The following is a 144,179-nucleotide window of genomic DNA, read 5'->3' as shown; positions in this document are numbered from 1 at the left end:
AAGACATAAAATTGGATTTTGTTTATAAAAACACCAAAAAGCAAACGTATATTAATCCAAAATGCAAACATTTGTGAACTTTTCAACATCTTGATGATGAAACTGTGAACCGGGACCTATATTTTAGCATTTTTGTGATTGACAGTCGCAGATTTAAAAAATATATATATATATTTTTACACATTGTCGTCGTCGAACTTCTCTCAACAAAAAGATTGCCTTAAAAAGACAAAGTTTTAATAATGGTTGATGTGAAGGTAGATTTAACTAATGTTTCAATCGAGAAAAACACTGACTGTTATATATTATATATATTAAATACTTACAATCAAATACTAGTTGCTTCAATAAAATGTTCTGTTTTTCTATCAAAAAACACAAAAATAAAAACTTCAGAATAAAAGGCTAAAACACTCCAATTAATTGATGCTGCATTTGAAAATTTAAAACAATAACAAGTGATTTTTTTCAATTTACTTCAATCAAAGAAAACTGTTTTAATAAAATAGAAATGAAAAAGATTTGATTGTGATTCAAGGAACTTTTTCTTTCGTTTTAATTGAAGCAACTGTATCAAGATACAGTGTCTTCACTACACAACTGTATCATGATACAGTTGCTTCACTTCACAACTGTATCATGATTCAGTGTCTTCACTACACAACTGTATCATGATTCAGTGTCTTCACTACACAACTGTATCATGATACAGTTTCTTCACTACAAAACTGTATCACATTACAGTTTATTCACTACACAACTGAATCATGATACAGTGTCTTCACTACACAACTGTATCATGATCCAGTGTCTTCACTACACAACTGTATCATGATTCAGTTGTGTAGTGAATAAACTGTAATGTGATACAGTTTTGTAGTGAAGACACTGTATCATGATACAGTGTCTTCACTACACAACTGTATCAAGATACAGTATCTACACTACACAACTGTTTGATGATACAATATCTTCACTACACAACTGTATCATGATACAGTGACTTCACTATGCAACTAAATCATGATACAGTGTCTTCACTACACAACTGAATCATGATACAGTTGTGTAGTGAAGACACTGTATCATGATACAGTTGTGTAAAAATTCCAGTTCTTTCGTTTTCCCATATTGTGTTTCAAATTGGAAAAAATAACGAATCGAAAATACACGATTATTTAAAGTGTTGAGACATAAATACATATTTGTATCAATAAAATAGATGAACCGGTGACAAAGTCAATAACTTTCTTCAACATAAAGTTTCTGTCGTGAACGTTTCTCTGCAGGAGATCATTTCAAGAAGCTCGCGGTCGAACCTTTGTTGTGAACCTTTGTTGTGTTGCAGGCGTCAACCATTCTTGCCGGGGAGCTGAGAGACATATGGGACGAGGAGGTTCTCAAACCCCCTCAGCGTCTCCGGGTCCATCTGTTCGACGCCCTGAGGCTCCAAACTGGAGGGAAGAGTCCGTGTCGTGTTACAAGAAACCAGGAAGTTCACTTGTTGAAGGGTTTGAACGCCAGGGTTCGACTGTCGTCTGATGACGATCAATGAAGCGTAAATGATGGTTCAACACGTGATGGTTTTACGAGTGGACTTAAGTACATCAGGAGGTCCTGGTGGTCCCTCTGGGTCCTGGAATCTGGACCAGTATTGAAGCAGGAAAACTATAATAAACCTTTTAAAATACATTGTTAAGCATTTGATAATATCCAAGAAAGACAAACAAACAAACGTCAACCTCAGTAAATAATGTTCAGATATATTTGTGGACAGAAAATGTGGAAATATATTATTATTAAATATATTACTATTATTATTACTAAATATATTACTATTATTATTAATAAATATATTAGTGCCATTGAAATATTGAATGGTTGAATTTGTCGTTTGTTTTTTGTTTTAAATAATTTAATAAAAACGTTTATAATGAAAGTTTATATTTGTTTTGATTGAATCATTGAATTCACGCTATTATACCAACATGTTTATATTGAATTTAAAACGAAAGTGAAATAGAAAAAATTGAATTTAAGAACATTTATTTATAACGATTAGAATTAAAACACTTCATTTTCTACCACTTTACCCCGGGGTCGGGGGTCACGGGGAGACTGGAGTCTATCCCAGTATCACAGGGCGAGAGGCAGGGGACACCCTGGACAGGACGGCAGTCTGTCTCAGCACACACAAAGACAGACAACCATTCACACACACACTCATACCTATGGACAATTTCCCAAAGTTCTAAATCAACATTTTAATTCTATTATTTATAAAACATTTCAATACAGAAACTATTAAATTCAATTATTTTAAATATATATATTAAATGCTTTAAAAATCGACAACATTTTAACAAGAATAAAACAAGTTTTAACATTAAAAATGTTAAATTCAAACACTGATATATATAATCGATACTTCCATATAAAAGCGTATTGATGATGAACGTCTGAATTAAATTATTAAAAATTTAAAAACATATATAAAAATGCTTTTATATTTCAATAAGAAATAAAACAAGTTTTGACATTACAAATGTTAAATTCAAACACCGATATATATAATCGATACTTCCGTATAAAAGCTTATTGATGATCAACGTCTGAATTTAAAGACCACAAAAAAATGGGCGGAGTTAAACGGGTCCCGCCTCTTTTCGCACACGATTGGCTGATGTCAGCGCCAAAGCCGGCCTGTGCTGGCCGCTGATTGGCCGGCCGCGGGTGAGTGTGCGGCAGCGAGCCTGGCTCGTTTGAATGTGGATCATTTCCATGGACCATCTGTCTCGCTGGCTGCTCAACAAAGGAGGACACAGGATGGTGTTAGTGCACGTTGGATATCTGGTTCTCCCCGTCTTCGGCTCAGTAAGAAACCGAGGTATGTTTTTCCAACCTTTTTTTCCCCTTTACCTTCTTTTATCCTCACGAGCCGTCGACGTGTCGTGAGCGTCTGATGTAAACAGTGACACCTGCTAGCAAAGCTCCGGTAGCTCGTTAGCCGTCATGCTAACTAGCATCGCCGACAACATTCTCATCGTAAAAAAAAAAAAATCGAAAAATGTTATATTTGGGTTTTATTTTCCCGAACTGTTGGCCCTGGAGCCTCATAAGATACTGTGGCAATATTTACCGGGCGTTAAGCCAAAAGAGATTATGGGTGAAAAATAAAAATAAAAATATATGTATTTAAGCGATTTATGCCATGATATTTTAAAACGAATCAAAATAACCCACCATTTTTATTTTATAATCTATAAAATAGAATTTGTAATATAATAAAATGCATGTTTCTATATTAAATATGACTTTAACTTGCTCTTTTTTAGGAGAAACAAATATTCACAAATAAAAAAACAAACATATGTAGTTGTTGTCAACGTTAATAATAATAGTAATAATAATTAAAAAATGTTTGCCATCAGAGAATCCTACTTTGACCCGACCAGAGCCACGTAAAATCCAGTCCAAAAGGGCCACAGGTTCTGTGTTAGCCGCATCAAATGACCGCAGCTGTCAAATGGCAGCCTCCTTTTTTTATCCTCAGCTGTTTGTCTCTTTACTGCGCCGTGTTTACCTCCGGCACGCCGCTAAGCTAAGGCCGACGACGGGTGAGAATCCAGGATATATCAAAATAATAAATGGTTAATCGTAGAAAAAAAAAAAGTCTGCAGGTGATCCGTCCACAAAAAAACAACATCACCATCCATTCGCTCTCTCTGTGATGATTCTGTAACAATAACAGTGGAAGGTTTTTCTTGACGTGCACCAATGATTTCATTGTGCTTTTATTTGTGTTCTTTTTTCCTGTTCCATAGTATCGAGGCTGGCTCTACATTCCGCATTTCTCAGACCTTTGTCCCCCTCCATTGTGTAGCTAACGATCATCTGCTGCTGTCTGCCGTAGCCTCTGCCTGTTCTCTGCATCTAGCTGTTCTGTGAACCCCTTCTTCCTCATTTTCCTCTTTCCATCCGAAGACGACATTATGGCATTAAAAAAACACACACACACACACCACAACAGATCTCCCACTCATCCCTTCTGTGTACGCGACTAAAGAATAACACCTTTTTTTTTTTTCCTAGCTGCACTTTGTCTTTATTTCAAACTGTCATGTTGCTCTTCCGTGAATAACCCATTGTAGACTTGACTACAGACTGCCATTGTGATTCTCCCATTCAGTGTGGATAGACTACATTCTGCTGTAAATTTCTGTAAAGTGGATACATTTTGATTTCCCCCCCCAACACACCCCAACACACCCCCACATCCCCCTCGGTTCGATCACAGTCAGACTTGATCGAAAAAAAAAACCAAACCCACATCGTACGATTCGGCTCACACCTTCTGCTGGTCATTTTCCAAACCTTTTTTTAACAAATCCTTTTTTTGTTCCTAACTCCACCATCAATTGGCTTTTATTTCTCACACTCTTCTACCGTCATGCGCCGCTAAATCTTCCAACCCGACGTCAGAATGCTATCCATTTTACAGGGATGTGTATATCCCGCACTGCTGTAGAAATCCTTCTTCTTAGACTCAAAAAAATGTCTTTTTATTCTTTGGTTGTGGTTTTTTCTTACCTTATGTTCTTGTATTAGATCCTAATGCATGGTCATTTATTTATACTTTTTTATTTGTTTTTTCCACATTGAACAGCAGATTCCAATGTACTCTTTGTGTAGAGATGTCCCTGCTGTACTGAAATGTGCTGTAAGCATACACATCTACTCATTGGATGCTGCTTCTGTTCTGTTTAACCCTACAGAGAGCATGGTCGGGCCTTGCCTTCAGTCTTTATTTGCATGACGACCGAGAGAGAAATACTCTCTTTATTTTTTACTATTATCACACAGTGATATACCGCACATACTAATCTTTTTTTTCCAATAAAGACTGTAGTTTTCTTCCTAACCGTCAGTGTGCTTCTTGCTGATTTCCATGTGTCCTCCTCCTCCTCCTTCCTCCTCTTTCTCCTTCCTCCTTCCACACTGTGCTGCCACTGAGACATTTCCCCTCACTCTGTATGTGCTCTCATTTCTCAACCGTCTCAGACAGAGTTTGCTCTGCTTAATTGGAAGTAGAGGCGTCCAAATTACAATTTCTTCAAAGGCACAGGAGAAAAAAAATTCATTAAAAAAAAAAAAACTGCCTCCAGTTAAAGAAGCAAAAAACCACCTTTTCTTCCATTCACCCAAAGGACATTCATAACTGATCTAACCTAGACTATTGTGGTGAAAGAAATGTATTCCTTTTATAAAAAAAAAAAGTGTATTATTGATAACAATACTCTGACTCTTCTCAAAGGGATGGATGATTCAGCTAATACGACCATTCTTGGGGATCATTTCAGTATCTAGTACAAACATCAAGGTGTCGTGTGTCAACGCAGCACTTTTTTATTCTCGTTTTTAATACATTTTAAGTTGTTACTTTATGCGTGGGATCAATTCTTACACCTTTTGTTTGTCACCTAAACACATCGTGAATCTGTATACTAAGCTAGTTTTGTCAGACACTTCAACTTGGTAAACATGGAATTCAGATGATCGCGAGAAACATTTTAAAAAGGTAATTAAAGATATTTATATAACTATCCATAAAGACCACTAATAAACCTAATTCATGTATTAAACAAAGGTGTCTATTGGCAAGAGCCTGGCAATACCATACGTGTCACGATATAGGTTCAATGCAACAATGTTTTAACCATTATAGTATCTAGTAAGAACCTCAAGGTATGTATGTGTCCACACACGGTACTTTTAGTCTCGTTTTAATACATTTTAAGTTGTTACTTTATGCGTGGGATCAATTCTTACACCTTTTCTTTGTCACCTAAACACTTTGTGGATCTATATACTAAGCTAGTTTTATCAGACACTTCCACTTTGTAAACACGGAATTCAGATTATCAAGAGAAACATTTTAAAAAGGGAATTAAAGATATTTATTCAACTATCCCTAAAGAACTCATTTATGTATCAAACAAAAGCATAATCACCAAAAGGGTGTCTATTGGCAAGAATCACGATATAGGTTCAACTCTACAATTTCTTTAACCTTTATAGTATGTAGTAAAAACCTCAAGGTCTATGTGTCCACACACAGTACTTTTGTACTCATTTTAATACATTTTAAGTTGTTACTTTATGCATGGGATCAAGTCTTACACCTTTTGTTTGTCACCTAAACTCTTCATGGATCTTTAAGCTAAGCTAGTTTTATTAGGCACTTCAACTTGGTAAACACGGAATTCGGATCATAACTACACACATTTTAAAAAGGGAATGAAATGTATTCATACAACTATCCATAAAGACCACTAATAAACCTAATTTATGTATCAAACAAACGCATAATCACCAAGGGTGTCTACTGGCAAGAATCACGATACAGGTTCAACTCTATAATGTTTTAACCATTATAGTATCTAGTAAAAAACCCAAGGTCCCTGTGTGTCCACACACAGTACTTTTATTCTTGTTACTTCATGCGTGGGATCAATTCTAAGACCTTGTGTTTGTCATCTAATCCCTCCATGGATCTATAAGCTATATTTTTACAAGATTTATTAGGCATTTCAACTTGGTAAACACAGAACTATCCCAAAACACCTCTATTAAACCTAATTTATGTATCAAACAAAGGCGAGAATAAGGCAATACGTTTCCCGATATAGGTTCAATGCAGCAATGTTTTAACCATTATAATTTCAACTAAATCTCTTCATGAATCAATGAGCAATGTTTTTTTAAGGCACTTCGGCTATTTAAGCAAAAACCCAAGATGATCCTGTGAAACATTTTGAAAAGGATTTTAAAGATATTAAAATAATTATTGGAAATACACTAATAGAATTTATTTTTAAGGCATACTAAGGGTATGTATTGGCAAGAATCTGGTGAAACCATACATATCACGATAAAGGTAGATAGATAGATGAATAGATAGAACTTTATTGATCCGCAGGAGGTCTCCTTTGGGAAATTGTAGGTGTAATGAGACGAAGTATTGTGATATATTGCAATACACTACACACCATATATTGGGTTTCTTATAAGTAATTTAACTGTAGGAAAACTGTCACATCAAAGTAAACACAAAATGCTGTCACATTTTTAACATCAGATTAAAGAATTCAAAAAGAGGGATATACTTTTGTTAAATGAGTGTATCAATATTTTCTTAAGCCCATAATAATCATATAAACTTTGCATTCAGTAGTTACTGCGAATTTTCTCGCATCAGAAATAATTCTATCTTTTGACTTTATTGCTATAAAACATTGTTCTTGCAAGAACGTGTATTCTTAACATGCCTCACTCGTTGCACGTCTCGACTACGAGGTTATATTGTTTTCACCAAAATGAAAATCAAACTATTCAGACGTCTGTAACGTGAGGTTTTCTCGTAATAAAACTTCTGAATCAAACTATGTGAAGATATAATGTATGTTTATTTCAATTATTCCCTTTTTACTTCCAGTTAAAAACCCAGCATCGACCTCACCGGTGTTTCAAAGTATTGACCGATCTGTTATGTGACGGCACTGGCTTATAAATATCAATTATTCAGGAGCACAAATAACACGCTGGAGTCTGCAGAATTCCTTACGATACTGGAGATCCGTTCTAAATGTGGAAGGTAAATGTTTCTTGTCTTTGGTCGATCATATCCGTGATGTGAAAATAATACATTTCATGTGTGTGTGATATAAAGTATGTCAATATTTATTGTGTCGTTTAAAAAAGTCAGTACAGTACGGTTAAATAACAATCAGATCCAAATATTCTCTTGATTTAACTTGTTTTTCTTCTGTAAAAACAAAATACATATCCCTCTGTTTGAATTGAATAACCTTAAGTTTTCCTCAAATCATATAAAAAAAACGTAAAGACAACAATATATGGTTGTACCTACAGTATTATAATATATGGAATCATTGTCGATGTATCTTGATGCGTATCGTATCCACACATTCTTGCCAATACAAACCCTTAAACATTTATTTTGTGGTCAAATAAGAGGCGTATCTTTTGGCACTATTTCAATGTATCATTGGTTCAGGTTTATGACTCAAAGTGGTGGAAAAAACTGACTTGAAACCATCAATAATGTTCGTTATGCTAGTCTTAGCGTTTATGCTAATCGAGGTAAATCTAGTTCAGGTAAGTGCCATGTTCCTGGAGATCCATCCAAAAATGTGGAAGGTAAATGTTTCTTGTCTTCTGAGAGGTCATCGTAATGTAGAACAATACATTATATGTAAGTAAGTAAGTAATTTTCATTTGTATAGCGCTTTTCCAGACCAGGGTCACAAAGCGCTTAAACAATCAAAACAATATTGGGATTTTTTTCCATTTATTTATTCCGTAAACTGATAATTTAGCAAGTAACGACACTTTTTTTTCAACATAAATGACAGTTTTTACTCCAATGAAATTCTTAAAATTACAAGAGATATCTTTGTTACTAAAGTAATATATTGTATAGTTTCTCATGTATAGTGATACTGGACAGATTCTTGCTAATGCACACCTCTAAAATAATACTTATTTCTTGTGGTCAAATATGAGCCATTTTTAAATTTGCCATCTGTGCAAGTTGCTTTACTAATAGAGGGAAAATTGGATTGAAACTATAATGTGCAATATTTTAGTATTTAGAATAATATGAGGCTCTTCTTTAATGGTCATCACGGTTAATCTATTTCAGGTAAGATAAGAGGTAAACTAATATATACGCAATATTGTCGTATTGTTACCCATGTTTTCGCTATACATACTGTATCACCAGATTCTTGCCGATACACACCACTTAAAAAAAAAAAAGTATCATTTTTGTGGTTACATATAAGACAATTTTCAATTCGTACAGGTTTCTTCTAATAGTGCATTTCAAACACTCAATAATGTGAAATGATTTTATTGTCATTGTAACACGAGGCTGGGCTTATATCGAGGTTAAATGTCGTTCAGGTAAGATACGTTCAGTAACACGGATTAATAATTGACAGCACTGTAAGAGATGCATATATTCACTTGCAAAAAAATGAATAAAGTGAGATAAATTAGTCGTCATCGTAATACAAGGGTGAATCGAGGTGAATCTATTTCAATAATACCAACATGATTGTATTGTATTTATGCCTAACAGTTTTCCTGTAGTTAAATTCATATAAAAAAAAAACACAATATTCCGTTGTTTCTACATTATCGCGATATTGTCTTATTGTTACCCGTGTTTTCGTGATACATATCGTATCACCAGCTTCTTGCCGATACACACCACTAAAAATCCATTTTTTTGCGGTTACATATAAGATGATATACATTCGTACAGGTTTCTTCTAACAGTGGATTTCAAACACTCGATAACGTGAAATGTTTTTGTCGTCATCCTAACACGAGGCTCGGCTTATATATCGATGCGAATGTAGTTCAGGTAAGATACGAGGTAAACATTCAGTAACACGGATTAATAATTGACAGTACTGTGAGAGATTCATATATTCACTCGCAAAAATGAATAAAGTGAGATAATTTAATCGTCATCGTAATACCAGGGACAAGGTGAATCTAGTCCAACAATGCTTGTATTGTATTTATGCCGTTATTTATACCGTTTTCCTGTAGTTGGATTCTTTATTTAAAAAAAAAAACCAAATATTCCGTTGTTTCTACATTATCTCAATATTGTCGCATTGTTACCCATGTTTTCGCGATACATACCGTATACCACCAGATTCTTGCCGATACACACCACTTAAATTTCACTTTTTTTTGTTACATATAAGACAATTTTCAATTGGTACAGGTTTCTTCTAACAGTGGATTTCAAACGCTCGGTAACGTGAAATGTTTTTGTCGTCATCCTAACACGAGGCTCGGCTTATATATCGAGGCGAATATAGTTCAGGTAAGATACGAGGTAAACATTCAGTGACACGGATTAATAATTCACAGCACTGAGAGATGCATATATTCACTCGCAAAAATGAATAGTTCGATAATTGGATTAGTTAGTTAGTTAGATAATTTAGTCGTCATCGTAATACAAGGGTGAATCGAGATGAATCTATTTCAATAATACCAACATGATTGTATTGTATTTATGCCTTACAGTTTTCCTGTAGTTGTATTCTTTGATTAAAAAATAATAATAATATTCCGATGTTTCTACATTATCGCAATATTTTCGCGATACATACCGCATCACCAGAATCTTGCCGATACACACCACTTAAAAAAAAATGTCTGGTTACTTATAAGTCAATTTTCAATTTGTACAGGTTTCTTCTAATGGTGGAACAATTGATTTCTAACAGAAGGCTAGGCTTATATATCGAGGGTGAATGTAGTTCAGGTAAGATACGAGGTAAACGTTCGCCGACTATCTGTCGGAGATCCGTGATTTATTTTTGGGTGAATCTCAGTTCGCGCTGCATCACGTCAGCACCTGGTAGAAGCTCGGCAGTTAACACGAATACCACACTTTTGTCACCCGTCCTCCACCAGCCCCGTCCTTAGGAGACCGGAACGAGCGCCGTTCAGAACCCGGCGTCCACGGGCGTCCACGCTCATACATTCAGCGAACCCCATCGTTTCTGCTCATTAGTTGTCGCCGCCGATTGTGTTAAACCACTGGTGTCAGCTGTAGTGTGCGTTCGCCACACAAAGACAACAACGCGTCACATGGTAGCCGAGCCCAGGACCGGGGCAGAAGACCGGATTAGCGAGGAGGTGTGATTGTGAGGCTGCAGCGATGATGGGGGGAGGAGGAGGAGGAGGGCGGCAGCGAGACATGTCGGACTGCTGCAGTCGCTGGTGGGCGGCGCTTACGGGCCGTCGCTCACATTAGAACGCCATGCCGCAGCCAGGCGGTGGGGGAGGGGGCGCCTGTGAGCAGCCTGGATGACGGGGGGGGGGGGTGACGACGTGTGGTGGGGTGTGGGGGTCCGATAATATGGCAGGAGACCAAACAATAGTAGCACCGCTGCAGTACATCATAATACTCCTGTCGGGAGTCGGATCCTCTCGATATATTTACTCCTTCGCCGACTCGTCGGGTCACAGGCTTCGTACAAAAGTGATGAGCCAGACTCTTACCGACCCCCCTCTTCCCCCCCCCCGTCACCCCCCGAAAACCTTTAAGTCTGCCATTTCTGCTCTACTTCCTCGGCCAAATGTTGTTTTGGGTTCGCTCGCGGCCTTCAAGCTCCACCGGTCGCTCATGTCTGCAGGGTCGCCCACAAACGCTGACGGTCGCGGAAACGGTCGTGATGCTAGCGCTCGCGTATGCTAGGCGGGGTGTCGTTATTCCTAACGTCAGTTTTTAGCTTAGATTTTTTATCCATAATGATTTGTTTATCATATAGCTTAACCTTAATTTTTGGTTAATTCAATCGAGCCCATGAATATCTATGACGGCGTTTAAAATACTAAACTAAAGCCACACACACTAATGTCATAGATAAGTATTACAGTTGTACCTTGTTAATTACAGCCATTCAATCGTTTTAACATTTATTCAATAACATTTATTTTGTACTTGTAAACGCAACAGTTCACGCGAGTTGTCATTTCTCTCTTGACAACCGTCTCAGTAACGGTGACCTTAATGCTCCCTTAATGCTTTGCCGCCCAGCCAACCCATTCACATAGACTGGGAACATGGACAAAGAAGTCAAATACGATATTGTCGCGACCAATCATTTGTCACTAAATGGATCGGTGTGTAGAAAGGCATCATGGGAGTTCACTGTTTCGCCAACATAACTGAGGTGGTCGCGGTGATTAGTGTCTCCCAGTAGGTTCTGTTTTTGTTGAACTTTATCTACTGTTCGCAAAAAATAAACAAAGTGTACAAAGACAAGTACTTTGCCGTTCCTGGCTCAAGCTTGCTTGGATATATTTAACTATGTAGTACTGCGTGCCAAAAGAAATCCAAGAAACGGCGAGACTGTTGTCAGTGAACACTGTATATTAAATCTTCTTCTAAAGCTCTTCAAAGCTAGTAAAGATTGCTAAAAAAAAATCAAACTAGTAAAGAGTACATGGGTAAATTAAGTGATGTTTATTGGCAAGAATCTGACGATGAATATCACAATTCAAGGTCATGATACGCCACAGTATAAAACGAGGCGACACCGTAGGAACATCAATATATCGCGTTTATTATAAAGAATTAAATTAAAGGAGAATTGTCATAATAACACACAATGTTGTTACTTAACATCAGCTGACTGAATTCAAACAGAGATGGTACTACACAAGCGAAGAGATACAAGTGAAATTCAGTGAATATTTTCTTTTTAGTTGTAACATTTAATTGTTACAGTGCTGTTGAATATCTATAGCATAGTGGAGACCGAATGAAACTACGACCATTAATTTGATCAAATAAAAACAAACATCTATTTTAAGTGTAACAGAACATGCTAGCATGTTCTTAGCTTAGCATGGTGGAGACCGAAATAAACTACAACTATTACTTTGATCAAATAAAAGAGATCTATTTTAAGCGGACAGAACATGCTAGCATGGTGTTAGCTTAGCATGATGGAGACCGAAATAAACTACAACTATTACTTTGATCAAATAAAAGAGATCTATTTTAAGCAGACAGAACATGCTAGCATGGTGTTAGCTTAGCATGGTGGAAACCGAAATAAACTACAACTATTACTTTGATCAAATAAAAGAAAGATCTATTTTAAGCGGACAGAACATGCTAGCATGGTGTTAGCTTAGCATGGTGGCGACCGAAAGAAACTACAACTATTACTTTGATCAAATAAAAACAAACATCTATTTTAAGTGCAACAGAACATGCTAGCATGGTGTTCGCTTAGCATGGTGGCGATCGAAAGAAACTACAACTATTACTTTGATCAAATAAAAACAAACGTCTCTTTTAAGTGCAACAGAACATGCTAGCATAGTGTTCGCTTAGCATGGTGGCGACCGAAAGAAACTACAACTTTTACTTTGATCAAATAAAAACAAACATCTATTTTAAGTGCAACAGAACATGCTAGCATGGTGTTAGCTTAGCATGGTGGAAACCGAAATAAACTACAACTATTACTTTGATCAAATAAAAGAGATCTATTTTAAGCAGACAGAACATGCTAGCATGGTGTTAGCTTAGCATGATGGAGACCGAAATAAACTACAACTATTACTTTGATCAAATAAAAGAAAGATCTATTTTAAGCGGACAGAACATGCTAGCATGGTGTTAGCTTAGCATGGTGGCGACCGAAAGAAACTACAACTATTACTTTGATCAAATAAAAACAAACATCTATTTTAAGTGCAACAGAACATGCTAGCATGGTGTTAGCTTAGCATGGTGGAGACCAAAAGAATTACAACTATTACTTTGATCATATAAAAATCATTATAAAATAACCATAACTTGAGACGGCCCATTTCTAAAAATGTTATTTGCTGATTCATAAATGTGCTGATCATGACTAGAAAGATCCAAAAAGATTTATCATGACTAATATTTGGACCAACAATAAAATGTGTCAGCATAACTTGGTCAAACATGTGCGTCTACGAAAACATTGTTATACATACAAAGAGATAATTGAAGAGTACTTGTTATTAATTAAATACATTTTGGAAGATATTACTTGAAGTTTCTTCATGTGACCTTTCTATGGAAGTGACATCAGGATATTAAATTTACTATTTTCAATGTTGAAACTTTTTGTCGCAATATTTTCTATCAAGCATTGAATTATCATTATTATATATTATTATTGAGTGAAGTAACTTGAAAACTTTTGTTTAATATTCTAATTCCAATAATACAATAATTGAATTCAAAAGGATTCAAATGAAAAAAATATAGAATTTAGAAAATATATTTTTAAATTTTTGGAGTTAGAATATTAAACTTTATGTGTAATTTTTGAATGTATCAATAAATAATTTAAATATTTATTAAATAAATAAATAACAGAGTTTAAATAAAAACATTTTTTTACCGACATACTAGTCGAACAAACACGATCAGATAATCTGAATAAAAGCACTTTTTGTGTGATTAATTTGAGTCAGTTTTTGTCTCAACCTCCTTTCCCGTGAAACTGAGCGACATCAGAGAGGAGCCGCCGGCGTGTCGCGATATCACCAAATCAATAATAAATCCACCTCCTTGTACACGCACACGTAACACTTTATAAATGACGCTAACAACTTAGCTCCTTAGCATACGGTGAAGACGCACACATAACACTTTATAAATGACGCTAACAACTTAGCTCGCTAGCATACGGTGAAGACGGACAGGTTTGTTTGGAAGTTCACAATCTTATAAGAAAACAACTGAGACGAGATGAAAAGTTCTTACAATATGTTGCTTTAACAAAGGAGGTTGAAAGAGACGAGTGACTGGATCACTAGAGTTTGACTAGATCATGAGTTAGTATTACTTCCGTGGATATACTGAGCTAAGACGCATCGCCATAGCAACAGAGCCTAGCAAGCGCAGTTCACAGACGGACGGAGACGTAAACAACAACGAGACATAGAAGTACAAATTGACAACTTTACAGAACGTGACACTGATTGGTCGAAGTGTGTATTAAAGAAATGCTTGATTTATACAATAAATAATTATAAATTGACGCACGTGTTTGACTTATCACGCGTGACAACATCGCGATATCGATATTTTCCCGACACATCGTTCAGCCCTCGTCAGGTGTTTGTTGAGAATGGCGTCTCCGTGTTGCGGGCGTGTTCTTGTGCTCACGACGGGTCTTATCTCCTGCAGGCGCTCACTTCACCAGGCATCAACACAGCCATGCTACCTCCTGTCGACACTTTCATCTGGGCGCTCCGCAGGCGCCGCTCTCCGCAGAGTTCCCTCTAGGTCACGCCGGGCAGCCCCCGCAGACGGGGCCCCTGGCCCCCCAGCTGTCCCCGGGACATCACGCCCCCCTCACTGCCCTGCCCGCCGCCCCGCAGTTCCAGGATGTTCCCGGGCCTCCATTTCTACCTCAGGCCTTACACCAGCAATACCTCATCCAGCAGCAGCTTCTGGAAGCTCAGCACCGCCGGATTCTCCCCCATTCCAGGTTAGATGACGGGGGGACGATGGTCTGAGTGTAGGGCTGTCGATCATGTCAATCATGTTTGTCTTGGTCTTCACTACGCCTTAAATCATCAAACCAATCATTACAATAGTTTCCTTAACAAACAGTTTATTACAATATGGATAACATAAAACGATGAAATCTGTATATATATTAGAATTAACTTTTGAAATACATTTTGAAATATTAATGGATGTATAATTAATTAAAATAATATATATATTTTTAGAAGCATTTTAATGTTGTTTAATTTTCAAATAAAATGAATTCAATAATTACTATATTTAAAGGGTGAATTACTTTGTTTATAAATAATTTAATAATAATGGAGAAAAAATGAATTTTCTTAATTCAATATTTTGAATTTGGTATAAATATTCATTGAAAAATATTTAGATTTCTTTTAATTCACGCCATCTAGTGGAAGATAATGAACTGTTTCATGAAGCTTTATCGACACTGGTGAGTCATCTTAAAAGTTTAAACTTTTTGTATCAAACAACATGGAAGTATAATACAATGAAATGATTCATGAAAAACATGATGAATCTCAATTTGACACACAATTATACTGAATTTTCATAATATATATATATATAGAATATATATATATATATTTAGATTAAGCAAAATGGAATGGACTTGTTAAAAATATATAAACATGATAAACAACGTCCAAAAATCCAATTAAAACGGGAATATATATGTTGTATCATTTGTTTAAAAAAAAAAAGAAAAGAAAAAAAAATTCAATCCTGTTCATTGCTACTATAATCAATCAATTGTAAGTAAAATTAAAAATAATTTTCAAATAAAATAATCAAAATCTTCGTTTGTCCTCTATTTTACATGATCTCATTAATAAAAAAACAGAATCAATATTTTTCTTTAATGAACAGTTTTACAGAAAAACATAATATTGTTACAATAATATCTCTAATCTATACATTTTCAGTTGCAATATTTGAACTTGGATAACTGAATATTTTAATTAAAAAATTACACTTATGCCTTGAAAACTAGAGTACTATGAGTCCCTTCATTTTCTACTTGATTATACTGAATATTCATCATATCAATTTGGCGAGAGAGAATAAACTGGACAATTATTTTAATATTAACATAAATCTTAATGAACATTAATGTACCTTTTTTTAAAATTTGAAACATCCTATATTTCTTTTCAAGGGGATTAAACCTTTGTATTGATTTTTAAAAAAAAAGTCAAAATTCACGAGATACAATTATTTTAAATAAAATAATATTATATATTACATTTATATACTATTGTTTTTTACCTGAAAAAAAGAAATGGATTCCAAAAGTTAGGAAAACAATTTAAATGTTTTATTGGAAATGGCCGACGAGATTACAGTGAACAATACACAACATTCTTTGTTTTGTTTTTCATTCCTTAGAGTTAAAAAAACAACAAATTTAAATTTAAAGAGAAAGAAAAACAAAGAGAATTAAAAAAAAATAATAACACAAACAAGACACACACCAAATATATAGAGTATATATACATGTATATCTTCATAGTGACATGTTAGTATTCCCACTGTTGCGTCTACTGTTGAATTAGAGAGGGGTGACATAGCTCAGATGGTAGAGTGGTTGCCTGCAGTCCAAAAGGTTGCAGGTTCAATCCCAGCTCCAGACAAGCTTGTGTCGTTGTGTCCCTGAGCAAGACACTTCACCCTGATTGCTCCTGATGGTGAACTTGGCGCAAGTGTGCAGCCTACTCCCATCAGTATGTGTGAATGGCTGAATTTCCCCTCGCGGGACTAATAAGGGATTCTAAAAAAAAAAAAAAAAAAAAAAAAAAAGAATTATTCATGTGATGCTCAGTGAACTCAGTCATTGCTCCTCTCAGACGAACACAGGAGAGGATGCCCATCAACCCTCACCGGTTGCGGCCGGGCTACGAGTACTCGCCGCCCCTCCACGTCCCTCAGCCGATGACGCAGCAGCCCCGGTACCTGGCCGAGGGCACCGACTGGTGAGTCCCGGATCAGATGGTTCTGGTTCTGATGTTGACGTTGACGTGGCTTTGCTCGCGTGCAGGGACCTGAGCGTGGACGCCGGCCTGCCTCACCACCAGTATCAGCTCCAGCAGCTTCCACAGCACTATCAGCATTACCTGGCCTCGCCCAGGATGCATCACTTCCCCAGGAACACGTCGTCCGCACAGGTGGTGAGTAAAGTGTGCCTCGTTACTCCCCCTACAGGTCAGACTGCGGTCGTGCAACAATCTCATGTTTAATGTTATTAGTTTTTTAGTTTAATCATCTCTTGAATCACTGCACGGTTCTTGACTCGGAGTTTGACCCGGCAAGAATGTGACGATACCATCATGATACAGGTGCTGTGATATATTCTGATACTGTAGTAACGAGTATATATGTGTAGTATTGTCGAGTACTTGACTCTGGTATTGTAGTATTTACAGACCACATGACTCTTGACTGCTTTCATTTGATTTTCAAAATATGTCCAAACATCAGCTTTAAAAGCTGCTGGAGTCACTGTATCCTCTCGTCCTCAGTCATCACTACTATTTAAGTATAAACCAGTGAGTAAATACCACTAAGGATTCAAGAAGATTTTAATGCAACACAAAAATGTTAATTGTAAATGGCAAAAATAAATGTTTTGAAGTATAAATCATAAAGTAATCATGACAAAAAAGGATCATGTTTATATGGAATTAAAAATGATTTAATTTATAACATTTGATTTGGAATTATTGGGATTAAAACATCAATCATTAATAAAAAAATAAAATGTTTTCAATATTTTATTTTAATTAAATTATTAACAAAACAAAACAAAACAAAAAAACTTTTTAATATAGAAATGATTGCCTTCAATAATTCAAAACAATTATTAAATGTTGATTATTAAAGAGAAATGTTAAATTTAGGGGTGTAAAGTATCGACTTAACGATATATCACAATATTTTTATATTATTCGATATTAAAAGAATTTTATATTTTATTTTAATAAAAATGTTATGGTTTACATTTCAATAGTGTGTGTATAAAAGACAATCATTCAAAGTTTTATTTTACAATTAACACTCGCATCACTTCACAGCGTTTATGTGCTGTAATTAAACCTCCGGCCACTAGTTGGCGACACTCGTCATTTCCTCCGTGACAAAGTAACAAAACAAAACCGGTGAAATGGCAGCAATTAAAGCAGTTTTTAAAACTGATGTTTGTGGACTAATTTGAAAACAAGGTTTAAAGTTAAGAAACACCGACAGATGCTGGATATTTATACTGTTGATGTACTTTATTGTTAATATAAGTTTACATTTGTTGTTCATATTTTGAGAAACACTTTCTTACTTAAACATTTGATTAGAGAAAGTATTTGTTCACTTCTTTGTTGTAAAAGCCAGAAAAAGTGTTAAAATATCTCGTTGTACTACAGTATCTCAATACATTGTGACACGTGTATCGTGATGCGTATCAACGGATTCTTTAGATCAAACTTTATCTTTTAACTTTGTCAAGACGACGTTATCCCTCGTTTCGGACGCGGCGTCACTTGCTGTTCAGATAATGAGGTGCTGATCCTCATCACCAACCGTCTTTCCCGCAGGTGGTACATGAAATCCGTAACTACCCGTACCCACAGCTGCACCTCCTGGCGCTCCAGAGTCTGAACCCCTCGAGGCACGCCACCGCCGTGAGGGAGAGCTACGAGGTACACCTGACTTCAGTAAAAAAGTTTTTTTTTTTCTTTAAATCTTAACTTTGATTAAATTAAACTCACCTTCTTCATGGAAACAGGAGCTGCTGCAGCTGGAGGACCGTCTGGGCAGCGTGAACAGAGGAGCGGTCCAGACCACGATAGAGAGGTTCACCTTCCCACACAAGTACAAGAAGGTAAGACCACCAGGAACTAACTAACTAACCCGTCCATGACAGACTCTAACACGTGTGGCCTCTGACCCCCGACAGAGGAAGCCCCTGCAGCTGAAGATCGGGGACGAGAAGGAGGAGATGGACGTGGACGAGAAGTGCACCATCTGTCTGTCCATGCTGGAGGACGCAGAGGACGTCAGGTGAGACGCTCGCGGCCAATCAGAGTCTCGCTTCAGTTTATCAACGATTGACCTTTGAACTTGTTGCAAATGTGTCGCGACATGTACATGTGAGTTAAACATGGAGTCACACCTGGGTTTACTTTTAATGTATTAATGTTGATTAAACAATAATTTGATTTATTAAGTATTAATATATATTTAACTACATATTTTCAACGTCCAAGTTTCTTTAGCGACTGAACTTAAACTGAAACTAATATCACATGAAATAAAGTTATTTTCTAGCTAAATATTTAATAGTTTAGTTTAATAAATAGTTTATAACTGTAATAACAGTTAAAATGTAACTGATGTAAAGATAAAATAAAATATATGCCTAAACATTAATCATGTTTTATTTTAAAACAACATATTTAGAATGTGCAACTGAACCTAAAGTAATATTGCTTAATAAAAGTTATATCCCTCCTGAATACATTCTCAAATACATACATTCCTGACCACGCAAACTCTCTGTCTCACTCCCTCCCATTGAACTCATAGCTGCAGTTTTGGGTCGTCCAGGTTTTTATGACGAACCCAGTTGGACTAAAAACCTAGTATTCGAAATATAGTATTGAAACTATCGAAATATAATATTGAAATATAGTATCGAAATATAGTATTGAAATATAGTATAGAAATTATCGTAATATAGTATCGAAAGTATCGTAATATAGTATTCAAATATACTATCAAAAGTATCGTAATATAGTAACGAAATATAGTATTGAAATATGGTATCGAAATATATTATCGAAATATATTATTGAAATATAGTATCAAAACATAGTATCTAAGGTATCGAAATATAGTATTGAAATATAGTATCGAAATATATTATCTAAGGTATCGAAATATTGAATCGAAATATAGTATTGAAATATTGTATCGAAATATAGTATCTAAGGTATCGAAATATAGTATTGAAATATACTATCGAAATATAGTATTGAAATATAATATCGAAATATAGTATTGAAATATAGTATCGAAATATAGTATTGAAATATAGTATCTAAGCCTTAGATATTATATTTCAATACTATATTTCGATGCTATATTTTTCGATACTATATTTCGATACCTTAGATTCTAAGGTATCGAAATATAGTATCTAAGGTATCGAAATATAGTATTGAAATATAATATCGAAATATAGTATTGAAATATAGTATCGAAAGTATAGAAATATGTCACTGCGCTTGCGTTCACAGATCGTGTACTGACGGTGCCGACAATACATCTCCCATGATGCATTTTTGCACAGCGCTCTATTTGGTGACGGTTGATTGGACGCTACAATACTCTAGTTAAATTCTACATCTGTTTCTTATGTCAAATTTATTTTACACATATATATTCTTAATCCATTTATTTATTTACTTTCAAACCATAGCCTTTTAAATACTATTATAGCAACATTTTTTATTGAACATATATATATATATATATATATATATAGTTAAATTAAATGATTAAAAAATCAATTCAAATGTATGGTCAAACCCTGACTAACTAAAGGGTCAAACATCAACTCAGAGCCTCTCAGTGACTCTGGGAGTCGAACCCTTGAGACACGAATGTCTGCGTCTCAGGTTCTGGGTCATACGGATCCTCAGCTGTCGGCGCCGGAGACCAGTTCGAGCGACGAGTCCGAACACAAGTCGCTCGCTCGACCCAAATATAACTCTCTCTCTCTCTCTCTCTCTCTTTTCTCCAGGAGATTACCCTGCATGCACCTCTTCCACCAGGGCTGCGTGGACCAGTGGCTGGCCACCAGCAGGAAGTGTCCCATCTGCCGCGTCGACATCGAAACACAGCTGAACCCCGACAGCTGATGGGACCCCCGACCTGTCAATCACCGCCGTGTGGTTCTCGCTTTTCTTCTTCTTCTTCTTCTTCCAGACCCTCCCCCCCAACACACACACACACACACACACACACACACACAGTCGGGTGCTTTGCCAAAATGTCTGGTCCTGTGACATCATCTCCCTCCTTCTTCTGACTGTCGCTTCACTGAGCCAGGTTTGACGAACCAGAGGAGGTTCCTCTAGGTTCCTCTAAAGCACACGGACACTCGCATCCTCGCGTCCACAGGGTCTCGTAGCTTCGCCGTGGTGGTCTCGTACTGTGGGTCGGCCTCGGGCTCGTGTAGCATGTCCTCTCCTGAAGCCATGACTCCATGACCTGAGGGCGGTAAACACACACCTTACTCGCAGCTTGGCTACTTCTTCCTCTCTTTCTATATCTCTATAAACGTATATATTACTATATAGATTTCTTTCTACTCTGCCACGCAAAACCAAGCTTCACTCAACGCCATGTTTACCGGAGGATCATCTGTGGTCGTCGTAGAGTAGCACTTGAATCTGGCGTTTTTACTTCGTGAGAGACGTTGTTTGTTTTTTTTTCCACGCAGCTTCGACATGTTTGCAATACGGGCGTGTGTGTGTGTGTGTGTGTGTGTGCGTCGACTCCGGGTCGTGTGTGTGAACCTTGAAAATAAGTGGGTTTTTTTTGCTACCAAAATGTCGTAGTTTTTTTTTTTTTGAAAAACCCGACGTTGCAGCTTCAGTGTCGAACCTGAGCCGAGGTTTATGGGAAGCGAAGCCGCACTCGCAGACGTGGGGATTGAACCGAGGAGCGCGAGAACCCGCGGGCGTCGCGTCTCTGAACCGATGCTATCGTTCGTTCCGTTGTTCTCGTGCAGGAAGAGAAAAGAACGACGGAACCGTTCTCGTCTCAACAGGAGCGTATGGATCGGTGTCACAATATTTAATGGTTGAATTTAACTTTTAACGTTTGATTGCAATGTTTTTGAAGATTTATTTTTTAAATAATTTAAAACGGGGAGTTAGTTTGTTCTCCCCGTGTTGTGAGGGTTTACTCCAGACACTCCGGTTTCCTCCCACAGTCCAAAAACATACAGAGGTTGGGGAAAATGTCTTTTTTTTTCTCCTGAGACAGACTAGCGTCCTGTCCAGGGTGTCCCCTGCCTCTCGCCCTATGATACTGGGATAGACTCCAGTCTCCCCGTGACCCCATAAGGGATAAAGCGGTAGAAAATGAAGGTTCAATTATTATTATTATTTTTTAAATAATTAAATGTCACTTTTATTATAACAAACATAATTAAAAAAATTCAATATTTTTAATTTGTATTTTTTTTTAAATTAAATTTAAAAATGTCGGTTTAATGGTGGCAACAAAATCCAATATTGTTATTATATTGTGACGCATTAAATTCATTGTAAGAATTGTTTTAAAACAATAATTTCTATAGTAAAAGTTGAGTTTTAAAAATACAAATAATTCAAGTTAAAAAAAAACGATTATAATAAATAAAATGTATTTGTTGCACAGTTGTTGACAAACATAGCAACATTTAATATTGAATTTAAAAGCCTACAAATTAAAAAATATTTATTTAGAAGTAAAAACTAAAAATGTATAAAAGAAAACTGTATCTGTCAATTGTATTTAATTTTGAAAATATTTGATGAATCAAATTATTTAAAAAAAAACTGCTTTAATCTAAAAATGATTGAATTAAACGCTTTAAAAACATCATTTTAATACTAAAAGAAATCATTGAAAAGTTCAATTCAAGCATTAAATATTGTGTCGACTCTGATGTACTTCTACACGCCTGCAGTATATTCAGTGAGATGATATTTTCTCACCAGAAACACCTCAGAGATGCTACAAACGCTAGCATTGAAGTCAAACTGATCGAGGATCTGTTCATAGAAACATCTTGTGATGGAGATGAAGGTCTGGGGTTCGAGACCCACGGACGCGAGTGCGACTCTGAGCGTGCATGGCTACATAGGAATGCTTGTTACACTCGAAGCCAAAAGAAAAAAAAAAAAAGCTGCAGAACGATGTTGGAGGAAAGATCTCGTACCTGCGTCTCACCTGGCGGCGGCGCCAGCAGCAGGACCGACGACACCAGCATGTTCTGGTCCAGCCGTGCATGACCGATCCTGGGCCGCGACTCAAAAGAAGAAAACAAACTCGTAGCGTTCGTGGACGATCCTCTCTTCGATGTTTACCTTATTGCCTAAAGAACAAGCACACGTGACCATAGTTGTACAGCAGCGACGCATCTTCTTCTCTCTAGGTCTAGATTCATGCAGTGTTTTTGAAGGAGCTTGTGTTGACGGTGTTGCTGTGACAGACCTCCCCTCGTGGTTGCTATGCTGGTTGCTATGCTGTATTGATGTAGAATGTGGTGCGAAACGGAGGCAGATTCTCGCTCGCGGTGCACAGGAGGCGACGCGTGTCGAGTCCGTGTGTTTATTTATTTCCTGCCCCCCCTCCCCCACCCCGGGACCCTCGCTGTCCTTCTGCACTGTGATGTATGGACCCCCCCGCCCCCCCGAGCCCGGTCCAACACGCCGGCTCCTGGTCCTGTGCACCGCCAGTGTGGATCTCCTCCCGTAGTGGATCCGTGACCATAGTTTACACAGGGTGTTGTCGGTCCAGATGCCTTAAGTATTTAACAATCATAATTTATGACTAACTGTAGATATGCTGTATTTAATTTTTATATCTGTTTGTTTTTTGTTTTCCTTCTACGGGGGTGACTGACTATTTATTTATTCACAAATAACACAAAATGCTACGAAAAAAAACGATTACCTCATTTCCGCCTTGTTTTGAATGGGAATGCTTTGCATGCAGTCGTACCTTCGGATGAAAAGATCTGCTGTAACCTTGAGCTGCTCGTGCAACGTTGACTGTTCCAGGCTGAGCTACTGAGCCTCACTCACCCTCCTCACCCTTATTCACCCTTACTCACCCTTCTTACCCTCCTCACCCTTATTCAACCTTCTTACCCTCCTCACCCTTATTCACCCCTTACTCACCCTTCTTACTCTCCTCACCCTCCTCACCCTTATTCACCCCTTACTCACCCTTCTTACTCTCCTCACCCTCCTCACCCTTATTCACCCTTACTCACCCTTCTTACCCTCCTCACCCTTACTCACCCTTCTTACCCTCCTCACTCTCCTAACCCTTATTCACCCTTACTCACCCTTCTTACCCTCCTCACCCTTACTCACCCTTCTTACCCTCCTCACCCTTATTCAACCTTCTTACCCTCCTCACCCTTACTCACCCTTCTTACCCTCCTCACCCTCCTCACCCTTCTTACCCTCCTCACCCTTATTCACCCCTTACTCACCCTTCTTACTCTCCTCACCCTCCTCACCCTTATTCAACCTCCTCACCCTCCTCACCCTTCTTACTCTCCTCATCCTCACCCTCCTCACCCTCCTCACCCTCACCCTCCTCACCCTTCTTACTCTCCTCACCCTCCTCACCCTTCTTACTCTATTCACTGTTCTCTGAGGCAGGTCCACGCCACTATGTTCTATCATGCTACATTAGCTGGAGTTAAAAAAGGTTTTGCGAAGTAAAACAAGATCTCGAGAAGTTAATGAAGATCTCGAAGTTAAACGAGATCTCGAGAAGTTAAACGAGATCTCGAGAAGTTAAATGAGATCTCGAGAAGTTAAACAAGATCTCGAGAAGTTAAACAAGATCTCGAGAAGTAAAACGAGATCTCGAGAAGTTAAAAAAGATCTCGAGAAGTTAAACGAGATCTCGAGAAGTAAAACGAGATCTCGAGAAGTTAAAAAAGATCTCGAGAAGTTAAACGAGATCTCGAGAAGTTAAACGAGATCTCGAGAAGTAAAACGAGATCTCGAGAAGTTAAACGAGATCTCGAGAAGTTAAAAAAGATCTCGAGAAGTAAAACGAGATCTCGAGAAGTTAAACGAGATCTCGAGAAGTAAAACGAGATCTCGAGAAGTAAAACAAGATCTCGAGAAGTTAAACGAGATCTCGAGAAGTTAAAAGAGATCTCGAGAAGTTAAACGAGATCTCGAGAAGTAAAACGAGATCTCGAGAAGTTAAACGAGATCTCGAGTAATTTTAAAATAATTATTGTTTTCAAAATGAAGCATCTTTTTTACGCATAGTTTAATATTTTAATTCCAAAATAATGATCTAAATGATCTAAAGTCGATATTTATCTTTTTAATTAATTTTCCAAATAAATTCAGTTTTTAATTATTGGAATTGAAAAACAAAAATCATGTTATTTGTTTTAAAATATATATTTTTTGAAAATTCATTGATTTAAAAAGATTAAATTAATTCAATCTTTTTAACGTAGAAATTATTCAATGTTCAAAAAACATTTCAACAAAAACGTTTCAACATTTGAAATGTTAACTCAAATATTCTGACATACATTCATGGTAAAATAATATTATTTGAAACATAGTTGTGTCGACTCGCCTCGTGTGGAGCATTTACTCATGATGAAGCTTCATGAAACAGTGTCATTATCTTCAGAGTCCACTAGATGGTAGTGATGTGTTGATGAAGCTTCATGAAACAGTGTCATTATCTTCAGAGTCCACTAGGTGGTAGTGATGTGTTGATGAAGCTTCATGAAACAGTGTCATTATCTTCAGAGTCCACTAGATGGTAGTGATGTGTTGATGAAGCTTCATGAAACATTATCTTCAGTGTCCACTAGATGGTAGTGATGTGTTGATGAAGCTTCATGAAACATTAGCTTCAGCGTCCACTAGATGGTAGTGATGTGTTGATGAAGCTTCATGAAACAGTGTCATTATCTTCAGAGTCCACTAGATGGTAGTGATGTGTTGATGAAGCTTCATGAAACGGTTTCATTATCTACAGAGTCCACTAGATGGTAGTGATGTGTTGATGAAGCTTCATGAAACAGTGTCATTATCTTCAGAGTCCACTAGATGGTAGTGATGTGTTGATGAAGCTTCATGAAACAGTGTCATTATCTTCAGAGTCCACTAGATGGTAGTGATGTGTTGATGAAGCTTCATGAAACAGTGTCATTATCTTTAGAGTCCACTAGATGGTGGTGATGTGTTGATGAAGCTTCATGAAACAGTGTCATTATCTCCAGAGTCCACTAGATGGTAGTGATGTGTTGATGAAGCTTCATGAAACAGTGTCATTATCTCCAGAGTACATTGGATGTTTGTTTTGAACAACTGTTCTAATGAAACATCATTTTTAAACTGATGGCGCCACCTACTGACCTCTGAACAACATGACACTGTTTCATGAAGCTTCACCAACACCTCCCTCCCTCCCTCCCTCTCTCTCTCTCTCTCTCCTCCGTGACGATCCATCATAGACGCTGCATTGAAGTGATTTGGTTTCTCGTCGGTGAATCTTTCTTTGCGCTGGCGTGTGAACCTGGGAACCCTCTCACTGGCAACACAAATTCTCGCGATGCACTAAAAACGCTTCCGTTGCTCTTCCCTCTCTCTCTCTCTCTCTCTCTCTCTCTCTCTTTCTCTCTCTTTCTCGTCGCATCAACAAGTGCCTCGCTCTAGCGTTAGGAGACATTTCCATCCGTAAACCATCGGTAAAAACAATCAAACCATCGCAGCCTCCGAGCGTCGGTGTCGCACGATCCCGGGTCCAGTTCTGTCAGAAGCCATTTCTCTTAAAGAAACCAGTGGAAGTCGTTCCAACATGGAGGCGTGATTCAAACTCTTCTTCTCTCTCACTCTGCCGTCCATCTCTCTTCTCAGCGTCAGGATAACAAAGCACAACCTTTTTCTAAAAATGCATGTTTTCTCAGGTTGCTCCGCCGTGTACCAGATATATATAAATATATATATATATATATATACAAAGAATATCATTTGTTGCTGCTCGAATCTGAGGAAGAATTTCAAAGTGCCAGTGAAAGGGCTGCCGTCATCCCGGTGTGTCGTCGCTGCGCAACGTTTCTATGGAAGTATTTATCTTGAATATTCAAGCAATAGTGCATTAACGAGTGATGAATGAATTCTGGGTAAATGTTAGACTCACACGTGGTGACATTTTGTACTTTATTTATTATTTGCTACTAATAATATCGATGATTTCAAACAAAGTTGCGTTGCTAAACCCAAACTCTTGTGTTTTGTATTTTATTTTATTTCATGGCTTGTATATTATCCTTTTGTATGTGCTCTTTTCTAATAAATTGGATAAAAAGGGACTTTTGTATTGTCACCGTTTGTGTTTCATTCATTTATAAAAAAGTTATGTTATATTTTCGGTGTAATCGCAAGCATCATGACCATGTTTTTACACTTAATTACTTTATAAAGTTGCTCTGAAATCTGGACGAACAAGAGGTTACGAGAGTCTATTATGATGTATTAATGGCTTCAATCCTCCTCCAGCCAACTGTGATTACGCCTTGCTTTGTTTATACAACGAGTCCCTCGAAGGTGGAGATTTCCAGGATTGATGACAAACTTACTAAAAACTCTCCTGTCATGTAGTGAATGTTCTTCAAGACGCAGTAACTTCTCATCATGACCATGTTTTACACTTTATTACTTTATAAAGTTGCTCTGAAATCTGGACGAACAAGAGGTTACGAGAGTCCATTATGATGTATTAATGGCTTCACTCGTCCAGCCAACTGTGATTACGCCCTGCTTTGTTTATGCAACGAGTCCCTCGGAGGTGGAGATTTCCAGGATTGATGACAAACTTACTAAAAACTCTCCTGTCATGTAGTAAATGTTCTTCAAGACACAGTAAGTTCCTCATCATGACCATGTTTTACACTTTATTACTTTATAAAGTTGCTCTGAAATCTGGGCGAACGAGAGGTTACGAGAGTCTATTATGACATAATAATGGCTTCACTCCTCCAGCCAACTGTGATTATTAGACTTCCGGGATTAATGACGCGCAGTGACAGACTTGCTTGAGTGTTTTTTTTCAGCTTGTTTAAATATTCGGCAAGCGATGTTTTAAAAGATTTTGGTTTGAAATATACATTTTTACATTTGTTAGTTTAAAAAAATATATGTTAACGTTCAGTTTTTTTTTTTAAACCTTTATTAAGATATATATATATATATTTTGTTTGTTTTCATATATTTTGAATATATATGTATGTCATTAAAATATATATATATTTATTATTTATATATATATATATATATATATATTTATATATTTTTGATCTACTTTCACATCTTGGTTAGTTGTATATATATTAACGTTCATATTTTCATAAAACACCTTTATAGATATATTTGAATATCTATGTATGTTTGCAAGATATTTTTAAAGATAAACTTTATCATTGTTTTCTTAAATCACAGTTTAATATATATTTTTAACTGTTTAACATATATTTTGAATTTTTCAACATGTCAAAGATTAACATCGTTTTAATATATTTTTAACATCAATGTATTTTTAAATATATTATTTTACATTTGTGTTGGTTTTTTATCACATTTTGTCGTACGCATCTTTGTATGTATTTTTTTTTACATCTTTTAAAAAAAAAAGTTTTTTTTAAGATATATTTTAATATCTTTGTATTTTTTTTAAATTTATTTTGTTTGTTTTCATCATAAAAAAATATTTTTTATATACATTTTTTTTTATTTTTTATTTTTATATACGATTCATTTTTATTTTATTGATAAAAATGTGCATCTTTTAAACATGTTTTTTTTATAAAAGAACATTTACATTTTTGTAAAAGAGTTGTGTTTATTTTTTAAATATATTGTTTTATACATGTTTTGTTTTCATCTTTTTTTTTTAATAAATATTTAGTTTGTTTTAATTTTAATTTAAAGTTTGTGTATTTTTGATTCATTTTTTCCCCTCATTTTTAAAGATGTATTTTAATAATAATGTGTTTTTGTTTTGAAGTTTTTATCTTTCAAAAAACGACTACGTTTTTCCAAAAGAGTTTTTTTTTATTTCTACAAAATGGAAAGCGGTGTAAAACGATGGCACGTGGATGTGGTCTCAGTATTTGGGGTACAGGACTCTCTCGATCCGTCCGTCCGCCTTCTTGCTGTCCAGCCACTTCCCGCACAGGAAGATGGTGGTGACCCCGTTGGCCGTGTTGGTGACCTCCAGGCGGTCCAGCAGCCAGCCGGGGCTCAGGCCGCTGTCGTCGTGCTGCACGCGAGCCTTCTGCAGCTCGCCCATGTCCAGCATCTCCAGCAGGAAGCGGTCCGTCTGCTCGCGCTCGAACAGGTTCCGCAACTTCTGCCGCAGCTGCCGCCGACCCGAGTCGCCGTTGGTGCCGTAGATGGTGACGGAGACGTTGGCGTCGGTGCCGGCGCCCTTCTCGTCGCCCGTGATGGTGATGACCTCGTACTTGACCGGCACCAGACTCCGGGCTCGGCTGGCGAAGCTCTCCAGGTTCTTGCTGCACTCGAAGGTCAGGAAGTCGTCTCTCTTGGCGGAGAGAAGGATGAGAGCGTTGACGCTGAAGAAGTATCTGGAGAACAAGAGAGAGTATTATCACCGTGATACTGTAGTAACAAGTATATATGTGTAGTATTGTTGAGTACTTGACTCTGGTGTTGTGATAGTGTAGTAACAAGTATATATGTGTAGTATTGTTGAGTACTTGACTCTGGTGTTGTGATAGTGTAATAACAAGTATATATGTGTAGTATTGTCCAGTACTTGACTCTGGTGTTGTGATAGTGTAGTAACAAGTATATATGTGTAGTATTGTCAAGTACTTGACTCTTGTGTTGTGATAGTGTAGTTACAGGTATATATTAGTAGTATTGTCTAGTAATTGACTCTGGTGTTGGGATAGTGTAGTAACAAGTATATATGTGTAGTATTGTCTAGTAATTTATACTGGTGTTGTGATAGTGTAGTAACAAGTATATATGTGTAGTATTGTCAAGTACTTGACTCTTGTGTTGTGATAGTGTAGTTACAGGTATATATGTGTAGTATTGTCTAGTAATTGACTCTGGTGTTGGGATAGTGTAATAACAAGTATATATGTGTAGTATTGTCTAGTAATTTATACTGGTGTTGTGATAGTGTAGTAACAAGTATATATGTGTAGTATTGTCAAGTACTTGACTCTGGTATTGTGATAGTGTAGTAACAAGTATATATGTGTAGTATTGTCAAGTACTTGACTCTGGTGTTGTGATAGTGTAGTAACAAGTATATATGTGTAGTATTGTCAAGTACTTAACTCTGGTGTTGTGATAGTGTAGTAACAAGTACGTATATATGTGTAGTATTGTCCAGTACTTGACTCTGGTGTTGTGATAGTGTAGTAACAAGTATATATGTGTGTTTTGTCCAGTACTTGACCATGATATTGTGATAGTGTAGCAACAAGTATACAGTATATGTGTAGTATTGTCAAGTACTTGACTCTGGTGTTGTGATAGTGTAGTAACAAGTATATATGTGTAGTATTGTCCAGTACTTGACTCTTTTTTTCTCTACCACCTATCGAGACGTAGTAGTTTCCAGAAAATACAAGATAAAGTACACACTGCATTGATAAAACTGGACCACACGAGGACATCATAAAGGTTAAAGGTCGGAGTAAAGGTCACATGACTCACTTGTTCCCCAGCTCTCTCTCGGTGACGACGACCTCCTCCACGTGCCAGCCGACCTCCGCCTTCACCTTCTTGCCGTCCTTGGGCGAGTGACCCAGACAGATGCCGGCGATGTCGCCCAGATTCTTGGACGAGAACTCGAACCGATCCACGTTCCCCCTGGAATAGACGGGAAGAAGATCGCTGACACATCCCATGATGCACTGCAACTGGCGTGTCTTCCAGATGAACCCATTCATGTACTTAAACACACCATAATATTATGTTGAAGTACAGGGCCTATTAAGTAGTACTCTGTATTACTACCCGAGACTCCACCCAACGCAAGGCTTCGTAGTATTGACTGACTAGAAGCCTCTTAGAGTAATACTAATACACCTTGCAGAGTAATACTACAATTCCTTACAGAGTAATACTATGAAGCCTTACAGCGTAATACTACAAATCATTGCAAAGTATTACTACAAAGTCGCACAGAGTAATACTACAAATGTTTGCAGAGTAGTACTACGAAGCTTCACAAATTAATACTAAAAAGCCTCACAGAGAAATACTACAAATGCTTGTAGAGTAATACTACAAAGCCTCACAGAGTAATACTACAAAGCCTCACAGAGTAATACTAAGAAGCCTCAAAGTGTAATACTATACCGCCTCACAGTGTAATACTACAAAGCCTCACAGAGTAATACTACCAAAGCTTGCAGAGTAATACTACAAAGCCTTACAGAGTAATACTACAAAGCCTCACAGAGTAATACTACAAAGCCTCACAGAGAAATACTACAAATGCTTGCAGAGTAATACTGGAAAGCCTTACAGAGTAATACTACAAAGCCTTACAGAGTAATACTACAAAGCCTTACAGAATAATACTACAAAGACTTACACAGTAATACTAGTACCTTATGTTGCGTTATCAGTAATTTAAAGACACTGATGATTCAAGAGAAGATTAAAGTATTTTAACCTTATTGTCTGAAAAATACTGTTAGTTGTGGATTAATTTCCTATTTTTTTCAGAAAGAAAGTAAAACATCTTGAATCCATCAATGATACGAGTTAAAAACATGAAAGAGTAGAAACGAGCATCATCATCATCATCATCATCATCATCATCATCATCATCATCATCATCATCTCAGGATCATCATCATCATCATCATCATCATCTCAGGATCATCATCATCATCATCATCATCTCAGGATCATCATCATCATCATCATCATCTCAGGATCATCATCATCATCACCATCATCATCTCAGGATCATCATCATCATTTCAGGATCATCATCATCATCATCATCTCAGGATCATCATCATCATCATCATCATCTCAGGATCATCATCATCATCATCATCATCATCATCTCAGGATCATCATCATCATCATCATCTCAGGATCATCATCATCATCAGCATCATCTCAGGATCATCATCATCATCATCATCATCTCAGGATCATCATCATCATCATCATCATCATCAGCATCATCTCAGGATCATCATCATCATCATCACAGGATCATCATCATCATCATCATCATCATCAGCATCATCTCAGGATCATCATCATCATCATCACAGGATCATCATCATCATCATCTCAGGATCATCATCATCATCATCATCATCTCAGGATCATCATCATCATTATCATCTCAGGATCATCATCATCATCATCATCAGCATCATCTCAGGATCATCATCATCATCATCATCATCTCAGGATCATCATCATCATCATCATCATCATCTCAGGATCATCATCATCATCATCATCATCACAGGATCATCATCATCATCATCATCTCAGGATCATCATCATCATCATCATCATCTTAGGATCATCATCATCATTATCATCTCAGGATCATCATCATCATCATCATCATCATCATCATCAGCATCATCTCAGGATCATCATCATCATCATCATCATCATCTCAGGATCATCATCATCATCATCATCATCATCTCAGGATCATCATCATCATCTCAGGATGATCATCATCATCATCATCATCATCATCATCATCATCATCATCTCAGGATCATCATCATCATCATCATCATCATCTCAGGATCATCATCATCATCTCAGGATCATCATCATCATCATCATCATCATCTCAGGATCATCATCATCATCTTCATCATCTCAGGATCATCATCATCATTATCATCTCAGGATCATCATCATCATCATCATCATCATCATCTCAGGATCATCATCATCATCTCAGGATCATCATCATCATCATCATCATCATCTCAGGATCATCATCATCATCTCAGGATCATCATCATCATCTCAGGATCATCATCATCATCTCAGGATCATCATCATCATCTCAGGATCATCATCATCATCATCATCATCATCATCTCAGGATCATCATCATCATCTCAGGATCATCATCATCATCATCATCTCAGGATCTTCACCAGAAGACGAGGTTCAACACGTACCTCAGGAACCTCTTCTTCTTGGATGAATTCTCCATCAGGAACTCCTTGGATCGACCCTTCCTTCCCTCCAGGACGATCCAGGCGTTTTCTTTGGTCTCGGCTGCGTCTCCAGTCGTCACACAGATCTCGTATTCTGAGGGAGAAACACGCCACGAGTGATCAGTGCCAGAGATTATTACGTTTTTAATTATTTCTTAAATTATTATCATTTTTGTTGGATAGTTACATTTTCTTTTTAATAAAAATATTTAAAAGATGCAAACATCATTTTTTTTTTAATATTTAAAAAAAAATAATTATTTTTTTCTTTTACACATAGTTTTTAATTCCAATTATTCAAAAGTAAATTTTAATTGTGATATTTTTTAATTCTAGTCTTTTTAAATGCAATATTAATATGTATCAGAGCTTCTACGGAGTCATGTGATCCCATACATGTCGCGTGATTGGCTGAAAGTTCAATCAAGTAGTTCGGTGCTCTATTGGTATTGACTGGTGACACAACTTTATATTGAATTTAAAAGACTAGAAATTAAAAATGTTTTAATTTAGAATGTTTACTTTTTAATTATTGGAATTAAAATGTCGAACCCTATGTGTAAACAATAAAATAAATCGCGGAATTTTCAAAATAAATTGCTTATAAAAAATAAAAACAAAAAAATGTCAATGTAAAATAAATTAAATTAAATTAAAAAAAAACATTTCCATACTAAAGAAAAACAACAAGATTTCAATAAAGAAATAATTAAAAAAATATTCCAATAATTTGAGTCCATTATAAAAAACCCAAACAAATTCAAATTTTATTATAGAAATGAAATTATACTAAAATGTACTTGCTTTTATATTATTATATTGCTTATTATATGCTTTTATAATATTATTCATTTTCTACCGGTTTATCCCTTATGGGGGTCGCGGGGAGACTGGAGTCTATCCCAGTATCATAGGGCAAGAGGCAGAGGACACCCTGGACAGGACACACAAAGACAGACAACCATTCACACACACACTCATACATACGGACAATTTCCCTCAAGTTCTCAATCAACCTCTGTATGTTTTTGGACTGTGGGAGGAAACCGGAGTGTCCGGAGTAAACCCACACAACACGGGAAAACATACTAACTACACACAGAAAGGTCACTAGTTGGTTTTGGTCTGGAATTGAACCACCAAAAAACATTTCTATAAGAAGTCATGGCCCTGAAGTTGTCCCACAGCAGCAGCAGGTACTGACTGGTCTTCTCGTCCAGGTCCAGGTACTCGTTGTTGGCACAGGCCAGCTCCCTCATGATCTGCCCGTCGTCGTCGTTCTTGGCGAGCCAGCGGTCGCACGGGAAGCGGAAGGTCTTGTCCATGAGCTCGTCCTTCACGTCGATGTACTCCAGGTGCCACCCGGGCGACGCTCCTGCTCCACAGACACAAGGCGTTCAGAAAGACTCGCGTCCAGCCGAAGGGGGCGCCGCTGACCTTTGTTGTCGTGCCACACCCGCACTTTGGACAGGTCGCCCAGACTCAGGATGTCGGGGACGCGGAACACGTCCACCTGTTTCCTCTCGAACTTGTTGGACTTCTGGGACTCCTTGAGCAGGAGGGTCCCCGAGTCGCCGTTCTCCCCGAAGATGATGACGCTCACTTTGGCGTCGGTGCCGGCACCTGAAGAAGAGCGGCCGGGATCTCAGCTGTCGCGTGAGCTAATGGCTACGTTGTAAAGAATCTAGTCGCACCGGTGAACTGACTTGAAGGTCATTTAAAAATGGTTACATTTTTCAAATGTTTTTGAAGAGAGAGAGTTTTATCCTCTCGTCCTCAGTCGTAACTGCTTTCATTTGTTTTCAAATCAAAATATAAACAAATGTCAGCTTTAAAAGCTGCTGGACTCACTGTATCCTCTCGTCCTCAGTCGTAACTGCTTTCATTTGTTTTCAAATCAAAATATGAACAAACGTCAGCTTTAAAAGCTGCTGGACTCACTGTATCCTCTCGTCCTCAGTCGTAACTGCTTTCATTTGTTTTCAAATCAAAATATGAACAAACATCAGCTTTAAAAGCTGCTGGACTCACTGTATCCTCTCGTCCTCAGTCGTAACTGCTTTCATTTGTTTTCAAATCAAAACATGAACAAACATCAGCTTTAAAAGCTGCTGGACTCACTGTATCCTCTCGTCCTCAGTCGTAACTGCTTTTATTTGTTTTCAAATCAAAATATGAACAAACGTCAGCTTTAAAAGCTGCTGGACTCACTGTATCCTCTCGTCCTCAGTCGTAACTGCTTTCATTTGTTTTCAAATCAAAATATGAACAAACGTCAGCTTTAAAAGCTGCTGGACTCACTGTATCCTCTCATCCTCAGTCGTAACTGCTTTCATTTGTTTTCAAATCAAAATATGAACAAACGTCAGCTTTAAAAGCTGCTGGACTCACTGTATCCTCTCGTCCTCAGTCGTAACTGCTTTCATTTGTTTTCAAATCAAAATATGAACTAACATCAGCTTTAAAAGCTGCTGGACTCACTGTATCCTCTCGTCCTCAGTCGTAACTGCTTTGATTTGTTTTCAAATCAAAACATGAACAAACGTCAGCTTTAAAAGCTGCTGGACTCACTGTATCCTCTCGTCCTCAGTCGTAACTGCTTTCATTTGTTTTCAAATCAAAACATGAACAAACGTCAGCTTTAAAAGCTGCTGGACTCACTGTATCCTCTCGTCCTCAGTCATAACTGCTTTCATTTGTTTTCAAATCAAAACATGAACAAACGTCAGCTTTAAAAGCTGCTGGACTCAATGTATCCTCTCGTCCTCAGTCGTAACTGCTTTCATTTGTTTTCAAATCAAAACATGAACAAACGTCAGCTTTAAAAGCTGCTGGACTCACTGTATCCTCTCGTCCTCAGTCGTAACTGCTTTCATTTGTTTTCAAATCAAAATATGAACAAACGTCAGCTTTAAAAGCTGCTGGACTCACTGTATCCTCTCGTCCTCAGTCGTAACTGCTTTTATTTGTTTTCAAATCAAAATATGAACAAACATCAGCTTTAAAAGCTGCTGGACTCACTGTATCCTCTCGTCCTCAGTCGTAACTGCTTTCATTTGTTTTCAAATCAAAATATGAACAAACGTCAGCTTTAAAAGCTGCTGGACTCACTGTATCCTCTCGTCCTCAGTCGTAACTGCTTTCATTTGTTTTCAAATCAAAACATGAACAAACGTCAGCTTTAAAAGCTGCTGGACTCACTGTATCCTCTCGTCCTCAGTCGTAACTGCTTTCATTTGTTTTCAAATCAAAATATGAACAAACGTCAGCTTTAAAAGCTGCTGGACTCACTGTATCCTCTCGTCCTCAGTCGTAACTGCTTTCATTTGTTTTCAAATCAAAATATGAACAAACATCAGCTTTAAAAGCTGCTGGACTCACTGTATCCTCTCGTCCTCAGTCGTAACTGCTTTCATTTGTTTTCAAATCAAAACATGAACAAACATCAGCTTTAAAAGCTGCTGGACTCACTGTATCCTCTCGTCCTCAGTCGTAACTGCTTTTATTTGTTTTCAAATCAAAATATGAACAAACATCAGCTTTAAAAGCTGCTGGACTCACTGTATCCTCTCGTCCTCAGTCGTAACTGCTTTCATTTGTTTTCAAATCAAAACATGAACAAACATCAGCTTTAAAAGCTGCTGGACTCACTGTATCCTCTCGTCCTCAGTCGTAACTGCTTTTATTTGTTTTCAAATCAAAATATGAACAAACGTCAGCTTTAAAAGCTGCTGGACTCACTGTATCCTCTCGTCCTCAGTCGTAACTGCTTTCATTTGTTTTCAAATCAAAATATGAACAAACGTCAGCTTTAAAAGCTGCTGGACTCACTGTATCCTCTCATCCTCAGTCGTAACTGCTTTCATTTGTTTTCAAATCAAAATATGAACAAACGTCAGCTTTAAAAGCTGCTGGACTCACTGTATCCTCTCGTCCTCAGTCGTAACTGCTTTCATTTGTTTTCAAATCAAAATATGAACAAACATCAGCTTTAAAAGCTGCTGGACTCACTGTATCCTCTCGTCCTCAGTCGTAACTGCTTTCATTTGTTTTCAAATCAAAACATGAACAAACGTCAGCTTTAAAAGCTGCTGGACTCACTGTATCCTCTCGTCCTCAGTCGTAACTGCTTTCATTTGTTTTCAAATCAAAATATGAACAAACGTCAGCTTTAAAAGCTGCTGGACTCACTGTATCCTCTCGTCCTCAGTCGTAACTGCTTTTATTTGTTTTCAAATCAAAATATGAACAAACATCAGCTTTAAAAGCTGCTGGACTCACTGTATCCTCTCGTCCTCAGTCGTAACTGCTTTCATTTGTTTTCAAATCAAAATATGAACAAACGTCAGCTTTAAAAGCTGCTGGACTCACTGTATCCTCTCGTCCTCAGTCGTAACTGCTTTCATTTGTTTTCAAATCAAAACATGAACAAACGTCAGCTTTAAAAGCTGCTGGACTCACTGTATCCTCTCGTCCTCAGTCGTAACTGCTTTCATTTGTTTTCAAATCAAAATATGAACAAACGTCAGCTTTAAAAGCTGCTGGACTCACTGTATCCTCTCGTCCTCAGTCGTAACTGCTTTCATTTGTTTTCAAATCAAAATATGAACAAACATCAGCTTTAAAAGCTGCTGGACTCACTGTATCCTCTCGTCCTCAGTCGTAACTGCTTTCATTTGTTTTCAAATCAAAATATGAACAAACGTCAGCTTTAAAAGCTGCTGGACTCACTGTATCCTCTCGTCCTCAGTCGTAACTGCTTTCATTTGTTTTCAAATCAAAATATGAACAAACATCAGCTTTAAAAGCTGCTGGACTCACTGTATCCTCTCGTCCTCAGTGGTAACTGCTTTCATTTGTTTTCAAATCAAAATATGAACAAACGTCAGCTTTAAAAGCTGCTGGACTCACTGTATCCTCTCGTCCTCAGTCGTAACTGCTTTCATTTGTTTTCAAATCAAAATATGAACAAACGTCAGCTATAAAAGCTGCTGGATTCACTGTATCCTCTCGTCCTCAGTCGTAACTGCTTTCATTTGTTTTCAAATCAAAATATGAACAAACATCAGCTTTAAAAGCTGCTGGACTCACTGTATCCTCTCGTCCTCAGTCGTAACTGCTTTCATTTGTTTTCAAATCAAAATATGAACAAACGTCAGCTTTAAAAGCTGCTGGACTCACTGTATCCTCTCGCCCTCAGTCATAACTGCTTTCATTTGTTTTCAAATCAAAATATGAACAAACATCAGCTTTAAAAGCTGCTGGACTCACTGTATCCTCTCGTCCTCAGTCGTAACTGCTTTCATTTGTTTTCAAATCAAAATATGAACAAACGTTAGCTTTAAAAGCTGCTGGACTCACTGTATCCTCTCGTCCTCAGTCATCATTCTACCTTTAGCTGTGGAGGACGTAATGACTGCTGCCATCTAGAGGCCGGATGTTTAATTGCAACACAAACATGAACAAACACCCCTAATTGACATGCTTTGTACATGTACTATAAATCTTTTCACTTCAAGTATATAAATGACTAAAAACAATCATAGTTGAAATAATTAAAAATATATATATTTGGGGGAAACAAGGCAATTTAGTGAATAAAAATGTACAAAAACTTTTTTTTTTCTTTTAAAATAGGCAAAAATAGACAAACAATAAAATACAGAATAAAAACATGTTGAAAAATATATAAATGTACGTTTTAAAGTATGGAAATATGACTCTAAAGCAGAGTTGGTTGTTGTTGAAGAAAGTTTTTGACAAAAGGTAAAAAAACAAAACTATTCAGTAAATAAAATGTACTAAAATATTTTACATTCAATTTGATCTATTTCTAAGAATAAGTGTCAGAAACAAAAACACCAAATGACGGAAAAACACACATTGTTACTTATTTTTTAAAGTCCGACGTCCAAAGATTCAGATTTTAACTTCGTTATTCGAAATATAAACATGAATTTAAATCCTTAAACTGTTTGTAAAGTTGATCAACTCTTGAAAAATAATGACTTTAAATCAGTTCAGCTCAAAAAAGGTTAAAAAAGGAGAAAAAAACAAACAAATTTTCATTAAATAATAAATAACATTTTGTTTCTCTTAAATCTCTGGCAAGACGAGTTAAAATTGCATCTATTTGAAGTAAAAAAGTACTTTTGTAGGATCCCAGCCAGAGAAGAAAACTGGGAGGAGGCCCAGGGTCAGGTCCAGAGATACTTAAGAAGAGAGACTATATCTGGGCCTCCTAGTTCAGAGTGCTGCCCCCACGACCCGACCTCAGATCAGTGTCATCAGAACCATCAGAATAATTAAAGCTATGAAAAGTTTTTTTTGGAAAGAATTTAATTGTTTTTTAATTATTTAACTCAATAATGTGTTTATTTGATTTGTGTAATTTGATTTTTTTTCTCTTTAATTCAATATTGTTGAATGAAAATTCTTTTAAAGTCGATGTACACATGTTGGTATAATATCATAGTACTGAGCTACTATGTTAATGAAAAAAAAAATCTGATTTTCTAAAATAATATTCATTTATTAAAAGCAAAAAAAACAACTAATGATTGAATTTAATGATTTAAAACATTTCTTAAAAGCTTAAAAAAAAGGCAAAAATGGACGTAAAGAAACTAAAAACTTGTGTAACAGAAAGACATTCGAGTTCCTGACCTGAGACGTCGCTGGTCTTCACCTGGACCACATACGTGGTCAGCTCCACCATGGTCTCCTCGTCCACCACGGCCGGCATCTCGCAGGTCAGCGTCCTCCGGGGTCCTCGGCTCCTGGACAGCCACTCCTCGTAGCTGAAGACGGAGACTTCCTCTGTGGTCAAGTTCCTCATGATCACCTGGACGGAGACGATCAAGAGTCCAGGGTTTATGACAGCGGTGGGGGTTCAGGGTCCTCAGGGGCCACGGTTTAGACAGTGGCGGTTGTGAGTTAGTTACTCACCTGAAGTATTCAAGTATTCAATCAAAGTCATAAATTCAAGATGAATATGGTAAAAAAAAATGTTAATAAAATTAATAAAAGCAGTTAATAAGAATTTCTTTTAAACATCAGTCGTACAAGAATGATGTACAAAGTCATTTAGGGTCGTTTGTTCATGTTTGTGTTGCAATGAAACATCTGGCCTCTAGATGGCAGCAGTCATTACATCCTCCACAGCCAAAGGTAGAATGATGACTGAGGACGAGAGGATACAGTGACTCCAGCAGCTTTTAAAGCTGATGTTTGGACAATCAAGAGTCATGTGGTCTGTAAATACTACAACACCAGAGTCAAGTACTGGACAATACTACACATGTATACTTGTTACTACACTATCACAACACCAGAGTCAAGTACTGGACAATACTACACATATATACTTGTTACTACACTATCAGAACACCAGAGTCAAGTACTGGACAATACTACACATATATACTTGTTACTACACTATCACAACACCAGAGTCAAGTACTGGACAATACTACACATATATACTTGTTACTTCACTATCACAACACCAGAGTCAAGTACAGGACAATACTACACATATATACTTGTTACTACACTATCACAACACCAGAGTCAAGTACTGGACAATACTACACATATATACTTGTTACTACACTATCACAACACCAGAGTCAAGTACTGGACAATACTACACATATATACTTGTTACTACACTATCACAACACCAGAGTCAAGTACTGGAAAATACTACACATGTATACTTGTTACTACACTATCACAACATCAGAGTCAAGTACTGGACAATACTACACATATATACTTGTTACTACACTATCACAACACCAGAGTCAAGTACTGGACAATACTACACATATATACTTGTTACTACACTATCACAACACCAGAGTCAAGTACTCCACAATACTACACATATATACTTGTTACTACACTATCACAACACCAGAGTCAAGTACTCCACAATACTACACATATATAGTTGTTACTACACTATCACAACACCAGAGTCAAGTACTCCACAATACTACACATATATAATTGTTACTACACTATCACAACACCAGAGTCAAGTACTCCACAATACTACACATATATAATTGTTACTACACTATCACAACACCAGAGTCAAGTACTCCACAATACTACACATATATAATTGTTACTACACTATCACAACACCAGAGTCAAGTACTCCACAATACTACACATATATAGTTGTTACTACACTATCACAACACCAGAGTCAAGTACTCCACAATACTACACATATATAATTGTTACTACACTATCACAACACCAGAGTCAAGTACTCCACAATACTACACATATATAATTGTTACTACACTATCACAACACCAGAGTCAAGTACTCCACAATACTACACATATATAGTTGTTACTACACTATCACAACACCAGAGTCAAGTATTCCACAATACTACAAATATATACTTGTTACTACACTATCACAACACCAGAGTCAAGTACTCCACAATACTACACATATACAGTATACTTGTTACTACACTATCACAACACACGAGTCAAGTACTCCACATTACTACACATATATACTTGTTACTACACTATCACAACACACGAGTCAAGTACTCACATTACTACACATATATACTTGTTACTATACTATCGCTATATATGGTATCATTGACCCTTTTTTGTTTTTTTTTGTTAAATTCAATATAAATGTCAGAATTATTATACTTATTTTTATATTGTATATAAAAAATATTGAATTAAGAACACGTATTATTTCATTATTGTATTTAGAAAATCAAACTCTGTGTAAAAAATAATTTTATTTGAAGTTACTGTATTTAATGATTGAATAAAAGTCAGATTATTGACAATACACTCCACAAACTAATAGGATATAAAAGCTGTTTTACTATATTCCCTAAAACAAACTTCAGAATTGAACCAGTAAAACTTCTGTATCCTTCCTCCATGAGTTCTACTCGTCATGTCTGCACAGAGACACCGCTTCATGAATCCATGATCCAACAACATCCACCTCTAAAGCGTCGACAACAAGGGCGCGTGTGAAGGAACCCCTGAACGAGCATAAACATCCTCGCGTGTTGATTCAGTCGAGGCCTGTAAACACCATTGTCTCTCGTCAATGGACCGGCGCCGGCGCTCCATGAAGGCAACACATCTGCTCACGATGCTGAACACACTCGTCTGTGTGTCGGTCGCACAACCAGACGTTTGCGGCGACGGACAGGACGGAATATTGTTCGTGACTCCGGCCTCGGCTGCTCCGGCTCTCGGGGGCCCCCCGAGGACATTAGCATGGAGAGTGTGTTCGGAACGTTCTCTGAGCTTGGACGCCCAGCTTGATGAAGGGGTCAGTGATGCGTTCACTGACAGGGCCGGTAGAAAATATGAAGGAGATCAGTGGCGTCAGAAAATGTAATCATTCATTCATTCATTTTCTATCACTTTATCCCTTGTGGGGGGTTGTGGGGAGACTGGAGTCTATCCCAGTATCATAGGGCGAGAGGCAGGGGACACCCTGGATAGGACCCCAGTTTGTCGCAGGACACACAAAGACAGACAACCATTCACACACACACTCATACCTACGGACAATTTCCCCAAATATCTCAATCAACCTCTGTATGTTTTTGGACTGTGGGAGGAAACCGGAGTGTCCGGAGTAAACCCATGTAACATGGGGAGAACATACTAACTACACACAGAAAGATTGCCTCGGCCTGGAATCAAACCAGCAACCTTCTATTTATTTTCCTCCTTATCTGTTCACATGTGATGAATTTGTGTGGAAAAAACTTTTTTAAATTAAATTAAATGTAGCACATGTTAATGAGAGTTGTATGTATTGTCAAGCATCTGGCGATACTATACGTATTACGATACAGGGTCAACAAAACGATATATAGTGATTGATAGATACTGTAGTAACAAGTATATATGTGGAGTATTGTGGAGTTCTTGACTCTGGTGTTGTGATAGTGTAGTAACAAGTATATATGTGTAGTATTGTCCAGTACTTGATTCTGGTGTTGTGATAGTGTAGTAACAAGTATATATGTGTAGTATTGTCCAGTACTTGACTCTGGTGTTGTGATAGTGTAGTAACAAGTATATATGTGTAGTATTGTCCAGTACTTGACTCTGGTGTTGTGATAGTGTAGTAACAAGTATATATGTGTAGTATTGTCCAGTACTTGACTCTGGTGTTGTGATAGTGTAGTAACAAGGATATATGTGTAGTATTGTCCAGTACTTGACTCTGGTGTTGTGATAGTGTAGTAACAAGTATATATGTGTAGTATTGCCCAGTACTTGACTCTGGTGTTGTGATAGTGTAGTAACAAGGATATATGTGTAGTATTGCCCAGTACTTGACTCTGGTGTTGTGATAGTGTAGTAACAAGTATATATGTGTAGTATTGTCCAGTACTTGACTCTGGTGTTGTGATAGTGTAGTAACAAGGATATATGTGTAGTATTGTCCAGTACTTGACTCTGGTGTTGTGATAGTGTAGTAACAAGTATATATGTGTAGTATTGCCCAGTACTTGACTCTGGTGTTGTGATAGTGTAGTAACAAGGATATATGTGTAGTATTGCCCAGTACTTGACTCTGGTGTTGTGATAGTGTAGTAACAAGTATATATGTGTAGTATTGTCCAGTACTTGACTCTGGTGTTGTGATAGTGTAGTAACAAGTATATATGTGTAGTATTGTCCAGTACTTGACTCTGGTGTTGTGATAGTGTAGTAACAAGTATATATGTGTAGTATTGTCCAGTACTTGACTCTGGTGTTGTGATAGTGTAGTAACAAGTATATATGTGTAGTATTGTCCAGTACTTGACTCTGGTGTTGTGATAGTGTAGTAACAAGTATATATGTGTAGTATTGTCCAGTACTTGACTCTGGTGTTGTGATAGTGTAGTAACAAGGATATATGTGTAGTATTGCCCAGTACTTGACTCTGGTGTTGTGATAGTGTAGTAACAAGTATATATGTGTAGTATTGTCCAGTACTTGACTCTGGTGTTGTGATAGTGTAGTAACAAGTATATATGTGTAGTATTGTCCAGTACTTGACTCTGGTGTTGTGATAGTGTAGTAACAAGGATATATGTGTAGTATTGCCCAGTACTTGACTCTGGTGTTGTGATAGTGTAGTAACAAGTATATATGTGTAGTATTGTCCAGTACTTGACTCTGGTGTTGTGATAGTGTAGTAACAAGTATATATGTGTAGTATTGTCCAGTACTTGACTCTGGTGTTGTGATAGTGTAGTAACAAGTATATATGTGTAGTATTGTCCAGTACTTGACTCTGGTGTTGTGATAGTGTAGTAACAAGTATATATGTGTAGTATTGTCCAGTACTTGACTCTGGTGTTGTGATAGTGTAGTAACAAGTATATATGTGTAGTATTGTCCAGTACTTGACTCTGGTGTTGTGATAGTGTAGTAACAAGTATATATGTGTAGTATTGTCCATTACTTGACTCTGGTGTTGTGATAGTGTAGTAACAAGTATATATGTGTAGTATTGTCCAGTACTTGACTCTGGTGTTGTGATAGTGTAGTAACAAGTATATATGTGTAGTATTGTCCAGTACTTGACTCTGGTGTTGTGATAGTGTAGTAACAAGTATATATGTGTAGTATTGTCCAGTACTTGACTCTGGTGTTGTGATAGTGTAGTAACAAGTATATATGTGTAGTATTGTCCAGTACTTGACTCTGGTGTTGTGATAGTGTAGTAACAAGTATATATGTGTAGTATTGTCCAGTACTTGACTCTGGTGTTGTGATAGTGTAGTAACAAGTATATATGTGTAGTATTGTCCAGTACTTGACTCTGGTGTTGTGATAGTGTAGTAACAAGTATATATGTGTAGTATTGTCCAGTACTTGACTCTGGTGTTGTGATAGTGTAGTAACAAGTATATATGTGTAGTATTGTCCAGTACTTGACTCTGGTGTTGTGATAGTGTAGTAACAAGTATATATGTGTAGTATTGTCCAGTACCTGACTCTGGTGTTGTGATAGTGTAGTAACAAGTATATATGTGTAGTATTGTCCAGTACCTGACTCTGGTGTTGTGATAGTGTAGTAACAAGTATATATGTGTAGTATTGTCCAGTACTTGACTCTGGTGTTGTGATAGTGTAGTAACAAGTATATATGTGTAGTATTGTCCAGTACTTGACTCTGGTGTTGTGATAGTGTAGTAACAAGTATATATGTGTAGTATTGTCCAGTACTTGACTCTGGTGTTGTGATAGTGTAGTAACAAGTATATATGTGTAGTATTGTCCAGTACTTGACTCTGGTGTTGTGATAGTGTAGTAACAAGTATATATGTGTAGTATTGTCCAGTACTTGACTCTGGTGTTGTGATAGTGTAGTAACAAGTATATATGTGTAGTATTGTCCAGTAATTGACTCTGGTGTTGTAGTATTTACAGACCATGTGACTCTTGACGAAGTCGTAACTACTTTCATTTGTTTTCAAACCAAAATATGTCCAAAGATCAGATTTAAAAGCTGCTGGAATCACTGTATCCTCTCGTCCTCAGTCATCACCAGGATCATGGAATATTTAATTGTCTCTTTAGCTGCATGACTGTTGCCATCTAACGGCTGGAAGTTTAATTGCAACTCAAAAATGTACACACTTCAGAAATGTTGGAATTTAAACTGTAATTAAAAAAAAACAACTAATGATTTTATTTACATTTTATTTAAAGATAAACCATAAAATAATTATGACAAAAATGATTTTAAAGTCAAATAAACAACAAATAAAATCAAAACAGTTCAATGTTCAATTTGTTGTCTTCAACTTCAAGTCATCATCGTTTTGTATGTTTTTTTATTGAAAAAAATGTTTACTTCTATTCTATTTCTGTTGCACAAAATGCTAAATCCCTAGAGAGTCACTAAAACCCAAATGAAAATCCTGCGTATATTTAAACTTTATTTACAGTAAATACTCTGTGAATAAAGTTGTTTCTGATTGTGAAAAAACAGCGTAGACATCCTCCAAGCAGCTCACTCAACCCCAATATAATTTGATACATTTCTTAAAATCTCAGCAGGGGGCGCTAATGTTTTGAAGATCAGAACTAAAGGTGTAAGACAGTATTGATACACTTAAATATCACAATATTTTACTGTATCAATATTCGACACCGCCGTATTGATATTGAACAAAAAGAAGCTACATAAAGATGACGACAAATTCTTTGAAATCTGGTTGAATTTACATGAAAAATCATTCTCATGATTAAGATTTTCATATTTTGATGGATGTATTTTTAGGGACGAGTACTTTGTTCTTGTTGTACTCACCTGGTCGAGGAACCAGTCGGGTCGACTCCCGGAGCCGTCGATACGAAGCCTCATCTTCCTCAGCGGAGCGATGTCATCGATGTCCATGTTGAACGTGTCTTCCTGTCCTCGCTCGAACCTGACAAACATTAAGATATTAACTATTTAAATATGTACCCATCGTTTGTGTACCATCGTTCCAAAGTATCGCTTCAATTTCTTCAATTATCAACATTCATTCTGGTTTTACTAACTGAACTGGAATTGATTGTATGTGATACACTTTGAAATTTTACTCCACAAGGCTTCATTGTATTTCTTGTGAGGCTTCATAGTATTTATTATGAGGCTTCATAGTATTATTCTTGAGGCTTCGTAGTATTTCTCATGAGGCTTCATAGTATTTCTCGTGAGGCTTCATAGTATTTCTCATGAGGTTTCATAGTATTATTCTTGTGGGGTTTCGTAGTATTTCTCATGCGGTTTCATAGTATTTCCGTGAGGCTTCATAGTATTTATTGTGAGGTTACATAGTATTTCTCGTGAGGCTCCATAGTATTTCTCGTGAGACTTCATAGTATTTCTCATGAGGCCTCGTAGTATTTCTCATGATGTTACATAGTATTTCTCATGAGCCTTTAAAGTATTTCTCATGAGGTTACATAGTATTGTTCATGAGGTTACGTAGTATTTCTCGTGAGGTTTTTATAGTATTTCTCGTGAGGATTCTTGGTTTCACTCTTTGATGCTAGAACTCTCAGTGGTCGTAGAAGAAAACCCCTGAGTTATCATTATAATCTCAGGTTCTACGAATTGGTGAGAAGTCCTCTAACCGCTTCGCTATTGGTTTTATCCTCGAGGCCCCGCCTTTGGTTTAAACCAATAGCGAAGCGGTTAGAGGGCGGAGCACCAAATGACGTAGAACCCATGAGTTATCATTATAATCTCGGGTTCTACGAATTGGTGCGAAGCCCTCTAACCTCGTCGCCCAGCAGCCGCCTTTCTCGCTGAGTTTTCAGTTGGAGGAAGTGCGGCGGATGTTTCCTGCCTTTATAGGAAGTGGACTGAACCCAGCTGGGTGGCGAGTTCATTAAGCTTTCTCAGAGACGAGGCGGGGCCTCAAGGATAAACCAATAGCGAAGCGGTTAAAGGGCTTCGCACCAAATGACGTAGAACATATATGATATAAAGGTACAACGACAAAAACAACAACAACAACATGAACAACAACAACAACAACAACCTGTCCTCGTTCTTCTGCAGCAGCATCTCTTCGGTGCTTCCATTGACTCCAAACACGGTCATGAATATCAAGGTGTCTGTTCCTGCGTTCTGCACGTCTCCGGTGACCACGGTGACCTCGTAGATGACCTGATGACATTTGAACCCCGAGTCAATCACTGCATCAATCAATCAATCAATCAGTGACAATATTGAACGTTGAAACATATCAAATATTGAAACTGAAGTTTTTTATTTAAATCATATTTATTTTTCTCTAACGCTTGTGTTGTCTCAGGGTCAAGGTGACCCAAAGGCCCGAAAACAATGTGTTTGTGGTATCCCTTGTGTTGTCTCTGGGTCAAGGTGACCCAAATGCATTTAAACAAATGTGTTTGTGGTATCCCTTGTGTTGTCTCTGGGGTCAAGGTGACCGTAAAGCCCGAAAACAAATGTGTTTGTTGTATCCCACGGTGACCTTGACCCAGAGATAAGACAAGGGTTAAGCCCTTGAATTAATTTTTGAATAATACATTTGAGTTTAAAAAGCTACAAAATAAAAATAAAATACTTCAATTTTCTAAAATATATTTTTAAATTATTGGAATTTTAATATAAAACTCTGAGTAAAATATTATATATATATATATATATATATATATAAATGACACAATTAAATGATTAAATAAAAACTAATTTAAACTTAAAATAATTACATTTAACTATTTAAATATTTATTATAAAAGTCTTAAAACAACAACAACAGTTAAATCGTCAGTGTTTGAAAATGATCCATTCATTGATGTCACTGATAAACTTTGTAATTATTCTTATTATGAAAAAGTTGTTCTTGTACAGAAACATAAAAGTACTCATTAAAAGTACTCACTAAACACACATCAGAATCATCAACATGTCTCTCCACACCTTGCGAGAGATGGAGATGGCCTCGGCGTCCAGAACGTTGAAGACGCGAGCGGTCAGACCGTCTCCTCGGTCTTTGGCCAACCAGCACATGCAGGCGAAGATGTACTTCACCCCTTTGGTCGGCACGGCGACGGCCAGCTCGTCCACCAGCCAGCAGCTCTCGGGGGTCGCGCCGTCGTGTCCGAGCTGCAGAGATGTTCTCACGTCAGAGGTGTTGAGATGTTTCTTGAAGGAGTCAGTAGATCATTAAACACAGATGTTTCTTGAAGGAGTCAGTAGATCATCAAACACAGATGTTTCTTGAAGGAGTCAGTAGATCATCAAACACAGATGTTTCTTGAAGGAGTCAGTAGATCATCAAACACAGATGTTTCTTGAAGGAGTCAGTAGATCATCAAACACAGATGTTTCTTGAAGGAGTCAGTAGATCATCAAACACAGATGTTTCTTGAAGGAGTCAGTAGATCATCAAACACAGATGTTTCTTGAAGGAGTCAGTAGATCATCAAACACAGAGATGTTTCTTGAAGGAGTCAGTAGATCATCAAACACAGATGTTTCTTGAAGGAGTCAGTAGTTCATTAAACACAGATGTTTCTTGAAGGAGTCAGTAGTTCATTAAACACAGATGTTTCTTGAAGGAGTCAGTAGATCATCAAACACAGATGTGTCTTGAAGGAGTCAGTAGATCATCAAACAGAGATGTTTCTTGAAGGAGTCAGTAGATCATCAAACACAGAGATGTTTCTTGAAGGAGTCAGTAGATCATCAAACACAGATGTTTCTTGAAGGAGTCAGTAGATCATCAAACACAGATGTTTCTTGAAGGAGTCAGTAGATCATCAAACACAGATGTTTCTTGAAGGAGTCAGTAGATCATCAAACACAGATGTTTCTTGAAGGAGTCAGTAGATCATCAAACACAGATGTTTCTTGAAGGAGTCAGTAGATCATCAAACACAGATGTTTCTTGAAGGAGTCAGTAGATCATCAAACACACATGTTTCTTGAAGGAGTCAGTAGATCATCAAACACAGATGTTTCTTGAAGGAGTCAGTAGATCATCAAACACAGATGTTTCTTGAAGGAGTCAGTAGATCATCAAACACAGATGTTTCTTGAAGGAGTCAGTAGATCATCAAACACAGAGATGGTTCCAAAGCTTAAGAGCAACAGTCTGGAAGGATTTCTCTCCTCTGGTCCTGAAGTTCAGGATCCATCAGTTGATTCTGATCCACAGACCTCAGAGCCCGAGCTGGGGTGTAAGTCTGGATCAGATCACTGATGGAAGGTCTGACCATGAATAGATCTGAAAGTAAGAACCAGAATTTTAAAATGATCCTGAAAGAAACTGGCAGCCAGTGAAGAGTTTGAAGGAGAAATGTGAGTTCTTCTACTAGAGCAGCCAGTGAAGAGTTTGAAGGAGAAATGTGAGTTCTTCTACTAGAGCAGCCAGTGAAGAGTTTGAAGGAGAAATGTGAGTTCTTCTACTAGAGCAGCCAGTGAAGAGTTTGAAGGAGAAATGTGAGTTCTTCTACTAGAGCAGCTCAGAATTCTGGCTGCAGAGTTTAGTATGAACTGCAGGCGAGACACATCCTTCTGGTTTAGACACTAAATAAACTGTTACAATAGTCAGAACGATGTATTCTGACTCCCTTAAAGAGAAAAAATGCAGTTTTGAAACAAAGCACTTCGAAGTACAAACACATGAAGTGTGTACAACTGTTTATTGTTGTCGTGACAATCGTAGGGCAGCCTGAACGAAGAGAAAAAGTAGCAAGAAAGTTAAAAAAGTGAGGGAATAAATAACATTTTAGGCTTTATAATTTGAATATCTTTCACTCCAAACATTCTCGGAGAACAAAAAAATGTATGTTGGTTTAGAAAATAACAACAAAAAACATAGTCTTGATTTGTATTTAGCTTCTCTAAATTAAATTTACCCCTAAAAATGGTCCCATGGACCCACAAAGCTCTATATAAGTTAAAACCATTTGAAATTGATGTGTAAAAATCAAAAATGTAATGGAGTCCGGGGTCACCAAAAGGAAAGAGTCTTTTTTTCCCCCCAATATTTCATGCTTAAATAAATACTTAAATGTAGTTCTTCAGTTTAGCCACTAGATGGACTCATTCATCCCGGCCAATTGTTCTCATATTTTGTGAGAATTGTTTTTGTTCACTTTCAAATTATATAGAAAAACTTGCATCGTAATAACCAATATTTAAACCTTCAAATATTATTTAATTTAAAATAATTATTATCATTTTGATTCAAATTTTCTCCGCCCTCGTGCAAATCGTTATTTCTTGATATATGAAATGTTTTTATAAACTATTTTCTTTCATTGATCTGCCGTCACTCCTGTGTTCCAAAACAAAGCCTCCACCTCCACCTCCTCACCTCCACCTCCTCACCTCCTCACCTCCACCTCCTCCTCCACCTCCACCTCCACCTCCACCTCCACCTCCACCTCCACCTCCACCTCCTCACCTCCACCTCCACCTCCACCTCCTCACCTCCACCTCCACCTCCTCACCTCCACCTCCTCACCTCCACCTCCACCTCCACCTCCTCACCTCCACCTCCACCTCCTCACCTCCACCTCCACCTCCTCACCTCCACCTCCTCACCTCCTCACCTCCACCTCCACCTCCTCACCTCCACCTCCTCACCTCCTCACCTCCACCTCCTCACCTCCTCACCTCCTCACCTCCTCACCTCCACCTCCTCACCTCCTCACCTCCACCTCCACCTCCACCTCCACCTCCACCTCCTCACCTCCTCACCTCCACCTCCTTACCTCCTCACCTCCTCACCTCCACCTCCTCACCTCCTCACCTCCTCACCTCCACCTCCACCTCCTCACCTCCACCTCCACCTCCTCACCTCCACCTTCTTAATGTCTCCGACGTCGTAGCCCTGGATCTCAAAGTTCTCCAGGGACCCGGACTCGAAGCCCCTGCTGCCGTCCTGCAGCTCCAGCCACAGGCGCTCGGTCCGCACGTGGCCGGCGCCGGTGAGGATGACGAAGGCCCGGCTGGTGGTGCTGGCGTCCCGGTCCGGCCCGGTGCTGATGGTGACCTGGTACGGGATCACTGCGGCGACACGACGGGTCAGTGGCTCACATGTGGGTCTAAGAGACGACGGTCTTACTGGGCAGAACCACTTCCTCCTCTTTCTTCTTCTTGCTCTTCTTGTTCATGTTGCTGTCGACGCTCTTCAGGGTCGAGTTCTTGGTGCTGTTGAGACCCTCGCGGACCCCCTCGTACCCCTGCACACATTCACATGATCCACCGTAGTGTCAGGACCATGAAACTCTAATACTTTGATTTAATACTAGCTCTGGTTTTAGTGACGGACCTCGCAGGTACACGTTTCTCGAAAACCACGAAGCAGCAACACCAGCCTTCATAGTTCTGTAGTATTACTCCGCAAGGTTATTCAAGTATTACTCTGTGACTCATAGTCGGGTTACTCTACCACACTTTGTATAATTAAGGTGCTTGTCTTTATAGTATAACTTTGCGAGGCTCAGAAGTATTACTCTGAGAAGCACAGTAGGTTAACTTTAATAACGCTTTCGTAGTTTTACTCTGTGAAGCTCCATAGTATTACTCTGTGAACCTCCATAGTATTACTCTGCAAGGTTTCAAAGTATTACTCTGCGATGCTTAGTAGTATTACTCCAGGAAGCAACTATTAATGGACGAGGCTTCGTAGTATAACTTTGCAAGGCTATGAAGTATTACTCCGCTGCTTGGCTTCATAGTATTACTATGCAATGCTTCATAGTATTACAACACAAGGCTTTGTAGTATTAATCCGCATGGCCTTGTAATATGACTTTGTTAGGATTTGTAGTATAGCTCTCCAAGGCAAAGTAATACTTTGTGAGACTTCGTAGTAATACTCTGTTTGTCTTTGTTATACTAGTCACCGAAACTACGTAGTATTAGTCAACGCGGTTTCGTAGTATAAGTCAGCGTGGCTTCGTAGTATTACTCTGTGAGTCTTAGTAGTATAAGTCAGCGTGGGTTCGTAGTATTACTCTGTGAGTCTTAGTAGTATAAGTCAGCGAGGCTTCGTAGTATTACTCTTTGAGTCTTAGTAGTATTACTGTTCAAGGCTTTGTAGTAATACATGTCCAGATGAAGGTGGCCTGATATTAGTCAGTGAGGCTTCGTAGTATTACTCTGTGAGTCTTGGTAGTATTACTATGCGAGGCTTCGTAGTACTACACGTCCAGATGAAGGAGGACCTCACCTTGACGTAGAAGACTCTCCGGATGCGTCGATCTTCTCTCTTCCTGGACAACCATCGCTCACACAGGAAGAGAAAAACCTCCTCCGTGTCCTCGTCCAGAACCTCCACCTGGTCCAGGTACCAGTCTGCGCTCACCAGGCTGTTGTCGTGACGGATCTTGATTTTAAACACCTGTCCGAGGTCCACTGCCTCGATGGTGAACTTGTCCACCTGGAGGTACAAACAAACTTTGTATAAGGATCGTGTCAAAGAAAATCACATGAACCCCAAAAAAAATACTACTAGTCTTTAATACTTATGACTGATTCTTACATTCTTGTGTTGGTTTGCAAATAGTATAGAGTTTGTATAAAATAACAAAATACGTTTTTTTTACAATTGACACATTTTGTAAATTTTTGTGTTGCAATTAAACTTCCTCAGAGCATAAATATCGCGCGGTGACTGAGGACAGGAGGATACAGTGACTCCAGCAGCTTTTAAAGCTGATGTTTGTTCATATTTTGGATTAAAAACAAATGAAAGCAGTTACGACTTCGTCAAAAGTCATGTGGTCTGTAAATACTACAACACCAGAGTCAAGTACTGGACAATACTACACATATATACTTGTTACTACACTATCACAACACCAGAGTCAAGTACTGGAACATACTACACATATATACTTGTTACTACACTATCACAACACCAGAGTCAAGTACTGGACAATACTACACATATATACTTGTTACTACACTATCACAACACCAGAGTCAAGTACTGGACAATACTACACATTTATACTTGTTACTACACTATCACAACACCAGAGTCAAGTACTCGACAATACTACACATATATCCTTGTTACTACACTATCACAACACCAGAGTCAAGTACTGGACAATACTACACATATATCCTTGTTACTACACTATCACAACACCAGAGTCAAGTACTGGACAATACTACACATTTATACTTGTTACTACACTATCACAACACCAGAGTCAAGTACTCGACAATACTACACATATATCCTTTTTACTACACTATCACAACACCAGAGTCAAGTACTGGACAATACTACACATATATACTTGTTACTACACTATCAGAACACCAGAGTCAAGTACTGGACAATACTACACATATATACTTGTTAATACACTACAACACCAGAGTCAAGTACTGGACAATACTACACATATATACTTTTTACTACACTATCACAACACCAGAGTCAAGTACTTGACAATACTATACATATATACTTGTTACTACACTATCACAACACCAGAGTCAAGTACTGGACAATACTACACATATACGCTTGTTACTACACTATCACAACACCAGAGTCAAGTACTGGACAATACTACACATATATACTTGTTACTACACTATCACAACACCAGAGTCAAGTACTGGACAATACTACACATATATACTTGTTACTACACTATGACAACACCAGAGTCAAGTACTGGACACTACTACACATATATACTTGTTACTACACTATGACAACACCAGAGTCAAGTACTGGACACTACTACACATATATACTTGTTACTACACTATGACAACACCAGAGTCAAGTACTGGACAATACTACACATATATACTTGTTACTACACTATCACAACACCAGAGTCAAGTACTGGACAATACTACACATATACGCTTGTTACTACACTATCACAACACCAGAGTCAAGTACTGGACAATACTACACATATATACTTGTTACTACACTATCACAACACCAGAGTCAAGTACTGGACAATACTACACATATATACTTGTTACTACACTATCACAACACCAGAGTCAAGTACTGGACAATACTACACATATATACTTGTTACTACACTATGACAACACCAGAGTCAAGTACTGGACACTACTACACATATATACTTGTTACTACACTATGACAACACCAGAGTCAAGTACTGGACAATACTACACATATATACTTGTTACTACACTATCACAACACCAGAGTCAAGTACTGGACAATACTACACATATATACTTGTTACTACACTATCACAACACCAGAGTCAAGTACTGGACACTACTACACATATATACTTGTTACTACACTATGACAACACCAGAGTCAAGTACTGGACAATACTACACATATATACTTGTTACTACACTATGACAACACCAGAGTCAAGTACTGGACAATACTACACATATATACTTGTTACTACACTATCACAACACCAGAGTCAAGTACTGGACAATACTACACATATATACTTGTTACTACACTATCACAACACCAGAGTCAAGTACTGGACAATACTACACATATATACTTGTTACTACACTATCACAACACCAGAGTCAAGTACTGGACAATACTACACATATATACTTGTTACTACACTATCACAACACCAGAGTCAAGTACTGGACAATACTACACATATATACTTGTTACTACACTATCACAACACCAGAGTCAAGTACTGGACAATACTACACATATATACTTGTTACTACACTATCACAACACCAGAGTCAAGTACTGGACAATACTAAAACCTGCACAACAACGTTCTCTTACCGATCCTCGTTCAAACTTGTTTCCGTTGGTCTCTGACTTGCGCAGCTTCCTCTCGCCAGTGTCTCCTAGATCTCCATAGATGGTCAGGAAGACGTTGGCGTCCGTCCCTGATCCGTAGACGTCTCCGGTGATCACCGACACCTTGTAGGTGTGAGCTGTGGACGAGGACGACCTTTAACCTCCACAGAAGAACTTACATCGTGTTATTTCGATTTAGTGTTAAAATACAATTCATTCATATTTTATACTGATTTTTAATTGATTGATGAAAAAATAATGCGACCGATAACGTTAATGTCCTACATTTACTTTATGTACTTTATACTTTATATACAGTATATAAGTAGTATATAAGTATATCAGTACCGTTGGAAATAACAATTGAATTAAAAAATACATACATATCATTTTAAATAATATTCATTTTCTTTTATTTTACACAGAGTTATACATTATAATTACAATAAATATGAAATCAAATCTAAATTTAATGTGTTTTAATATTTAATATTATTATTTTAATTGAATTGATTTTTACACATAGAGTCCAATAATTTCAACATTACATTTCTAAATTCAATATTTTTTAATTCATAGCCTTTTAAATTCAATTTATAAATGTTGGTATGATGAGTCAAAATGATTGGCTGGATTAGAATACTGTACTATACACTAAAATATTTTATTTTAAAACTAAATAATAATAATAATAATAATATTTTTAAATAATTAATCACCATAATTGGCTGAAAGTTGGATCCAGTAGCTCGGTGCTCTGTTGATAATGTCTGGTGACATTTTTATATTGAATTTAAAAGACTACAAATAAACAAATATTGAATTTAGAAATTTAATATTGAAATTATTATTAATTATTATTAGAATCTCAAACTCTATGTGTAAAAATCAATTAAATTAAAATAATAATAATAAGAACAAATCAACCTTCTTATTTACAAACACACACTGGCTACACTTTTACTTCAATTTACTTATTTTGCATTATTTTATTTCTTTTTTTCTGGTTCATGAAATCAACATCAATATACTTTGATTTCGAGAAACATAAAATCACTGCTGGGTTTGGAACGTGTTGAACAAAGAAAGTTATTTATAATCATTTATTTTAAACTTATTAAAAACTTCATTGACTCTTGCTCGACATTTGATTGAGATTCTGGTGGAAAAACCTTCCATTTGAGTTTTAATGGACTTTGAAGGACATCAGTGACAGAAAAGTGTATAAAGTGTCGTCTCTTACTCTCCAGAGCATCTTCCACCTCGACCTCCGTGACCTTCAGGCTTCCGTCTCTGGACAGTTTCTCGGTGATGATGTCAGAAGGAACCAGCTCTCGCACCGTCTCGCCGTCGTCCTCCGACTTGGCGAGCCAGCGCTCGCACGGGAAGATGACGGTCTCGGATCCCTGCGCGGGTCACATGACGGAGGAGGTTTTCAACCCGGGACCTGGTCTGTGTCTCAAACATACTTCTTAGTATACTAGAAGTTAGTATGCATCAGGATAGTGTACGTACTAACTAGTAACTAGTTCTCCACAGATAGAATGTCTCAAATCAAACTCTGCTGCTACACACTAACAGGAAATGACGCGACAGCTTCTTCTTCTACTACTATTTAAGGATGATTTCAACCAGCTGTAGGAACACTATCGCCACCTGCTGGCAGCACGTTTGGTTTCAAGAAATATGAGAAATATTGACGAAATATTTACGCCGGTATCAGTAAGTATGTCATCCTCTTACTGCTGCTGAAAATTCACCTGGGAGTATATATACATATATATATATATATATATATATATATATATGTATATATACTGTTAGATATATATATATGTGACGTAACTTCCGTCACATATTACGTATTACGTATGTATATATATGTCACAGTAGAGACTGGAAAATCCAGTAGAGTCCAGTGCTGTGTCTCAAATCATATACTTCTCTTAGTATACTAGAAGTTAGTATGCATCAGGATAGTGTACGTACTAACTAGTAACTAATCCTCCACAGATAGTATGTCTCAAATCAAACTCTACTGCTACACACTAACAGGAAATGACGCGACAGCTTCTTCTTCTACTACTATTTAAGGATGATTTCAACCAGCTGTAGGAACACTAGCGCCACCTGCTGGCAGCACGTTTGGTTTCAAGAAATATGAGAAATATTGACAAAATATTTACGCCGGTATCAGTAAGTATGTCATCCTCTTACTGCTGCTGAAAATTCACCTGGGAGTATATATATATATATATATATATATATATATATATATATATATATATATATATATATGTGACGTAACTTCTGTCACATATTACATATTACGTATGTATATATATGTCACAGTAGAGAGTGGAAAATCCAGTAGAGTCCAGTGCTGTGTCTCAAATCACATACTTCTCTTAGTATACTAGAAGTTAGTATGCATCAGGATAGTGTACGTACTAACTAGTAACTAATCCTCCACAGATAGTATGTCTCAAATCAAACTCTGCTGCTACACACTAACAGGAAATGACGCGACAGCTTCTTCTTCTACTACTATTTCACAATGATTTCAACCAGCTGTAGGAACACTATCGCCACCTGCTGGCAGCACGTTTGGTTTCAAGAAATATGAGAAATATTGACGAAATATTTACGCCGGTATCAGTAAATATGTCATCCTCTTACTGCTGCCGAAAATTCACCTGGGAGTATATATACATGTATATATACATATATATATATATATATATATACTGTATATATATATATATATATGTGACGTAACTTCCGTCACATATTACATATTACGTATGTATATATATGTCACAGTAGAGACTGGAAAATCCAGTAGAGTCCAGTGCTGTGTCTCAAATCACATACTTCTCTTAGTATACTAGAAGTTAGTATGCATCAGGATAGTGTACGTACTAACTAGTAACTAATCCTCCACAGATAGTATGTCTCAAATCAAACTCTGCTGCTACACACTAACAGGAAATGACGCGACAGCTTATTCTTCTACTACTATTTAACGATGTTTCAACCAGCTGTAGGAACACTATCGCCACCTGCTGGCAGCACGTTTTGCAAGTTTGGAAAAAGAAATAAAGAAAAAATATGAGAATCGAAATATTCGCGAGATATTTACGCTGGTATCAGCAGCGAAGACTCATCCTTCTACTGCTGCTGAAAATACACCTGTAAGTATATGAAAATATATATATATATATATATATACAGTATATATATATATATATATATATACATATATATACAGTATATATATGACGTAACTTCCGTTTACAACGTCACTAAGATGGAGCTGTTTAGTGTAGAAAGTGTCCATCGATCCATACTCAGTTTTGTGTCAAAATACTAACTTTGAGTACGCAAGTATGTGATTTGAGACACAGCTCAGGTACTAGTGTGTGCTGGACTCGACTGAAGACGTTTATCCGTGATTTAAGTTAATATTTCAAATGTTCAACCTTTGTTTATTGAAATGAAACGGTTCACCACTTAATATGTTTTCTAATAATAGAATTAATTTCTATTTTGAAAACTTTGACTCGTTATATGTTCGATCAAGTAGCTCTTTTTGTAACGTCTTTGAAAAAACGCAAAACAAACAATTAAACCTTTAAATGTACAAATTATTCATATTTGAAAATATAAATCAAAGCTTTGAAAAATAACAAATAATTTTTGGTTTTTATTTTAAATGATTTGAATTAAATTATCAAAGCCTGTGTGTGAAAAAAATCAACACTTTTAAATTCAATTATTAAAAGAAAACAACAACAATAAATGTCAACCTTTCAATATAGAAATGACTGAATATTTGTCTTTATTTAAATGTAATTTCATTAGCATTACATTTTTTTAAAGAACTGAATTCATTTTTATTTTTTTAATAAAAGGTTAAAATTATTTATTTATTTTTATAGAAGGATTTACTTTGTTTAAAAAAAATAGAAGTTATTTTTTGTATTTAAAAATAAACTAGATTAACCGTTTATTTTTCAATTCCTAATTCACTCACTATTATAGCATTTTATTTTATTTAAAATAATTCCAATTAAATAAATAATATCAAACTCAACGTGTAAAAAGATAATTTATATTTAAAAAAAAAAAGTTTAATTAACAAACAGGCTTCCTATCTATAAATAATCAGATTTAATCATTTAATACAATCTTTTTATACCTTTAAATGAATTAAATGGTTTAAAAAAACGAATTAAATGCTGAAAAAAGCAACAACATGTCAATAAAAATAAAATCTCAACTAAATTATACCATTGAATATTCTGATGGAAAATATCACCCGGCGACCAAACGTGTCGTTTGTCATTTGAATTGTGTCAATAAAATCCTTGAACCGACAGAAGATGTGAGAGTCTCTACCTTCCCCTTCCTGAGCAGACGTCTGATCTCCACCCGGTCCAGGTTCCAGCCAGGATTCACTCCACGGTTGTCGTGACCGATGCGGATCTTTTCGATGACGTCGCCGACGTCCTGAAGCTACAGACGACATTATGTGAGGAAGAAAAATAACCTTTATTTCATTTCTGTTTATTTGACTTCATAACTTTTCAATGAAGGGATATTTTATGTGGATTCAAACAATCATCTGAAGATTTTTTTTATTCATAAACGACAAAATCTTAACCCTCTGGGTCAAGGTGACCCGAAGAACTGAAAACAAATGTGTTTGTGGTATCCCTTGTGCTGTCTCTGGGTCAAGGTCACCCGAAGAACTGAAAACAAATGTGTTTGTGGTGTCCCTTGTATTGTCTCTGTGTCAAGGTGACCTGAAGAACTGAAAACAAATGTGTTTGTGGTATCCCTTGTGTTGTCTCTGGGTCAAGGTGACCCGAAGAACTGAAAACAATTTTTTTGTGGTATCCCTTGTGCTGTCTCTGGGTCAAGGTCACCCGAAGAACTGAAAACATTTTTTTTTGTGGTATCCCTTGTGTTGTCTCTGGGTCAAGGTGACCCGAAGAACTGAAAACAAATGTGTTTGTGGTATCTCTTGTATTGTCTCTGTGTCAAGGTGACCCGAAGAACTGAAAACAAATGTGTTTGTGGTATCCCTTGTGTTGTCTCTGGGTCAAGGTATACCACAGACACATTTGTTTTCGGGCCTTCGGGTCACCTTGACCCAGAGATAACACAAGGGTTAATATTGGCAGTAAAACTGATGAAAAAATTTGATCAATAAATCGAACGCTATTGATCCCTTTGGAAAATGGTGGCTCCAGTCTCAACACAGCTCACATTAACAAGAGCACATTGATAATCAAATAAAATAAGATTATAAAGGTATGAATAAAGTCAATGCAGTATAAACATGAAGTACCTCGACGATGAACATGTCTTCAGCTCCTCTCTCGAAGTACATCATCCTCTCCCTCTTGTTGACACACAGACGTTTCTCTTGAGTACAGACGGCGTTACGACCGTAGAGGACCAGGAACACGTCGGCGTCGGTTCCTGCTCCGAACACATCACTGGTGAAGATCTTGATCTCGTACGGAACGACTGGGAAGAAGAAGAGTTTAAAGTTATAGATTGAAGGAATTTAAGAAGTTAAAATCTTGAGAAGTTAATAAAGATCTAAAGAAGTTAAAAAAGATCTTGAGAAGTTAATAAAGATCTTGAGAAGTTAAAAAAGATCTTGAGAAGTTAAAAAAGACCTGAGAAGTTAATAAAGATCTTGAGAAGTTAATAAAGATCTTGAGAAGTTAAAAAAGATCTTGAGAAGTTAATACATATCTTGAGAAGTTAAAAAAGATCTTGAGAAGTTAAAAAAGATCTTGAGAAGTTAAAAAAGATCTTGAGAAGTTAATAAAGATCTTGAGAAGTTAATAAAGATCTTGAGAAGTTAAAAAAGATCTTGAGAAGTTAATAAAGATCTTGAGAAGTTAAAAAAGATCTTGAGAAGTTAATAAAGATCTTGAGAAGTTAATAAAGATCTTGAGAAGTAAATAAAGATCTTGAGAAGTTAATAAAGATCTTGAGAAGTTAATAAAGATCTTGAGAAGTAAATAAAGATCTTGAGAAGTTAATAAAGATCTTGAGAAGTTAATAAAGATCTTGAGAAGTTAATAAAGATCTTGGGAAGTTAATAAAGATCTTGAGAAGTTAAAAAAGATCTTGAGAAGTTAATAAAGATCTTGAGAAGTTAATAAAGATCTTGAGAAGTTAATAAAGATCTTGAGAAGTTAAAAAAGATCCTGAGAAGTTAAAAAAGATCTTGATAAGTTAAAAAAGATCTTGAGAAGTTAAAAAAGATCTTGTGAAGTTAAAAAAGATCTCGAGAAGTTAATAAAGATCTTGAGAAGTTAATAAAGATCTTGAGAAGTTAAAAAAGATCCTGAGAAGTTAAAAAAGATCTTGATAAGTTAAAAAAGATCTTGAGAAGTTAATAAAGATCTTGAGAAGTTAATAAAGATCTTGGGAAGTTAATAAAGATCTTGAGAAGTTAAAAAAGATCTTGAGAAGTTAATAAAGATCTTGAGAAGTTAATAAAGATCTTGAGAAGTTAAAATAGGATTTAGAGAAATTCAAAAATGTCAAGTTTATGTCTAGATTCTCATAATCTTATTTAACCTCTTGGGATCTTTTTTTAACTTCTTAAGATCTTCGTTTTCTTCGTTGTGACCTTCATGACTCCTTGAGAACTAGATCTTGATTGTGACTCACAGGGCGTATAAAGTTCCGTCTGCAGAGGATTTGGGAAAAGATCTCTGACGACGGCTCCGTCATCTTCTCCTTTATCCAACCAGCGTCCGCAAGGGAATCGTAGCTTCTGTCCCTTAGAAGGAGCGTCGATCTCCACCCAGTCCAGGAACCACCCGGCAGATCCTCCACCTGAAGAAGAGCCAACGTTACACACCTCCATCCATGACCACCTCCTGAAGCTTCTCCACCGTTGTTGTCGTGTCCGACCCGGACTTTCTTCAGCGCTCCGAGGTCCACGGCCTCCACGACGAACTCATCCACCATTCCTCGCTCGAACTTGTTCTTGTGCGTCTTTGACGCCTTGAGGTTGATGATTCCTGAGGACACACACCTTTGATGAACACACACTCTCACACACCTTTGATGAACACACACTCACACACACTCTCACACACCTTTGATGAACACACACTCACACACCTTTGATGAACACACACTCTCACACACCTTTGATGAACACACACTCACACACACTCTCACACACCTTTGATGAACACACACTCACACACCTTTGATGAACACACACTCACACACACTCTCACACACCTTTGATGAACACACACTCACACACCTTTGATGAACACACACTCACACACCTTTGATGAACACACACTCTCACACACCTTTGATGAACACACACTCACACACACTCTCACACACTTTTGATGAACACACACTCACACACCTTTGATGAACACACACTCACACACACTCTCACACACCTTTGATGAACACACACTCACACACCTTTGATGAACACACACTCTCACACACCTTTGATGAACACACACTCACACACACTCTCACACACCTTTAGTGAACACACACTCTCACACACCTTTGATGAACACACACTCACACACACCTTTGATGAACACACACTCACACACCTTTGATGAACACACACTCTCACACACCTTTGATGAACACACACTCACACACCTTTGATGAACACACACTCACACACACTCTCACACACCTTTGATGAACACACACTCACACACACTCTCACACACCTTTGATGAACACACACTCACACACCTTTGATGAACACACACTCTCACACACCTTTGATGAACACACACTCACACACACTCTCACACACCTTTGATGAACACACACTCACACACCTTTGATGAACACACACTCTCACACACCTTTGATGAACACACACTCACACACCTTTGATGAACACACACTCACACACACTCTCACACACCTTTAGTGAACACACACTCTCACACACCTTTGATGAACACACACTCACACACACACTCACACACCTTTGATGAACACACACTCTCACACACCTTTGATGAACACACACTCACACACACACTCTCACACACCTTTAGTGAACACACACTCTCACACACCTTTGATGAACACACACTCACACACACCTTTGATGAACACACACTCACACACACTCTCACACACCTTTGATGAACACACACTCACACACACTCTCACACACCTTTGATGAACACACACTCACACACCTTTGATGAACACACACTCTCACACACCTTTGATGAACACACACTCACACACACTCACACACACTCTCACACACCTTTGATGAACACACACTCACACACCTTTGATGAACACACACTCACACACACTCTCACACACCTTTGATGAACACACACTCACACACCTTTGATGAACACACACTCTCACACACCTTTGATGAACACACACTCATACACACTCTCACACACCTTTAGTGAACACACACTCTCACACACTTTTGATGAACACACACTCACACACACTTTTGATGAACACACACTCACACACACTCTCACACACCTTTGATGAACACACACTCACACACACTCTCACACACCTTTGATGAACACACACTCACACACCTTTGATGAACACACACTCACACACACTCTCACACACCTTTGATGAACACACTCTCACACACCTTTGATGAACACACACTCACACACACTCTCACACACCTTTGATGAACACACACTCACACACCTTTGATGAACACACACTCTCACACACCTTTGATGAACACACACTCACACACACACCTTTGATGAACACACACTCACACACCTTTGATGAACACACACTCACACACACTCTCACACACCTTTGATGCACACACACTCACACACCTTTGATGAACACACACTCACACACACCTTTGATGAACACACACTCACACACACTCTCACACACCTTTGATGAACACACACTCACACACACTCTCACACACCTTTGATGAACACACACTCACACACACTCTGGACTGGTCCTGCAACACAGACCATGTGTATAAGAAGGTTCAGAGTAGACTGTACTTTCTGAGGAGGCTTCGTTCATTTAACATCTGCAAGAAGCTCCTCTGCATGTTCTACCAGTCTGTGGTGGCCAGTGTCCTGTTCTATGCTGTGGTGTGTTGGGGTGGAAATGTGTCCAAGAGGAGTGTCAACAGGTTGGACAGGTTGATCAGGAGGGCTGGTTCTGTGGTTGGAATGAAGCTGGACTCACTGGTGACAGTTGCTGAGAGGAGATCATTGAACAAACTACTGTCCATCATGGACGATGACAGTCATCCTCTCAGCACTGTCATCAGTGAGCAGAGAAGCAGAATGAGTGCACGAATGCTCCTACCCAGGTGCAAAACAAATAGACTCAGGGACTCATTCATCCCTCGGGCTATTAAATTGTACAATTCTGAGTTCGGGGGCAGGAGTGGAGTGAGAGTATCTGGATGTTCTGTTCCATGTTAGTCTTTGTATCTTTGTCTTTGTTGTTTTTCTTTCCTTGACATATGTTCTTTGTCTTTGTCTTTAGACTTAGATTGTGTCATCTTGTTCTTCCTCTTTATGTTCTTCTTATTTTACTTTTTATGTATTATTTTTTATTGTTTATGAAAAATTGCTGGCTATTGTAAAAAAACAATTTCCCAAAGGAGACCTCCTGAGGGATCAATAAAGTTTTACCTTACCTTACCTTACCTTACTCTCACACACCTTTGATGAACACACACTCACACACCTTTGATGAACACACTCTCACACACCTTTGATGAACACACACTCACACACCTTTGATGAACACACACTCACACACACTCTCACACACCTTTGATGAACACACACTCACACACCTTTGATGAACACACACTCTCACACACCTTTGATGAACACACACTCACACACACACTCTCACACACCTTTAGTGAACACACACTCTCACACACCTTTGATGAACACACACTCACACACACCTTTGATGAACACACACTCACACACACGCTCACACACCTTTGATGAACACACACTCACACACACTCTCACACACCTTTGATGAACACACACTCACACACCTTTGATGAACACACACTCTCACACACCTTTGATGAACACACACTCACACACACTCTCACACACCTTTGATGAACACACACTCACACACCTTTGATGAACACACACTCACACACACTCTCACACACCTTTGATGAACACACTCTCACACACCTTTGATGAACACACACTCACACACACTCTCACACACCTTTAGTGAACACACACTCTCGCACACCTTTGATGAACACACACTCACACACACCTTTGATGAACACACACTCACACACCTTTGATGAACACACACTCTCACACACCTTTGATGAACACACACTCACACACACACTCTCACACACCTTTAGTGAACACACACTCTCACACACCTTTGATGAACACACACTCACACACACCTTTGATGAACACACACTCACACACACTCTCACACACCTTTGATGAACACACACTCACACACTCTCACACACCTTTGGTGAACACACACTCTCACACACCTTTAGTGAACACACACTCACACACACCTTTAGTGAACACACACTCTCACACACCTTTAGTGAACACACTCTCACACACCTTTAGTGAACACACTCTCACACACCTTTAGTGAACACACACTCACACACATCTTTAGTGTACACACAATCACACACACCTTTAGTGAACACACACTCTCACACACCTTTAGTGAACACACACTCTCACACCTTTGATGAACACACACTCTCACACACCTTTGATGAACACACACTCTCACACACCTTTAGTGAATGAGTGTGAACACACACTCTCACACACCTTTAGTGAACACACACTCTCACACACCTTTAGTGAACACACACTCTTACACACCTTTAGTGAACACACACACTCTCACACACCTTTAGTGAACACACACTCTTACACACCTTTAGTGAACACACACTCTCACACACCTTTAGTGAACACAAACTCTCACACACCTTTAGTGAACACAAACTCTCACACACCTTTAGTGAACACACACTCTCACACACCTTTAGTGAACACAAACACTCACACACCTTTAGTGAACACACACTCTCACACACCTTTGGTGAACACAAACTCTCACACACCTTTAGTGAACACAAACACTCACACACCTTTAGTGAACACACACTCTCACACACCTTTAGTGAACACACACTCACACACACCTTTAGTGAACACACACTCTCACACACCTTTAGTGAACACAAACACTCACACACCTTTAGTGAACACACACTCTCACACACCTTTAGTGAACACAAACTCTCACACACCTTTAGTGAACACACACTCTCACACACCTTTAGTGAACACAAACACTCACACACCTTTAGTGAACACACACTCTCACACACCTTTGGTGAACACAAACTCTCACACACCTTTAGTGAACACAAACACTCACACACCTTTAGTGAACACACACTCTCACACACCTTTAGTGAACACACACTCACACACACGTGTTTTTATAGTGTTTGTGTCACCAGAACATTTATGGTTGAATTTAACATTTAATATGTTGGAAAAAAATGATTTATTTTAATTTTTTTTAATCATTTTACTCAATCATTTGTACAATTAAAAGTTGAACTAGTTTATTGAAATAATATCATTTTAAAATGTGAATCTTTAATACATAAAGTTTGTTAACTTTATCCAATTATTAAAAAATAAATGTTCTAAAATTCAATACTTTTGAGTTTGTAGTCTTTTAAATTCAGTGTAAAAATGGAAAGTTTGATCCTGTAGTTCGGTGCTCTGTTGCTCATGTCTGGTGTTCGGTGAACATTTAAGGACATCGTCGGGTCTCACAATAAAAAACAATTCAACATTAATAAAACATTACTAAATAAAGCACCGAACAAAATATAGAAGCAATATTACGCATGAATATCCATTCCCTTTTTTTAACTGCACTTTCAATAATATATATTTACGCTCGTATATCTTTAACGAGGCAAAACAATGATTATATTAGGTTTTAACTTACAGTTGTGTCCAAGAAAATAATTGTTAAAGTTTCTAGAGCAAATCCACGAAAGAAGTTCTTCCGGCTCCATTTAAAAAATAAAACGTTAAATTAATTTTTGCTCTGATACTGCAGGAGGTCGTTTTGGCGAAAGACTTTTATTTTGAAGACCATTATTAATGTTCGATCTGACGGATGTTACCTTGAGGTCATGTGACTTCATGGATGTTTTCCTGAGAACTTATATTTTTTTCCCCAAGATCTGATAATTATTTCCTGAGAGCCGACCATGTCCTCAAATATTATACAAATATACAAATATTGAATTAAGAATTTTTTATTTTATTATTATTCGAAATAAAAATATCAAACTCCATTTGTGACTAAAAAAAATATATATATATATTTTATATTAAATAATTTAAAAACTATCGTAAGCCTTCAATACACACACGGTTGAATAAAGTAATTAAATAAAGAAAAGTGTGTTTCAATGGATGGTTACTCTCACCTGTGTCGTCTGTGCTGCCGTAGAGGATCATGAAGACGTTGGCGTCCGTCCCGGCGTATTTCTTATCTCCGGTTCTGATCCTGACCGTGTACGTGGTGGACATCGCTGCGGACACGTACTTCGTTTAAAGTCTTAACTTAAAGTACATTCAATAATACTTCTCTTGTGCTTCTTCTCGTGCTCGACTCACCCTTCTGCTCCAGACCCAACGTGGCTTCAGAGTCTTCGTCGTCGTCGTCGCCCTTCTTCATGAACGCCTCGTCCACCGGCACCAGCTCTCGGGCCAGTTGACCGTCGTCCTCGTCGATGGCCAGCCAGCGTTTGCAGGGAAAGAAGTATCTGAACGTGAAGGAGACAGTAAAGTGATGCTACAGCAGTACTTACAAGTAACATGTACTTCCTCAATCAAACATATTAACATAAATATTAACATTTTGTTTCCTCTATAGCAGGAGTTGCCAACTTTATATACACTTTATAATGCTTGATAATATACATTATTATTGGCATATAATATACATTATTAAAATGTACATAATATAGAAAGACTGCTACGAGCGGCCATAAAGTAAAAAGAAAAAAGGTAACAGAGGTGCCAGAAACAAATTGTTAATATTTTAGAGTTTTTAATGTGTTCCTGAAAAACGTAGCTTTGTTTCAAAGTGTGTACTTTTTTTTTTAAATTAAATTGTAATTTTTTTTAAGAGTATGTCATTTTATTTCAGTTTTGAAATTTGCTCCATAAAATTTTCAATTTGTTTCAAAGATTGACATTTTTTTCATAAAATTATAACTTGTTTTAAAGTTTGAAAATTTGTTTTGGATAATTGTAATTTTGTTTCAAATGTTGTACCTTTTTTCATGAAATTGTCATTTTGTTTGAAATGTGTTTCTGAAAATTGTAAATTTTTTCGGAAATCATAACTTTGTTTCAAAGTTTGTAAAATTGTTTTAGAAAACTGTAATTTTGTTTCAAATTTTGTATCTTTTTTTCATGAAATTCTAATTTTGTTTCAGCATTTGTGAATTTTAATTTTCACTTCTGGGTCACCGGTGGGGTTCGGTACCTCCAACAAGGTTAAAAACCACTGACCTAAGATCCTTTATACCCACAAAACACGTGACCTTTCTCCATATAATATCTTCATTTTATCATATTTTTTTTACTTTTAGGGACTAGACTTTCTCAAAAAAGAAGAGAAGATTAAAAAACACTTGTAATGCATTGAATCAGTTTTAATAAAACCAATCATTTATTCATTATATCACATACTGGAAATTTAAAGTGGAAGTTTTTAACTTGTACTATCTTGAATGTTTTCACTTCAAACAACAACAAAACTATCGTTTTAGTTTTTGTTTTGCCTCAAATTTTTTGAAACATTGTTTCTCTGAACATTGTATGCAGTACCTCTAATGACCACAGAGCGGTGCCGAGTACAGGCTTCTACTCAGATGAAGTTTTTAATGTCACGTGATTATTTCGTAACACAACAAACACCATCCAGACTCACGTGGACTCGTCCTTGTTGTCCACGATCTCCACTCGGTCCAGGAACCAGCCGGCGCTGGCCTGACCGTTGTCATGACGAATCCTCAGCTTCTTCAGCGTCCCAAGGTCGATGGCTGTGACCGTGAAGACGTCCTCCTGAGTCAGAGAGGCAACGTCCAGAGGTCAACAAAGGTCAACAGAGGTCAACAGAGGTCAAGGATTGATGCCTAAGAACATCTTTTAAATACTCAACGGTTTTTATGGGAATAACATTTAACATAAAGTGAGTAACAGTGAGTATAGTTGTAATTTATCAAGGTATATGTACTTGTAACGTTCTAAAAATCTACTAACTTGATACTTCTTTGGACTAAATTGAAATATTTTAAGTTTACAGGAGTATGGCTTATTATTATTTAAAGTTTAAAAAATAATTCCAAATATTTTTATATTGACTTAAATATTCTAATGTGCAATAAATAATCACAAAAGTACAATAACAAATACCTTATAGTCAAATGTATAGAGAGAATAGTATATAGTAAATAAGTATGAAACAAATGGCTCTTTGGCTGCCAAATATATATATATATATACTGTATATATACATATATATATATATATATATATATATATATATATACTGTATATATATATATATATATATATATATTTAATATACATTTCAAATATAAAAACTTGATTTTCAGGACACATGGAAAACCTAGCGAAGAATCAGAATTATATGAAATCAAGTTTATTTAACACATTAATACACGAAGATAACTGGATGTACACATATATTGTACTTCAGGTTCACTATTTCTTAGCATTTCAAGCAGAATTCACAGATATTTCCAGGAATTTAACGTAACATTCTGGAGATGAAATCTTGTTGACCATATCCACACCCACACTGCTGTGATTGGTCAAGCACAGAGGTTTGTCACCGCGCGTCATCCATCCCGCAATTCACCACCTCCAAGGGACTCGTTGTATAAACAAAACGAGATTACAGCTGGAGGAGGAGTGAAGCCATTATTACGTCATAATAGACTCTCGTAACCTCTCGTTCGTCCAGATTTCAGAGCAACTTTATAAAGTAATGAGTGTAAAACATGGTCATGATGAGAAGTTACTGCATCTTGAAGAGGAAGATTCAGCATTTACTAGTTTCACTAGTTTTCCAGGAGGTTCCAGGACGTGTTGTAAGGAACGTTTACCTGTCCTTTCTCAAACTTGTTCAGGTTGTTGGACTTCCTGAGCCGTCGCTCGCCGGTGTCTCCGACGTCTCCGTAGATGTTGATGTAAACGTTAGCATCGGTTCCGGCTCCGAACATGGTCCCGGTGAACACGTGGACCTCGTAGGAGTTCTCTACAGGACGAGAAGATACGTTGATCCTCCAGGAGTCCTGGGAGAGTCTGGCTCTCACCTTCCAAGTCCTCGTTGTCGTCCGTCAGCAGCTCCACCACGATCTCTCCGTCCTCCTCGTCTCTGGCCAACCAGCGGCCGCACGGGAAGTGAAACGTCTCCACCACCTCCCGGAGCTCCTCCACGAACTCCACCTCCTCCTCCTCCTTCTTCTTCTTCTTCTTGTCCTTCTTCTTGTCCTTCTTGGGCTCCTCCTTCTTCACCTCCACCTGCACCAGGGCCATCTGCAGCCTCTTGAGGTCCAGGGTTTCCAGGAACCATCCGTCTCCGATGCCCCGGCCGTCGTGACCGATCCGGACCTTGTAGATCTTCCCGACGTCCTGGGCCTCGATCTGGGTGAGAAGAGGAAGTCGGTCGAGACTTTAGGACGTCAGTGTCATTAGAATATTAACTTAACTTTTCAAAATATTTCTTTATTTATTTTAAATCATTTGTTTAAACATTGAATTATTTTGTGGAATTAGACAGACAGACAGACAGACAGACAGACAGACTAGGAGACAGAAAGACAGACGGACAGACAGACAGACAGACAGACAGACAGACAGACAGACAGACAGACAGACAGACAGACAGACAGACCGACAGACCGACAGACTAAGAGACAGACTAAGAGACAGACAGACAGACAGACAGACTAAGAGACAGGCAGACAGACAGACAGACAGAAGGATGGACAGACAGACGGAGAGACAGACAGACGGACTAAGAGACAGACAGACAGACAGACAGACAGACAGACAGACAGACAGACAGAAGGATGGACAGACAGACGGAGAGACAGACAGACGGACTAAGAGACAGACAGACAGACAGACAGACTAAGAGACAGACTAAGAGACAGACAGACGGACTAAGAGACAGACTAAGAGACAGACTAAGAGACAGACAGACAGACTACGAGACAGACAGACAGACAGACAGACAGACAGAAGGATGGACAGACAGACGGAGAGACAGACAGACGGACTAAGAGACAGACAGACAGACAGACAGACAGACAGACAGACAGACAGACAGACAGACAGACCGACAGACCGACAGACTAAGAGACAGACAGACAGACTAAGAGACAGACTAAGAGACAGACAGACAGACAGACAGACTAAGAGACAGGCAGACAGACAGACAGACAGAAGGATGGACAGACAGACGGAGAGACAGACAGACGGACTAAGAGACAGACAGACAGACAGACAGACTAAGAGACAGACTAAGAGACAGACAGACGGACTAAGAGACAGACTAAGAGACAGACTAAGAGACAGACAGACAGACTACGAGACAGACAGACAGACAGACAGACAGACAGAAGGATGGACAGACAGACGGAGAGACAGACAGACGGACTAAGAGACAGACAGACAGACAGACAGACAGACAGACTAAGAGACAGACAGAGAGACAGACAGACAGACTAAGAGAGAGACAGACAGACAGACAGACAGACTAAGAGACAGACAGAGAGACAGACAGACAGACTAAGAGACAGGCAGACAGACAGACAGACAGAAGGATGGACAGACAGACGGAGAGACAGACAGACGGACTAAGAGACAGACAGACAGACAGACAGACAGACAGACAGACAGACAGACAGACAGAAGGATGGACAGACAGACGGAGAGACAGACAGACGGACTAAGAGACAGACAGACAGACAGACAGACTAAGAGACAGACTAAGAGACAGACAGACGGACTAAGAGACAGACTAAGAGACAGACTAAGAGACAGACAGACAGACTACGAGACAGACAGACAGACAGACAGACAGACAGAAGGATGGACAGACAGACGGAGAGACAGACAGACGGACTAAGAGACAGACAGACAGACAGACAGACAGACAGACAGACAGACAGACAGACAGACAGACCGACAGACCGACAGACTAAGAGACAGACAGACAGACTAAGAGACAGACTAAGAGACAGACAGACAGACAGACAGACTAAGAGACAGGCAGACAGACAGACAGACAGAAGGATGGACAGACAGACGGAGAGACAGACAGACGGACTAAGAGACAGACAGACAGACAGACAGACTAAGAGACAGACTAAGAGACAGACAGACGGACTAAGAGACAGACTAAGAGACAGACTAAGAGACAGACAGACAGACTACGAGACAGACAGACAGACAGACAGACAGACAGAAGGATGGACAGACAGACGGAGAGACAGACAGACGGACTAAGAGACAGACAGACAGACAGACAGACAGACAGACTAAGAGACAGACAGAGAGACAGACAGACAGACTAAGAGAGAGACAGACAGACAGACAGACAGACTAAGAGACAGACAGAGAGACAGACAGACAGACTAAGAGACAGACGGAGAGACAGACAGACAGACAGAGACAGACAGACAGACAGACAGACAGACTAAGAGACAGACTAAGAGACAGACAGACAGACTAAGAGACAGAAAGACAGACAGACAGACAGACAGACAGACAGACAGACAGACAGACAGACAGACGGACAGACAGAGTGCAAAAGATGACAAAGTGCAAATATAAAGAACAGATCAAAGGAAATAACTTCACTGATATACTTTTAACTAAATTGAATGTTTGCCATCAGGCTTGGAATATTAATTTATGCATTAAAAACTAAGGCAAAATACTCAGATTTGGTGTAAAATTTCAATGTAAAGAAAAGTTTGAAAGTCTTATTCCAATATATCAAAAATAAATCTTTGAAATTAAATAGCCTGTTTTTTACAAAAGTACTTCCAGACAGTACTCAATTTAAAAGGCTAGAAATTAAAAAATATTAAGTTCTAAACATTTTTTTTAATTATTGAAAGGAGAATATCCAACTGTATGTGTAAAAATGTTTTGAATTCATTAATATATTTTTATTTTTTTATTACTTTTTTTTTTTTTAAAACACAAAATTCAACCGTTTGATACACACATTTTTGAATTCAATTATTTAATTCTATTCAACAAATTAAAGCTTTCAATACAGAAGTTATTACATTTATTATATATAATTAAAAAATATATATATTTAAACAAAATAATCTTTCAATAAAACAATCAAGTGTCAATGTTTCAATCCAACAATATTGACACTGATTCACTTCCACAGTCGCTCTCAGACCTTGAAGATCTCGGTGGTTCCTCTCTCGAAGTTGTTGGATCGGCTCTTCAGAGTGAGGACTTCGGTCTTTCCTTCGTCGCCGTAGATCTGACAGAAGACGTTGGCGTTGGTTCCTCCGGCGCGAACGTCTCCGGTGACCACCGTCACCTCGTAGTTGATCACTGTGGACCCCCAGGATCAGAGGCGGCTCTGGAGCCAAGGACTCGCTGGTCGGACTTACGCTCCTCGATGTCCAGGACCTCGCTGGGGTAGATCTCCACCTCCACCTTCCCGTCGGCCTCGTCCTGGCTCAGCCAGCGGTGGCTCGGGAACATGTACTCCACGCCGTGGACCGGCACCGAGATCTGGACGCTGTCCAGGAACCAGCCGGCTCGCAGACCCTCGTTGGTGTGACCGATGAGGAGCCTGTTGATCTGGAACGTCGAGGGTCACAGTCAGTGGAAGAGACTGAAGTATGGAAGCTCATCTGAAAACACATTGTGTTTCTGGAGATGAAATCTTGTTGACCATAACCACGCCCACTCTGCTGTGATTGGTCAAACAAGGAGGTTTGTCGGCACGCGTCATCGATCCCGGAAGTCTCCACCTCCAAGGGACTCGTTGTATAAACAAAGCGTGATTATAACTGGAGGAGGAGTGAAGCCATTATTACGTCATAATGGACTCTCGTAACCTCTCGTTCGTCCTTCAAGGGACTCATTGTATAAACAAAGCGTGATTATAACTGGAGGAGTGAAGCCATTATTACGTCATAATGGACTCTCGTAACCTCTCGTTCGTCCTTCAAGGGACTCGTTGTATAAACAAAGCGTGATTATAACTGGAGGAGTGAAGCCATTGTTACTTCATAATGGACTCTCGTAACCTCTCGTTGGTCCTTCAAGGGACTCATTGTATAAACAAAGCGTGATTATAACTGGAGGAGGAGTGAAGCCATTATTACGTCATAATGGACTCTCGCAACCTCTCGTTCGTCCTTCAAGGGACTCATTGTATAAACAAAGCGTGATTATAACTGGAGGAGTGAAGCCATTATTACGTCATAATGGACTCTCGTAACCTCTCGTTCGTCCTTCAAGGGACTCATTGTATAAACAAAGCGTGATTATAACTGGAGGAGTGAAGCCATTATTACGTCATAATGGACTCTCGTAACCTCTCGTTCGTCCTTCAAGGGACTCATTGTATAAACAAAGCGTGATTATAACTGGAGGAGTGAAGCCATTGTTACGTCATAATGGACTCTCGTAACCTCTCGTTGGTCCTTCAAGGGACTCATTGTATAAACAAAGCGTGATTATAACTGGAGGAGGAGTGAAGCCATTATTACGTCATAATGGACTCTCGTAACCTCTCGTTCGTCCTTCAAGGGACTCATTGTATAAACAAAGCGTGATTATAACTGGAGGAGTGAAGCCATTATTACGTCATAATGGACTCTCGTAACCTCTTGTTCGTCCTTCAAGGGACTCATTGTATAAACAAAGCGTGATTATAACTGGAGGAGTGAAGCCATTATTACGTCATAATGGACTCTCGTAACCTCTCGTTCGTCCTTCAAGGGACTCATTGTATAAACAAAGCGTGATTATAACTGGAGGAGGAGTGAAGCCATTATTACGTCATAATGGACTCTCGTAACCTCTCGTTCGTCCTTCAAGGGACTCATTGTATAAACAAAGCGTGATTATAACTGGAGGAGTGAAGCCATTATTACGTCATAATGGACTCTCGTAACCTCTCGTTCGTCCTTCAAGGGACTCATTGTATAAACAAAGCGTGATTATAACTGGAGGAGGAGTGAAGCCATTATTACGTCATAATGGACTCTCGTAACCTCTCGTTCGTCCAGATTTCAGAGCAACTTTATAAAGTATTAAGTGTAAAACATTAGGTAGAACTTTATTGATTGACAAAAAAATTGTTGTTTTTTTCCAATTAGACACAGCAATACAGCAATTATTCATAAAAATAAAAATAAGAACAAGATAAAAATAAAAATAAAGATAAGAACAAGGTCATGATGAGGAACTTACTGCGTCTTGAAGAACATTCACTACATGTCAGGAGAGTTTTTACAGCAGTCGCCCTCTAAGCATTTAATAATGTTTTTTTATTGTATAACTTAATGCAAATTCAGCCATTTTTAAAATGAAAGGTTGATTTTTTTCTGACTACTTGAAAAAGCATTTTGAATAGATTTTCATTATATATATTTTTTTATTTTACACAAACTTTGATTTTCTCATTACAATAATTCATAATTACATTTTCTAAATTCAATATTTTTTAATTTCAACCATTTATTTTAAATAATTATTAAATAAATAAATAAATAATTTCAATATAAATGTATAATTGAGCCATCAGACAAAACTAGACGAGCACCGAGCTACTTGATCCAACTTTCAACCAATCACGTGACGCACAGATGATCACATGACAACGTTAAGCGTTTACATTATATTTCAAAGCAACGATAAGATTTTCACAATTTAAAAAGTTAAAAAATTTAAACGTGTAGTTTTACAGCTTCAAGGGAATATAAAGGTTAAGAGTCAGTGTCTCGATTGGATCGGTCTGGTAAGATTTCACTATTATACTGACATTTTTTTATTGAATTTAAAAGGCTACGTATGAAAAAATATGGAGGTTATAAAAAATATTTTTGAAAATTTGGAACAAGAAGATCAAACTCTATGTGTAATAAAAAACATTTTGAAAATATTTAATTTGAATAAATGATAAAAACCTACAAAAATAAAAATGATTAAATTAAATTATTTAAAAAAAATGTCAATAAAATGATAAGTTTCAACATTTGAAATGTGTAATTCCTTCAACATTGTTTTGACTCTGATAGACTTTTAAAAAACACTTGCTTTCCCGATGTCCCCGGTCTCGATGGTGAAGACGTCGGTGCGCCCCGTCTCGAAGTAGTTCCTGAGGTCGTTGTCGGACACGGCCAGGATCATCTTGCTGGTGTCGCTCTTCTCGCCGTACAGCTTCACGAACACCTTGGAGTCGGAGCTGGCGCCGTTCACGCTGCCCGTCTTGATGGCGATGTGGTAGCTGACGTCTGCCAGACCAGCGGGACGCGTTTACTTTTACGGGTCGTGTCGTTTTTTTATGTATGTACTTACAAAGTACCAGCACTCACTGAAGAGTCGCAGTCCGTCTCCGGCCGGAACCAACTCTCGCACGATCTGACCGTCGTCCTCGTTACGATCCAACCACCTGCAGGACGACGAGTCACACGACATGTTCAAAGTCCTGTTTGATTTCTTCTCGATGAACAGTTTCTACAACGTTTAAAAACATACAAATAGAAGTTTTCTCAATAAAGGCTTGGTCACCTGAAAAAAAAACACATCTTTAATAAAAACATTTTATTAAAACCAAAATATAGAAACACATAGATGGGAAAAAACAGTATGTATAATTGACCCTTTTTTCATGGAAACTGTTTTCTTTGATTCAATTTGCTTTTTTATTGAACTTGTTAAAAGTACTACAAGTGATTTTCTTTTGGATTCAAGTGAAAAAAAAGGTTTAAATAGTAATTAATGTTTTTTTTATTTTTATTATTGAAATCAAAAACGTTTTTTTTATTGGAGTGAAATACATTTTGAAGTGTTTTTCATTGACATGTTGGAACCAAAATATCTTTTAATGATGAAATACATTTTAAAGTATTTTATCTAACTATTATGTTAAAGTGACAAAAGTATATTCACCTATTTTATAACTGAAGCAACTTTTATTTGATTCAAAATATTGTATTGTTTTCAGTAGGGATGCACCATATTGGAAATATGTGCGATATTTGGAAGATATCAGTATTAATACAATATTTTTTTCTTTCACCTAAAAATGTGACCGTTCGCACACGGCAGTCACGCAAAGGGAAACTGCGAAACTGAGCGACATCAGAGAGGAGCCGCCGGCGCGTCGTGACATCACCAAATCAATAATAAATCCTTGTACACGCACACATAACCCTTTATAAATGACACTAACAACTTAGCTCGTTAGCATACGGTGAAGACGCACACATAACACTTTATAAATGACGCTAACAACTTAGCTCGTTAGCATACGGTGAAGACGCACACATAACACTTTATAAATGACGCTAACAACTTAGCTCGTTAGCATACGGTGAAGACGGACACATAACACTTTATAAATGACGCTAACAACTTAGCTCGTTAGCATACGGTGAAGACGGACAGGTTTGTTTGGAAGTTCACGATCTTCTAAGAAAACAACTGAGACGAGATGAAAAGTTCTTACAATATGTTGCTTTAACAAAGGAGGTTGAAAGAGACGAGTGACTGGATCACTAGTGTTTGACTAGATCAGAAGTTAGTATTACTTCTGTGTATATACTGAGCCAAGACGCGCCGCACAGTTCACAGACGGACGGAGACGTAAACAACAACGAGACATAGAAGTACAAATTGACAACTTTACAGAACGTGACACTGATTGGTCGAAGTGCTCGTTTAAGAAATGCTTGATTTATACAACAAAAAATGATAAATTATCACATGTTTTCCATATGTATATCACACGTGCCAATATCGCGATATTTAAATTTTTTCAATATATCGTGCAGCCTTCGTTTTCAGTAACTTTTTATTCAATGGAAGGTATTATTAGTTGAATCCCACAGAACAGGATCTGCCTCACGTTCTCTTGGAGAAAACGCTGTAACTTCACACCACAGACTTGTGGTCGAGCTCCGGTTACTGGAGAACGTTCACCTCTTAACACTTAGTGCCCATTTGTCGGAGAAACTCACCCGTCAGCCGAGCAAACACTCAGAGGCTCGCGGAGGAGAAACGTCCTCGACCGAGAGGAGACTTTAGAAAGAATCTAACCTTAGCCCGGCTTTATGGACTGAATAAAACATCAACCATTTGCTGCTATTTTTACATGTTTGGACAAAGTTATTCTTCCAGGAATGGATGTAAAAAAATATACATATTTCGTTTTGTTTAGAGAAATGTTGATGTATTTTTAAAATATGTGTGTATTTGGTTTGTCATTTAGTCTAATTTTCTTTTAAACTATTATTTATTATATTATTATTCATTTTAAAACAGTTAAAGGACAATTAATAGGTTCCATATATAAGTGTATGCGTGTCATCAGATGATTAGATGGCATTCAATTTTAAATTTAATTGAAATGTGTTTTTATTTAACACTTAAATTAGATAATTTGTGTTTTAAACTGTACATTTTGAATTGCTTTTAAATAATTGAATTAAAATAAAATAATATTTTCTAAATGAATTACAATAAAATGACACATAGGGTCTGATATTAGTATAATTAACAAATAAATGTTTTAAATTCAGTATTTTTTAATCCATAGTTTTTGAATTCAATATAAAATAGTTGGTTTAATAGCTACACTGTGATTGGCTGAAGGTTCGATCAAGAATCTTAATAATATTTTAGGTTAAAACATTGAATTAAAAACCTTGATTTGTTGAATTGTTGGAATTAAAATAAAATTCATTCATTTTGAAAATATTAATTTTTTAATTCAATGAATATAAGAAACAAATCTTTATTGGAATATTGTTGCTTTTTAAACATTGGATTATTGACTCGGTTTAATTTGTTTTATTGAATTCTATCAATTCTATATTGAAGTGTTATTTTAAAAAAAATAATGGAATTAAAGAAAAAAAATCTAAATTAATTAAATCAAAACTTCTCACGATCATTTTCAAAATCCAGAGAAATTTTTTAAACTTCTCTAGTTCTTTTTCAACTTTTCAAGGTTCTGGCATTCGGGTCACCTTGACCCTGAGATAACACAAGGGTTCAAAATAAAATCATTATTATTTTCTACATATAAAGTTTGAGATTCTTATTATAATAATACAAAAATACATTTTCTAAATTCAATCCATTTCGACATATAGTCTTTTAAATTCAATATAAAAATGTTGTTATAATAGTGACACCAGACATAACCAACAGAGCACCGAGCTACTATTGAATTTTCAGCCAATCATTGGACTCGCCGACGATCACATGACTGTATGATCAGGAAGTTCCCTTCAACCTTTCAATATAGAATCTAAATTTAAATCTAAATAGAAAAATACATTTAAAATGTTGAACTTTACTAACTTACCTTCATGTTCTGAAGACACTGATAAACTCGCTCACCTGTTACAGGGGAACTCGACGGCCAAACTCTCGGGCTGACCCTCCTCTCTGACCAACACTTTGTCCAGGAACCATCCACATCCTCCGCCGCGTCCGTCATGGCCGACACGGACCCGCCTCACCTGACCCAGAGTCACGGACTCGATGAGGAACTCGTCGTGCTGACGGGGAAACGAAGACGTGAAGAAGCAAAAACCTTCTTCTGTCGTGAATGGAAGTCGCTCACGTTGCCTTTCTCGAACTTGTTGACGTTGTTCTTGCTCATGATCATCAGGCGCTCGCCCGTGTCTCCGAGGTCGCCGATGACGTGCAGGAAGACGGTGGCGTCGGTGCCGCTGCCGCCCACGTTGCCGGTGCAGATGGTGACGCGGTACTTGATCACTGCGGGGTCGAGAGGTCAGACACACTGACAAAGTTAGAAACGATCTTGAGAAGATCACCCTTGTGTTAGCTCGGGGTCAAGGTGACCCGAGGGCCCTAAAACAAAGGCAACGTTCACCTTGACCCCGAGCTAACACAAGGGTTAAAAAAAAGGGCTTGATACGTTAAAACAGATCTTGAGAAGTTAAAAAAGATCTAAAGAAGTTAAAAAAGATCATGAGAAGTTAAAAAGATCTTAAGAAGATAAAAAAGATCTAAAGAAGTTAAAAAAGATCTAAAGAAGTTAAAAAAGATCTAAAGAAGTTAAAGAAGATCTTGAGAAGACTAAAAAGATCTAAAGAAGTTAAAAAAGATCTAAAGAAGTTAAAGAAGATCTTGAGAAGTTAAAAAAGATTTTCAGAAGTTAAAAAAAAGATCTTGAGAAGTTAAAAAAGATCTTGAGAAGTTAAAAAAGATCTTGAGAAGTTAAAGAAGATCTTAAGAAGTTAAAAAAGATCTTGAGAAGTTTAAAAAGATCTTGTGAAGTTAAAAAAGATCTTGAGAAGTTAAAAAAAGATCTTGAGAAGTTAAAAAAGATCTTGAGAAGTTAAAGAAGATCTTAAGAAGTTAAAAAAGATCTTGAGAAGTTAAAAAAAGATCTTGAGAAGTTAAAAAAGATCTAAAGAAGTAAATAAAGATCTTGAGAAGTTAAAAAAGATCTAAAGAAGTTAAAAAAAGATCTTGAGAAGTTTAAAAAGGTCTTGAGAAGTTAATAAAGATCTAAAGAAGTTAATAAAGATTTAAAGAAGTTAAAAAAGATCTTAAGAAGTTAATAAGTTAATTGTTTACTGCATTGAGTAAAAATGGATTTTAATTGATTTGAAATCATTTGTTTATTGTACTTTGGCTGTAGTTTTCTACTGAGGCTTCTGTCTGTTCGACGTGTAACACAGTCTGTGCTCAGATGTTCCATGTGTTCCATGTGTTCCATGTGTTCCATGTGTTCCATGTGTTCTATAACACTCTCCATGCAGGACCTTCTACAACGACACTTGTTACGAGGAGTGACTCTTACGTGGCAGAGGTTCTTCTATGAAGGCACTACAAGCTGGCATCTCTCTGACGATCTCGTTGTCGTCTTCATTGACGTCCAACCATCGGCCGCATTCGAAGGAATACTTTTCTAAAGTCAGAGTCTTGAGCAGGGTCAGCTGGAAACAGATGGACACACGTCACTTTAAATGATGTATGTATGATGTATATGACGATTGTACACACAAAGAAAAACACAAAGACACAAAAAACATCTTTAATTCACTGAAATAACCAAATCTGCTTGTGTTTCTTTCTCACTTCCTTTTTTCCCCCATATATTCAAGTGTCCTATGAGTATACTTATTTCAGACGTAAATTTAAGTAGTTTACTTGAAGTTTTGACATATTATACTTCCAAATATTAATACTGAAGTAAACTTATACTCAAGTATATTTTATGAAAAGCACAGTTTACTATTGTTTTTTCTTTGGGCAACTGTATTATTGAGGTGGTCCAGAAGTAAACTGTGCAAAGCATTATGGGAGAGGAAAGAGAAAACACACTTTTGGTGTTTACCGTTATTTACACATATTTTTTCTATTTCCAACTTTATTAATCTACGTGTGTACGATAATGTGCTGGAGTTTTGCTTTGTAGAAATAAATATGTGTTTTTTCATTTGCATTAACTTTATGTTTAAGACAAACACACAACTCTTCAATTTCTTTTTCAATCTATCAAGTTCTCGTGTCTTTCATGAGGGTTTGGCAGTTATTATAGGAAACATGTATTTGTGTCTTTGGCCTTTGATACTTGTTGTATGTGATGTGAGGGAAATAACATACTGTATGTACGTCCAAATAATGGCATCTAAAGGTGAGAAACTTTACCTGAATAGGTACTAGAAAAATGGAGGTACATTAGAGTAGAGAACAGTGTACTTTTAGTAAACTTTAAGTACACGTCTACAAAATAAACTATAGACTATGAGTGTTTACATAATACACTGGGAGTATAAAGTATATTTGTGTAAACTTAAAATATTCCAGTTTATTCCCCAAAAAATAATCTAATACGGTAAGTATTTTTCGGACTATAAGTCGCTCCGGAGTACAAGTCGCTCCAGCCATAAAAACATATATATGTCGCACTGGAGTATAAGTCGCATTTTTGGGGGAAATTTATTTGATAAAATCCAACACCAAGAACAGACATGTGATCTTGAAAGACAATTTAAAATAAAACTAGAGGCAACAACAGAATAATTGTACGTTACGTTACATGAAGTGAGAACCTGGTATGTTAACATAACATATGAAGAGTTATTCAGAGAACTATAGCATAAATAACTAACAAGTTTACCAAACCATCCGTGTAACTCCAAATAACTCTTCATCCTCGTGTCACTTTTAAACAACTAACTAACTCCGGAGGTAGAAGATGCTTCCTCTAATAAAGTTTTACCTTACCTTACCTTCTACGTGGAAATGATCAACACAGGCCTAGAGCGCCCTCTGGTGGTTTAGTGTGAAAATAACATGTGAAATGATATACCGCTAATAATGTGGTAATAATTTCACACATAAGTCGCTCCAGAGTATAATCTCACCCCCGGACAAACTATGACAAAAACTGACACTTATAGTCAGGAAAATACGGTACTATACATTTAGCACATATACCTAAGTGTACTTATTATACTTGTTTTAAGTTAACTTGATCAAATGAAATTAAAGTATGTGTTAATCGACCAGGGTTTGCTGGAACAAATGTAAAATAAACAAATTCGCTCCAATAAGAGAACGTTGACAGGATTCAGTCCATCCTTTGATTCTTCCTCCTATAAAATAAAAAGTACTGTGGAGAGACAGCATCGTTCCAGTCGAAGCTGAGAAGACGTGATTCGTTCGACGACAATTAAGACTCAGACTCTCACCTTCGCTAAATGCCATCCAGAAAACGGATTCCGCTTCTCGTGCCAGATCCTGACTTTGGTGGGTCGTCCGATGTCTGGCATCTCGACCTACACGAGACAAAACCTCTTGAGAACCAGAGGAACAACCTCGCGAAGAAGAAGAAGAAACCGAACTATGAACTTGTCCAGCTGCGCTTGTTCGAAACTGTCCGAGTTGTTTTCCAGTCGGATCTCGTCGGACTTTCCTCTCTCGCCATAGATCTGCAGGAACACCTGAGCGTCGGTTCCGGCCCCCTTGACGTCCGAGGTCCAGATCCACAGGGACCAGGGGAACTCTGGGCAGAGACGGAAGCAACAAACTTTATCTCTCTTTAGATGTTTAATGGGTTGACATAGTTCAAAGTTCGATTTAATATATCAAATTTAAGTAAGTAAGTAAGTAAAGTGAGTAAGTAATAGTTGTAGAGAGCTTTTCCAGACCAGGGTCACAAAGCGCTTAAACAATCAAAACAATACTCAATAAAGTATATACTTTAAAGGTCAAGGCCAAATCCATGAAGTCATTAACATTTTAACAAATCTTTAAATCTAGAATTATTTATATTTATATTCTTATTCAAGAATTTTATTCAATCTTTTTTTTTTTGCGTACTTTTGTTCATGTATTCTTGTTTTCCTCTGATGCTCCTGTAAACTAAAATCTTTTGACTATTTAAGTAAAAATCTATCCATCTATCTATTAAAGAAGGTAAAAGGTATGAATAAATGTTGATTTTAACATAATATAAACAGTAGTTTTTTGGTTCACTACAAAAAATATATCATTATGCTTTTGATTAGGAAAATATCCTTCTCAAAAATACACTGTAGTGTACTTGTGTTTAATATACATTTTGTTTTAAAATTTCTTTTTTTTAATGTTAGTTGTACATACATTTTTTGTTGGGTCCACTAGTGTGAATGTTCCTTCATAAAGACATTATGAATCTAAACTAAATCTTTTTAAAGATCCACAGGAACTCTAGTTAAGATTTATGTCATTTGTCTTTTTGTTCTTTTTATTGTCTTTTGTTCTTGTTCTTATGAATCTTATGAAACCGTCTGTGTTGCTGTCTGATCTATCCATCCATCCATCCATCCATCCGTCCATCCATCTAAATATTTTTGTAGATGTGGACCCACTTTTCTGTTTCCTCTGTCTGAGCGAGACCATCTCGTACAGCTCCCTCTCGATCAGTCCGTCGGCCTCGTCTTCATCGAGCCACATCTTACAAGGGAACGTCTGCTCCAGACCCGTGAAGGGACAGTAGATGATCACCTGCGAGAGTTTAATGTTGAGTTAAATACGCAGGTACTTCAGTGTCATCGCAATTTTGAATGTTTTAAAGCACAATTTTATGCAGTATTTATGGATTCAATTATTGATCTTTTTGTAGTTTAATATTATAATTCCAATAATTGAAAAAAAGATTTCCCTAAATTCAATATTTGTTCATTCACTGCCTGTTAAATTAAATATAAAAATCTTGCTATAATAGAGTCACCAGACAATACCAACAGAGCACCGAGCTCAAAGATCGAACTTTTCGGCCAATCATTCCACGAGCAGATGATCACGTGACCATTGTCTAGACTAATGTTCCGAATAGCAAACACTTTCTGTAAAAAATGTCATTCATTTTTTAAATATATTTTCTTATTTTTTATTAAATATTCAAAAAACTAATTTAACATTTTTACTAGGGCTGCACGATATTGGAAATATGTGAGATATTCGATATTGGTGTCTTGAATTGCGATATCAATATTAATGCAATGCAATATTTCCCTTTCGTTTATTTCCTCGCTTCGGTGTCGACATGATGGTAGAAAAATATCTCTTATAACGCTCAGTCTCGCGGGACTTGCATCGGTTTCCCGTCAAACTGAGCGACATCAGAGAGGAGCCGCCGGCGTGTCACGATATCACCAAATCAATAATAAATCCACCTCCTTGTACACGCACACGTAACACTTTATAAATGATGCTAACAACTTAGCTTGTTAGCATATGGTGAAGACGCACAAATAACACTTTATAAATGATGCTAACAACTTAGCTCGTTAGCATACGGTGAAGACGCACACCTAACACTTTATAAATGACGCTAACAACTTAGCTCGTTAGCATACGGTGAAGACGCACACATAACACTTTATAAATGACGCTAACAACTTAGCTCGTTAGCATACGGTGAAGACGGACAGGTTTGTTTGGAAGTTCACGATCTTATAAGAAAACAACTGAGACGAGATGAAAAGTTCTTACAATATGTTGCTTTAACAAAGGAGGTTGAAAGAGACGAGTGACTGGATCACTAGTGTTTGACTAGATCATAAGTTAGTATTACTTCACTGGATCACTAGTGTTTGACTAGATCATAAGTTAGTATTACTTCACTGGATATACTGAGCTAAGACAGCATAGCAACCGAGCCTAACAAGCTGCGCCGCACAGTTCACAGACGGACAGAGACGTAAACAACAACGAGACATAGAAGTACAAATTGACAACTTTACAGAACGTGACACTGATTGATCGAAGTGCACATTTAAGAAATGCTTGATTTATACAATAAAAAATGATAAATTATCGCACGTTTTCAATATGCATATCGCAGTATCAATATTTTTCCGATATATCTTTCTTTTAATGCAATTATTTAATAAAAACGAATTCAACCTTCAACATCCAAATTATTGAATTTAAAAGTCATTTAAATGTTTTAAAAAAACACAATTCAATAAAAATTAAATATTTAAGTTGATGTTAAATTCAACATGCTGATCCAACACAGCACCTTCTCGCAGTACCAGCCGGCACCGACGGCGGCGTTGTCGTGCCCGATGGTGACCCTGCTGAGCGGACTCATGAGCTCGCAGATCTCCACGTTGAAGATGTCGATGAGGCCTCGCTCGAAGGCTCCGCCCTCCAGGAAGATCTTGCCGCTGTTCTTCAGGCCCTTGCAGCCGTGCATGACGATGTGGATCTTGGAGTTGGTTCCGGCTCCTCGCACGTCTCCGGTCATCACTTGCACGTTGTACACGATCCCTTCACGGACGGACCCGTCGGTGGAAGTCTTGTTAGGTTAGGTAGACCTTTATTGTTATCGTGGGTCTGGGACTCACCCATGGGCTGCACGGAACCGACCAACACGTCTCTCTGGATCTTCCCGTCGCCTTCGTCCATCGCGAACCAACGATTCACTGGGAACTCATAGATTTCTTTGTTTCCCATGTCATCGATGACGACCTGGAGATGAAGATCCATCAACGTTTAAACTGAGGATTCAAGTTTAAAGTAACACTAAATATGCAACAAATATGAATTGATTGTATTTTATATAATTTTAATTATACTTTTCATCTGATATTAAAGCCATTTTTTCAATTTTATTTTTCATATTCACTTATAATAAAACTAGTGTGTGTGTTGTTGTGATGTGTGACTCTATTGTATCATCAGTGTGTGTGTTGTTGTGATGTGTGACTCTATTGTATCATCAGTGTGTGTGTTGTTGTGATGTGTGACTCTATTGTATCATCAGTGTGTGTGTTGTTGTGATGTGTGACTCTATTGTATCATCAGTGTGTGTGTTGTTGTGATGTGTGACTCTATTGTATCATCAGTGTGTGTGTGGTTGTGATGTGTGACTCTATTGTATCATCAGTGTGTGTGTTGTTGTGATGTGTGACTCTATTGTATCATCAGTGTGTGTGTTGTTGTGACGTGTGACTCTATTGTATCATCAGTGTGTGTGTTGTTGTGATGTGCGACTCTATTGTATCATCAGTGTATGTGTGTTGTGATGTGTGTCTCTGTTGTATCATCAGTGTGTGTGTGTTGTTGTGATGTGTGACTCTATTGTATCATCAGAGTGTGTTGTTGTGATGTGCGACTCTATTGTATCATCAGTGTGTGTGTGTTGTGATGTGTGAATCCATTGTATCATCAGTGTGTGTGTTGTTGTGATGTGTGACTCTATTGTATCATCAGTGTGTGTGTGTGTTGTTGTGATGTTTGACTCTATTGTATCATCAGTGTGTGTGTGTTGTTGTGATGTGTGACTCTATTGTATCATCAGAGTGTGTTGTTGTTGTGATGTGTGACTCTATTGTATCATCAGTGTATGTGTGTTGTGATGTGTGTCTCTGTTGTATCATCAGTGTGTGTGTGTTGTTGTGATGTGTGACTCTATTGTATCATCAGTGTATGTGTGTTGTGATGTGCGACTCTATTGTATCATCAGTGTATGTGTGTTGTGATGTGTGTCTCTGTTGTATCATCAGTGTGTGTGTTGTTGTGATGTGTGACTCTGTTGTATCATCAGTGTGTGTGTGTTGTTGTGATGTGTGACTCTATTGTATCATCAGTGTGTGTGTGTTGTTGTGATGTGTGACTCTATTGTATCATCAGAGTGTGTTGTTGTGATGTGCGACTCTATTGTATCATCAGTGTGTGTGTTGTTGTGATGTGTGACTCTTTTGTATCATCAGTGTGTGTGTTGTTGTCATGTGTGACTCTATTGTATCATCAGTGTGTGTGTTGTTGTCATGTGTGACTCTATTGTATCATCAGTGTGTGTTTGTACAAAACTCTCTTTTCATTGAAATATTGACATTAGAAAATGATCTTAAGCTCCGCCCACTGAAAACACTTTGTTGTTCTGGAGATTAAATCTTGTTTGGCAAAATTATTATTATTATTTTTTTACAGGGAGCTTAAAATTCTGATTTAAATGATAAAATGTTATTTTGGTGTTTTTAATATGGAAATCATTGAATTAATTTAATTAAACTTTTTTTTAATGTAATGCAAAAAGAAAGTTTGCCATTTTAGATTCTCAGATTCAACCATTTAATCATCGAATGACACTTATATATAATAATATAATATAATTACTAAATATATACCAACATCCTGGTCGAATGAAAAACATCTCAAAACTTTTGTTTGATCCTTCAAGTCACTCAGATTCAAAAACATTTGCAAACAGATGATAATTTTTATCTTTAGCTTCAACTTTTCTCTATTTAAACTTGTACATGTAAAAAAATATATTTCTGATTCAAGATCTAAAAACATTGAGTTAACATCAGATTCAAGCGAAGAACAAACCTTGTCCAGGAACCATCCTGCCGACGAGCCTCTGTTGTTGTGACCGATGGTGATCTTCCTCAGACGTCCCAGATTCGGAGCTTCGACGGTGAACTTGTCCTCGGAGCCTCGTTCGAAGTTGTCCTTGTCGCTGTCCAGGCGTCTTTCTCCTTCTCACCACCAGGCGGCGCACGGTTAGCCAGGGACTGAGACGTTTTTCTTAAAAAACAAGGAGGTTTTCGTACCTGTGTCGCCGTTCTCTCCGAAAATGTTCAGGAAAACGTCGGCGTCGGTTCCGCTTCCTTTCATGTCGGGAGTGAAGACGCTCACGATGTATTTGTTCACTGTGGGAAAGAAAAAGTTCTACTTCATATTAGTGCTCCGCCCTCTAACCGCTTCGCTATTGGTGCCTCGGGGTAAACCAATAGCGAAGCGGTTAGAGGGGGTTAGAGGGCTTTGCACCAATTCCTAGAAACTGAGATTATGAAGATAACTCCAGGTTTCCAGGTCAAATATGGATAACATTGTTTTTAACGTTTTGTTTTTCCATCCGAGCGAGACAAGGTTTTTGCTGCAGGTTTTCGTTGTATCGTGTTACGTCAGAGGTTTACCTGAGGATTAAACTGCTAGAGTTCAGTTATAATCCTGAGCACGACGGTCTGTGGAGCTGCTGAGGGAAGTTTTTCTTCGTGACGGACGATAAATGACTTATGTATTAATAAATGTGTAAATACGTAAAAAAAATGTATAAATAAATGTTTGGATTAATATCAAATATGTCAAAATGTCAAAATAAATAAATGACCTACTGAGCTATTTTACGTATAAATACACATTGTTTATACATTTTGACATTTAAAAATCGCTATTTAAAAATGAATAAATATCTGCATCACGTTAAGATAAAAACAAAAAAAACTATGAAAATGAGAAGCTGGGTATCGATCCAGAGGAGAGTACTCTGAGCCACATGAGCTGGTACTATTACTTCATTAGAGTCGTGGTTTTCAGTCTCATGCTCATGAACAACATGAACAACCTCAAGTTTGTTTTGCTAAGATTTCAATAAAGATTCTCTTCGTGCAGCGACGATGCTTTAGACCAGTTGCTGCAGGAGCTTTTCACCTGTTTAACCAATCAGTGCCTTAGACTGATGTTTGACCCGCCCACTTCATTTACATACGGACAACAAAATGTCAAAATGACAAAATGTATAAATACCTAAATAAATAGAAGACAAAATATCAAAATAAATATCAAAATGTATAAATACCTAAATAAATAGAAGACAAAATATCAAAATAAATATCAAAATGTATAAATACGTAGATAAATAGAAGACAAAATGTATAAATACCTAAATAAATAGAAGACAAAATATCAAAATAAATCTCAAAATGTATAAATACCTAAATAAATAGAAGACAAAATGTATAAATACCTAAATAAATAGAAGACAAAATGTCAAAATGTATAAATACCTAAATAAATAGAAGACAAAATGTATAAATACCTAAATAAATAGAAGACCAAATATCAAAATGTATAAATACCTAAATAAATAGAAGACAAAATGTCAAAATGTCAAAATGACAAAATGTATAAATACCTAAATAAATAGAAGACAAAATGTAAAAATAAATATCAAAATGTATAAATACCTAAATAAATAGAAGACAAAATGTAAAAATAAATATCAAAATGTATAAATACCTAAATAAATAGAAGACAAAATGTAAATTAAATATCAAAATGTATAAATACCTAAATAAATAGAAGACAAAATGTAAAAATAAATATCAAAATGTATAAATACATAAATAAATAGAAGACAAAATATCAAAATAAATATCAAAATGTATAAATACCTAAATAAATAGAAGACAAAATATCAAAATAAATATCAAAATGTATAAATACATAAATAAATAGAAGACAAAATATCAAAATAAATATCAAAATGTATAAATACCTAAATAAATAGAAGACAAAATATCAAAATAAATATCAAAATGTATAAATACATAAATAAATAGAAGACAAAATATCAAAATAAATATCAAAATGTATAAATACCTAAATAAATAGAAGACAAAATATCAAAATAAATATCAAAATGTATAAATACCTAAATAAATAGAAGACAAAATGTAAAAATAAATATCAAAATGTATAAATACCTAAATAAATAGAAGACAAAATGTAAAAATAAATATCAAAATGTATAAATACCTAAATAAATAGAAGACAGAATGTAAAAATAAATATCAAAATGTATAAATACCTAAATAGAAGACAAAATGTAAAAATAAATATCAAAATGTATAAATACCTAAATAAATAGAAGACAAAGTGTAAAAATAAATATCAAAATGTATAAATACCTAAATAAATAGAAGACAAAATGTATAAATACCTAAATAAATAGAAGACAAAATGTATATAAATACCTAAATAAATAGAAGACAAAATGTATATAAATACCTAAATAAATAGAAGACAAAATGTATAAATGTCAAAATAAATGTCAAAATGACAAAATGTATAAATACCTTAATAAATAGAAGACAAAATGCATAAATGTCAAAATAAATGTCAAAATGTACAAATGACAAAATGTGTATATATACGTAAAATAGTTCCATTCTTTGACAAAAAAAATTAAATTAGAAGTCATTTATTTATTTTGACCTTTCGACATATTGATATTTATCCACACATTTATTTCTACATTATTTCTACACAAGTCATTTATCGTCCTTCATTCAAAATCCCCTCCGTGAACTGCTCTGTGTCTGGACTAAGACTTATTTAACCGCCTTGTTCGTCCACAAAGTAAAAACTAACTGAACTCACTGGTCGATTTGATCGAGCGTTTCATCAAAGAACATGATGTATGTTTATGTTTGTGATGGTGAGCGTCAGAGGCTCGTCCTCAAACCTACGTTTAGGGACGTCCATCTGGTTCATGCTGCCCAGCAGGTCGCGCACGAACAGGTTGTCTGCTTCCTCACGACTCAGCCAGTTGTTGCAGGCGAAGTAGAAGCGAAGATGCGGTCGATTCATGTCGGTGACCACGACTCTGTCCAGGAACCAGCTGGCGTTCATCCCCGTGTTGTCGTGTTCGATCCTGCAAACATAGTCAGTGGAAGGTTTAGGGTTTGATTTTGTTGCTGCATTTTTGTTGCATCTGTGGGAACATGATTTCTCTCGGCCGGTTTTATTAAAAATATAATAATTTGTTTGTTTTCCAGGATTAATCTTGGACAATTTTATTAAAAAAATATTTATAATTAGTTCTAAACTACTGTCCATCATGTATGATGACATCATCCTCTGAACAGAGAACAGAGAAGCAGATGGAAGACAAATGCTCCTCCCATGATGCAACACTAATAGACTCAGGGACTCATTCATTCCTCGCGTTATTAAAATATCATTGTCAACCTTTATTTTATTTTTTTTTACTTTTTATGCTCCAACTCTGACATTGAGGTGTTTAAAGTTTTATATTTGTTTTTTAAATGCGTATTACTAATACTACACATATATTCTTGTTACTACACTATCACAACACCAGAGTCAAGTACTGGACAATACTACACATATATACTTGTTACTACACTATCACAACACCAGAGTCAAGTACTGGGCAATACTACACATATATACTTGTTACTACACTATCACAACACCAGAGTAAAGTACTGGACAATACTACACATATATACTTGTTACTACACTATCACAACACCAGAGTCAAGTACTGGACAATGCTACACATATATACTTGTTACTACACTATCACAACACTAGAGTCAAGTACTGGACAATACTACACATATATCCTTGTTACTACACTATCACAACATTAGAGTCAAGTACTGGTCAATACTACACATATATACTTATTACTACACTATCACAACACCAGAGTCAAGTACTGGACAATACTACACATATATCCTTGTTACTACACTATCACAACACTAGAGTCAAGTACTGGACAATACTACACATATATACTTGTTACTACACTATCACAACACTAGAGTCAAGTACTGGACAATACTACACATATATCCTTGTTACTACACTATCACAACACTAGAGTCAAGTACTGGACAATACTACACATATATACTTGTTACTACACTATCACAACACTAGAGTCAAGTACTGGACAATACTACACATATATCCTTGTTACTACACTATCACAACACTAGAGTCAAGTACTGGACAATACTACACATATATACTTGTTACTACACCATCACAACACCAGAGTCAAGTACTGGACAATACTACACATATATACTTGTTACTACACTATCACAACACCAGAGTCAAGTACTGGACAATACTACACATATATACTTGTTACTACACTATAACAACACCAGAGTCAAGTACTGGACAATACTACACATATATACTTGTTACTACACTATAACAACACCAGAGTCAAGAACTCGAAAATACTACACATATATTCTTGTTACTACACTATCACAACACCAGAGTCAAGTACTGGACAATACTACACATATATACTTGTTACTAACTATAACACCAGAGTCAAGTACTGGACAATACTACACATATATACTTGTTACTACACTATCACAACACCAGAGTCAAGTACTGGACAATACTACACATATATACTTGTTACTACACTATAACAACACCAGAGTCAAGTACTGGACAATACTACACATATATACTTGTTACTACACTATCACAACACCAGAGTCAAGTACTGGACAATACTACACATATATACTTGTTACTACACTATCACAACACCAGAGTCAAGTACTCAACAATACTACACATATATACTTGTTACTACACTATCACAACACCAGAGTCAAGTACTGGACAATACTACACATATATACTTGTTACTACACTTTTACAACACCAAAGTCCAGTACTAGACAATACTACACATATATACTTGTTACTACAGTATAACAATACGAAGTCCGTGTATCGTGATATGTATCAACAGATTCTTGCTGGTTCAAAGTAGCAACCGACAACATGTTCGAGACACTGTGCAGTTTGTGCAAAAGTCATCAATATTTTAGGTGTTTTTAAACTGTTGTTGATGTTCATTTGTTGAGTTGAATTGTCTATTTGTTGAATTTTAATTTCAAACAGTATTAAAAATGTGTAAAATGTCTTGAATACATCTTGCTTTAAGCTGCAGTGAATCTGAACTCAAGAGGTTTTAGGAACTAAAGCTGCAAGAGTCAGTGTTTTAAAAACTTAAACCTGATAGTTTGAGTGTAAAACACTTCAGCGTTTCCTGTCTTGGTCTCGTCGAAGAAAAAAACGCTGACAAGATCAACACAAACCCACAAACACAATACACAAGACTTTCAATATTTGCAGCCTCAGCTACAATGAAATTTTACCGGCAATCGTTTTCACTTCTATTTTGAGTTCCTTTCGAAGGAGCCGCAGGATGTTGTCGATGTTTTACCTCAACTTGATCAAAGGCCCGACGTTGTGAGTCTTGATGCGAAACACGTCCGTCTTGTTTTTCTCGAAAGCTGTTCGGCTTCTGCGAGGAAACGACGAGAGAAAGAAAGTTAGATTTTCAAACAGACACGATGGACTGACAGAGATGAAAGGAAGTGTTTTATTTGAGTGTATTTGTTGACGTGCAGTTAGACGTCTGAGCATCTGAGAATATGTTTTAGACGTAAGTGACAGTTAACTGTTTTTACTCCAGCAAAACAAAGTGGTTTGAACAAAGAAATTGTTGTTCAGGTTTTTGCTGTGTTGTTCATACGGCAATATGAAATTAAAGTTTAAATATTGTGAGGAATTGTTTTTAAATTAAATTAGAGTTAAAATATTGTGAGGAAATCTTTTAAAAATTAAATAAAAGTTCAAATATTGTGAGGAATTTTTTTAAACTGAAATGAAATTTTAAATATTGTGAGTTTTTTTTAAAAATGAAATTAAAGTTTAAATATTGTGAGGACGTTTTTAAAGAATACAATTAAAGTAAAAATATTGTGAGGATTTTTTTTTTTTTTTAGGGAAATTAAAGTAAAAATATTGCAATGAAAAATTAAGTTTAAATATTGTGAGTAAATTGAAAAAATAAATGTAATTAAATTAAAAATATTGTGAGGATATTTTTTTTAAATACAATTAAAGTAAAAGTATTGTGAGGAATTTTCTTTTTTAGGGAAATAAAAGTTAAAATATTGCGAGGACATTTAAAAAAAATTAAATTAAAGTTACACTATTGTGAGGAATTGTTTTTAAATGAAATTAGAGTTAAAATATTGTGAGGAAATCTTTTAAAAATTAAATAAAAGTTCAAATATTGTGAGGATTTTTTTTAAATGAAATGAAATTTTAAATATTGAGTTTTTTTTTTAATGAAATTAAAGTTTAAATATTGTGAGGACGTTTTTAAAGAATACAATTAAAGTAAAAATATTGTGAGGATTTAATTTTTTTTTAGGGAAATTAAAGTAAAAATATTGCGATGAAAAATTAAGTTTAAATATTGCGAGTAAATTTAAAAAATAAATTTAATTAAATTAAAAATATTGTGAGGATATTTTTTTTAAATACAATTAAAGTAAAAGTATTGTGAGGAATTTTCTTTTTTAGGGAAATAAAAGTTAAAATATTGCGAGGACATTAAAAAAAATTAAATAAAAGTTAAAATATTGCGAGGACATTTAAAAAAAATTAAATAAAAGTTAAAATATTGCGAGGACATTTAAAAAAAATTAAATTAAAGTTAAAATATTGCGAGGACATTTAAAAAAAATTAAATAAAAGTTAAAATATTGCGAGGACATTAAAAAAAATTAAATTAAAGTTTAAATATTGTGAGGAATTGTTTTTAAATTAAATTAGAGTTAAAATATTGTGAGGAAATCTTTTAAAAATTAAATAAAAGTTCAAATATTGTGAGGAATTTTTTTAAAATGAAATGAAATTTTAAATATTGTGAGTTTTTTTTAAAATGAAATTAAAGTTTAAATATTGTGAGGACGTTTTTAAAGAATACAATTAAAGTAAAAATATTGTGAGGATTTAATTTTTTTTTAGGGAAATTAAAGTAAAAATATTCCGATGAAAAATTAAGTTTAAATATTGCGAGTAAATTGAAAAAATGAATGTAATTAAATTAAAAATATTGTGAGGATGTTTTTTTTAAATACAATTAAAGTAAAAGTATTGTGAGGAATTTTCTTTTTTAGGGAAATTAAAGTTAAAATATTGCGAGGACATTTAAAAAAAATTAAATTAAAGTTAAAATATTGTGAGGACATTTAAAAAAAATTAAATAAAAGTTAAAATATTGCGAGGACATTTAAAAAAATTAAATTAAAGTTAAAATATTGCGAGGACATTTAAAAAAACTAAATTAAAGTTAAAATATTGTGAGGACATTTAAAAAAAAAAAAATTAAAGTTAAAATATTGTGAGGACATTAAAAAAAATTAAATTAAAGTTAAAATATTGCGAGGACATTTAAAATTTTTTAAATAAAAGTTAAAATATTGTGAGGACATTTAAAAAAATTTAAATAAAAGTTAAAATATTGTGAGGACATTTAAAAAAATTTAAATAAAAGTTAAAATATTGCGAGGACATTTAAAAAAAATTAAATTAAAGTTAAAATATTGCGAGGACATTTAAAAAAAATTAAAATAAAAGTTAAAATATTGTGAGGACATTTAAAAAAAATTAAATTAAAGTTAAAATATTGCGAGGACATTTAAAAAAAAATTAAATAAAAGTTAAAATATTGTGAGGACATTTAAAAAAAAATTAAAAAAAAGTTAAAAGGAGGAAATTTAATTTTAATGAAATTAAAGTCAAAATATTGTGAGTAAAAAAAAATCTTGTTCACGTTGTTGTCGTATTGTTCGTGCTCAAAAGTCGAACCGCTAAAAAAAAAACGCCATCAGAGGCTGAGAGGAAATGAGCCTTAAAGAACATGGTGACTGAACTAATCCATAGTGGAGCATCCGAGTGGTCTCTCCGCGGTGGCTTCATCTGAAGCCTCCCTCAACACCCCCCCCCAACATACCCCCCCACGCCGACCGCTGTGAATCAGACACCAGCGTTTCCATTCAAACGAAATCCCTGGCATTGTTTCTGACCCTCATCTCTTCTCTGGCTTCACCATCCAGCCGCACACAAAGGCCCGGCTTGTATAATTAAGGAGCACCGTGTCATGGACGCCGACGGTGTCATGGACCGCCGGCCAAGTCTGAAGCGCTTGTTATTCTTCATCACCCGAGAAAACATCAAACCAAACTCAATGCAGACTTTAAGATTCATGCAACGTTTTTTTTGCACTGAATCGCAAAGAGTTGCATTTATTTTCTGCCTTCGATTATTGTCTTGTTTGCATGAAATCATAATGAAGGCAGAAGCACAGGTGGAGGTGGAGTAAGGTAGAAACCCACTGATGTGTTGAGGAACATGAGGGCTGTTGAGAAGTACATTAACATGGGAGTTTACCATCAGTAGTGTTTAGTGATTTAATTTAACATTTAATACATTTTGCCATGTTTTTTGTTTGTTTTTTTACACATAACGTTTGATAATTAAATTAGGAATAATTCCAAAATAGGTTTTCAAAATCCAACATTTCTTTCAATGAAATTAAAGTTAAAATATTGTAAGGAAATAAAAAAAAGAAAATAAATTAAGGTTAAAATATTGTTTGGAAATTATTCTTTTTTTTTTAATTAAAGTTAAAATATAGCAAAGACATTTTTTTTGAATGAAATTAAAGTTAAAATATTGTAAGTAAATTTAAAATAAATTTAAATAAAGTTAAATTATTGCAAGGATATTTTTTTTTCAATGATATTAAAGTTTAAATATTGTTAGGTAATTAAAAAAAATGAAATTCAAGTAAAAAATTGCGAGGAAGAAATTAAGTAAACATATTGCTGGGAAATAAAAAAATAAAATAAAATAAAGTTAAAATATTGTGAGGAATTTTTCTAAAACTAAATTAAAGTTAAAATATTGCAAAGAAACTTAATTTTCATGAAATGAAGGTAAAAAAATTAAATTATATAAATATTGCCAGGAAAAAAAAATTAATATTGTAAAAATGAAGATCAAACATTTAAAGAAAAAGTTGTAGTGTCATGAAAATAAAGTTCATACAGTACGAGAAAAAAAGTTGTAATATAACAAGAAAAATTGTTTGGACAAAAGTTGCTACAAAGTTTGAAAATATAAATTAACAGAAAAATCGTACTTAAGTGGACTTTGAGATGCAAAAGTTCATATATTATGTGAAGAAAGTTGTAACATTACAAGAATAAAGTTTTAATATTACCAAAATAAATTTAAAACGTTAAGATCAAAAAGTCAAGGAAATAGTTTATAATAAAACAAGATTAAAGTTGTATTATTACAAGGAAAAACCGTTGGTCAGGCACACGAAGTTCCTACATGAACTAGTTTTAAAATAATGTACAAATAAATAAACAAAAATCATACTTAGCATGTGTTTATATTTTAACATGGATTGAAGACATTTTAAAGCTCATTATTTATTATTTAATGTCTTAAGTTATTTAAAGGATTAACACTGAGGTAATGGTGTCAACAGGAACACATGGTTTAAAGTAAGACGAACGCGTCTCTGAAGCTCACGGTCGAGGGTTTCGTACAATGATGTCGGACACGGCGTTCTGCACCGGTGACCCTCGACCTGTCAATCAATGTGTACCTGGACGCACCGAGGCTCGGTTGCTAAGACGAGTGTCACTGGATCGTGTTTTGAAATGACATCGTGGTCTTCCTTCATTGTGGTGTCAATGGAAGAGAAGACCGGCCATGTCACGCGGTTCCTCCTTACTCCAGGTATACTCTGGACAATACTCACCTGTATGACAGAGACGCTACCGTGACGTTGTCGTGTTCGTCGAGCGCCGTTGTGTGTTTATTTCGTTGTGTCACGTCAGTAATTCTCTGTCATACAGCGTCGTATTTAAAAAACTCAACACAAAGTCTTGTCAACATTTTTTAAAAATACCTCTTTTCTGTGCTGGAAGGTCAAACAGAGGAGAGGTTAACAGTTTGTAGCATCAACATGTGGAACATTAAGATGTTTGAAGGTCGTTTTAAATGTTCATGAAGTATTATAATAGTTTTAAAAACACGTACTTGCTCGCCAGGTGAACTTTGGGTGAAACGCCGAACTCTCCGAACAAGGTGACGAACACGTTGGCGTCGGTTCCTGCTCCCTTGACGTCGCCGGTGATGGCCACGACCTCGTACACTGAAGGAACGAAAACACGATCAGACGTAACGTCCGAAAACATCAGGTGTTTAATCAGCTAACAGGGAATTCAATGCAGTGAATCGGACTGAGATGCTTCTCACGTGTCACCGATGTATTTTCTACTGATTAAATTGTTTAACTTCAGTAATGAAGCAGGAGAAAGTTTACTCATCATGTTACACCGAGTATCACATTATGTTGACTTTTGAAATTGTAGATATTGAAGTTTATCAGTAAGTAAATAAGTAAGTAAGTAATATTTATAGAGCGCTTTTCAGACCAGGGTCACAAAACGCTTAAACAATCAAAACAATATTCAATAAAATAAATACTTTAAAGGTCAAGATAACACAGAGACAAACACAAGAGTCGCAGAGAATCAAGGAAAAACTCAAATAAAAGTGTCTTGAGATGTTTCTTGAAGGAGTCAGTAGATCATCAAACACAGATGTTTCTTGAAGGAGTCAGTAGATCATCAAACACAGATGTTTCTTGAAGGAGTCAGTAGATCATCAAACACAGATGTTTCTTGAAGGAGTCAGTAGATCATCAAACACAGATGTTTCTTGAAGGAGTCAGTAGATCATCAAACACAGATGTTTCTTGAAGGAGTCAGTAGATCATCAAACACAGATGTTTCTTGAAGAAGTCAGTAGATCATCAAACACAGATGTTTCTTGAAGGAGTCAGTAGATCATCAAACACAGATGTTTCTTGAAGGAGTCAGTAGATCATCAAACACAGATGTTTCTTGAAGAAGTCAGTAGATCATCAAACACAGATGTTTCTTGAAGGAGTCAGTAGATCATCAAACACAGATGTTTCTTAAAGGAGTCAGTAGATCATCAAACACAGATGTTTCTTAAAGGAGTCAGTAGATCATCAAACACAGATGTTTCTTAAAGGAGTCAGTAGATCATCAAACACAGATGTTTCTTGAAGGAGTCAGTAGATCATCAAACACAGATGTTTCTTGAAGGAGTCAGTAGATCATCAAACACAGATGTTTCTTGAAGGAGTCAGTAGATCATCAAACACAGATGTTTCTTGAATGAGTCAGTAGATCATCAAACACAGATGTTTCTTGAAGGAGTCAGTAGATCATCAAACACAGATGTTTCTTGAAGGAGTCAGTAGATCATCAAACACAGATTTTTCTTGAAGGAGTCAGTAGATCATCAAACACAGATGTTTCTTGAAGGAGTCAGTAGATCATCAAACACAGATGTTTCTTGAAGGAGTCAATAGATAATCAAACACAGATGTTTCTTGAAGGAGTCAGTAGATCATCAAACACAGATGTTTCTTGAAGGAGTCAGTAGATCATCAAACACACATGTTTCTTGAAGGAGTCAGTAGATCATCAAACACAGAGATGTTTCTTGAAGGAGTCAGTAGATCATCAAACACAGATGTTTCTTGAAGGAGTCAGTAGATCATCAAACACAGAGATGTTTCTTGAAGGAGTCAGTAGATCATCAAACACAGATGTTTCTTGAAGGAGTCAGTAGATCATCAAACACAGATGTTTCTTGAAGGAGTCAGTAGATCATCAAACACAGATGTTTCTTGAAGGAGTCAGTAGATCATCAAACACAGAGATGGTTCCAAAGCTTAGGAGCAACAGTCTGGAAGGATTTCTCTCCTCTGGTCCGGAAGTTCAGGAACCATCAGTAGATTCTGATCCACAGACCTCAGAGCCCGAGCTGGGGTGTAAGTCTGGATCAGATCACTGATGGAAGGTCTGACCATGAATAGATCTGAAAGTAAGAACCAGAATTTTAAAATGATCCTGAAAGAAACTGGCAGCCAGTGAAGAGTTTGAAGGGAAATGTGAGTTCTTCTACTAGAGCAGCACAATATTGAGTGGCTGAAGTGAACATTTTAAACTTTCAAAAATAATTTAATTCAATAATTCCTATATTTAAAGGGTACTTTTTTTAATTAATGGAATTTAAAAAAAATGTGAATAACTTCTCCAGAAATCTTATCTTCTTGAGATCTATTTAATCTATTTAAACATCTCAAGGGTTAGAAATAAAATAGCATCTTTAAGTTTTACTATTACAGTTTGATATTGTTATTCCAATAATTCAAAAATAAAGTTTGTAAATTCAATATAAAGATGTAGGTATAATAGTGTCACCAGACAAAACCAAACGAGTACTGAGCTACTTGATCATGTTAACTTCATGGTCACGTGATCCTCTGTGCACCACATGATTGGCTGAACGTTTATCAAGTACCTCCTAGACTTTTGGTTTGTAAATCCAACCATTGAATATGTTGATGGAACTGAACAAGTGCTGCAGCATCTATCAAACCAGTGATGCTTATTCATCTACAACTGTCACAACTTTTAAACCGTATTCTGAACAAAATGATGAAATTGATGTTTTCTTGTTCTCTGCTTCTGCTTATTCAAGGTCGGGTCGTGGGGGCAGCAGCTTCAGCAGGGATGACAACTTTATCTGTATCGATCATCTAGATTTAACAGACTTTTCAAATAATCACTTGATTAACGATAACCTTTCAAATTTAATTCATATTCATTGCCTCTCTTTAGATTCCACTTGCTGAGCTATTCTTCAGGTCAAGTCTACACTCACACTGAAGAGGACAAGGACAGACATCTGCGTAAATCAACTGATAAAACAGATTCTCAGTTGAAGATCAAACTGTGGTGACTTTCCACAACCACCCCGTGGCACGACCATCTTAGAAGTCAAGTGTTTAGAATTGACTAGAAGCATTTACCTGAAGATTCATACTATAAAACATCTGCCACTTCGTTAGAACTTTGCGCTCGAAGACGTCTCTGCAATAGATTTCTGCTTTTCCAAGATCCATGAATCAAGTTGTTTCTCTGACTTCCCCCCTCTTCGTGGGGAGGATTGTGTGGAGGTTAAGGTGCAAACCAGAGGATCAGATACCAATACTCAGCAAAAATGTTACATTAAAGTAATAGTAAAATATATCTATGCCAGAGAACAGATTGGAATCCAGTAGACCCTGGAATCCTACTAGTACAGAATGGAATCCTACTACTGAACTATGATCTGAATATTGGAATTCCAATCTGTCCTAGGATGATTCCAGATTCTACTAGAGGATCCCAATCTCTACTAGTACAGATTGGAATCCTACTACTGTATTGGGATCTGAATATTGTAATTCCAATCTGTACTAGGAGGATTCCAGATTCTACTAGAGGATCCCAATCTCTACTGGTACAGATTGGAATCCTACTACTGTATTGGGATCTGAATATTGTAATTCCAATCTGTACTAGGACAAATGGGAATTCCACCAGGACAATCTCCAATTCTAATAGGAGAAATTCGGTTTACATCAAAATGTTTTGGAAAATAGACTGAATCATGAAGATAACATTTATAGAGTATAACAAGAATTTGTGTTTAAAGTTTTCATGTATCTACTGCCTTGATTCCTCATCATCTTCCCTTCATTGAGTTTCTCACTTGACAACATTAAACATGTGTAACTCTCCATGAATCACATCAACCCCCCAAAACCCTCTAGTTTTAAATCCTCTATACGAGTCTCAAAACAAATGTTCCATGTGTTTCTGTGTTTTTAATTACTTGTTTGATTGAATTTAAAAAAAAACTTGACAACTATTTGTTTGATATGCTTATTGCTGGTCAGTCTGTGTCATTTAAAACAAATGTAAGTCAAACAACTTTCACCAGGTTTAAAGTTTTTCTATTATTTGGTATTATTAATTAATTATTTGTGCGTACAACTTTAATAAATATAAATTTGAACTACTTTACACTGAAGAATGTTGAATGTTCTTATTTGAAACTTTTTATTAAAATGTTTACTCAACTAATTTACTGTTTGTAATTTTACTTCAATTACTTTAAGTACATTTTCTTAATAATACAATGATTAGTAGTAAAGACTCCAGTTTCACAAGAAAAGCACTTTTATATTTACTAAGTATCTGAAGAAAAGACAAAATATCTTATATTGAAGCAAGTTGTCTTTTGTTCATAACATTACAATAATATGATTTTATTGATCAGTGCCACCCTTACTTATGGTGCTAAACCGTGAATTCCCATGATGCATTTCTGCAAGACTGCTTTCCTTATTGACGGTTGATTGGTCGCGAGGGCCACATGCGGCCCTTCGGCTATGTTTTTGCAGACCCCAATGAAAAAGTTCTTCTGATAGCTATTTTTTTTAATCTTGTATTTATATTTATTATTAATTTCAACATATAAAAGCACCATAATCACTTTTGTTTTTGTTCCAGGCCCTTTTCCTTCTTTTCTGTAAGAAAATAATTTTGTTATTAATTGAAGAAATATTCAATATTAATTTGATATATTTTATATATATAATATTTAATAATTATATATTTATTTAATGACGTTTAAATTTAAATATTGTGAGGAAAAAAAGAAATTAAAGTAAAAATATGTGAAAGCATTTAAAAAAAAAAAAATTAAACCTAAAATATTGTGAGGAAATTTGATTTGAATTAAATTAAATTTTAAATATTGCGAGGATTTTTTTTTAATGAAATTAAAGTTAAAATATTGTGAGGAAAATTATTTTGAATAAAATGTTGCGAGGAAATAATGTAAAGAAATTAAAGGAAAAATATTGCGAGGAAAAATAATGTAATATTGTTCAAACATTAAGAGAAAAAGTTGTAGTGTAACGAAAATAAATTGTATTACCAAAATAAATTTCAAATGTTAAAAGTCTAAAAGTCAAGAAAATTGTTTTTAATAAAACAATATTAAAGTTATAATGTTACAAGAAAAAAACGTTGGTCGGACACACAAGTTCCAAATGAACTAATTTAAAAAAAACAGAAAAATAAATGAATAAAAATCGTGCTTGGCATGCGTTTATATTTTAAATAAACATTTTAATGCTCATTCAGCCCATGTTTATATATTTAATGCCTTTAATGTTGTCCATGAAATAAAATGTTACTTATTTAGATTTGTTATAAAGTTATAAAATCTATTTCCAACCTTCTTAGAAAAATGTTTTCTCGTCATTAAGAGTAAACAACTACTAAAAAATACTGCCACGACTGTTCCCAGCATCAAACTCCCCCTCGCTGTGTGTTCCTGGCTCTCTGCCCTCCCCCTTGTCTGGTCCTGGGACCATGACCAGCACCAGGGCCGCTGCCCGGAACCTGTCCTTCTCCTGTTTGCTCCATTCATGGGGAACAAAAAAAATGAGAATCACGGAGCAGGACTCGTGTCCAGCGTCCAGATTCACTGACCTTTCTTCTTGTAGTACTCGTCCTCGTAGCCGTCCGAGCCGGAGTCGCTGCGGTAGTCCAGCAGCTCGTTCTGGTAGATGACGGCGTAGTCCACCTGTTTGTTCTTCGCCTTCTTCCCCTTCTTCTTCTTGTCCTCGTCGCTGTCCGCCTTCTTGGCCTTCTTCTTCTTCTTCTTCTTGGAGTCTTCCTCCTCTTCTTGCTCCTCCACCAACGGCTCCTCGTCCTCGTTCTTTTTCTTCTTCTTCTTCTTGCCATCTTTGGACTTCTTGTCCTTGGAGCCCATCACCTCCTCCTCCTCACCTTCTGTCTTTTTCTTTTTCTTCTTCTCCTCCTTCGCTCCCTCGGTCACTTCCTCTTTGAGTTTCTCCTTCTTGGAACGGGCAGCTGGGTCGTTGTTGTTTTGCTCATTCTCTCCATCGTGAATCACGGCGGCATCTTTATTCCTCTTCTTCTTACTGTCCTTCTCGTTTTCCCCCTTTTTCTCTGAGGTTTCTTCTGGACTTTCTCCGCCCTTGGGTTTCCTCCTTCTCTTCTCCTCTTTTGTGGACTCCTGGAGGGTCACTCCCTTGCTCTTCTCCTTCAACCCCGGCTCAGAATCCTCGACTTCGTCATCGACTTCTTGGGTTTCTTCCGAAGCCGCCGACTTTTTCTGTTTGGCCGGCATCTTTAATTCATCCACTTCCCTCGCCTTCAGTTTCGAAAGTGCTGCCTTGAGTTTCTAACGGTGAAAGACAATTCATTTGACCCCTCGGGTCGCCCGGGAGGATCCGCCTCTGATTCTACCATGAAGGGCCCTCCAGGACGGAGGAGGCCGCGGACACATGCGAAGATGCTTGGCTTCCTCTTATCTGGGCCCGTGACGGTGGTACCGACCCGACTGGTGAAAAATGAGCGTCACCTCCGCGGGTCACGTGAGCGAAGCAGGAGAAAGCCCCGTGAAAAAGGAGCCTTGCAAAAAGAGAACTTATCCTGGCCGCCGCGCCGCTCTCCATTATTCATGGTGTCGGGATCGCTTTACGAGCCGGGGGTGTCTCGCTTTAACCCTGGACTCACACGGACCCAGACACACATAAACGCACACTAAAGTCTCACACGTGGCCGGTGACCTTTTCCAGTCACTGCCCAGCCGACCAGACGTGTCAACGATCCGACGACAGACACAGAAAAGTGGTTTGTTAGAGTTTAGCGACACTTACTTTAACTGGCGTGCCTCAGGGGACTTTCCTTGGTCCCATTGACTTTCATTATTTACCTGTTAATACTATTTAGACACAGCAAGACTCGGAAGCATTTTATCGTATAGTTGTTAATATTTTGTATCTTAAATTCAAGACCCCAATGAAAAAGTTCTTCTGATAGCAATTTTTTTTAATTTTGCATTTATATTGATTATTAATTCAATTTCCCCTCGCGGGACTAATAAAGGTTTTCTGATTCTGATTTTCTGATATACCAGCACCATAACATGTTTTGTTTTGGTTCCAGGCCTTTTTCCTTATTTTCTGTAATTTCCGTAAGTTCATTTGTTTCTTTTTAATGAAATTAAAGTTTAAATATGGCAAGGAATTTTAAAAAAAAGAAAGAAATTAAAGTAAAAATATTGTGAGATCATTATCTTAAATTCAAAATTACTCATGTGTATACAATTTTATTATCTTGGTAATACTGTGGCATTCTACTAAATTTAACTTTAGAACTTTAGTATTCCAGTAGTGATTATAATTACTATCTTTATAACAATTAGAATAATAACAAAGACCCTTACTATCGCTACTCATACTTATGATACCACTACTATTTATATTAACAATAGTTCCTTTAATAAAACTTCTACTACTGATAAAAATATTACTTACAATATTAATTAAAATACCACCTCTGATAATAATTATAACAACAAATAATTAATACTACCACAACTACTAATTACACTAATAATACTATTATTAGTAATACAACTACTACAAAGACTACTGCTACTACTACTTCTAACACTTCTAATAACATCAATACTAATACTTAAAACTAATAATTGTATTAAATTAAACACATCACATCCAAAGTAACTTTTCTAAAGGTGTGATTGTCTAAAAGCCCTTTGTTACATTTATTAGAATAATAACACATATTTAAAAGCGCCTTAAAAAGGTACTGAAAATCACTTCCCAGATACAAAAGAAGAAAATGTAATCACACAATACGTAAAAATTAAAAGTACAATAAAACTATGAAGCCTCACCTTTCTGACATTCTTTTTTATAATTTGTAAATGTTATTCTGTAACGATCTGTTCAAAGTTGAACAGTCATGACTCTTGATCTTATTCAAACAATGTTTTTCACGGTTCTGACACTAGGGGGAGCCAGAAACAATATTTGAAATCTATGTATTGCTGCTTTAATCTCTTGAAACCCTGTTTTCTCTTACATTACATTGTTGCTTTTAGCAATAAGATACTTAAACATTTTGTCGTGATATTTCAACATTACACAATATTTACTGGTTTCAGCAAAATACTTCTGTATGAAATCTGTCAGAAATTTCTGTCAGAAATGTTTAGATTCTTTCCCGACCAAAGCTCAGGTTTCTAGAAGTAAAGCAGTGAGTTTGACACGTGCATCAGGTGAACACAGTCATGATGTCAAGAGAGTGTATTATGATCTTGTCCAATCATCAATATTTATTCTGCTACTGTGACCAGAGGATCATCTGCAGGAGAAATGTAAGATGAACTAAAACATTGAAGGATATTAATTCAGTTCTTATCATCTGTACTCGTTTCAAATATCATGTTTATATATAGTTTATTTTACCAGACAAATGCAGTAAGAAAATGTGCTGTTATTATGATGATTATTATTATTATTATTTACTAGTACTACATAGAGCATGTGGCTTTTTTTTCAGAAAAATACTCTTTGCTCAAGGCTTAATTTTCACAATCATTTATGTACTGAATTATACAATTTTTAACAGTTTTCTTTGTATCAACCTAGTGACAAATTAGTTTGGTGTTTTCAATACAATTTTTTTTTTTTTTTACATTGAATAAATTGTAAATAAATAAAGTCAGATGGTTTTAGCAAACTTTTCAGAATTGTTGTTTTTCATTTAAATAAATAAAAAGTTTTTTCTAAATCCACCTTTATTAGGTATACAAATAAATCCTGCACTGCTAATGTTGTATTCATGTTATAAAAAAATCTGCAATGACGAGTTGTTAAATAACTCAGTTTGATTCATAATTCATGCGGTCTAAGAAACTGTCAGAATCTCGCGGTCGCTCCACAAAAACACTGTAACTACAGACGGGAGTCGACGTAATCCGTCTTCTTCACACCGTTCTCGTCCGATCACTCGCTCCGTCGTGTTCTTCACACGTGGCCGTAAATATTTCAAAGGTCAGTCGGTAAATAGCAGCTAAAGCGTCTGCTCTTAAACTGTTTCGCCGGCGGTTTGTGCGAAGAAACAAGAGTGTCTTTGGAAAACCCAACACTGGCCGCATGTAAAATTCAGCAGCGCGTGAGGTTCAGGTGCAAAATGATCTGTCACTCAATGTTGATGAAGATGTTCTTTGATGGATCAGTGACATCAGAATATTGAAGTGTTGAAATGATTTCAAATGTATCTGCTGTTTTTAAGCATTACATATTTATTTGGATAATTGTATTCGATTCATTTAAATAATTTAACGTGTAGTTTGTTTTTTGTAATTGAACAATAAAAAAAAGAATATTTCTAAAACAAGTTTTTTATTCAAATCATTAAAAAAGAAATGTTATTATTTCTATTTTTTTTTTATTCACTGACAAAATATAGTCACTCAGTAGTGTAATTGTCATTGAGCAGTAACTTGACAGTAAAATGTATAATAATAAGAATACTCTTGTTTTTTGGTGAAATACATTGATAATAATACCTCAACTCACTTTGTACCATTGTTAGCATAACGTTAGCATCCAAACAATCAGCTGTTACAGAGAAATTAGACACAAATATTTTGTATTGTTTCCTCAGTACAGTTGATAGAAAAGCATTCTTCTTGAACCATAAAGATACTCAGTAGTTTAATTTAGTAGTTTTACACTTTGGCTTAGTAGCTACATGCTACGGCTAGCAGATGATTATTAGCCATTAACTAACGCCCTCTGATCCTATAAGATGAATAATCATGAAATTCTTAAAAAAACAAAATAAAGTTTCTACACAGTATATCATTGACTTACCTGTCCACGTAGTTTATATTTCAACCCTTTCCCTTGTCCGTCCAAACAACAAGATACATTAATAAAAATGTCTTCTTTCTTCTGACTAACCCATAGTTGATAAAAAATTAAACGTACATTTATTCATTTTCTTCCGCTTCATCCCTTACCCGGGTCGAGAATGGAGTCTATCCCAGTATCATAGGGCGAGAGGCAGGGGACACCCTGGACAGGACGCCAGTCTGTCGCATGAAACATACATAGTACACAGTAAATAAAATAGAACAGAAAATGTACAGTTTGGCAAATAATTTAAACATTGCAATATTACAATCATGCAATTTTCGTTTAAACTTTTCACAGAGCAAAGAAATGTTCAGTATTTTGTATAATAATGACAATATTCTTCCTTCATGAAATACATTGATAATACCTGAAAACACTTTGTATCGCTGTTAGCATGTTAGCATCTAAACAATGAGCCATTAAAGGAATTATAGACTCAAATACCTTATATTGTTACCCAAGTACACTTGATATAAAACTGTTGCAAACTTTATATTTCATTATTAAAATATTCAGCAGTGGTTTATGCTTTTAGTAGCTTTACACAGTAGCTTAGTGGCTATATGCTACAGCTAGCTGATGATTATTAGCCATTTGTTAACGCCCTCTGCTCCGATATGTCAATAAATGACGATTGTAGAATTACACAAAAAAGAAAAACTCAGGTCAAACCTAAAATGCGTTTCTATACAGTATATTCCTGACATACCTGAGAAGTTGCCGGTTCAATCCCAGCTCCGGACGTTATTGTGTCGTTGTGTCCCTGAGCAAGACACTTTACCCCGATGGCTACCTGATGGTTGAGCTGCGTCGCAGCCTACTGCCATCGGTGTGTAATTGTGTGTGCGTATGGATGAATGTGTAACTTAGTGTAAAAGCGCTTTGGCTGCTGAATAAACATAAAAAAAGCTGTTATTTTCTCAAAGTATCATTTAGTATCAATTTGTTCAGTTCAAGGACAGTGACCTCACACACTATTAAATAAATGAGAGGCTGATGAGATTCAACTTGAGCAGAAAATATTTAACTTACATTAAAGGATCTTAAAATCACAGTTTTCTAAAGAATTAATCAGAACATAAATCCCCAAATCAATGACACTAAAAGAGTTTCTCGATTCACCAAGAAAAAAAACTCTGAAGTAAAAAACTAAGTATATTATTGTTGTTTGGTGAAATTTTGTCATTTGATTCCATCAGGTTAATGTTTTTAAATATAATATGAAAAGCAAAAACATAACATTAAACCCTCAGACCTCCATGTTTGACCAATCACAGCAGAGTGGGTGTGGTTATGGTCAACAACATTTCATCTCCAGAAAAACAGTTTTCAGTGGGCGGAGCTTAAGATCATTTTCTAACGTACCTACGATGTCGTTTTTTTGTTCTGCAAATATTCGTCCTAAGAAGGTTTTTTATCAAAACTGTTAAACACAGAAAAGTTGTGCAATAACTTTGTTACAAGAAGAAAAGTCACAGTACTCCACCTCAGTATTTACGATTGATTAAAAATAAAAAATAAAATCAAAATAATACCAACAGCCTCAATATTATTTTGAGGAAAAACAAAACATTAAAAAAAAGAAACTTCTTGATTATATTTTTACATATTTTTATTCTTACAAAAAGAGTTTATTTTAAAGAATGTATTACCTCAGTTTTTGTTGGACAAGTAAATAGATGATGGTATTTTTTTTAACCTTGATTATTTATACAAGCTGTATTTTTGTGAGAAAAAAAACAATAATTCACACCAAAAATACTCCAGATTTTGCAAAAAAACTCTTATTAGTATTACATTAGCAAGAAAATATTCAATCACCTAAATATCACTATATATATATATATTGTTTTTACTATACTGTATTGTTCTTTTTTAATCATATTTTAATCATAGTTCTTATATATTTAAATTTTTAATAAAGTGTGTTGTAAATAAAATAATTCAAAAGGTATTTCAGAGGCGTTCTGGGTGACAAAATATTAAATACTGGACTGAAAGATCTGTTCCTGGATCATCCACCACATGATGGATAAAACCCTGAGACTTCCCTCAACATCTGCTCTGATGTCATCGTCCGGCGACAGAATCCAACACGACCTTGGTTCTTCCAAACTGACGCCACTTGTCGATTTGCTCGGTGAACACGGAGTAAAACTTCCACCCGTCAGAATAACTCAGATTGAAAAAAAACCTGGGAAAACAGAATCCACTTCTTCGTCCAACGCTGCAGCATCTTCGCACCTTCTACCCCCAACTCTGACGTCATCAGTCCTTCGTTGTTCCTCTTCTTCTTCTTTCTGTCCTTCTCGTTTTCTCCCTTTTTTCTCAGAGGTTTCTTCGCTCCTGGGTTTCCTCCGTCTCTTCTCCTCTTTTGTGGACCCCTGGAGGGTCACTCCCTTGCTCTTCTCCTTCGACCCTCAGAACCTCGACCTCGTCATCGACCTCTTGGGTTTCTTCTGAAGCCGCCGACTTCTTCTGTTTGGTCGGCATCTTTAATTCATCCTTGATATTATTTTGAGGAAAAACAAAACATTAAAAAAAAAGAAACTTCTTGTTTATATTTTTACATATTTTTATTCTTACAAAGTGTTTATTTTAAAGAATATATTACCTCACTTTTTGTTGGACAGGTAAATAGATGATGGTATTTTTTGGAACCTTGATTATTTAAATAAGCTGTATTTTTGTGGAAAAAAAGACCTTTTACCCCCAAACTCTGACGTCATCAGGCCTTCGTTGACTAGTATTTTAGGAAGAGCGACTGCAGGGAACCTGGTTTGGCAGAAGGTAAGTAAGTTAGTAAAGGTTATTTTTAAAGATCTTTCTAGACCAGGGTCACAAAGTGTGATTGGCTACATTTATACTTCCAATAAAAAACAAGTTAAAAGACTTTATGTACAAGGAGAAGTTGAAGTATTAGTGAAGGATGAAAGTCGTTCTTTCTCCAGGTTGTCTTTTTATTTCCAGAAACAGTTACTGTGGGTCATAACTATGGTTAGGTTAGGTTAGGTAGAACCTTACTGATCCCTCAGGAGGTCTCCGTCGGGACATTTTTTTGTTTCAATTAGACACAGCAATACAGCAAAATATGAATAATATAAATAATAATGAATAATAATAAATAATAAATAATATGGTAAACTATATCTTTCGATCCTCAGCATAAACTCTTCTCACAGGCGCTGCCTTCTCATATTTATATTACCTCAGAACCCTAACAAATAATAACAAATAAAACACCTTGTTACGTAGAGAAATACTACAGCTACAACCCCAGGCTGCGCATGCGCACCAAACACGACCCGTTCTATCAAACTAACTTTAAACTTTAGCGAAACCAACTTACATATAAATGTGCAAACACAGTGATTATATAAACACACATTCACTCGATTACAACTTGTATTAACTTAAACTGGGTGACACGCGCGCACAACCTCACCTGTAGCTTTTTGGATACGAACCGCGAACAAAGTGGATGTGACGTCACGCATAAGAAAATACAGTTTCAAAATAAAACGCAACTCATGTTTTAAGTGCGGTTCAATTGACAGGAGAAACCCTTGATAGCTTGACTGCAGTGGGATACGCCAGTGACGTCTGAGGGAAAGATGCCTCGGAGCACTGAGGGGGGCATGATGGCACCTTCGGATTTTACCGGTAATCTTACTGACACTTCCGGTTTTACCGGCAACTTTACCGGCACTTCCGGTGGCATGTCTCCGCCCTTTTGATAGGTTACCGTAAATTCATAATAAAGGTGAAACACTCATACAACAAAATATCAAGACAAATACAATTGTAATAAAACAATAGAATTAATGATAGAATAAATAAAGATTAATACATTGCTAATCTCTGATTGTTTGTCAGCTTAATATTGCTGTATTCCATACAATTTATTATCATAAATAACGGATATAAAACTGAATAACAGTGGAATTGATGAGGATAAAATAAATGAATAAAAAGCGTCAGTCAAATAAAGTTGTTGTTGTGATGTTGTGATGTATAAATTGTCAATAAGTTTTTATTTTATGATAAAAACATTCAAACTTGCCCTTCTTTGAGAAAGTTTGGACAATAATGTAAGTAAGTAAGTAATTAATATATATTTATATAGCGCTTTTCGAGACCAGGGTCACAAAGCGCTTTAACAATCAAAACAATACTCAAAACAGTACATACTTCAAAGATCAAGATAATACTGAGAACAACACAGGAGTTCCAGAAATTCAAGGAAAAGCCTGAACAAATAGAAACGTCTTAAGATGTTTCTTAAAGGAGTCAGTAGATCCATCAAGCGCAAAGAGAGAGAAGATCGTTCCAAAGCTTAGGAGCAACAGCCTGAAAAGATTTCTCTCCTCTGGTCCTGAGCCGTGTGCGTGGAACCATCAGTAGATTCTGATCCACAGACCTCAGAGACCGAGTTATTTTGTATAATGGACAAAATAGAGAGAAAATATAAAACATTTAAACGTGAAAGAAGCACAAGGAAGATGAAATACAAGTGAGAAAATCCAAACAGGTTTATTTACAAACACGATACAGTATAAACAATAATTTTCCCTCAATTAAAAAGCACTGTGTCGCCGTGACGTCGCCCCCTCCTCCATCTTTTTTTAGTTCCATCTAATCTGTTGAGATCCTGGTGGTCAGTAAAACACAATTTGGCAAATGAGGAGATAATATACCGAGTGCAAAATGTATCATTCACAGTTAAAGGGGGGAAGGTTAAGATCTCAAGCGTTCATGTCTCGTGCATCAGTGCGACCTGCGTGGGCTTCGAACAATCGTCCGGTGACGACGTGGATTGATCTGAAAGCACTGTGATCATCAGTGGAGTGTAAACATATCCTCGTGATCATTGAAGCAGGCACACAAAAAGCTTAGCAAGTCATGCAGAGCATCACATGATTATGGCGGTCAGAGGAACGACAACGGATCCATTCAGATCGGAGGTTATTTACCGTATATGTCCAGGGATTCTTTTGTGGGTTTTTTTCCAGGGGAGTGGACACGCAGAACCCATGAGTGGATTGCATATGAGGGAGAAAGGTTTGAAACATCATAAGGCAGCATGGCTTAAGACATAAATGACAGCTAGAAGGTGACATCACTCGATGGTTTTTGACAGCTTTTGAATGTTACATTGATCGGTATTTTTGGCAGAAACGGAAAAAAAAAAGAAAGTTGTGATCTTGTGTCTTGATATATCGAAGGCCACTTAAAACAGGCCAATTTAAAGATTTCACTCAAATGAATGTGTTGAAGTGGAAATGGATTATAAAAGTGGGAGGTTTGCTCTCTTAGCTTCGGTTTAATATCACACACCTAAAGTGTCCGTGGACGAGAAGACGCCGTGTTTTGGTCTTCGTCCGTCTATGTAGTTTTTTTGGTAGAAAACCAAAACGAAAAAACACTAGAAAGTTTCACAAAAACATCACCAAGAAGACCACTTGTCACGACAAACACAATCATTCTGTGGTTAGAAAAAAGTGTACGAAATCAGCCATTGTTTCGTTTCCTCACCAGAGCGAGCTGACCGGACACTTTCTTTATATCATAGCAGATTAAAAAGCACCGTAATCGCTGTTAAACTCTCCTTTTAACGGCAAACATGAGTCGACATAGTAGCTGAAAGTCATGAAAATTATATTTGTGTAAACTGAGGGCCAGTTGTTCAAAGTTCATCTCAACAGATTTGTTGAAAATTTGGATTCAATCTTAAACACGGGTCGTTCAAAAGAGAGAGAATCGGATCATGTGATCCAATCCTAGTTTGAATCTTCCTTTTGTGTTGTTCAAAACTTTTCGGTCGGATCTAGATCACCTATAATGAATATTAAAATAATAAATAAATAAAACAAAATAAAACAAAACAGGAATATTCTGGGTTTAAGATTTTAAGTAATGGGAATGTAGCAGAACTTGGAAACAAAATGGTCAAATAATCAATATCTATTATTTGTTGGAAATACTTTTATCTATATTTTGCTTTTGTTCAGGTGCAAAACTTCACATCCACTTACTAAAAGCAGGGTCTCTCTACCTGGGTGACAAACCCTTATTTTTATTGTTCACTTCCTGTTCTCTCCATTGCAATGTTCCTTGAGTATTCCACTGGTATAGTCGTTGGAACCTTTTGTTCTTCCTTCTTTGCCTGAGTGCTTTAGTTTGTTCATTTTTTTGTGTGTGTTTTGACCTCTGTGTTTTTTTTGTGTGTGTTTCCCAGGTTCCCTATGGTTATCCTTTCCTTTTTATTTCTATGGTTCTGTGGACATGTTTGTTTTTTTTTCCCTCAAAAGATATATTGGACTCTTGATTTGTTTGCATTTTGACCCTTTTTTATTTATATATATTTTTTAATTTATACCATTTCTTCTGGGTTTGTTTATAATCACCTACATCTTGGTTTACAGGCATTTTAAATTCTTTATTTCATTTACTATTTAAACTTTTTCAAGGCTTTTTTCAAAACATCCCAACTGTGATTTGATTTATATTTGTTGATTTGTTTAGACATCAGATGTTTGGTCACAAAATAAATACAAGTTGATGTGTTTATTTTTGTGTTTTGTTCAAAATGAGGGAAAAAAACAACTACCAGTTCTTTACTAACTTGTTCTTGACATGGTTGATATCGTGATTTATTGTTCATCGGGATTCGTTCGTCCAGTGAATCTGGATCATGTCGGTCGAATCCACTGTTGCTTGAAAATCTGGTACAAAAGAAGTATTACTTAAACCTGGCTTGAAAAAAAAATGGCATTTCCAAATCTGGATTATTTTAACCCGGATAACATTTTTCTTTAAACAACTGGCCCTTAGAGGTTAATAGACTGTTGTGTTCTACTCTGAGTCCCTCACAGTCGTCGGCTGTAAATGAATCCGATGTTTTTCCATCAATCAAAACGAGACACGATCAAAACAGTGAGTGATTTCGTAGGTTTTGAACGAGCGTTCGAACGTGTCCCTCTAGTTTACACGCGACCGTTAAAAACAAGATTCACATGAGAGCGAAAGGGGATCACGTGCACGGCCCCGTGTGCACGTTGATGATCCCGCGAGTGTGCATGTGGATGAAGTTGAAGATCTCGTGCGGCATGGCGTGGAAGCCCGGCCGCGGCTTCACGTTGTCGTAATAGTGGTGGGTGATGAAGATGCCGGAGGGGTTCATGGGGAACGCCCAGAAGCCGTAGAGGTGGACCTGCTCGCACATCTCCAGGGCGGCGGTGACCAGCATCAGGCCGGAGCTCAGGCGCTTGGCTCGGACGCCCTGCACCGCCCAGAAGCGCTGGACGTTGAGCAGGTACTGCGGGTGGAAGAAGAACACGCCCCTCTGAGAGTCAAAGTCGTCCAGCATGTACTTGACCCGGAAGGACACGTCGGTGTTGCGGACGTTGTAGAACGCCGGGAGGACCATGGAAGAGTTCTCGTAGTTCTGCAGGACCTCGTAGAACGGCCGGCGCCACTTCTCCAGCTTCTGGAACCTGCGACGGAGATTCGCCAGTTGTTTTAGATTCACTCTGACGTTCGACGAGAAGTCGTACCTCTCGGTGATGATGCTGGGGTTGATCGTCACCAGATCCGTTTTGGTTCCGACGTCGACCGAGTACTTGTCGTTGATCGGTGGGATATTGCATCTGGACAAAGACGAAAGTAGTCGTGAAATTGAGGACTTTTCTCGACCTTGCTGGACTTTTGACTGAAAGATGAAAACCCCTGAGTTATGATCATAATCTTAGGTTCTACGAATTGGCGCAAAGCCCTCTAACCACTTCGCCTTGGGTTTAAACCAATAGCGAAGCGGTTAGAGGGCGGAGCACCAAATGACGTAGAACGGTATTAAGAAGAAACTGTTAACACAACTTTTAATTTGGAAGCTTTTTTAGAAGCTGATGTTCCCACAATTGTTTTTGCACAGAAATGATTGTAACGTCAGGATATTATATACGTGAGTATTGTATGGAAGCATATCAGTGAATTATTGACATTTTTTTAAATTAACAACTCGTATTGAAATATTGTTTTCCTAAGCATTGAATATTTTTTTGGAATAACTAATTTCAGTCATTTCTATATTGAAAGGTTGAATTTATTTTAACTGAATAATTTAATTTAATTTAATAATTTAAAATGTACACATAGAGTTCGATATTCTTGTTCTGATAATTCAAAATTATTTTTCTAAATTTTGCATTTTTAAAAATGTAATAGCCTTCACTAACTGGCTTTTACAAAGACGCAGTATCTTTAAGTGACATCAATGACAGCAGATGACTTTATCCAAACTCATGAAGGGGCCAAGGTCTCCAGTACGCAAGTTTCAATGCTATTATATATAATTAAATATAGAATTTTCGTTGCTTAGCTTAGCTTAGCTGTGCTAGCTTAGCTAGTTGATAGCTAATTCTTAGGAGTAAAATAAAATACAAGACATAGATTTATTAACAGATTAATGCCTGTCATGTGATAATATTTTGCAGGTTTTGCGTGTCAAATACCTGAAGACAAAATCTGCCGAGTCGATTTCCTTCCCACACTTGCTGTTCTTGATGATGCCGCCGTTTCCGATCACGGCGCATTTCTTGAACTGGGATTTGGAATACGGCATGTCCTGAAGCGAAAGGAAAATAACCAGGATTTTTAGAAAACCCGCGTCAACGTCTTCAGGTTCGAGGATCTCACGTCGGGAAACATCTTGAAGACTTCGGCGGTGATGGGAAGGATCCCGCTGGTGTCCACCTCGTATCTCAGTTTGGTTCCTGCAGGAGTGTTTCGTTTGGTGGTGAAGAGGAACGAGGGAGCGTTACAGCAGCGCGACAGAGACATCCTGTAGAGCGACCACCAGACATGTTAGTCTCTGGAGGAAAACCACTGTGGAAGATTCTTACCAACTTCTATTCATTCAGATTTCTAAGCTAATTGAAATAAAAAAACAATTGTTTTTAATAATGCATTGATCACACAAGGCCCCAGATTACTACTGACGGGATGACCCTTTTAGATGGTATTTTATTGCAAATTATGTCATTTTTCATTAAATTTATTTAAAGATCTGTTAGAAAAACAACATGTTATATTTTGTTTATTTGTTGCTTATTGTTTAATTTTGTAACAACAATAACAAAAGCATTAGAAAGCAAGCAAAGAAAAGCATTATTTTCTGTTTAAAGCTTGAATCTTCATTCAATAATTCAATCAAATTAATATAATAAAATAAAAATATATATTTTCTAATTCAAAAGCCTTTTAAATTCAATACTAAAAGTTTTGTATAATAGTGTTGATATTGAATTGTAAAGATCTGTAACAGAAATAACATGTTATATATTTTTGACACCAAAAAAAAGAATAATTAAAAGATGAAATGTAGTTGTTAAGCAAAGTGAGCTAAAGTTGCTATTATGTTGTTCAATATTTCATGTTAAATAAATGACATTTAGTTTTATGCTATGAACTCACTTTATCGCCCACAAAAAGGATAAAAATTGGAATTTAAAAAAAATGGAAAAAGGTCCTAAAACAGATCTTTAATGGCTTAAATAATAAAATGGTGAGTCATCATGTATATCTGAACATTTTCATTATTTTAAGGTGACCTCTTAGGAGCCACATGAACAGTTCGACTCAGTAGTGAGTTCCAAAAAACAGGATGAAATTTAATGAAGTTTCATCAGCTATTTATCAAAAACAAGTTAATGTTGTAAATTGTGAAAAGAAAAAATGATGAAATGAAACAATTGTAGATTTCTGGTTGCATTTTATATTTTTCAAGACACAAATATGCATTTTCTGTAAAGATTTTTTTATCAATTATCATCTAAACTTGTGTTAAACACCGATGGACAAACAAACTGCATTAACATTATAAACTAAAGTATGTTTTTTTATAAAGATTTAAAATCGTCCGACTCCCGGCTCCATTGATCATTTTGCAGTGTCATCATGAGCGCAGCGATGCTTACTTGAAGTGGCTGGTCTGTTCCTTGCTCTGCTCCCACTTACACACCTGCAGGTTCCGCCATCTCTCAAACAAATCAGAGGTTTTCACCCTGGCAGACAGGCAGAGAGACTTGTGGAATGAGGAAGGACACCCATGGCCATGTATTTTCCGAATACCCTTGTTTCTACAAGGGTAGTAAATCAAAGAAACATCATGATAACCACTCACAAACACACACAGATGGGCAGATAGCATCACTGGTGACTCAAATGTCTGCAGGGAAAAAAAGTCACAAGTACAAAGACAGAAGCTCATCTAGCGCGTCCGGAAATAGCTCTCCTTGAACTGACATTTCCTCTGAAGACGCTCGGTCCCGGGCCCCCAGTGACGGCGACCGCTCTGTGGCTCTCGGCCCCTTTAGCGAGATCCGAAAAAATGTTAGTTTCGAGTCCGATATCCCGAGGGAACGGCACCGAAAAGGTCGTCGCACAATGTTTCATATTCACGTACGACGCCGGGCTCGAAACAAAGGTTTGATTCATCGACGCCGCGAGCTACAGGCTCGTGAAGCGCCGACGATATGAAATCATTTTTTACCAAAAGAAAAGGGCTTTGATGGTCTATTCTGGAGCAAAAACCAATCATCGAGAACGTCTTTATTTGCCTTAATGTTGACTCTTTTGAGTGTTACAACTCCGAACATTTAGATTAAACAAAAATTTAATCTCAGTTCATCATCGAAGGCATCTTAAGTTACGCTACAATTTCTACTTGTGTCTGTTTGTCAAACTCTCTGGCGACCGGCGGTCCAGAAACCACCAGAACCAGCTGCTGCAGGATGACGAGTTTATTAGATTAACGTAATTAATTTAGGAAAAAAGGAATTAACTCGTCATTTTTCTTCTTCTGTTCCCAGCTCTCGATATCCTGTGAGTTTTTTGTCTTGACGTTTGGATCTAAAATAATTTGATCAGAAAGACACCAAACGCATCGTGTTAAACGTTCATTGGATTCTCATTAGCAAGAATCCAAAAGTCCGACGTGAGGTCATGTAGGGTCACCTGAACTCCAGGAAGCGATGGATCGTGTCTGATTTTAAATTGTTGTTGTTGCCTAAATCCTGGCCTGGGACTGGTGAATCCTCTATATTATTGATTTGCTATAGATTATTACATTAATGAATACTTTTTAAAATAAAGAGCAACATTGGAGTTAAGTTAACTAGTGAAAATGAGTGAAACACAAACTCTCTATGATTTATTTTTACTGTTTTTATCTTAAGTACCATAACTTAATCCAATCTGTATTAGTAGTATCGGGAATCCTACTAGGGTTTGATATGTAATCCGAATTTCTTAGAATTGGAGATTGTCCCGGTAGAATTCCCATTTGTCTTATAGGACAGATTGGAATTCCAATATTCAGATCCCAATACAGTAGTAGAATTCCAATCTGTAGAGATTGGAATTCACCAGTAGAATCTGGAATCCTATTGGATTCCAATCTGTACTTTGACAGGTACATTGAAAACCAGGTTGGGGAATTTTTGGACAAGAATTTCGGAAGAGATGAAAAATGCCTACGAATATTTTTTGTTGTAAAATAAATGGAGTATTTGTCAAATATGTGTTTTTGTTTTGCACACAAAATCTGTTCTGTCATATATTTTGGGGGTGAATAATGTGCGGCTCTGGATTCTGACAGTAATCAGTTTGAAGTTATCATAAGAATTAAATTAAATAAAAGTCCAAGTGTTAAATAAAGATTCAGATTATTTTTATATTAGATTTATTTTCTTCCTCGTCTTTCATAAGATTGATGCTCTGAGACTAAATAAAGTTGTGTTTTTGAATGCGACTCACATGCGATAATTGATCACTGATTTCCCAGATCTACAGTAAGTACTACTAGGATAGTTAGATAATACTAAAATCTATGTGCAATGGTCTGGAGTTGACATCGATCCACTGCCGCCTGATCTAGAGGAAAAAGGTATGCATGTATGTTAGTAGGGTTTGCTTTGATCCGATACTGGTATCAAATATCTGTCGATCCAGCCTCTCTAAGTCAGAGGTATCGGTGAAAAAGGTGCGATCAACGCATCCGGATCCAAGCAGTTTAATAACTATATCATATATATGTAGTAACTTTGTGCTTTTGTATTAAAAGCATGAGCAGTTTTATTTCACAAAATTAATATTTTAACACTGGTATCGATCGGTATCGGTATCATCAAAGCCGACGATGTCTGTTTGAGTCTCAGAGCATCAACCTTATGGAAGAGGAAGAAGGAAAAGAATCTAGTGGTTAAAATCAAGATAACTATCGAGGCGTTCCAGGGAAAGGTTTTTCAGTTTTTGAGTCTTTTCCTCTTGTCTTTTAGAAAAAGAAATCAGACAAGTTGATACATTAACATGATGATTAACATCATGACCATTTTTTAAAACTCATCGAAATCTGAGCGAACAAGAGGTTACGAGAGTCCATTATGACGTCATCACGCCCGCTTTGTTTATACAAAGAGTCCCATGGAGGTGGAGACTTCCGGGATCGATGACACGCGGGGACAAACCACCATGTTTGACCAATCCCAGCAAAGTGGGCGTGGTTATGGTCAACAAGATTTCATCTCCAGAAAGTGTTTTCTGTGGGTGGAGTCAGTATTTCAATTAAAGAGAGTTTTGTACAAACAGACACTGATGAGGACAGTAGAGTCCAACATCACTGACACACAAATATACACATAAATGAAGAAGGTTCACTGACTCGTCGTGATAAAAAACTCCTTCTCTTGTTTGATTCTGGTTCTTAAAGTCCATCCATGAAGTGTGTGAAACATCACGACAAACATCAACGAACTCACCGCGGACGAGTTTATTCTCTTACGAAGACTTACATTGTCAGGACTTTGACATCCATGATGTCCTGCCTGAGCTCACGGCAGGCAGTGGAGTTGAACTCATACGAGCCTCCATAGTTCTCCAGATACCTGGAGGGATAAACACAGTCATCCACTGCGGAACGACGCACAATCCACATCCAGACACGACAAAAAACACACACACTAAACACATCTAAGTGTGAGCATGAGACACTTGTCATACCATTAAACCACGGTGACATGACACATGACACAGATGCAACTATGGACCAGAATACTTTGATTTAATCTCAACTTCTACAGCTAGACGGACGATGCTAACAAACAGGCTTATTGTCTGAGAGGTGAAGGGGTTTGTTTCTTGCTCAATGGCTCGTGGAAATGATGGAAAGAAGTAATGATGACTATGAGAACATGCTGATGGTGGCAACACGATATTTTCCAACACTTTATACGTTTGTTAATACTCGTATTTTGCCATTTATTTTGTGATTACTTTCATCTAGTTTGACTGTATGAATGATTTAATGAGAGCTTGATAGATTCATTAGAATAGCATCATGACATACTACTTTTATACAACTGTAAAATTAGCTTAGTTTTTACTAACAATATTAATTAGCTATACAGTATAATGGTTCTATTGAAGTATAACTTTTACATGTTTTTATCGGTGTTGTACGCTGCTGTCAAATGTGTGCTTTGTTTTACAATATCTGCACTTTTAAAAAGATTTCTACGATGCTATTAACTTAGTTAGATGCTAGTAAATACATTTGAATAAACTATCCAACAGTTCAGTTTTAGCCGCTTCAACCACAGCATAGCATTGATGCTAACATGGGTGACATATTTATTGTGAACTTTAACAAAACGTTGCTTCTGATCTTTTAATGAAATTTTTCCTAAATTTCCGCCATTTTAGTTTTAGAAGTAGAGCTAAGTTGATGAGCTAAATGCACTTAAATGTCTATCCTATGTTTTTTAATTGCTATTACCATAAACGTTGAAGATAAGATAGATGCTAGTAAAGACATTTGAATAAACTACACAACTTGTTAGTGTTAGCTTCCTCAACGACATCATAGCTAAAGGTAGCTAACGTTCTAAACAACACGTTTTCATAACATTTTACCTGTTTTACTATTTAACTTTACTATTATTAATAATATTTGGAAATTTAAAGTATAAGAAGGGTAAAATTAAGGGCTAGCATAGATGCTAGCAAAGATGCTAACATAGGTACATTTATTTAAGCTTTGATAAATGTTGCGTTCTTTCTTAAATCCCCAATTTATTATTGTTTTTCTTTTCTAAGTTCGAGAAGGATGAGAAGGTTGAAATGCACTGAATTTGATAGAAGACAGTTTAATCAGTATCAATATCAGTACAGTGTTAGCATCTTCTTCTACATCATAGCTAACATCCTCAACGGGCTATATATATATTTCTTTTTTGCAATTTTTCTTTTACTTTAACTATTTTACTTTACACTTATTATTAATATCTATAAATGTATTTAAAAAAAAGCATTTAACCTAAATATTCAAGATAAAATGAAGTGCCAGCATAGATGCTAACATGGTTGAACTGCTAATTGTAAACTTAGATATATGTTGCATCTGATCTTTGATGAATGTTTGCTAAAACCTGTTTAATTTTTAATTTTACTTTTTAAAGTTGACTAAATAATAGGGTTAGCTTAATGCGCTAAATTTGCTGCTATAAAATGTTTTTTGTTGCTATTAACTTAAACATTTAAGATGCGATAAAAGACATAAATGCTAACAAAGACATAATAATAATAAACTATACAACATTACAGTGTTAGCTTCATTAACTACACCATAGCTAAAGGTAGCTAACGTCCGCAACAGGTTAAATATATTTTTGTACGTATTTTAACTTTTACTAACTTAACTTCCCTCATAAATGTATTATTTTAAATTAACTCTTAACCTAAATATTAAGTCTAAAATTGATTTAATTCAATTTTCCTTTTTTTGTTCTTGTTTTGAAGTAGAGGGTTAGCTTTTAGCCATTTTGCTAGTTGCTACATTATAGTATTGAAACTTGATGTAACAATAATGATATTTTTGTCGTGTTTTCGGTTGGAACAACATTCATGATCCGCTGCAATGACACGCGTGACTCTGGACGATGGACGGTCATGGCTGCGAAAAGTGAAAGCAACGGTAAAGAAGCAGGAGGATGAGAAGATGCCGTCAAAGGAACAAGATGCAGGATGGGAGAGAGTACAAATAGTGAAACTGGTCGTTTACATCCACCTAATGAGTGTGTATTTCTGACATTTTACTGAGAGGACAATTTGTGGGTTTTAGCTTGAAATGATGGTGTTTTTTTCTTCTTGGGCGTCTACGACGACGGTGGCAGAACTTTCATCATCAAACCTAGAGATCCCGCTTCAAATTCCCCACGAGGAAAGTTTGGATTTGAAGCTCCAGGATTAATTGGAAGATGGAATTCTAAGTCTTCTTGTGGCGAGGGGTCAGGGGTCGTGGGGGGGTTTAATCCAGGGTCGCAGGACGAGACAATGCAGATGTGAGAAGATAGGCGAGGGGGGTCGGGGGGAAAGGGGGGTCCACACTATGTACATGGCAAACACACAACTGTGCAGAACACATCACACACAGGTTTGAGCAGGACAAGGCGTTTGGAGATGGTGCTGGATGGGACACAGAGAAGAAGCATCGACAGGACAACTGTGGTTTCGACCAGCTTCTGACAGTGTGTGTGGGGGGGGGGTATGGGGGTCAGGGATCTGAGGTCGAGGTGGACTGGATCAGACAGCATGCAATAGCAAATCTGAGGTGCAACCACCACTGCGAAAATATGAGTGTTTTTAAAAAAAAACCTTTCAGACCAATGATAAAAAAAAAGAAAAAAAAGAGGCAAACTTTGGTTTCTGTGAAAAGGACTTGAAGAAGAATGCCATCAAACGTGGCCTACCTGTGAGGGCGTTTGTTTGTCTTCTTAATATCGCCTAGGCAGGGTGTGACTATTACGGAGATCTGTGAATCTGGCTGATAATTCTGACGGAAACATCTGTCGACATGCAGGACAGGTTAGAATTAAACGTGTGATCCTGGTCCCGGTTGACATCACAAACCCCCCTGTCCTAACGTGCTTGAAGGCAGAAGATGGAAAAATCACTTGAAAAAATAATGTGATGTCCTGTCCTAGCATCAAGAATGAGCGGCTCAGAGAATCAGGCGGGCCAGTCCGGGGCATGCAGGGCTGGGTCCACGCCTGGATGGATGTCAATCTGTTTTTTTCCCTTTCACTCTATCTCTTTTTCTTTCTTTCTTTCTCAGAGGTGTGAGTGCAGTCAGTCACCTTTTCCTTCCATTTCTGGCCGGCTTCAGAGATCCGTCATCGGAGAAATTAACGGGACCGCTCCAATTTCCTGTCTCGTCCCCTTTGAGTCGGCTAAACTGTTGCGCACTAGCAAGAGAATGAGTCAAGTTTATTCAACTCACAGAGTCAACATGTCACTCGCACACACAACAGCAGAACAGACAGAATATGGCAGTCGTTGTCACTTCGTACGCTGATGATGACATGATTTTTTTTTATCATCACAAGAGTCACAGAGCGATGAAACCACAAGTGACTTTTATCTTTTTGAAATTTCAAGTTTCACATCGTGACAGATCAGAAGAAGGTTCGATGACTTCCGTTACTTTTACAGTTTGTGTTGTCGGGGCCTTAACATCGACTCATCTAGAGCTTCCTGTGGAAGTTTTTTAGTGATTGCGAAACAAAAAAACCCAAACATTTTTCTCATTATTTCTTATCTCAAATAATTTTCAAAAATAAAAAAATATATGATTCAATTATCTTTCTCTGCGCAGTAAATATTGAAAAATGTTAACTGAACTCACACATAAACATTTAAAATATATTTTTAATTATAATTTAATTCATCATGGCGGCTCCAGAGCAACAGTTTGTTCACAGCAGATTCTGTCACTTCTTACGCTGATGACATGTTTATTTATCTTCACGAAAGTCACGACGATCGCTGGTCGGAAAAGATACTGAACCTCAATTTGACTGTTATCTTTCTGGGGTAGGGAGGGAGGCCTTCTCTTGTAATACAATATCCACTCATATAGAGCTTCCTGTGGAAGTTTTTTAGTGATCGTGAAACAAAAAATCCGAACATTTTTCTCATTATTTCTTATCTAAAATAATTTTAAAACATAAATCTATGAGTAAATTATTAATTTTTGAGTAACTATTGAACAAAAATCTAAATTGAACTCACACATAACCATTTTAAATGTATTTTTAACTATTATGGCTATAATGGCTGCGACAGAACAACTTCTTACGCTGATGACATGTTTATTTATCTTCACGAAAGTCACGACGATCGCTGGTCGGAAAAGATACTGAACCTTTTCATGTTTATTCGTGCAGGCTTTTCCTTGATTCTTTGAGACTCCTGTGTTGTTCTCGGTGTTACCTTGATCTTTTAAGTATATATTTTAAAGAGTTTTGTTTTCATTGTTTAAGCGCTTTGTGACCCAGGGCTGGAAAAGCGCTCTATAAATATAAATTACTTACAAACTTAAACCTCAATTTGACATTTATGCTTCTGAGATTTCTGCAGCTACTTTTATTTTCCACTCTATCAACGTTTTAATTATTTATTTACGCGTGTTTCAGGGTTGATTTCTGCAGCTACTTTTTAAAAACCCGTGATTCAAAACCACTTCTCATGTCCTTCAAATATGCTAAAGTGCGAGTCGTTTGCTAAAGCAGTCGTGGGCGCAAGTTTCACATCGTGACAGATCAGAAGAAGGTTCGATGACTTCCGTGACTTTTACAGTTTGTGTTGTCGGGGCCTTAACATCGACTCATCTAGAGCTTCCTGTGGAAGTTTTTTAGTGATTGCGAAACCAAAAAACCCAAACATTTTTCTTATTATTTCTTATCTCAAATAATTTCAAAACATAAATATATGATTCAATTATCTTTCTCTGCGCAGTAAATATTGAAAAATCTTAATTGAACTCACACATAAACATTTAAAATATATTTTTAATTATAATTTAATTCATCATGGCGGCTCCAGAGCAACAGTTTGTTCACAGCAGATTCTGTCACTTCTTACGCTGATGACATGTTTATTTATCTTCACGAAAGTCACGACGATCGCTGGTCGGAAAAGATACTGAACCTCAATTTGACTGTTATCTTTCTGGGGTAGGGAGGGAGGCCTTCTCTTGTAATACAATATCCACTCATATAGAGCTTCCTGTGGAAGTTTTTTAGTGATCGTGAAACAAAAAATCCGAACATTTTTCTCATTATTTCTTATCTAAAATAATTTTAAAACATAAATCTATGAGTAAATTATTCATTTTTGAGTAACTATTGAACAAAAATCTAAATTGAACTCACACATAACCATTTAAAATGTATTTTTAACTATTATGGCTATAATGGCTGCTCCAGAACAACTTCTTACGCTGATGACATGTTTATTTATCTTCACGAAAGTCACGACGATCGCTGGTCGGAAAAGCTACTGAACCTTTTCATGTTTATTCGTGCAGGCTTTTCCTTGATTCTTTGAGACTCCTGTGTTGTTCTCGGTGTTACCTTGATCTTTTAAGTATATATTTTAAAGAGTTTTGTTTTCATTGTTTAAGCGCTTTGTGACCCTGGTCTGGAAAAACGCTTTATAAATATAAATTACTTACTAACTTAAACCTCAATTTGACATTTATGCTTCTGAGATTTCTGCAGCTACTTTTATTTTCCACTCTATCAACGTTTTAATTATTTATTTACGCGTGTTTCAGGGTTGATTTCTGCAGCTACTTTTTAAAAACCCGTGATTCAAAACCACTTCTCATGTCCTTCAAATATGCTAAAGTGCGAGTCGTTTGCTAAAGCAGTCGTGGGCGCAAGTTTCACATCGTGACAGATCAGAAGAAGGTTCGATGACTTCCGTTACTTTTACAGTTTGTGTTGTCGGGGCCTTAACATCGACTCATCTAGAGCTTCCTGTGGAAGTTTTTTAGTGATTGCGAAACCAAAAAACCCAAACATTTTTCTTATTATTTCTTATCTCAAATAATTTCAAAACATAAATATATGATTCAATTATCTTTCTCTGCGCAGTAAATATTGAAAAATCTAAATTGAACTCACACATAAACATTTAAAATGTATTTTTAACTATTATGGCTATAATGGCTGCTCCAGAACAACTTTTTACGCTGATGACATGTTTATTTATCTTCACGAAAGTCATGACTATCGCTGGTCGGAAAAGATACTGAACCTCAATTTGACTGTTATCTTTCTGGGGTAGGGAGGGAGGCCTTCTCTTGTAATACAATATCCACTCATATAGAGATTCCTGTGGAAGTTTTTTAGTGATCGTGAAACAAAAAATCCGAACATTTTTCTCATTATTTCTTATCTAAAATAATTTTAAAACATAAATCTATGAGTAAATTATTAATTTTTGAGTAACTATTGAACAAAAATCTAAATTGAACTCACACATAACCATTTAAAATGTATTTTTAACTATTATGGCTATAATGGCTGCTCCAGAACAACTTCTTACGCTGATGACATGTTTATTTATCTTCACGAAAGTCACGACGATCGCTGGTCGGAAAAGCTACTGAACCTTTTCATGTTTATTCGTGCAGGCTTTTCCTTGATTCTTTGAGACTCCTGTGTTGTTCTCGGTGTTACCTTGATCTTTTAAGTATATATTTTAAAGAGTTTTGTTTTCATTGTTTAAGCGCTTTGTGACCCTGGTCTGGAAAAACGCTCTATAAATATAAATTACTTACTAACTTAAACCTCAATTTGACATTTATGCTTCTGAGATTTCAGCAGCTACTTTTATTTTCCACTCTATCAACGTTTTAATTATTTATTTACGCGTGTTTCAGGGTTGATTTCTGCAGCTACTTTTTAAAAACCCGTGATTCAAAACCACTTCTCATGTCCTTCAAATATGCTAAAGTGCGAGTCGTTTGCTAAAGTAGTCGTGGGCGCAGCTGAAAAACAAAAAAGGCATCGGATGTAAAAGAGTCTCTTCTGGTGCGTTACGAGATCTCTTGTCGTGTCAGCGCTGACGCCGAGAGAACATTTTCCACTTCAGCGAGCGAGCACAACAATGGACGCCCAGCGGTCGTACGGACGAGGAAGACGATCCTCGTTTATACGAGTCGCTCGTCTAAGAATTGTATTTGAGAGAGTTTTACTTTCCGAACGACCATCCATGACGTTCTCACTATTCTTGGCGCAGTACTCGCTGTTCTTGCTCTTGTCTGCAGTGTGTTGTGCTCGACTGCTGTTTAATATCAATATTTTTCATCATTAAATTAGTAATAACGTAGAAAGATTATATTTTATTATGGCTGTAAAGACATAGAAATGTTTTTGTTTGTTTTCCTAGAATCTTTGTGTTTCAAATATGTTCTTTATCTTTAGACTTAGATTGTATCATCTTGTTCTTTCTCTTTATTTCTCTTTGTTCTTGGTCTTATTTTTATCTAATTTATTTTTATGAATAATTGCTGTATTGCTGTGTCTAATTGGAAAAAAACTATTTCCCGAAGGAGACCTTCTGAGGGATCTATAAAGTTCTTCCTAACCTAAATAGTCTGAAGGTCTTTATTTGTAGAAATATTATGTTTATATCTCATGATAATTGAAGATTTGTTTGTTGATCAACTTTAAACTTCTAGTCTAAGTCCAGGCTTGTTCTTGTCAAGGATAGTTTTCCTTGTACCTCTTTAATGATTCCATTAAACTGTAGTTTTCTGTGGAAAATTGACTCCAAAAAAGAAGGTTTTCTTAAATTATCTTCAAGCGATTACGTTTCGTGTAGCACTTATTGTTTGTGTCTGTAGGTATGAAAAACTGAAAGACAAAAGTAACAAAAACAGATCCATAGATCAAGCATCAAGTGTAAGAAACGATAGTTTTGTGACTCGATGATTAAACTCGAGTTAAAGAGCCGGTTCATTGAATCGTTAATTAATGTGTTTATGACTCTATTCATTTGTCTAGTGTGTGTATTTCTGTAAAACAAAAAAATATTGTACTGATAAGTTTTGTCCTATAATGTGTACTAATGTTTTCCATTTTTTGTTGTTGTATTTGTTACATTATTTTACCGTTATTATCCTGTTATTATTTTTTCTATTATTCTTTTAATTATAATGTATCATTGTTGTATTGTGTGTCTTAAATATATAATGTATAACATTTTTGATGTGACAACTTCAATTTGCCCCTAAAATAAAAAGTTAGTCTTAGTTAGTATTAAAGTCGACAAAGGTGCCTTTTCTTGAATTTTCATCCATCCTACTCCTGACGCTTTCTTCAACAACAGAGCCAAAAGTCCGACCTTGAGAAAAACCTTCGCGAAATTATCAAAGGATTGTTGCTTTGAGCGTGAACTCAAATTTCTTTGATCTTTGTTCTCTATATTTGCTCTTTGTCATCCCCTGCACTTTGTTCTTTCTATCTAAACTTTGTTCTTGTTTTTTTTAGGAAACTATCTGTGAACTGAAAAACCCATTTTTTCTAAAGCAGATCTCTAGAGGAGATTAATAAAGTCCATTTTATCTAATCTAATCGATTGACCTTCGTGACCCTCATCCTTCTCGATTCCTCCTTCCTTTGATCTGTCACTCGTCCTTCACGCCGTCACTGTCTGTTCATACGAGGGTTTATTTGTTCTCTCGGGCGAAGACACTTTAAAGTTTTGACCCCATTTTTGGCGGCGAACGAGTAGTTCCTCCGACCGTCGCTCGCACTGAGTGAACGTTACTGAAGTGACCGTCCTTTACGTGACGTCATCATTATGGGACGCGTCGGACCGGGGCCTTCAGAACGTCCATCCCACTTCTGACGCCAGACCAAGCGTTCTGAAAACACTCTTGTTTTGAGGTATTTGTAGGTGACCCGAAGACCCAAAATCAAATGTGTTTGTGATATCCTTTCTGTTGTCTTTGGGTCAAAGTGACCCGAAGGCCTAAAAAAAAATGTGTTTGTGGTATCCCTTGTGTCGTCTAAGGGTCAAGGTGACCCGAAGACCCAAAATCAAATGTGTTTGTGGTATCCCTTTTGTTGTCTTTGGTTCAAGGTGACCCAAAGGCCCGAAATCAAACTTGCTTGTAGTATTTTTGTACACTTTTGTTTTTGAACCTTCGGGTCACCTTGAGCCAGAGACAACACAAAGGGATCCCACAAACACATTTGTTTTTCGTGCCTTCGGCTCACCTTGACCCAGAGACAAACACAAGGGATACCACAAACACATTTGTTTTCAGGCCTTCGGCTCACTTCGACCCAGAAACAACACAAGGGATACCACAAACACATTTGTTTTTAGGCCTTCGGCTCACTTCGACCCAGAGACAACACAAGTGATACCACAAGTAAGAATTGTTCTTACATGGTTCAAGATTGTTACTATAGCAACATTTAAGTCATGTTTCGTGTTTTGAAAACATCTTTCTCTATAATGCTCTATTTTTAACCGTTAATTATCTCTTCATCTCTCCCCCTCTTCCTCCCCCTCTTCCTCCCTGAGGTGTGTGTGCAGACAGACTGTAGCAAAATGGCCGCCGACCATCTCAGCCGGTTTCCCTTTTTTTTTTTTGTGGTCGACTCTCGCCACGTTTTTTACGAGCTTCGAAACAGAAGCGACGGACAACGAGGTCGGAGCGACTTTAACCTCCGGAGAGAGATTCGTGGTCGTCGTGGAGACGAGGCCATGAATCCTTCACAGGGATCAGGACCAGCCCTTGATGGGGGGCGGGCGGGGGGGGCGGGTCAGGGGCGGGGGTTTTGGTGGTGATGGAGCTTTTTTTTTTGTTGGACTGCAGCACATGCATGTTGGCATCGACATGCATGTCAAATACACTGTTTTTTTTCTTGTTTTCTAGAGAGTTTTCTCCTCATCTGCTCGTCTCTCTATCACTAATATATATGTTGTTTTTAACATTAAAATGGGGGAGAAATACACATCACATCTTCACGCTCTGCACACGGTACCTCAGTCAGATGTACCACCAGTAATACAACAGAAAATCTTGGAGAAAGAAACGGGAGAACATCACCATACACAGCTGTCACACTGTGTATGGAATGGATGTGATGCTTCGCTCAAAGAAAGGGTTTCTGGGGGAGGAAAAAAGGGGGAGGAAAAGGGAGGGCAAATGGATGTTTTTTTTAACTTGCTATTGTTCTCTCCTGGGCGTCGCGGATCCCCATCATGAGTCCCTGATGATGACGCGGAGACTCACCTCTTGATGTAGTTCTTGCCGTAGAGGATCTGCTGCAGCAGCGTGACCAGACCGAAGGCGCAGATGAAGATGAAGCACAAGGATCTGTTGCCCAGGATGTCTTTGCCCGACGACGGGTCCACGTATCCGATCTTCCGGCGCAGCATCCGGGGGCGTGTGGTGGCGACACCCGCGTGAGGGCTCGCTCTCTGCGCCGCATTCAGGGACGTGGACCGCGGCCTCTATCCATCACCCGCCGGGGTCCTTGTTTTTCTCTCTCCTTCCTCTCTCTCTCTCTCTCTCTCTCTCTCTCTCTCTCTCTCTCTCACCTGCTACTCTGTTGACATCATCGTCCAAAGACCTCGAGAAGATCTGATGATGATGAAGAAAAATCTCGTGGAAAAATGTCTCGAGATAATGATTGACGGGCGATTTAAAGACGCGCGAGACGGGTTTTCCAAAAAAAGAAAGGAAAAAAAAAGGCAGAGACACACGCGCACAAAAAAAGGGCGTTTTTCGTGCGTGTCAGACGCGCGAGCTGCAGCAGAGGAACATCCTCCGAAGCTTCAGCTCCAATCTGAGCAGAGATGCGTGACTGCGGTGCATAAAAGGGAAACGCAGTGGCGGCTCCTCGACGCCAGGGGGCGCCTGTACTAGGCGCTGGCTTTAGAGCCGCCGTCGACCAACAAAAAAAAAGGAAAAAGAAAAAGCTCAAGGTCATGTTGTGATAATCAAGGTCATGACATGAGATCTCAGGTTCCAGGAGTGAATCACGGTTTGAACAGACACGAGTGGATGGAAAAAAAAAAAGATTAAAAATCCCTCATTGTTTGTTTTGTTTCTACAGAATGATACAAGTTTCAATTATGTGATTATTATTGGATTTAATTCTCATTTAATTTAATTTGGATTCGCTCACTTTCATATATTAGTCTCTCTCATTTAATTTTAATTTAATTTTATTATTTTCTGTTTCTTTTGTTTTCGTTTTGTCTCTTTTATTTCTATTCTGTAAAACAGTGGCAATAAATTCAACAAATGTTTCTGATTTATTTTTTAAATGCACAATTAATATTGCGAAGCAGCATTTTTTTTTATCAGACAATAAAATATACAGGATTTCGGTTTATGTAGAAATATATATATATATATATTTTTTTTTTACAAAGATTTTAACACATATTTAATTTAAAATAAAGACATTAATGGACACATTTACATTCAACTGAAACTCTAATATTTTCCAGATTAATTTTCTCTCTCAGTTTCTGTTGTGCCGTGACTTTTTAATGGGAGAAATAGACTTTGAACTCTTGAAAAAGAAACAAATAAAATATATAAAATAGGGACAGTTATTAAATGATCATAAACTTTTTTTTTAAATATATACATATTAATTATTATTATTATTATAAATTAGAGATAGATTTTCCCATCTTTATCATTTCTGTATTTTAAATGTTTTCTCAAATATGTATATTACGTAAAGCCAAGAGGATATATTAATACCAACAAATACATACGTTTTATAGTAAAGTAAATTCATATGAAAAAAGGAGAGAAAAAAGCATAAATACAAGAAAAAATACAAACAAACACGAGGGACATCTCTCCTCACACTTTACTTGTTTTATTTGATTTATAAACCAAACAATCTTCGTGGCATAACTAGGAACGAGTCACGTGACTAAAACAATATTTAATATTTACGTTCAACGACTTCGTCTCTTGTGTACTAGCAGGTTGTCGCCGCCGGAGGGCAGTATAACTCAGGGCCTGATTTGAATGATCATTTTCTGTCTCTTGATAAAAACTAACGTCAGACTCAGAGATCGATCCTTGTTCTCGAATTACAGCAGAGAAGGGAAAAGACACAGGTATTAAAAGTGCGCCACCTGCTGGAGACTCCAGGTTTAATATTTATCGATTCATTTGCATCAGTCCATGAAAAAAAGGTTATTTTGTTAATCAGATTAAATTACTATAATTCAACCAACACGAATATATTTAACATTTTCCTCATTATATTATAATATAATATACAATATATTTACTTTACTTATTCAGTTAAACTGGGACATTCAACGTTGTCCCTCTTTAGGAAAAATAGATAATAGTACATTAAAAATTAAATTAAAATTAGATTGTATTGTCTTTCCTCCATAATGAAAAACATAAAGTTGTGACATAATAAAAAAAAATACTAATAATAATACTGAATTAAAAACTCTGTGTTTCTGTGGCCAGTAATTAATTTAATATAATTATAATAATTATTATTTTTTATTTGACAGAAGATTGACGCAGTGACTCGACAACAACACATTGTAAAGAATTATTCCAACAATTATACAGGATTTAAAAAAATGTTCTTAAAATCCCTTTTTTTTGTATTTTTTATTAATTTGTGTAAATGTGTTAATTAAAGTGACACATTAAAAACACCATTCAATTAAAAAGAACACAATGATTAAAGGTTGATTGCGTCAGTTCGATACAATGGTGTAGAAAAGAGAGATTCCAATAAAATACTTTTTCATTAAAATATTACTTTTAATTCACCAAGAAATGGTTAAAAAACTCTTTATATTTTAACTTTTACTGAACAGAATCATTTTAAATATATTCATAATTAGATCAAAGGTAAATAAAGACTTAAAGCAACATGTTCCCTGATTCTAAAGTCAACAAGATGTTTTTTTAAAGATTCAAACAAATCATTTGAGCCAAAAAAGTTTAAAGTCACAGCAGGTTTCTATGAAGTCAGATCAGGTGCATCAGTCCCTCAAACCCGTAACATGACATGTACTCGTACTATGAAGTTTAATTGACGTTACTACATATTCAAACTCGTAGTCCAGAAGGCACGTAATTGAAGACTTGTAGTCGTAAAAAAAACAAAAAACAAACATATATTTTGTACGCGTGTATGAGTACAAGTTACAAACATGTGACCTGATCTAATGCTGGTCATCAATGAAAGTCGTGACAGAAGAACTAGTGAAGAAAATCAATGATGTTAATTTATGCTTCTGTGGAAAATAAAGCTGGATGACGGCCTGGATTTTTTATTAAGAATCCTGGAAATGTTTCTGAGAATTAAATTAAAAAAATTACAGATTATTTTTTAGAAAAGAACATTGTAAACAAGGATACAATTATTGTAATTATTACCACAATTTAATACATTTACAAAAAAAGTTTTATTTCAATGTATTACGTTTTTTCATTGTTTATTATTGTTGATTTGATTGATGATATTGATCATTATTTTTCTTTATTAATGTGTTTATTATGATATTATTATTTTATATTTTATTAACATTATTATTTATAACTGTTTTTTAAGTATTATTTCTTCATACTATTTTTTTTGTAACATGTGTACTTTATGTTTTAAACAAAATGTGTAATTATATTTAATGTATTTTGTGAACTGCCTTGACTATTTTGCTTCATATAGACACACTTTTTTATTTATCTAAGTATTTCATGAGCTGTTGTTTTGTTGATGTATTTGCATTATTTACATTTATTACATCATTAAAAATAGATATACCATAAATAAAGCTGTGAAATGTGGTTAAAATGTGTATATATATATGTTCATCCCATTATATATATTTTAGTGAACAAAAAAAGGTGCTATATTCATTTTATATAACATTATATTTCCAGTTTATTTTAAAGTGTTACTATCTACTTAAATTTCCCAAATGTGGGAATAATTAATGAATATATTATATGATGTTAAATAAATGAAAAAAATACACACAATAGTATGTACAAAATACATTAAACAACATTAGAACAATGGTAGGTAATGTATATTTTATTTACCTATATAATATTACACTATGTTATAAGTGTAATAGTATATATTTTATATAAAAAATATATACTATTACTAAAATAACACTGGAATATATATATTTTACAACAATTTTGAGATTTGAGTTAAAATCAAAATAACTTTTCATTGAAAATGTATTTCCTGTGATCGGAGGCTTGGGTCTGGTTTGAACAGGAATGGAACGTGTCCTGAAAAGTCCTACCTGAGAGTTGCAGAAACGAGGTCACGACGAAGATGTAAAATAATGTGGCTGATGAAAGACGACGGCAAGAACAGGAGGAAGAGGAAGAAGGAGAGGAAGACGAGGAGCTTGTATCCTTCAGGCGGAAGCTTCCACAACACAAATACAAACATGTGTAACGAGAGCAACAGAAGGTGAAATACTTCGTGTTTTAAGAGTTTTCTCATCAGTCCTGAGGGTTGATGGGAGTTTGTCTCATGTGGATCTGGAGAAGACAGTAGATCGTGGCCCTCGGGGGGTCCTGTGTGTGTGTGTGTGTGGGGGGGGGGGGGTGCTCCAGGAAGAGGGGGTACCAGTGACCCCGGTAACGGCCTTCGTCTCCGGTTCTGTTCGTGACTTTTATGAAGAACTTCTAGACGCAGACGTTGAGGGGTTTGGTGACCTTGGGTTTGAGCTCATTGTGGAGGTCGTGGACCTGTCGGGGTCATCAGAACCGTGACCTTCAGCTCTCGCCGCAATGGTTCAAAACTAGGGATGAGGATCAGCACCTCCAACTCTGAGTCCATGGTTCTCAGTGGGGGAGCCTTCTCCGGGTCTTGGACGAGTTTGAAGACCTATGGGGTCTTCTTGAGGTCTTGTCTCCCCGGTGAGGTGTTCATGACACCGCGGGAGGAGACCACGGGTCAGACCCAGGACACGCTGGTCTGGGAGCTCCTAGGGGTCCTCAGGGAAGAGCTGGACGATGTAAGGATGAGGAGGGTCTGGGCGTCTCTGCCGGAGCTGCTGCCCCCGCGACCCGAGTCCAGATGAGACTCGATCATGATCCAGATTCACCGGACGAGTCTATTAAAGTCTTATCTTAAGACATTAAGATGAAATTTAAGTTTTAAATCATTCAAATCTAACGATGGAAGTTAATCATCAGAATAATGAATATTTGAATTTAACATTTTAAAATTTGGAACTTTTTTTTCTTTCAAGACATGAATTGTATATTGAAAAGATTGATTTTTTATTTTTTTTAAATCATTTAATAAAACAATTTGAATATTTTACACATAGAGTTTATTTTTCTAAAACCAATTATTAAAAAGGCATTTTCTGAATTTAACTTTATTGATCGCTCAGGAGGCCTCCTTCAGGAAATTGTTTAAATATTGAAATTGTTTGAATATTAAACATTGAGTTTAATATTAAAATGTAAATAATTAATAAACACAATTTAAAAATGTGATATTTTTTATAATTTGTAGCATTTTAAATTCAATTCAAACCCTTTAAAAATTAAAGGGTAAAAGGAAAAAAAACAATTCAAAATTTATATTTAACATTTAAAATGTTAAATGCAAACATTCAATATTTTGATGACACTGAACAAAAACGAAAATTTAAAATGTTAAATTATTTTCTCTGATTCACTTCCTGTTGTGTCTCCAAAATTTAATTGAATCACAAGATGAGAACATTTTCAAAAAATTAATGTAACACGTAAAGTTTGATATTCAATTTTTAATAATTAAAAATGCATTTAAATTCAATATTTAAAAATGTGTAATATTTTTTATTTAATTAAAACAATGTGACAATAATACTGCAAAAAGTAATAATAATTAGAGGCTTAAAGAAAAAAATAAAAAGATATATATATATATATATTTCACATTTTAAAATGTTGAATTCAACCATTTATTATTTATATAAAATATTGCATTTTTTATACATAAAACTCGATATTCCAATTTCAATAATTAAAAAATAAATTAATATTCTAAATGGAATATTTTTGAATTTGTAATATTTTAAATTCAATGAAAATAAATTAGAAAGAAAAAGAAAAGTCTAAAGGAAAAAAACATTTAAAATATATTTTTAACATTAAAAATGTTAAATTCAACCGTTCATTACTTTGTGATATTTAAAAAAAAAAAAAAATAAAAAAAAATGTTGAATTCAATTTTCTGATTCACTTCCTGTCGTGTCTCCAAACTTTTAATTGAATTAAAAGATGATAAAACTTAATGAAAAAAATGAGTGTCTTTTTTACACATAGAGTTTGATATTACATTTAAATAATTAATGAAATTAACACTTACAATTAAATATTTTATGTAATAAAAATGAAAGGTTTAAAGAAAATGTAAAATTATTTTCAATTTTTAAACGTTAAATTCAGCCTTTCAATATCTTGAATTAGAAAATTAGAAAACTTTCAAACAAAAATAAAGCTTTTTTAGTTGTTGTTTTTTTTACACATATTGATTGATATTCCAATTTAAATGATTAAAAAAAGAATTATTCTAAATTGACAAAATTTTTGAAATTTTTGATTCAATGAAAAAAAAACAGAAAAAATGAAAGGGTTAAAGAAAATGTTTTTTAAATTCAACCGTTCAATATTTTGAATTAAAAAATGAGAAAACTTTCCAAAAATAACTTTTCTTTTTGTTTTTTACACATATTGATTGATATACAAATTTAAATGATTACATTTTTTTTTCTAAATTGAGTATATTTTTCATTTTTTGAAATTTTGAATTCAATGAAAAAAAAAAGAAAAAATAAAAGGGTTAAAGAAAAAAAACATTAAGATTTTTTTTTTAAACATTTAAAATGTTAAATTCAACTGTTCAATATTTTGAATTATAAAATGAGAAAACGTTAAAAAAAAATAACGTTTTTTTTCTTTTTCACATATTGATTGATATTCCAATTTAAATTATTTTAAAAAATGATAATTCTAAATTGAATATATTTTTTATTTGTACATTTTTTAATTAAATTATAAAAAAAAATGAAAAAAAAGAAAAAAAAACATTTAAAATGTTAAACTCAACCGTTCAATATTTTGTGATATTTAAAGAAAAAATGTAAATTAAAAATATTATTAATATTAATTATTTTCTCTGATTTCTCCAGACGTCAGTGACCCCAAAACACGCTCCTTGAACCCGCATCTGTTCCCGAACCCTCGGGGGAAACACGTGCGTCGATACGAGAAACTCTTCTTGTGCAGCAGGAATAACAAAAAAAAAGGAAAAAAGAAAAAGGAGGAGGAGGAGAACAGAAGGAGCTGCAGACCCTCAGACCTGCTCTGTTCACACGCTCAGCATCCGTTGATTCAGCATCTTCTCGCTCAAGGTTCCACACATGAACTGCAGAGGAGGAGCGTCGTAATGACAGTCTGGCTTTATTGCTGCCGCGCGCGCGTGTGTGTGTGAGTGTGTGTGTGTGTGTGTGTGTGAGTGTGTGTGTGTGCAGATGTATGAGGGGGGGTGAGGCAGGGAGGGATGCAGCGAGCGGACGTGTGTGTTGCTGAGAGCGAGAGGAAGATGCTCTGATGTTCTGCCTGAGAACCTGAAACCTTGAAGAAGAAGAAGAAGAAGAAGCTTCTCCATCGTCGCCCGCATCGTCCTGGTCATGCCTGCCCGAGTCAAGGAGGTAAGATCCGTGTCGCTGGTGCGAGACCCTCCTCAGCTTCTGTGTCATGATGAACGGAGGCTGAGGATGCGACGCAGTCTCCTTGTGATCCGCATGTGTGCAGATCAGCATGTGTGCAGATGCCTTCACGAGGAGAGGAGGAGGGAGAGGGATGTTTGTGTCGAGAGCTGAGGGTCATTCCTCAGGGAGGAGATGAAATGCTGCTGCACACTCTGACCATGGAACATCTGACCATGAAACATCTGACCATGGAGCATCTGACCATGAAACATCTGACCATGAAACACCTGACCATGAAACATCTGAGCATGGAAAATCTGACCATGGAACATCTGACCATGAAACATCTGACCATGAAACATCTGACCATGAAACATCTGACCATGAAACACCTGACCATGAAACATCTGACCATGAAACATCTGACCATGAAACATCTGACCATGAAACACCTGACCATGAAACATCTGACCATGAAACACCTGAGCATGGAACATCTGACCATGAAACATCTGACCATGCAGCAGCGTTTAACTATTTCAGGGTCATCACACGCAAAGTTGATGGTCGACCAACGTCGCTGGTTTATTCCACGAAGACACGAAAAGTTTTCTCGAGTCTGTTTATATTGACGAGATCAGATGCTGAACTAGTGTATGGCAGTCGATCAGTGCCACAATGTAACGTTTCAAACTTTAACGTTTTTAAATTGAAATGTTGTTTCTTGAATAAATGAATATTTATTTTTTTAATATTAATGTGTGAATTGAAAGGTTGATTTTTTTTGTTTATATATTTGATGCATAATTATTGAATTTAATTTTTATTTTTTATTTTTACTCAGTTTGATATTCTTGTGTCAAAAAACATTTTTTAAATTCAATTTTTTTTTTAAATGCATGGCCTTTAAATTCAACTAAAAAAAGTGGGCAAAAAAAAAAATTAAAGGCTTTAAGAAAAAAAAATGTAGGCTGGATTTTAAATACCAATCTATGGCAGTCGATCAGTGCCAGAATTTAACGTTTGAAACGTTCAAACTTCAACATTTTTAAATTGAAATGTTGATGATTCTTGAATCAATTAATATATATTTTTAATATCAATGAAAATATTGAAAGATTGAATTTTTTGTTTGTATATTTGAGTCAAAATTTTTGAATTACAAAAATTTGAAAACTTTCAAAATGAATGATTTTTTTTTTACTCAGTTTGATATTCAAGTTTCAATAATTATTATCTAAATTGAATATTTTATTTTATTTATTATTTTTAAATGCATGGCCTTTAAATTCAATAAAAAAAAGTGGGCAAAAAAAATTAAAGGCTAAAGAAGAAAAAAATAATTTAGCTTGGATTTTAAACACTAATCTATGGCAGTAAATCAGTGCCAGAATTTAACGTTTGAAATGTTTAAACGTTAACCTTTTTTTTAAGTTGAAAAATTGTTTTTTTTTTCAATGAATATTTATTTTATATTATAAATTTGTGAACTGAAAGGTTCAATTTGTTTTTAATATAATTGATTTATAATAATTAGATTTAAAAAATGAGAAAACTTTCAAAATGAAGATTTTGAAATTTCAATTACAATAATTATTTTATAAATTCAATATTTATTTTTAAATGCATCGCCTTTTAAATTCAATGAAAACAAATCTGCCTTAAAAAAAACAATTTAGCTCGGATTTTAAATACTAAACTATGGAAGTAAATCATTGCGAAAATTTAACATTTCAAACGTTCAAATTTTTGTTGTTTTTAATTGAAATGTTAATGTTTCTTGAATCAATTAATACTTATTCTTATTATAAATGTTTGAATTTAAAGGTTGAATTTGTTTTTAATAAAATTGATTCATAATAATTGAATAAAAAAAAAGAGAAAACTTTCAAAATGAATTTCTTTTCTATAGATTTTCACATTTCAATTTCAATAATCATTCGATAGTTTCAACCACTAGTAAAAGTTTCGTCCGACCAAAGCAAACACAGACACCATTGATTTCAACAAGTTTACTTGTGAAAAAACACTCAATTCTTATGAATTTTCAGTGATTGTTAGTAAAGTTTGTGTGTTTTTGTGCAACAACAACAACAACCAAACATCAAAGGATTCTTTAAAGACGTGAAAGATTGTAAACCTGAAGTTCTGTTGACCTCAGAGAGAGTTTAGTGAATAAAAAGAAGTGATTATTGTTAACAACACAGATGTAAAGTCAGAGGTTCGACGGCAGCTGTTGATACAATAGATCATGTGCCGCTGACTGTGTTGCATAGCAACTGTCAGGCGCCGCGTCGAAGATCTTTTTCTTTCATATATTTCCACAAATTGAAAAAATAAAAAAGTAATATGAGGAATTAATGGAGAATGTATTTACGGTTCGGAGCAATAACTCAGTCGTTGACGCATTAAAGCTGTTTTTTGATCGAAGCGACTGAAGACAAACATTTTCTTCTCTCAGGTCCAAACAAACACATGGAGCTGAACAAACACAAACTTGTGTTTTTAATCAACAATCAAACGTGTCCAGGATTCAAAGTTAAAAGTTGTTTTTTTTCAATTTCAAATGAATATCAAGAGATACATTTAGATTCAAATACTTTATTTGTTATTCACAACAGACACACGGTGTATTTTTGCATTTTTAAAATAAATATATACATAAATATACATTATATATTTAAATATACTTTAAAAATAAAGAATACAGAACAGAAAAACACTCTGAAATCTGAAAATGTTTATTAGAAGAAAAGAAAAAGATAAAATGAAAAAGAATAAAATAAATCAAATAGTATAAAATGAATCAAAATTAAATAAAATTAAAGTAACTTGCACATGAAAGTAAGAAAAATATAATCTATTAATGAAATTTTCATAAATATGTGTGAATATACATATACAAATAAGAAATACTGTACATAAATAACAACCAAAATCAAAAAAAGTATTGTTTCTATTATTGTAAAAAAAAAACTAAATTATAAAATAAAAAAGATGATTAAATTAAATTAAATTAAATTAAATTAAATTAAATTAAATTAAATTAAATTAAATTTTAACAAGATGCTTAACCATATGTGTACTTACAGCAAATCAGCCACTAGTTAAGCATTAATTACTCAGACTTTGTTCCTTGAGAACATTTTCTTGCTTCAAAAACGACAACAACTAACATCTCAATTACTGATTAAAACATGGAATCTTGACCAGTCGTCAATCAAACCCACAGACAGTTTAAAGTGCTGCGAGTATCTCTGTATGTATTTGGACTGTGGGAGGAAACCAGAGTACACAGTGAACATACAAACTCCACACTGAAAAAAAGCAGGTTGCCTCAGGAATCGAACCTGCAACCTTGTTTTTTTCGGGGCCACTACGCCACCATCAGATCGTCACCCTCTAATCTCAGGTGTGTACAGTAGATGGCGCTGTGACTTGTTTCGTGACCAGTGGAAATTGAGGACGAACGTCTTAGTGAGTCGTCGACCTGAGAAACTCACGGACGGTTTTATTTTTATATTTTACAAGCGTGCTGAGTCAGCAGAAAGAAGATGAAGCAGCCACAGCCTCCTCTGGTTTTATGGTCCATTTCTAACTTGTTGGCAGCGGTCAGTGGCGTCACGGGCGGCGCCATAGACACCGGTTTCAAACGTTGAATGAATCTTCGGTTGTGAACGTGATGCGGACGTTACACGACCAGAGCAGAGAACGAAACGTCTTGATAAACCGTTGTTGCTTCGTTCAATCTGAGCTGATATGGTTCCATCATGACCCCCATGACCCCGAGGCGTCGGCACAAACAAACAAACAACAGCAACAAAAACGTTTTTTCAGAGGCTTCGTCACATTATTCTTGTAAAATATAACATTTATGTCTTTTGACAGTTTCACTCTGTTGTCATAAGTACATCCACGAGTGTATTGACACGGTCACAGAAAACCATGTTCGTGAAGCTCCAGCTCGTTGGACCAACATTCCATCGAAGTTAGAAAATGAACCAATGGGCTGCTTTCTTTGTCATAAGCTCCGCCCATTAAGTTCAAGTGCTAAACAATCTTATCGGGTCCGCCAGGTGTCGGTTAAAACAGCTGATTTGTCAGAGATCGCTGGATGAAATGTTGTGAGGATGATCTAATAATCCTGCTTTTATTTTGTAAATTTACTAACTCACTTTACTTTTATAACTCATTTCCTGCCTAACCATCTTATCAACATCTGCGCCGCGACATGACGCTTAAAGTATAGAAAGTTCTCTGGATAAATTTGCGTAAATTCCATTTCCCAAGTGGCAAAAATCTATATGGGCCACAATAACTTTTGGTTTGAGTCCGAGGTTAGAAAAATTAAGAGCAAATTTCAATGAAAATTTCAGGGAAAGGTTTAAAACGGGACAGATATGATGATGTGGTTCTGAAAATCCATCCGGATCCTTTAATTTTATAAAGAGTTCACTACTTTCCAGAGCAAAATCTCAGACAACTGTTTTCTTTACTCTCTACATAATGTGTGAATGAGTTTACAAACACACGATTTTTCTCAACATCAACCACTTTTTTACAACGAGTTTCTGGTGTTTAGACCAATTCTCGTGCTTCAGTTTCTGCATCAAGGAAGTTGATCCTGGGACTCTGTGGCGCCGCGATCCGGGACGGCTGCCTAGTTTTGGTGCGCCGACCAACTTCGCACAAAACAACTCTAAAACCCAACTCTGAACACGACCACTTTAAACATGCCTAAAGCCAAACCAGTTAAAGACTGTGACATTTTTCACGAGAAAACACAAGAGGAGGCTAATATAGCAACACAGCGGCGCTATCGGCTGCTAATGTAGCTAAAATCCCTTTGTGCCGAGTTCGGAGGATTTGGAGCCGAGCTGGACGATATCGATGAACGTTTTTGGGACAGATGGCTCAGCTACTGGAAAAAGATAAGAACTCTCAAA

The 144,179-nt window shown here is 36.3% G+C and overlaps 4 protein-coding genes across 10 annotated transcripts in view; 2 read left to right on the top strand and 2 right to left on the bottom strand.

Moving 5' to 3' along the window:
- Window positions 1–2,770: 2,770 nt before the first annotated feature.
- ark2ca (arkadia (RNF111) C-terminal like ring finger ubiquitin ligase 2Ca) lies at window positions 2,771–22,410 on the top strand. 2 transcript variants are annotated; one of them, XM_087790577.1, is made up of 8 exons: window positions 2,777–2,887; window positions 14,804–15,107; window positions 17,002–17,127; window positions 17,193–17,322; window positions 18,739–18,843; window positions 18,930–19,025; window positions 19,101–19,204; window positions 20,949–22,410. In XM_087790577.1, the coding sequence occupies exons 1-8, from the start codon at window positions 2,782–2,784 to the stop codon at window positions 21,064–21,066; spliced, it is 1,089 nt and encodes a 362-aa protein (XP_087646703.1). In that variant the 5' UTR covers window positions 2,777–2,781; the 3' UTR covers window positions 21,067–22,410. The 2 variants fall into 2 exon arrangements, 1 of the variants encoding a protein (XP_087646703.1); XR_015711313.1 differs by lacking the exons at window positions 14,804–15,107; window positions 17,002–17,127; window positions 17,193–17,322; ... (2 more) ...; window positions 19,101–19,204; window positions 20,949–22,410 and adding an exon at window positions 3,825–5,213 and having other exon boundaries at window positions 2,771–2,887.
- Window positions 22,411–29,074: 6,664 nt separating this feature from the next.
- loxhd1a (lipoxygenase homology PLAT domains 1a) lies at window positions 29,075–105,020 on the bottom strand. The gene is made up of 42 exons (XM_087792243.1): window positions 104,706–105,020; window positions 104,357–104,627; window positions 98,964–99,078; window positions 94,273–94,353; window positions 91,721–91,905; window positions 89,021–89,119; window positions 88,797–88,945; window positions 86,807–86,930; window positions 86,479–86,729; window positions 84,821–84,956; window positions 83,813–83,973; window positions 83,660–83,746; window positions 81,763–81,898; window positions 80,554–80,708; window positions 80,328–80,488; window positions 77,294–77,370; window positions 77,016–77,212; window positions 74,354–74,546; window positions 74,134–74,294; window positions 71,018–71,348; window positions 70,808–70,959; window positions 69,607–69,740; window positions 68,283–68,431; window positions 68,093–68,197; window positions 62,433–62,561; window positions 62,206–62,373; window positions 60,860–61,041; window positions 59,905–60,021; window positions 56,747–56,909; window positions 55,486–55,640; window positions 52,918–53,127; window positions 51,808–51,925; window positions 51,541–51,749; window positions 48,651–48,836; window positions 47,746–47,873; window positions 46,524–46,641; window positions 39,846–40,023; window positions 34,617–34,802; window positions 34,384–34,554; window positions 33,141–33,273; window positions 30,670–30,825; window positions 29,075–29,561 (listed from the first exon to the last, which is right to left on the bottom strand). Exons 1-42 carry the CDS (start codon window positions 105,018–105,020, stop codon window positions 29,081–29,083), a joined length of 7,113 nt encoding a protein of 2,370 aa, XP_087648369.1. The 3' UTR covers window positions 29,075–29,080.
- Window positions 105,021–113,135: 8,115 nt separating this feature from the next.
- st8sia5 (ST8 alpha-N-acetyl-neuraminide alpha-2,8-sialyltransferase 5) lies at window positions 113,136–132,322 on the bottom strand. 6 transcript variants are annotated; one of them, XM_087790555.1, is made up of 9 exons: window positions 131,783–132,322; window positions 124,818–124,925; window positions 124,431–124,526; window positions 121,476–121,568; window positions 118,602–118,763; window positions 117,322–117,466; window positions 117,138–117,250; window positions 116,184–116,276; window positions 113,136–116,123 (listed from the first exon to the last, which is right to left on the bottom strand). In XM_087790555.1, exons 1-9 carry the CDS (start codon window positions 131,926–131,928, stop codon window positions 115,661–115,663), a joined length of 1,419 nt encoding a protein of 472 aa, XP_087646681.1. In that variant the 5' UTR covers window positions 131,929–132,322; the 3' UTR covers window positions 113,136–115,660. The 6 variants fall into 6 exon arrangements, with proteins under 6 accessions (XP_087646681.1, XP_087646682.1, XP_087646683.1 ...); XM_087790556.1 differs by having other exon boundaries at window positions 118,602–118,688; window positions 131,783–132,320; XM_087790557.1 differs by lacking the exon at window positions 124,431–124,526 and having other exon boundaries at window positions 131,783–132,320.
- A 6,803-nt stretch (window positions 132,323–139,125) lies between these two features.
- arvcfa (ARVCF delta catenin family member a) overlaps window positions 139,126–144,179 on the top strand; it is a 50,300-nt gene continuing 45,246 nt past the window's right edge. Inside the window, exon 1 of the mRNA XM_087790554.1 lies at window positions 139,126–139,233. Coding sequence (XP_087646680.1) covers window positions 139,213–139,233 — 21 coding nt within the window. The 5' untranslated portion in view covers window positions 139,126–139,212. The remainder of the gene's footprint in view (window positions 139,234–144,179) is intronic.

This window comes from Callionymus lyra, chromosome 5 (genome assembly GCF_982586985.1).
Source record: "Callionymus lyra chromosome 5, fCalLyr1.hap1.1, whole genome shotgun sequence".
Taxonomy (NCBI): Eukaryota; Metazoa; Chordata; class Actinopteri; order Syngnathiformes; family Callionymidae; genus Callionymus; species Callionymus lyra.
This window is presented reverse-complemented; position numbering and strand designations above follow the sequence as displayed.

Coding starts and splice junctions, on each gene's coding strand:
- ark2ca (XM_087790577.1), top strand. CDS start 2,782: ATGGACCATCTGTCTCGCTGGCTGCTCAACAAAGGAGGACACAGGATG. Junction 18,844..18,929: donor CCGTGAGGGAGAGCTACGAG/GTACACCTGACT, acceptor TCATGGAAACAG/GAGCTGCTGCAGCTGGAGGA. Junction 19,026..19,100: donor TCCCACACAAGTACAAGAAG/GTAAGACCACCA, acceptor GACCCCCGACAG/AGGAAGCCCCTGCAGCTGAA.
- loxhd1a (XM_087792243.1), bottom strand. CDS start 105,020: ATGCCGGCCAAACAGAAAAAGTCGGCGGCTTCGGAAGAAACCCAAGAA. Junction 40,024..46,523: donor CCGACTGGTTCCTCGACCAG/GTGAGTACAACA, acceptor GTCTCCGTCCAG/GTGATCATGAGGAACTTGAC. Junction 34,555..34,616: donor GGTGTGGCACGACAACAAAG/GTCAGCGGCGCC, acceptor TCTGTGGAGCAG/GAGCGTCGCCCGGGTGGCAC.
- st8sia5 (XM_087790555.1), bottom strand. CDS start 131,928: ATGCTGCGCCGGAAGATCGGATACGTGGACCCGTCGTCGGGCAAAGAC. Junction 117,251..117,321: donor TCTTCAAGATGTTTCCCGAC/GTGAGATCCTCG, acceptor CTTTCGCTTCAG/GACATGCCGTATTCCAAATC. Junction 116,277..117,137: donor TCGGCAGATTTTGTCTTCAG/GTATTTGACACG, acceptor GTCTTTGTCCAG/ATGCAATATCCCACCGATCA.